We start from the raw sequence: 135886 nt of genomic DNA, 5'->3' as shown, positions 1-135886 counted from the left end.
TTAGGAAACTTCCACAACTGTCTTTTGTGTAAAAACTTGGAAGTGCTACAGAAAACTTGTACTGTGCTATAGATAAACATCTGGTCATAAGAATGATGTAGTGACATTCAGAAATTACATGAAAACATAAACAAAGCTCAAAGAAAATTATGAAAAAGGAAGCAAAAAAACTGGTGAGTGATGTACTTACTAGAAATTACACTTATCATGGAAAATGAAATTAAGAAATGATTAAAAAATCTCAAATGTTAACACCATGGCACTTTTTCTCATAGGAATTTCATTCTTTTAAATTATTTTTTTTATGCTTAGTGTTATGAAATACATGAAATTGAATCAGAAACTGAGTAAAAACAACAAAAATATATAAAACTACAAGAATCAACTTCATTTCTTAAGGAAATGTCATTGTTGATATTGGTGAAAATACAAAAAAAAAGCATAAATATTTACTTCAGGCATGATCAATATAAGCTTAGATGTAGATATTAAAAATAATAACATTTTTTTAAAAAATCTATTAAAAGGAAGTGTCCTATGCCAAAGGGAGGACTGTAGCTAATACTTAAAATTTTAGCCACTGGCCTGTTTTTGAAGTGTTTTAACTAATAGAAGTTTACAGTCAATTAATGAATATTATTTTTGATCACTGAAAAGCTCTCAGCTACTGCTGAGTGCTTATGGAGGGTGTACACAGGCACCTTTCACAAATTCTCAGCTGTGTGACCTTCAGAGAAGATAAGATGTATTTGCTAGACAATTGAGAATGATATATTGTGGGCTTTCTAGCTGAAATTCTTAGATGAATCTTGACTTACAAAGGAACATTCAGGGTTTTAAGGAACTCATCTATGCGGCTTGGTAAAAGAACCATGTTATGCTGGTATAAGAATCTTTACTTTTTTATGAATGCAGCCACAATCACCCTTCTGTTCATATTAAAAGCTCTAACTAAATATTTAGTACAAATCTATGTGGAGGCATTATCTGCACATAGTGAATTCATTTGCTGAGATATACAAATTAGTTCCTGCTTACATAATAGGGTTTCCTTCATATCACCATTAGAAAGAAGCTGAAATCCTCAATGTAATTATTTGGCTAAGTTCAAATTTGCCATTATATTCTAGAATATCTGAAAATCTTACTAGTAGGTACATTCTTCTAAGACAGTGTAAATAACTAGGTATCTTTCTTCCATTTTATATTTCTGCTATTTGGGCAAGTAGAAAGAAACTTTTCCATTTTTAGAATTGTTGTCTAACTGAAAGCCTTTTTTTACTAATAGAAAAATGATATCTTTGATTATGTTATGAAACTCGAAACCTCACGACGGTTTTGTTTGGATTGTAAATCTATAATGTATTGCAAAAATTTTTGCATGAAGTCATATAAATAAGTCTTTCAAGACACTTCAGAAGTCATATAAAAACAGAATACATAGCCCATCAAATATGGTGACATACTTAGGTATTTGTGGCAGAAAAGTAACTGATACACTCTTTTAAATATTTTAATATTTTCCAGTTAGCAGCTACAGTACAGAACTAAAAAACCCATCAACATTTATTGGATTAATTCCATTTTGAAATTAGGCAGAAGCTGGGAGCAAAAGTAGTTTAACTTTATTTCATTTCATATATGCACATTCATTAGAAAATAGCATGAAAAGATTGAGGTCACATATGTCTGTGAACTGGAGACAATAAAAAGTATTTACAGGAAATATTTAATTTTGCTCATGCACTAAACTACTACATTTCAAAAACATTTATTTAATTTTTTTTTTAATATTTTATTTTTAATTTTCACAATAAGAGATCTTCATGAGTGTCCTAGTTTGAGCAGCCAGGAGCAGTTTATCACTGTGTGGGTGTAACCCAAACTGTGTATTCTACATCTTCTATGTCATTTCCCAGGAACTGTTGACAATATACCATTTGCAGCAGCTGCCCAGAGCAGGCTATAATTATGGGTGATGCCCTGACCCCTCAGGCTATAGTTATGGGTGATGTTAACTCCCCTCCAGGGAGTCATTAGCACCTTCACACCCAGCCTGAGGGGTCATGTCTGCTAACAGGCCACCAAGGATTCCAAAAATATCTCACGACTCACAACCACTCACTGCGGAACTCTCTGCCCTTGGGGAGGTACTGGGCATTCCCACTCGAACCTGTGTGTATATAATCTTGGGGTCTTGGGACTTCTGGTACCATTCGTTGGATCCAGAGGAGAACCAGAACCTCGACCGGACTGCAACCACCACTCTCGACTGGACTATGACCACCACCCTTGACCAGACTGTGACCAGCGCTCTCACCAACAGGTTTTCCGCCCCCTTTTACTTTGGACTCAGGGGGACCACGTGGGGCTCAGCACGGGGGCCAACGAACACCATTCTGTTCGTGCCCCAGGGTGCTGGGTTATACATCTGGGTTTGTGGGTTAAAACCAATTGCATGTCCATATAATTGTATTATTGTATTACTTTTTATTAAACTGTAACTCTGACTTGTGATCTCTTTTGAGTTGGGTTCATTCCTCCTGCTGGTTTACCTTTAAACCAGCACAATGAGAGAGATCATAAAGTACTTTCTTAGAAATTATTATGAGGGCATCTATAAACAGGGTTGGTAGCACAGCCCAAGAAGCTGTCTCACATTTCTCATTAGAATTTGCCTGCTTAAAATTCTTCATAATTCTATGGTGTCAAAAGTAAGATATTTTCATATCAGATGTTTTCTTCAAATTGGAAAACTGCAGGTAAAGACAAGTTAAGTAAGAACTGAGACTCCCTACATCTGCAAAAGTATTTCGGTAATTTTCAAACAAATGCTCAGTCACAACACCCTCAGGATGTTTTTGTTTTTACCAGGAAAACTGTCTCACTGACGGTGTTGATGTGCAAAGTGTAAACTCTGTGTTAATATTTGTCTAGTTCATGCATAAAATCTTCCAGTCTTGTGATCAGTCCTATATGCTGTAATGCGAGCAGTGAGCACAGATACTCATCTGGGCTTTGTGCTTAATACCATGGCAATGCCTCTCTCACTACATTATGTTTTCATGCAACTCCAACTTTTCAAAATAATTCCATAGCAAAATAATTGCCTTGGTTTTGATTCTTTTCTTTTTCCTCTCATCAGGGAGAGGGGACTGTTCAATCCACATTTCTGTCTTTCGAGAGGTGTCATTTACCCATATAATTTAAAGCTCCTGCAGTGTTTAAATACTTCTGGCATTCATGTGACACAGCGTAACGATGGAATTTCACTAGGCCAGATACAAACAGGGATAGGCCAGATACAAAGGCAGAAGCACAACAAATATCTTCTTCTTACTGTTTCTTACTTAGTGCCTTTGAAAGTAAATAGAAATGCGTACAGTGCACTAATTAAGTTTTGTGTTAAGATAGGCAGACTATTTATTGGGATACTTAATTTCTCTCCTAAATATCATAAGGCACTACTACTGATGGATGTAACAGGTCTGTAGAAATGAAACATATGCATGATTACTGAGATATAGATACAATCCTGAGATGAGCTCAGTTGGTTAGAGTATTGTGCTAATAATGCCAAGGTCATGTGTTCAATCTTTGTGTGGGTTATTCATTTAAGAGTTGGACTCAATGATCCTTGTGGGTCTCTTCCAATATATTCTGTGAAATCACCTTTTTATGGACCCAGACCTTCCTCCTTATGTGACTGAATTTCATTTCTTGGAATGGAGATTGTGAGTACCTTAACATTATACTATTAAAATAAAATTTTCAATTTTCTGAAATGCCTTTTCAATTAAGAGAGAAATATCACTCCTATTTGAATTATTTCATATCCTGTAACACTACTGAATAACAACATAATGTTTGAGATGCTAAGAATTACTTCTTAGTCTTTTCAAAAGAAAAGTGAAAAAAAAATTCCAAAAACTGAGAAGTTAAAAATCCAAAATAAGAATATGAGACTGAACATAGGAATGAACATGAAAATGAACATAATCTGACAAAAATCTGTGAACCATGAACCATGTAAGACCAGAATGAGTCCTGGTGACAACTTAAGTATTTTTGTTAAAGTGAAGTGAATCAGACTGGATCATTCCACCTTTCTAGCTCCCTATACCACACCATATTTCAAGTCATTATTCTCTGTTAGTAGAGATGTTCAGAGTTTCAGTATTAAGAGAGCCCAGATCTCTTATGGAACCACATTTATTTTGACAAGTTTCAAAGAAAAAAATCATTAGAACAAGACTGTTCTTATTTTATTAATAAGGATTTTTTTTGCAAAATTAATTTTATTCTTAATTGGTTTTGTTATTTTTTATTTGGGCCTTTATATTCTATTTGTTGTGTTATGCTATAAATTGTTTCTGTTATATACAGTATTTTTAATGTTTTTCAATTTTCTAGCTGTTCTTTTTCCCACAGAATTTCTAATTTCATATTCCCTGAATAATTTCTTGACTGAGATAAAAGTACTTATGAAATGTGAGAATTTTCCATAAAATTGAACATCAGCCATTCTAGTCAGGGGTTTTTAAGGTTTATTACATTTTAAGGCTTATTAGACAAACACATTTAGGCAGATTGTCTGCCTGGAAAACAAATAAGGATAATACTATTAGACTGAATTCCCATGAGTGAAACCATTTATTCAATTCCCCCCTAATTTTTATTGCCTCACAATTATTGCCTTTTCTTTTGCTTCGAATAATGAGTCCCCCACAAGGTACTCAAATGTGTGTTGTAGAAACATTTATTAGATATACCAGGACATGATAAAAAGATCATCCTCCTAATTTTGGAGGGAAAATTTGTGTTGTTTTGTGAATCATGGCCTAAGTCTAAAGAACTATGTAATCCATTACTAGGCAGCAGAGACAGCAAAATCTATAAGGCAATTTACAGCAGAAGCATTGCAGCAGAAGTCTACAACAAAGTTTAATTAAAGTGTTCTGGTGATCTGAACATATTCATAATCCAGCACTGTAATTAAAAAAGTCCTCATCAACAGAACTTTTTCTCAGGCTCATGGTGCCAGTTAGCATTGTTATGCATATATATATATATATATATATATTTCTCACATGTATAAATCTACTGTTAATGACCATTGTTCAGCCATCTCCAAGTAAGCAAAGCAATGCCAAGATATGAGGCACTGGTCCTAGATGGTTGATTCATATCACTCAAGTGAAGTATTCTTTTATACAGTTTTTATACAGTTCATTGAGAGAATATAGTGTGTGATCTAAATGGGAAACTTTTCTGCTGAGCCACTTAGAGCTTGTGAGTAAGAATGTTAAGTATTGCGTAGGACTTATGCACAAACCTTGTGCTTTGGGTGTCTGTTCATTTGGCTCCAGTGCACCTGTGGACTGTGGAACCCATTGCCATACAATGTTGTATAATTTTAAATAGGTTCAAAAATTATCAATGAGATTTACGTTAATTAGACACCAAATTACCATCACTGAAGGTGAGATAGCAAAATGTGGGAAACTTACTATATACATATATATGTGTGTGTGTATGTGTGTGTGTGTATGTATGTATGTATATGTATGTTCTGATCTAATCTGGTGACTGTCAAGGAAGGGATTCTAGAATATGTGGATGCAATGTCTGTAAAGTTAATTAAATCTATTCCATACATTTTTTCAGAACATTTTTCTCCAGAGAAAACAGATTATTTTTCAAGAATGTTTGATTGGTTTTTTAAATCTAATTTAGGTATATTCCTGTCCTTCTTCATATATCAGTATTCATTCAATAATCAAAATATATTTGCGTGTGTGTATCTAAATATACATAACTTGCATACCTTTCTATACCAAGGAAATAGACCAGTTCTGCATGTCACTAATTTCTATTTGAAAGATAAATTAGCCCATTATGAAATACCCAAACTGGTACAACTTGTACAATAGCAATACTATTTACAGAGTGAGTTTATGTTTTCTTTCCTGGCTTAGGTGACATTAGCTCAGAGAGTTCAGTGACAAAAAATACTTGTGTATATGCATCTTATAGTGCATTTTGATGAATTTGTCTGATTCTATGCCTTAAAAATTATTTTCATTTAAATGACAAAAAAGAAATTTTGATATGTGATATTTTTAGCACTTATACAGTAAGATTTTTTGTTCTTTCTCCTCTGGATTTCATGAGATTATGGTCAGGCATACAGATCCAGTTTCTGTGTGATTATAAATTAATTTCAGACAAACTGCAGGTATCTAGTGGCTCTTATGAGACTCTGCTAAGATCAGGATTCCACACACTAAAGGCAATTTAACCATAGAGTTTATAATATAGTTTAAAACAACAGTAACATTATTTTGTATCGGGTGAAGATAAAAAATAGCATTGGTTTGAACAGACTTTTTTGAATGTGTTATTTTCACAAATTATAGAGGTATAAAATATTAAAATACTCTTAAAATATTGTCTGCCTCTGTAAATCCTGTTGAATTACTTGAATTCTCTAAAATAATGAGTATTCTTCATAAAGAAGAATAGCACAATGCCTCTTACTATCATTGGATAGTCTATTTCCAAATTTATTTGTTTTATTTTGGACTTTTTGTTTTTACAAGTAAATCTCGTTGTTTATTTAATTCATGCCTATCTTCTGTAGTGTAGAAATATATTCTTCTGAAATTGGTTGTGTAGGGTCTTCCCAGGTATGTTTACACAAGTAAACTCTATATATGTCGAATCAGAGGTCTAGTAAATACAAAGTACACTACTAGGCTGGAGCCTTCAGGTTTTCTTTAGGCAATTTTTCTGAGGTCATTTTTTCACAGCATTAAGTGTGTGGATGGAGCATTTGTTTGCTCAAAGTTTTCAGTGTACCTTCTATGCATGAAAAGTGAGGGTGGATCTTGGCACCACTGTAGGTTCTTTTTCCATATCTGTTTTGACCTTTTTTTTTTTAGTTTCTGGGCTCGAGTTCAAAGTTACTAACCACATCTGGCATCTGGAGCAGATAAAGTTCAAGGCAGGATGTCTCAACAGCCAGCAGAGATGTCCAAAAATTTAGAGAGTAACTATGTGCAAATTCAAAACCGTACACTAGGAATCTAGGGATCAAGACAAATCAAATATTGCATGACTAAATGTAATCCAATGAAGCTAAGACACATGAATTATTTTGTGCTGATTCACTTAGGTATATGACTAATCAGGTAGATTTAATACAGTTGCAAACTCAAAAGGGAAAGACAGCTGGAGAAATCAGCAAATTTTGTGAAAATATCTGAAACCAGGAGAACACTTTGCTTAACACTTAAGTTATTGCACAAATTCATTGCATGGCTTCCTTCTGTTGCACTGAGAACAAATAATTAGCCTAAACAATCAGAGATGTGTCTACACTAGCCTTTTGCCCTTCATCTTTCAACCACCAGCATTAGTGAGGAAGCAGTCCTCGTGGTAGCTAATACAGTACTACTAGCAACAACAACTCTTGGCATGCCTGACTGCAGATAGCTTGGGCCTCAAAGATAGTAGTAACTTTCCCATAGCAGACCTCTACAGTTTCTTGGAGTACTAGAGCTATTTTAGTCTAAATCAAAGCTTAGAGAGTTTCAGGCCAAGATCCAAAAAAATATGATAGTGCCAAAAGTGGATCTGTAGATGGTTCAAGCATCTAAATCCAAGACTGTGATTCTCAAAAGCCCTGTTGAACCACGTTAGGTCTGTAGTTTTGGCAGTACATCTACTCTAACGCAGAAGATTCCACAATTTTCAGTGACTGACTTGTTAGGATTAAAAGTGGTAGCTGTATGAAACTTAAATCCAATCAGTAGTCTGAAAAAATGATGTTTCTCTGCCCGACTATTTACCTGTTCTGCTCCACATTAACTTCAATCAAAATACGGTTGTTTTGACCACTTTCTTTAAATTTACAGAAAGGGTGGGAAACATGATCTCTCCTCTGTTTTGTGGAATACCTGAGCAGTTAAAGCATTTGCATGGAATATGGGGCTAAGGTTGTCAAGACTTTCAACAAAACAAATGCACTGAAATCTGCATCTCCCTGGAAAGTATCTTAACCGTAAGGCCATGAGGCTGTACAATGATACTGTATACTGGTGGGGGGAAATGCCCTTCTTTTGAAACTAGGGCACTTGAAGTAGTCTTTCAGTAGTTCCTGAAGTATGCCTGTGTGTTTTAAACTAAATGATCATTTTATGTAGCTCCAGAAACTTCCAGGCTTCTGTGAGGTTTTTTTATTGTTTATTTGTTTTTAAGTGTACCAACATGATTAAGTTCTAGACAAAATAATTTCCTGCAAAGACTGCTGTGTCACCCTGTAGGGAATTAAAAAAATCTTGAAATTTTTAACTCCAATTAGAAAATCCGTCTTATCATAACTATGGATTAACTATTGCATCTAGATATTGCTAAAATAGTCTTCAAGAAGAACACAGAATGAAATAATAGATATAGAAGTAAAGCAAAAATCTGTGAGTCTATCAAATTCTTACATGGGATTGTTGCTGTTCATTTAACCTAGAAGTTGTACCAGCAGAAAATGTAATTTATCATAACATTAACTAGTTGTGACTAGTATTTAAAAAGCAATATATTTTTCAAAAAAATTAGGTAAACAACTGAGTATTAACCTACTTTGAGACTGCTATTCTCAGTTTGTTTTTCTGGCATCACGCAGTATTCTTTTGTCATAGAAGTGAACTGAGTTTTCAATGCTGTTATTATAAAAGACATATGTAGTCAGAGTTAAAGTAAAAAAAGGAAACCAGAACTAAAGAGATAGAAGTGGAAAATGGGAAAATAAATAAACACGCAGTATACGGTAACTACAATTTAGTAAAGTATAAAGACAAAATACAGATGAAGTATCCTGTGATAGGGAACTTGCAACTAAACATTTGTTTCTTCAAAATTTCTAAAGAAAAATATATTCATGCATTATGCCTAAATGTTTAAGAAATTAGACTATACACATATGAGAAAATGTCAACTTTGTATTCAAATTGTAAGAACTTAGTTTGTATGTTTATAGACTTTATTTAGTACAATCACTGTCAAATAAGCATTAGTCAGCAAAAAATGAAGATTTACACCATATGGGAAACATCCTGACTTTTGAACAGTGGCTATTCTGGCTATCTTCTGTTCCCTAAGAATTTTTTACATAAATCTTGAAAATAGTTATTGTTGAAAGTTAAAGTACTGAACTAAACCTTTGACCCACACTGTATTTTATAATAAACCTTTTACTTCAGTTTAGAGACAATAATAGGAAGGATTCTGCTGCTTAAACACTGACATCCACATATTTTTAGATGTTTTAAGGAATCTTGGATATCTATTGGCAGGTTTGACATGAGACATTCAAGAAACCCAGATTTTCTGGAACCACAGTGAAAATGTAATCATGAACATAATCCTGAAACCCAAGTCTGCCCCATGCAACAAGTGGAGAATTCCTGAAAGTAAATGAGTTTTTCTGCAGCATAAAGACTATCATATCCATATAGTCTTAACAATCCTGAGATCCAAGAATTATGCTGAGGGGACCGAGCATATAGATGCATGTATATGTATGTCATACATATACATAGGTGAAGACAATGAGTTAATAAGTTCATGGTATCATGAAATGTTTGAGATCACATAAATGATTAGTTCTCAATCCATTGTGAAGTAATTTTAGGTTAAGCCTACTGCTTTCTCACCTTAGAGCAACTCATGCTAAAGGCATCCTGGCCATGGAACAATATAAGGTAATAAATAAAAAAAAATTTAAATATTTTTCTGTCATACCAGGATGTTTACAGCAACCGAGCATGAAATGAATTATTACCTCAGGATGACTCCAGGAAGATATTATAATTGTATTTGGAAGATGGAAGATCTAAAAAAGGTGTTGCCTCTGGTGCATGCGAGCCTGTTGCTCACTTCAGTTTACTTAATAGATTCATTACTAGTGTTTAATTTAGCTGTGGTGACTATATGCTAATGATTGCCACATAGATTCTTTACTGCACAAGTACAATCAAGTGCATATTCACTCATGGGTCTTTAGCAGGATTTTAGCTCCTCAGTTTGTTCCTAAATGCTAACATCAGTGTATCATCCCTGAATAGAGAATAGATTTTTCAAGCAGTCGGAGAATACTCTAAATATCAGATCTCTGAGGTTTTATGAGTCTATTCTGCACTTTGCAAACAGTTTTCACTGAAGTTGGTCCAAATTTTTCACAAATGGCGTTTTTGCCACAGAAAATACTGGTAAACCATAGCCACATAATTTGTATTGGCTTCAGAAAAATTTCCAGTAGCATGCTCAAGCTAATTGAAAATTATGTTGCCTATTTAGTATCAATGTGGTTTTACTGTTTCATTCTGACTTGACTTCAGGAAGTTTTACTTCTGTTACATGTTACTGCATGTGTCTGTTGACTTTGTCAGTTCGTAGTGGTGATACATGTGGTTCACTATAGCAAAATGTTTAGCCTGGAGGAGACTGAGGAGGGATCTTATCAATGCGTGTAAGTATCTAAAGGGAGAGTGTCAGGAACCAGGCTGGTTCTTGACTCAGTGATGCTGGGCAATGGGACGAGAGAAAATAAGCAGAAACAAGAACACAGGAAGTTCCACCCAAATATGAAGAAGAACTTTGTTGTGTGGGTGACCCTGAGCACTGGAACAGACTGCTCAGCGATGTTGTGGAGTCTCTTTCCCTGGAGATATTCAAAAGCTGTCAGGACATAATCCTGAGGGTCTAGGGGTCTAAGGGATCCTGCTTGAGCAGGGAGGTTGGACTAGATGACCTCCAGTGGTCCCTTCCAACCTTAACCATACTGTGAAACTGAGGTAACACTTGAAGTCTGCCCTTTATTGTAGTTGTAAGTTTGTTCATTTGAAACTGTGTCTGTTTACAGTGGTGAAGGGAAGGGACTGCCCAGAGGAACAAAAGTAGAAGGAGCAGTCACTTCAGAGGATTCTTTAGAAAAGTGGAGTGATTGCATACGTAAGTATACTTTTGAGTGATGGAAAAGAGGATTGGGAGTTATTAATTTTCCTAGTCTCAAGAAAGAAGGAGAACTATCTCTGATAATGCAATACTGCTGCTTGATCTGGCAACTTCACCATTCTCAAAGCAACAAACTGTGTTTATGGTTCTAGGAACAGCAGTACAGACTGTTCACAGGCAGCATTCCTCTGACCGGTACTTCAGAAGGAGAAACAGAAAGAAGTCCTCTGCTTCTGGAAGATTACTTAGTGGAACAGCTAGTCTAGAAGTTTTGCAACATGAATCCCAAGAATCAGTGAATATGAATTACCTATGCCAAACTCTGACCTTGAGGCACAGCTCTTCATTTTGAGCATGTTAATGATGTGGAAGAAGAAGATCTCTAATTGGCCTGGAATCAACTGACGTAACTTCTCAAAAGTCACAAAAATTGTCAGCCATTTCCCAGAGATTGTCAATTAATTCTATAATTGTGATCTACACTCAATTATGGAAAGAATGTTTTTGGGTTTTTTTCATGATATCTAGCTATAGGAATTTCCTACCAGGAGATCAAGTACCATATTACTTGGTAGAGACTATCTTCATTTGTAATTTTTTGAACCCAAAACTATCAAATGGCACAATGGCCTTTAGCTGGCTGTGCAGATGTTTTGACTCTGATCTGAAAAGGATGGGGACACCAGACATGATAAAACAAATTAAAAACATGAATCAGTATGCCCCAGAAAGTTACTTCAGGTAAAAGGAAGTCAAGCACTGTGTCTGCTAGCAATCTGAATATAACATTTAACTGTTGCTTCTCATGATTTCATCAGTTCATTCCAGCAGCATGGCTCAACAGACTTTAGCAAGTCTTTTCAGAGGCAGCAAAAATATCATTGCAAACACCCTGGAGCCATGAACTTCATCATGTGATGTTCATGGATGCTGACCACAGTTATGCTTTCTTCTAGGGAATAACAGAGATATTAGGTACTTTGCTGCTGCTCCTGCCTTTACTGACAGGTTTCCCATAGTCTTAAAAAGAGCATTCATCAGGCTGTAGTACCATGAGAAGAACACAACAGAAATGATGTTGTGTGTGCTGTAAAATCAAAGTAAATTCATACACAACTCCTTAATTGTGAAAAAGAAAATACAACCGCATCATGGTTGGTATTCAACTATCATTGAAAACCAACTACAAAATCACTTCTGAATGGTAATCAAAAACGATTCTTCATGCTTATATTATCCTTACAAAAATCAAGTGAATGACTTGGTATGAAAAAATTAATCTTGTGAAACACTCTTTACAGAATTTGTACTTTCTTTTAATGCAAATTTAGTCACTACTTTGACTGAAAGTAGTTCAGATTTAATATGCAATGGATGAGAATTCAAAAATCATATATACCCCCTGTTCTTAAAAAAGGCTGAACTGACTTCAGCTTTACATCTCTAGCCAAATCTGCTTGCTTACCAAAGCATATTCTCTAAGTTAGAACAAATGACAGATAACCTTCAAGACCTTGCAGAACTGTACAGAAAATAACAGGAACTAAACTGTCTAAAGCTGAAAACAAAGTTCTTGCTGCTTGAGAAAATGTTCATAATGAACATTTCAAAAAAACAAGTCATAGCCCTCTTTGAGAAAATTAGGAGTGTTTTTCTTTGGATGATGTCTGTACTACAAGATATGTTTTGGGATGAAGGTATCCCAGAAGACAAGCAAACAGTCTGATTGTATGTCAAAGAAGCTAGATGCTTTGATGTGACAGTTCTGAATAAAAAGGCTTTGCACAAAAAACCATGGTGAACACAGAATGTATGGTAATGTAAATGCAGAATGTTTCTTCAGTGATGTGAAGAAAATGAAGAAAAGATCCAGGATTTGATCTGGGAGACTAAAGTGTAAGCTTCTAGTATAAATTGTCAAAAGCAGTCACCCATATGTGGTATGTATTTTGCCCTTAAATTTGCACGAATGCAAAGGAAACACAGTCTTCTTGAGCATTTTGATATAAGAAACAAGACCTAGCAGACTGGTTTTTTCTCTGTTACACACATAATGATCTAAAAAGTAAGGGTGAATTTAGTTCAGTTCCCCTTTAAACAGTTGCGCGTTCCCATGCCTCAATCAGTGCTTCCAAGTGAGAGAGTCATTCCTTGGCCATTGGGCAGACCTGGAAGTATCTGTCAAAGTGTCAAAATATGCAGCTGCAAGACATTGCAGTGACTAAGATATGAAAAAGGAAGCAAAAAATAAGTTGTCTTTTGGCTGCTGAAATGAAATATGTTTTGTTGTTTGCTGTACTGAAAAAAGCTTGATCCTTACTTTCCTTACCCACTTCTTATAAAACGTTTTGTTCAAAACGAATGCTTTCCAGGTTTTGTCAGAAAAGCAAAAGGAAGGAGTGTATTCACAAATCTAGTAAAAACTCAGCTTTTATTTTTCCAGAACCTAGCATATTCAAACATGGCATATGGAATCTAGCATTCTGTATGAGAGATTTTTGAGATTTGAAATCATGTCCTTTATCTCCTGAAAGAGCATTCTGACTTCCTAGGTTTAGAATAGCTATCTTAACTACTCCTGTAACAGTCCTTTCTCATGGAAACTGCAGAAAGAAAAGAGTGAGACACTAAAAACAGGAAGGAGAAGAGTGACTCTAATCTTTGGGATATTCACTATAGAAATGAGGCACCTGGACTCCCATTTCACTGCGGAGTTTTAATTATTATTGCTTGCAAGGATATGTTGAGCAAATCTTCCACTGTTGATGTTACTTTAAGAGGTGGGAGATGCAAATAGTCAGCAAGTTATGAAATAATTTTTTAAAACTCTAATCTCAAACAACTTTTTTTACGAAAGCTGGTGTTTGCTATTTATATGTTCAAATTTTGTGAAGTAAAAATTGTATTTCTTTTCATCCTTTCCTTATTTCTGATGTATGAAAGCATGCAGAATTTCTGTATTCAGTATTTTGCTATTTAACAAAGACCCTACCAAACTTAAAAAGATTATACCAGGAAAAAAAAATCTAACCGCTGTGGATTGATTTGTTTATATTTCTCTGCACTTGAATACTGCCAAGGTTGGCTTTTCTCTCTCTTTCTCTCTCTCTTTCTTTAAATGCTTATTATTGTATGAGTAAGCATTAAGCTTAATCCTGTTGTGGTTAAAAGAGAAGGTTTAGCAATTTCATCCCATGTCTTCATCTTTAACTGTTCTTATCCATGAATGCATGTCTCTTGCTACTGTTTGATCTGTTCAGAAGAAATTTCATTCAGAATGTCATCTATGTGGAGTTTCATCAGAGTTATGAACATATGATTTGGAGGCTGTTAGCAAAAATATTTGTTGTAAGTTCACATCTTCGTAGTTGAAAGTAGTTAAGGGAGAGAAATAGAAGGCATTTTTGATGGTCATGGCATGGGTATAAATTGCTTACTGGATGAAGCCATACCAGAAGGCAAAGGAGACTGAAATACTCCCCACGAGGAGAATTCCAAGGCAGCCAATGAGCAGGTTGATGGTGCTAGGCCTTGCTACGCAGTCATCTGGAGTAGTCAAAACTCCAGTTACAGACATGCAAAAAAATGAACTGAAACCAGTTTATTTTCAAGAGGAGACTACTAGGGTGAGGAAAGGAGAGCCTGATTAATGAGAGGTGATGGAAGACTGTGATTTATTTAACTTTGCAAAAGGAAGGCTGAGAAGGGATAAGATTGTTCTCCTCAGGGATAAACACCACAAGGGAACAGATCTGTTTAAGTTAAAGAACAATGTCGGCACAAGAACAAATAGATATAGGCTGACCCTGAAAAAATCTTGGAGTGGATGTTAAAAGAATATTGCTAAGTATTAATAAAGTGTTCTTCAAGTAGCTATCCTGCAAGTATGACCAATGTACACCTGTAGTTGAAGCTAAGAGATTTATGTCTCTGAGTGACAGTGGATCATTCATAAGCAGAAAGCTTACACATATATATGTACACCTATAGGCGTATTTCTCTAGTAGCAGCAGGTTTTTCACTTTAAGTCAGGTTTACCAAATGAGTCTGATGCATTTATTAGCAAGGGTCCAAGTGTGAAGGCTGTATTCCAAACTCTCTTTCCAGCACATATTCCCAGCACATGTTCCCATTAATCTCTTAAAATTTAACTGGTAGAAGTTCAAGTCTTCTGTACTGTGATATATTCCAACTCAAGAGGAAGTTATTGACTTAATGCAGTGTTTACTTGCTGATCTGCTCTCTGTCTGACATATATATCAGGTCATAACAAATGATCCTAACAGTACCTTCTAGTCTTAAAGCCAATTAAACTATGGGTGACCTGATCATAGGTTCACTGCAATCCATGAGTACATCGATATTTATAGACAATAAGCATATTTTTTTAAACAGCAAATTATTTTTACCAATAGGGATTTTGTGAGGTGTCAGCTATAAAAGCTGCCATCAAGCTTTGTTATGACATTGCAAAGAGAAAGTAAAGGGGCCTTGAAAATTACATAATTTACAATAGATTATTTACTTTTGGCTGTCACTTTCAAAAGATTTAGAGCCCTGCCCAGGTTGTATTGCAGAACAACATTAGGGGTTATGAACTTAAAAGCACCTACTTTTTATGTAGTAGACTAATATGATCTGCTGTCATATACTGTAATGCTTTCCTTGCAGGTAAAACCTCTGTTCTATGGACAGCATTTTACTGAGGAAAAATAAATTCAGCTATTGAAGACTTTACCTAGGTATCTTCATTTTTGTAGGGAACATAGATGTAGGAGCAAACACCTGGCATAAAAAAAGCTAAGATGAGGTCTACTGAGAACAGTATAGTTAGATAAAATAAAATCAAATAATTTTCTGAAACAAAATAAAAGTTAGTCTTTTAGTTACCAACTTTTCCAAATTAAAATATCACCGAGACCTTAGTAATTTTTTATATTTTTTTAAAACAGAGTTGAATAGCACTTCCTAAAAATTTAAATTGTGTCCTTGCTCTAGATGATTTACAATCCAGTGAATCAAACCAGTAAACACTAGGGTGGGCATAAACCAACGGTTAAAAAGCAAAATAAGTTTATATTCTTTAAGGAGCAACATAATATTTAGAATGATAGCTAGTAATAATACTTGATTGGTTCAGCAAGAAATAGCCTATTTTCAAAAAAGCCTGTTTTCACAAAAAAAGTGGCAGTTTCTTGGTCCAGATAACTCAGTGATGACTAGGACTAACCTGTTTTGCTAGAATTGTGTGCCTCACGTATGACTGGTTTTCATTTCTAAAAATGTCAGCAATTTTTCTGCGGCAGGCATATTTATAAGATGTATCTCCCATGCATTTGGGATTTGTTTGTGTTTAATAATGTACAAACTGACTGCATCTTTTCTCACAGTTTGAAGAACTGCATGGTTTGGATTTTCTCCCTGGAATCTATTTTCATGGAAACTACCTCCAACCTTCTACGAGAATTGTTCAAAATCTGCCAAACATCTATTGGGAGAAACCAAACAGTCAGAAAAAAAACACTGACAACACATTCACATTGTCTTATTACAGAATCACAGAAACACAGAATCATTTAGGTTAGAAGACCTAAGACCACAGAGTCCAACATTTTACCAATTATTTCCGTGGAACATCATAGCACAAATTAAAAGAAATGCATCAAAAGTATTGCCTGTTGTCCTGCTGTCTTCTGACAACTAATTAGTCAGAAACAGTTGATCATTGTTTCAATAGCCTTCCATATGTATTTTGAAAAAGTAAAAGTAAATTCAACAGCAAAAGAGAACTTACCTGTAAACTTCTGAAATGGAAAACCTTAGAACTTTTAACATTTTTGATCATGTTTTATCAACTGAATAAATCTTGTTCTCACAGAAACTGGGAGCCAGTGTGGGGGAGCAGAAGAAATAAAGTAAGGAAAGATGGTAGGTGACAATCAGTCTTCAGTGGATGAGCATTTGCTGAGAATTAAATTGAAAAACGGTGTACATCTCCTGCAGGGATTTGGAGTTTCTAGCACACAATGGCACAGATGCGAATTTACTGAGGGGAAGGAAGACCATTTTCCTAAGACAATAGAGTCACCAATTTTCCTGCTGGCAGGATAACACCTCATGTAATTTCTGTGCTATGCTGTGACTTCTGTCCAAATGTTGACCCTCCACAAAGATAAACAGAGTAAAGTTGACAGTGTATAAGTAATGTTTCTCTTTTCTCACTGCAAACTAGATAGCATCATCCAACATAAACTAGGGAACAGTCTAGTCATGTAAGCCTCTCCGCTCTTTACTTCAGGATTGTAGACATCTTTGAAGTCATAGATGCCTTTAAAAAGTTCATTTTATTACTGCGCTTTTAAAAATGCTTCTATTTTTTAAAATGCAGATGTTTTCCCAGAGGTACTTCCAGTTGGTTGCAGTACATTCAGGATTTACCATACGTCAAGAAAGTACAGGAAGTTTTCTCACAGGCCTTAATGGAGATGCTCTTTTAGAAAATGTACTACTTTAATGATGAAATGACAACTGTGCTCTTAAAATAGGACAAGGGGATATTCAGGGTAGAAAGGAAATCAAGTGGAACCTGATGTAAACACAATCTTAAGCAGAAGGATCAACTTGTCTAGAATAATTTCTGTTCCCTTCATTGACAGTAGGTGAGATACGTAGCACACATTTTGGTGCTTGCTTTTCTTTTATTTTTGAAAGTGCCATGGAATCAGTGTGTGAACTGGGTTCCTGGCAATCAGTTTTTGGGTTCCTGACAATCAGGTTTTGGTCTCCAGAAGAAAATTTTCATTATATCCAGGTTGACTTACACACAATGTTTCATCTTTTTTTGTGCCCGTCTGTCTTTAAAAAGAATTAGTAAAACATTAAGAAAGAGTAAGAAGAGTATCGAATACTTGCAATTCTGTTGCAATATGTGGCCAGTCCTCTGGGAAGAGCTCTGAGGGATTTCATGTGACCTGGCACTGTTTGTTGGATGCAAGATCTTAAAAGAAATAAGAGAGACTTGAAGTCCTATTAGCCTGAGTTTCCCTCACATGTGCCATTATGCTTCCTCACATGGTAAGCGAGAAGCTTCTTAGGGGAGCTAAATTATAGAATTTCAGCTGAAAAGCATCAGGACTGAATTCTGACATGCAGATATTTCTCTGGGATATGTTCATTATGTAGGCTGAAAATTATCTTTGTTTAACTCAGTAAAAGGCATATTCCGCTTTAAAATCTCTCCAAAATATACTGTTTTACAAGTACTTTATTGCTAGGAGCCATGCTGAAAGGCGTTTACTTGCAGAGCTGAATACAAAACAAATATAGAACAAGTGTGCTAATAAGGGAAATGTTAGAAAGACAAACTTTTAAGAACTTCCTGTTCTTCCTTGAGATCTGGAAGAACAAACTGTAACTTCAGCACCTGCCCTATGCTCTGTGTATCATCTCTGCAAATATGTCATCTATTAAGCCATGACACAGAGAAAAAGCTTTCTTCAGGCCTGCAACAACATTTAAAGGGCTGCTTAGCAGTTCCCTGTTTCAAACAGATATTTAAAAGGTAGATTGATGAAGAATGTATGGTCCAGATGAGCACAATATATGTCAAACATTTCTTAGTTTCTCAGTATCAGTAATTTTTCAGTTTAGGGTAGATTGGATAGATCAGTGGTAATATTTAGACCAAAAAAACCCAGAAGCCTAATCAGTCATTATCAAGTAGATTACCTCCTGCTAGGACTTCTCTGAAACTGTATGTGGATGTCACAGGAAGAAATGGGACTAACAGTAATATTCACAGAATCACAGGATATGCTGAAATGAAAGGGAACCACAAGGATCATCAAGTCCAACTGTTAGCCCTGCAGAGGACCATCCCCAAGAGTCACACCCTGTGCCTGAGAGTATCATCCCAATGCTTCTTGAACTCTGTCAGGTTTGGTGCTGTGACCACTTCCCTGGGAAGCCTGTCCCTGTGCCCAATCACCCTCTGGGGGAAGAACCTCTTTCTAATACCCAACGTAAACCTCCTCTGACACAACTTCAGGCCATTCCCTTGGATCCTGTCACTGGTCACCACGGAGAAGAGATCAGTGCCCGCCCCTCCTCTTCCCCTCAGGAGGAAGTTGTAACTGTGATGAGGTCTTCCCTCAGTCTCTTCTCCAGGCTGGACAGAACAAGTGACCTCATCCGCTTTTCATACAGCTTCCCCTCAAGGCCCTTCACTATCTTCATTGCCCTCCTTTGGACACTCTATAATAGCTTAATATCTTTCTTATATTGTGGTGCCCAAAACTGCACACAATATTCAAGGTGAGGTTGTACCCCTGCAGAGTAGAGTGGGACAATCCTCTCCCTTGACCAGCCAGAGATGCTTTGCCTGATGCCCCCTAGAACACAGTTGGCCCTCCTGGCTGCCAGGGCACTGCTGACTCATATTCAACTTGCCATCGACCAGGATCCCCAGGTCTCTTTCCTTGGCGCTGCTCTGCAGACTCTCATTCCCCAGTCTGTACGAACATCCAGGGCTGCCCCATCCCATATGCAGAATTCAGCACTTTCCCTTCTTGAACTTCATATGGTTGGTGATTACCCTGTCCTGTAATTTGTCGAGGTGTCTCTGCAGGGCCTCCTTGCCTTTGAGGGAGTCAACAGCTCCTCCCAGTTTTGTGTCATCTACAAACTTGCTTAGTATCCCTTTCAGTCATGTGTCCAAGTAATTTATAAAGATGCTGGAGAACACAGGGCCCAAGACGGAGCTCTGTGGAACACCACTTGTGACAGCTTGCCAGTTTGATGTCACCCCATTCGCTATCACCCTCTGTGCTCGACCCATGAGCCAATTGCTCACCCACCATGTGGTGTGTTGATCCAACTGTGGGCTGGACATTTTGTCCAGAAGGATCCTGTGAGAGACAGTATCAAAAGCTTTACTGAAATCCAAAAAGATTGCATCAACTGGCTTCCCTTGATCAGCTAGGTAGGTTACCTTGTCATAAAAGGAAATCAGGTTTGATAAGAAGGACTTTCCTCTCATGAAGCAGTGCTGGCTGTGACTGATGACAGCGTTGTCTTCCAGGTGTTTTTCAATACCTCCCAGAATAGTCTTCTCCGTAACTTACCACTGAAATGAGACTGACAGGCCTGTAGTTTCTGGGGTTCTTCTTTTTGCCCTTCTTGAAAACTGGGACAATGTTCACCAGCTTCCAGTCAACTGGAACTTCTCTGGCTTCCCAAGACTGTTCAAAAATCATCAAGAGAGCTTTGACAATGATATCAGCCGGCATTTGAGGATTCTGGGATGAATCCCATCAGGCCCCATGATAGGAGACAGTTTTTGTGATTGTCCTGTTGCTTCCATATGCTTACGGAGACTATCCATCCCCATCCAATGCTGCTTTTCCAGAGAGGGACTGTGTTTGTATGTTGTCTGGCCAGGGGAGAACTTCAACCCTTATCATCCCCTGTGGCACTGAGGCTAAGCGAGAATGGCTTTCAGCTCAGCATGATTCCCCTCTTTGGGAGTACCTCACCTGTGTGTCCAGTAAGTTTCAATGTCTGTGGATCCCACAGGCCACCACACATGGCCCTGTTCCACCAGGTGATGTGGGGAGAGGTGGCTTCAGGTGGCCCATGGCAGGGCCTCAGGAGCCACTTTGGGCTAGTTACGGGACTGGTCTGAGAAATTGCCACAGCCATTGTGTACATCTGTGGGTCTGGGACTTGGGCTGACCCACAGGCTGCCTCCCAGCCACCAAGCCCTTCCCAATGCTTGGCTGGGGTGGTGAGACAGTTCCTGTTCTGATGGATGCTGGGGGAGTTCCTATGGCTGTTGGCTGACATGCAGAAATTGATTCTGCGGGGGGTAGGGATAACTGTTCTTTGTGTGCACAAGCATAGATGTTATTTTCAGGAGTAAATATTTGTGTTTAGTAATCCATGTCTTTTTAAAGTTCTGATCTTTGAAAACAAGTGCTCAGATAACCCACATGTTCAGGTAACATCTGTAAGGGCAAAAGAGGGGCTAGGTACTGACAGTAATGTGTCTGTGGTCGCAGGGAGAGTGAGCTTTGGAAATCAGGAAGTAAGGAGGTTGAAGTGGATGAAAATGGGGGCCAGTGGATGCCAGGAAGGAAAAGCAGCAGGCTGTCACAGATCAGAAGCGAGAGCAAAAATACTCTGCTGTAATCCTTTGTATATGATATAGAGACTTATGTTTAATCCACATAGCTGCTGAACTGCACTGGATTTTAGTAGATAACCTGGAAGATGGCCAAGTATGGTTACTGTGTGTGTTCTACCTGTGATCTACCAGTAGCCTTTTTGTCAGGAACCTGGAAAAAGGTTTGTTGTTGCGAAAATCACATCCCTCCTTCAGATGCTTTAAGGACTTTCAAACTTAGTATAAGGGGTTTCCTATAACTTTAAGATTTCCTATGATTCCTTATTGGACTATTTGTTGTCTTTGCTACTATGTTCTGTTACCAAAAGTTCATAGAGAACCCTACTCAGCTGGCATATCCAGCTAATTTGCTGGGAACACAATCATTTACTGATAAAATAACCCATATTTGCCCCATCCCCATCTCCCCCCCAACAACAAATACTGTCAAGGTAAGGAATATTTCTTTCTTTTGTAGCCACACCCAGCTTACTGTAACCCTGACTCAGTCTTGTGTTCATCCTATGTGGCAATACTATCAGCTTAATTTTTCAAGGGGTAGAATAAATAACCATACTTCTTTTTCCACATTACAGCATAACAGCCATAAATATTTCCTTCCAAAGGAAAACTACATAAAAATAATTTTCAGAATATCCTACTCTTCTTAAAAATGTCTGATTGTGACTGAAATGTGAAACTAAACTCTACTCTTATTTGCAGAGTAATCTGGAACATATCCATTGACTTCAATAAAGAGATTCCAGATTTACATTTCTTTAGGCAGAATTTGGCTTAAATCCTTGTGGTTAAAATTTTTTCACAGGGTTGTAATATTTAAAACTCATGTGATGCAATAAATTTGAATCAAAACTTTTACCCTTATGGTAAACTCTTCTAAAATGCCCATTACATGTGCCAAAAGTACTATGACAATATCAGGGGAATATAGGGCTTCATGCTTCTTTTATCTCCAAATCTCAAATAAATTTGAAATCAGACTAATTTGTAAATTGGAAAACTGTGACAGGTCACAGTCTTTTTTGCTTCTGGGGTAAAACCAAGGGCTCTTCTTAATATATCGTTCTTCTTAAATACAGTTGGTACACAAAGCTGTTCCTTTTCTAAAGAAATCTTCTAAAGATAAGATCTTGCATATTTTTTGATGTCTTCTTAAGCTTAAGCAGGTAAGCAGTTTATTCAATTCAATGGAACCTACTCTTCTATAAAGTTTACTTGTAAATTCAAGACCTTTGAGAACATATCTATATAATGCCATTGTTTGCAGTCACAGTATCTGAACACTATTTTCATAAGTGTATGCTGATCTGTAACTAATTTAGCCTTATACATAGTAGTCGTGACAATGAAAAAAAATACAGGAGCATGATCTAAACATCTAGAGAATATGCAATGAGACGTAAACCAGTATGAAGTTAAAACATGGAGATGAACTCGCAGGGAAATGTTTCAATATGTGATACAAGGACAGAAAAGATGTGAAAGGGAGATTAAAAATTTATGAACAGTAATAAAATTACCTAGGTTAATTTATAGAAAGTAATTTTTCTTAGAATATGCAGTTATTTATTGTTAGATAAGATTGATTTTTCTGTACTCTTCATACATCAGAAGTAATTTACTCAATATAGGAATGGTCATGGTCTTCCCAAGAAAGGTGATGCAAACACCACTGAGGAAGAGACATGTTGATCCCTGTCTACAATTTATTGTTAACACAGATTATAAAATTGACACCAAATAAATACAAAACCAATCAGCACACTTCACTATTTTTCCTGAATATATTTTTTGGATCTCACTAAAGCCGATATGGAGTTCAACATGTTTACTTTGAAGTCTAAATGTTCACTTCACTGCAGTGGTTAAAAATGTATTTATCTCTCATGTTGTGATTTATTAAATTTGTCACCAAAGGAGAAATATAGACGTATAAATAATGTGAATAATATGCCCTTGTTTCTTGTGACTAATACATGGAAATGGAAATTAAATAAAACAATATCTAGGACAATAAAATACTGGAGACATTTATTACTTTAAATAGTTAACATCTTAGCAATGGAAACATGTTTAAATAAATATACAACCAAACTATTCTTCTAACTTTTTTTTTATTTAGATAATGGGTATATTTGTCTTTCAGTATGTTTATTTAATATTTGTGTCTCCCATTAGATTCTTCAAAGCAAATATTCTAAAATCTCTGTTAATTCTTTAAAATAACTATACACTCCCTTACTTTAAAATAGAACAGTTTTGTTTAGTCTAAGACAACTGTGACAGCATGAAAAAATGATAACACAACATAAATATTAGCACTCCACTTTGTTTCTTAGCTTACTGGGAGAAAATTATATGAGTTTTGTATGTTAGGAAAAGAAGACTATCACAGTTCATTTAAGATAAGTGTTATTTCTGTATAGAGTATGTTTTAATGAAAATTCCAGCTAATGTTACAATTTTATCTGAGATGGAAAAATTAAACCTATTTCAGAGAGGTGGACTCGGGTAAAATAAACTATTACATTAGACACATAAATCACAAGCATTCTTTCAGTGCTAGAAAAAAAAGTGTCCTTTTGGAATGGAAAATTTCCAGATCTCAGTAAGACCAAGGAAGTAGCTTATTCCCTGAGATGTGAAACAGTGCTTATACTTTTTCTCTTCTTCCCTTTTCTTAAAAAAACCCAAAAAAACCCCCAAAAACTAAACCAAAGAAAAACCCCCAAACACAAACAAACAAACAAACAAAACACCATAAAGGGAATAAAAGAAATCTTCTTTCTCTGTATTACAAGATCAATTACAAAACACCTGAATTTTTTGTTATATCAAATAAAAATTTGTTTTCACAAAGTAAACCCCAATCATTGCAAACTAGAATATAGGTATATGAAACCAGTACCAAACACAGCAAAGAGACCAATACAACCATAATGCTTATCTTATTTATACCGCTGTGATTTCATTGCCAGAAGTAATTGTGAAGGTAAGTCACAACAAATTTGTCGTTTTTCTGATGCTAAGTGGCAGTCATACATAGGAACAGCTCTTCATTGTAATGCCACTTTATATCTTAGCTTTGGTTAAGTATTGCTGGGAATTGCTTTTGATTTATACCTGCTCCAATTCCAGCTGTCATGACTTGTTCCTTACTCTGTCCTCTGGACTTAGTAATTAATCTTCATGGCCATTAGGATGTGATCCATTGGTTTCCATACTTTCTGATTTCTCTTCCTGACTGTTTTGCCACCAGACATGCAGTGAGACCAAGAATGCAGCATTCTAGACACAACTCTGCTAATGAGATTTTGTTTGAAAATGTCTCGTGCAGATATGTCAGTCTCACAGACTCTGAGCCTCACATGAGACCTCTTGCAAATGGAAGTTTCCTGATAATTACATATTACTAATTTTAAAGGATAGTATCAAAATACACTACCTCTGCCATTTCCCATTAAAAATATCTCAGACAAATAATGTCTTCATCATTAGGCCTGAGGTATACTTCTGACAATCTGCTAGTTATACCTGTATGGGTTAGAGATTGCTAACAACTCATCTGAGCTCAGTCTCTATCATCAGCTCAGTCTGGTTGTGAATACCTACCTAAGACTGTCATGCAGGTCTTTGTATTTTGTGGAGTAAACCATTTAGCTGCATGTTTGGCATAGTACCCTCTTTGTGCCTTTGAATATTCTACTTTCATGTAAATTTACTGAGATCTTGTGAATCACATCAGTGTGTGTCACATAGAAAAAGTCATTCTTCATGTCCTACTTGTGAAAAAAATTTCAGGAGAGTAATAAATACTTGCCAGTCATGCAGTCCTCTCCTTCAAAAATGTTTATGTTGTGTATCTCAAGAAGATACACAACTTCTTGTGTTATCTCAAGAAGCAGTGTTTTTTCTCATCTGATCGGTTTTTGTGGAATTATTTTTATTCAAATCTGGACTGAGTATATTTCATTCTCTCTGACTTCTAAAATATAACCATTAAAAACTGAGTTACAGGTATTTTGTAATTCATAGGAATCTCTTGTCTTTTAAAAATGCAGTTCAACAATGATGGAATATATTCACTTGTTCAATAGAAAATGAATTTAAGAAAATGTGGAACAGCTTTCCAAGCTTCTCTGCAAAAGCTAGGCACAAGAGTTGCTTTTATGTTGGAAAAGCATACTGCTTTATGTAATTTTTAATTAGACATTTCATCATAACAGAACACACTTTTGATTAATTGTCCTCTACTTCTGATATAGCAATAAATTAATTTGCTTGTTGAGTTATACCTACCTAATCAATATATCGTCTGCCTGGTGCAAGATCTTGTGTTTTGGAAATGTAGGAATGGTGACGCATATAGTCATCTGTGACCTATAATCTGTGTTGTAATAAAATACCATTTTACACAGGCCCAGACAATTTGTGCTACTGTAGTAGTTGGCTCCATAATCTGGCCTCAGTGTTCTGTAAATTGCACTGCAGGATTCTTGTGTGTGTGTCCTGTCCACATTCACCTAATTTGTACTCAGTGTGAGAGTTGAAGTTTGTTACAGATCAATGTTTTTAGTATCATATACAGTATTCCATTAGATACCATTCATGACAGTGTAACAATAAAACACCTCTCTATTACTTCTGTTCCATTTTCTGTTCTTGAAGCTTGGTGTGTTGTAGTTCCTACCGGCAAACATGGTAGCCAGGTTTTCCTTATTAGTTTCTATTAAACTTTGTTCTGTTTCAGTCAGAGTTCACTTTACTTGTAGTATAGAAGTTCCTAAACTATCTTTGCATATTCAAATGACAAAAGATTAATTTAGAAAAGTATTCAGTGCCTAAAAAGCAATGTGATGTTTGGAAAGTCAGACAATAAGAGATTTCAAGCTATGAATTTCTGTCTTTGTTGGACAGCAAGCACTGCAGTCTTACATAACACAACACTGTATCCAGTTGCTGCAAAGTTCCATCGTATTTCTCTGACCACTGACAAGTTATCCTGTTGTCTCAGCAAAGATGTCTTCCCTTGGGTACCCTCTGTGGTTACTCTAATTATCTGCAGAATCTTTTATACATCTTCCCGTACTATAAAATTTTCATTTTCTCTTCTGCTGAAACATCTTTGCTGTCATCTGTCTAGATTCCTTTTGCATTTACCATCTTTCCATCTTCACTTGAATTAAATTAATATTTTCTATTTGGATCTTTGCCTTCCCTTTCATCTGTTTCTGATCATGTTCTGCCTTGATTGACATTGTAATTACCATGTCCCCAATTATTATGTGGATGTCTATAATAACTCCATATGTTTCACTGTTGCTTTGTTGAAACAGCTTCCTCATTGCCCTTATTCCCAAAGCTAGATGTTATCTATCTTGTAGCTGCCTCAGGAGTTCCTTAGTCTAGATGATTCCTCATTTTAACAGACTTGCCAATATTGGTCTTTTTTTTTTCATTGAATAGAGTAAATATGTTTTCATCGAGTAGTCAATGCTGAACATCTGTTTGTGAACAAATGGAATAATCCTTAGCAAAGACCTGTTAAAATGTCTGGGATTAAGATAAATTGCAACTTTTTTAGCTGTGGGAACCTCAGTGTGTATTAAATTAATTGAGGGTAGAAACCTGGATCAATACAATCTTTTGGGAAGATTTACTAAGGGAAAGTCCTACACTACAAAACTGTTGAAGACCTTCAAAGGGCTCAGCAGACATGTATCTAAAGACTGTAGATTACCTGTATTTGTCCAAAGGCTTTCAAGGGGACTAAATAGTCTTGGAATAAGAAGGAAGGTCCCACTGACAAAACGCTGGTTAAAAGATAAAATAAAGATAAAATAAAATATATATGTTTTCATTAGAGGAGAGAAAGGTTAATACTGTAGTTCCACTGCAGCTCTGCCCATCACCGTATTCTTAAATTGTTTAGAAAATTATATTATTATTGGGCGAGACCATTTTCAGATGATATCATTTACCAGAGCACTTGAAGACAGCTAAAGGACCTTAGAAGTCTATGTAACTATGTAATGAAAAGTCAGTTGACATTCATTTTAAATATACACATGAGAAAAAACAATCCTAACTTTACATTTGACCTGGTAGGCTTCAACTTTGCTCCTCATAAGTGAACTGGTGCTGTGATAAATAGATCAGTCAAAACACTGACTTAACATTCAGCAGTAGACAAAAAAGGAATGTTAAGAATTACTACAAAAGGAAGAAAGAGCTAATGCTAAATAAATGTTTATGCCACTTTGTAAACATATGCTTCATCTTCTCCTAGAATACTGTGATTTTTTCTCATCTCGCTACAGCAGAAAATAGGCCTACAGCAGAAATCATGAAGGTTCAAAGACCAACAAGGATGATCAAAGATATAGAACAGCTTCAGAATGAATAATGATTAAACTGAATGATATTCAACTAAAAGAGAGATGACTGGATAGGCATATGGTAAAACTCTTCAGAATCATAACTATATGGAGATAGTTGCGGAGAAGCTAGAGAGAACTTTTCGCTGTCTCTTACAGGACAGGAACTGGGGGCTAATGAATAAAACTGGTATTAATTTAATTTAAAACAGAAGGATCATGGTTTTATATCTTTTGAACTTTTTGCTAAACAATGTTTAATATTTAAAAAATAAACGTGCTCAAGCAGACAACTGGAAAGGCACTTAGAAATGTGATACAAGTATTTGGGAGAGGTTACAAAATAGGTAAACTAAATTAAAAAAAATTCCATAAACTGAAGATAACAGAGGCCAAGGAATTATTAGAGAAAATACAATCTGTGTTTGCTGTGTACTAGCTTTTCTCTAGTTACTGCCTTTGTCTTTTAGAATCAGGATCCTGGGAAATAAATATTACTCATAACCCATCATCTCATAGTTTTCTGTGTTTCAGTTCTGGTTTCATTATTTATTTATATTGTCTACTTATCAATTATTTATATTTATTCCTCTAAATTAAATCAGTCTCTGCTTTAGTTCATTTCAGTAGTCACTTTATTGAAACTGATTCATTTACACTGGTATTCTTAACAAAGTTGTCCAAATTTGGTTTATACTAAAGCACGCATACAAACATGCTGTCAGCCTCTCTAATAAACACATTTCAAAGAAAAAAAATTGTCAGAGAGATCTATTCATGCAATTAATGAGGATAATGAATAAAAGCATGTGCTTATTTGCTGGAAATTGCTAGATGAACTTTGCCATTAAACTAAGTTAATTAAAGTTATATGCAAAAACTCAATTATTGTTGCATGTAAGTTTTTATGTGTAGCTGTTTCTTCTAGGTTTATAGTGACTTTGCTTGCTCTATTCAGGAGCCATGGCAAAGGTGTAGTATTACAGGATAAAATACAGAGTTGCTTTAACTTTTACTCAGAATGTACCTAGAAACATGATCTAAGAAAAATTTTATCTGAAAGCAAGACAGGAGTTAGCTTGGTTCCATGCAGATTCTCTTGCAGGAGAATAGAGAACCTTGTAATATTTACTAAACAGTAATAATTTTAGACTATACCAAGCAAACAACAGGCTTCATACTCTTACCAACTCCATGCAACCACCACTCCAACCCCCACAATTTTAAAAACATTAGTCTGGTTTTCATTATTAAGTAAGCTTTTATCTCAGGGTAATTACTACAAGCAAAATGCATGCAGTGGCAAGGAACTTCAGTGTTTCTACCAGGTAAATAAATATAAACTCAAAAAAAAGAGAGACCTGCTAACCTAATCTGTTTTACTTAAAAGCAAAACTGAAGGATCTTGCCTCTACTAAGTTTTTAATTCAGCATATGTCTGTAACTCTGGATGTAAAAATTAAGCAAAGCAGAACAACAGTAAAAAACAACTCCTCTCAAATTACCATTTTCTAAAGTAATAAAGCAGGAAATTTTCTCCACTAATCTAAACCAAAGCATAAACCCCAGGATTTTAGGAATATTATATTTGTATGTTTCATTTGGAAAAGCAGTCAAATCACCAGAACCCTGGCTTAGATTTTTAAGGAATGTAAACCTGGAGATTGCTTGCCAAGAAAAAAAAAATTGAAAACCTCCTATATGACTCAATCTAATTAGCAGATTGTACCAAGAAGGCCTTTGAAAAAGGACCAATATCTAGCCCAACACGTAGTCAATTCCCACCTGTCCTGTGGTCCTTTTGAGTTATTTGCATCCTAACAGTTCAAGGAACTTCCTTCTTTTGTAACACTAAGATGATAAAGATCACTAGACTATTCTCAATGTAATCATTAGCAGACTTTGTTTACAGATGAGTCGCAATTTAGATCTCAGGTAAACAGATGAATTATCTCATACATCTTGTTTTCTCCAAAAAATCAAGGTGTTCATTACTCAGTTTAGCTACCACATGATAACTAAGATTACAAATATGAGGTCAAGTGCTCATGATGATAAATAAGTTCAGAATTTCAACATGAATTTAGAGATCAAGCTGGAACTTTGCTGCAGCACCATCTGCTGCGGTAAATTGCTGATGTGTGAAAGCCGCACATTGCCTGACTTCATTGGGAATTTATTAGCCATTTTTACCCTAGGTGAGTACACACCTTGTTTTCTAGTGAAGACACATCCTCCATGGAAATGGCTTCCATGCTTGGAAAAGATTTTGCTAACTGCAGACAGGCAGATTAAGACACACAGACTTAACAGTCATTTGGACTACTTTCCTGCTTCAGATGAAGCAGTTAAATGTTTTGTGGCTCACACTCTAAATGTTGGAATTTTAGGCCCTTCTCCCTTCCCCCATTAATTAGAGAGAGCCTGCTGTCAAGACCTTTGAAGGTGGTGTTATGCAGACCTTTAAAATTTTTGCTTAGAGAGCTCTATAGAGTGGGGTTTCATTAAATGTTTCTCTTAATAGCAAGGAGTTGCTTATTTTTGTTTGTTTTAATATTTTCTTATTTTGCTTTTTTTGTGTTTGTTTGCTAAAGACTATGTTCATGTTGTGGTAGAAAGTTTGTGGAACCTAAAGAACAAATGCTAATGATGCTACTAGGTAGATAAATAACACAGCTATGATTGTTAAGAAAACTAATAATAATAAGTATCTAAACAGTACTAGTGGACTTTTACTTGTTTTCAAGGAAGTTATCAAATCTAGTAAATGGCAAGACTCCAAATGCTGTAGCTAGAACATGCCATAATTAATCTCATAATTTTTTTCTGATGTATGTCAGATAATGATTCATTTTGCAATAACTGTTTAATATAATGCATGACTTCTCTCTTTCTTTTGTGTTATGGAGTACTGAAAACTGTGTAGCAAAACATTGTCTCGCTATGCCAGTCATGACTACAAAAAGGCAGAGGATATAGAAATGGATTAACAACGTTTAAAGATACTTCTTTTGCAGTTAGGGCAGATAGTCTTGACAGAAATTCTTGATTCAATTGAACCTCTTGTAGCTCAGTCATATAGTGGTAATTTGCCCATAGCCCCACATGTTTCCAGTCTCCTAGTAATACAGAATGAAATTCTTGACTTCTTGCTAAATACTTGCTGTCTTCTGCAGGCTTGTAGGAATAACAAAGATTTCAAGCAGGTGATATACAAGGTACTGTTTACATATGTTATACAAGCACACATATATAAACATTTGTGCATAGATATATGTAAACAATACAATTCAAAATAATTAGGTGATATTTAGCCATAAATCACGTTCTTACTTGTTTTCTTATCTAAGTCATCTACCTACTGGGCCTAGTGAAAAACAAATGAGAAACTCGTAAATGAAAACTCTGACAGTAATTGCCAAAGAGATACAGTTTTGCTGTGATAACTGTATATCTAGTGACACTGGTCTTTTGCAGGAAAGTAATGAGGATTAGTTATTTAAATTGATCTGATGCTATATCCTGCTCAAAGATTTTTATTGTGCTACACACCTTCCTTTAAGCAAGACACAGTTTCTTATGCATATAAGTAATTAATTAATTTCATGTTTCATGTACATTTTAATTAGAACAAACTGTGATTTGAAACACATTGTCACTATCATTATGTGACAATTCAGGAAGGCTTCTCTCCTCCATTTTATTCAAGAAAAACAAAATTATCAACAGGCTTTTTAATATCCTGTTTTCCGAGGCAATCGCTTGACATGTTTCTAAGTCAACTGGAAACGCTCTTGGCAGGTTTACCAAGTATAAATTTAACATGTAACAATGAACTTCTTGTTTTCTTACTGTCCACAAGAATATGTACACAACTAAGGACAAAGAGAGTTCTAAATTTAGGAGATAGCTTTAGGCTTAAAAGATGTTTATTTTAACTGAGCAGAAGACCACAAGAAACAAGTCTATTTTGCAGAATCTTTTCTACACCATTTTCCTCCTCCACTCCACCACATGAATTCTTTTTCCTAGACTGTGTGAAATGAGCTTTTCATCACAGAAAGACTCTTCAGGGACAGCTTAACCTGCCTCTTATGTGTTTTTGAGGTAACAGGATCAAGTGAGAGACAGTAGTTCATCAGCCTTCTCATAAAAAGCTGACATTCAAATAAGAGGATGAAGCTCATGAAGTAATGATAAAACAGAAGAAAGAGGTTCAGGATAAATGATCTCTCTCTGCTTTGTATGAGAGTTGTGTTTTATTTCTCTCAAACACACCACCACCATTCCCCACCCCTCTCTGAAGACATAAAGTCAAATTCTTATAGAATAACTTCCTAGATTATATTTTCTCTTAAAAAATGCTCTTCAAGACAACTTGTTCAGTCTTTTTCAGGTAAAAGTTAAAAGCAAACAAAACAAAAAACCGGAAAAAACAAATAAGTGAAATCTTTCTGCATTTTCAAGGGAAAATTCTGAATTACCCAAATAGCTCATTTCAAATTTCAAAAACTTCCACTTCCACAGGGCATTTAGCCATAAGTTTGGTGACCAATTTTTCTTCTGTCTCACAGCAATCCCTTTTCCAACACTGTATATTCTGAAGAGCAATTGCCATGACTGTGAGAAAGCAAGGTTTAAAGCTCTCTGGCATAAAAAAAGTCTTTCTAAAATTGCACAACTACTTTCATTCAGTCCTTTTGCATAAAGTGAATTTTATGATTCTGTTTCCATCATTAAACACACTAAAACTTCACCTCTCATGCAGATATGAAAAGGGATGGTATTTATGAGACAAATTCACACTTCAGTGTTGCAGTTTGAGGAAGCTGCAGAAAGTGGAGGGTGAAGCTAAAGATTCCAGAAGAGAAAGAAGAGCTTTAATTACAGTGATAGGCTTTAATAGGTTAAAGCCTATCACTGTTATTAAACTGAAGTTTAATTATCAATTAAGCCTTGATAAGTTAAAGGCTTTTATTACAGTGAGAGGGAAGCTGATGTCTATAACTTGGTGGACTTTGTGTTTTTGGACTTTGCATAGTGTGAAATGAAGCTTTCTGAAGACACACGAAGACATGAAAGGTTACCTCTGATCCTGTGTGAAAGAGGAACCAAAAGAAACTATTCTGACTCTAGCATAATAATTTTTACACAGAAATTTGTTTCCAGATTTTTCTATAAAATTTTTAAGCTTTTAAAACCCATAGATTTGTCATTTAGAGTAGATCCAATGAAGGAAGGGAAAGAGAATATTCATCATTACAGTTGGATGATGGAAGAACTTCAGTCCAGATGTTCTAAACTATAAAAGCAGATGTATATCTGTGATTTTGATTATTTTTCAGCCAGTGTTTCTCAAGACCAAGTCTTGAGAAACCAAGTGTTTTGACTCCATCCCCTCTGACTCATAACAAAGCATAACAATATTTCCTCAGTACAACTCTGGCACTTGTGCTTTTCATGTAATTCCCTTCACAATGGGAAACCTTTCAACAAAAATAAGTATGGAATTGAAAGCTAGAGAGTTAAGGGAAAATGGAAAGGTATGGTACTTATAAAAATTTGATTGCAATCTGCTTACTGAGGCAAAAAATCATGGCTTAATCTGTAATCCATGGGTCTGATGATAACTAGCCATATTATCATTCCAGAAAAAGAGAGCATTTCATTCTTTGGAAAGGAACTCTCACAAGGACGAGCAACATAATGTTACTAAAAAGGAAAACTGTAGAAGGAAATTAGTGAAATTTCTTTTGCATAAAGTTAAGCAGAGCCATATATGTATCATATATTGTAGGATTTGTTCTATCAGTTAGATAGGAAAAAATGCAAATAAATCAGCACAACCTTACCATGTTGCATTGAAAAACAGTGTTATTCAAATGCATGGTAAGCAGCTGTTGAGTTATTAGGAAGAGAAGGGAAGGTTGTTCCAACTGCCTATGTGTTCCTGGGTTTTTCTGTTGGGACTGGTTGAGAACATGCTGCACTGCTCTTGCTAATACCACTGAGCATAAAAAAGATGGATGAAGGCAGTAAAGTAAAATATTAAATGTATCCCATGTTCCTTTTGTTATCATTGCATCACTTAAGTATGGAGCCTCATGCTGCTACTAGCTTAGTGTAAGATCATTTCAGTCAGAATGAACAAGACAACGTCCAGTTGTTCAAACTAACCCAGCTCAGTTTGAAGAAAGCTGCTTAGGGACTTCAGAAACTGAGTCTTACAGATTGCTAGCCTGAGGAAGGCCTTGAGTGGGGTCTTTGTCAGCTGATTCAAGAAATACTATAATTTCTTTTGCCCCTTTAGAAATATCCAAGAAACTCCTCAGTACTATGGAACAAATATTGTTGCTTCTTCTAGTGATTTGGGTCGCTATTCTGAATAATATTCTAATCATCAAAGCAACAGGTATTTTTGGCTATAAATGTTAATAACGAGTTTTGAAACATGAAATGGGTAACTTGGTTCTTCTTTATTTACATATATACAATACACTCACAAATGCATACACATTTTTATCTATCCAGAAGAAAATTAGATCTAAAGATTAATACTAAATAAAAATGTGTACATTTTTGGTATAATCCTGGACAAATTATGTCTCCTTGCTCTTCTTCCATGTTTTGGCAGAATGATTGCCTAAAAGATATTAGTGAAAATGTTGTTATTAACACTTAAGAAATAGTGTCTTTCACCCCTTTTGAAGATTGTGAATGTAGTTTCAGATGAATGAACCAATTGAAGAACATTTTATACTGAAAATATAGCCTTGTCTCCCATGGTCCTGACTTTGGGCAGCTAGAATTGACTGTTCCTTCCCTATTTTTATTGGTAAAATAGAGAGTTTAGTGAGCTGAATTAAATTTCTTAAGGGCAGCCTCAGAGCTGGTATGAGGGAGGGAGCTGTGCATCTGGGTATCAGGGAGGAGGCTGCATTCACCTCTTTCGCTGTCAGTGGGTTGCTGGTCGGAATTTTTATTGAACTCTCTTGAAGACTATGTTGTACTCAGTACAGTAGGTGAACACTGATTTCAGTAATTCCATCAACACTGTGATTGAACTAACAATAGTAAAAATAGGCCCCACTTGGCTTTCTTCTCACTAATTGTAAGTCCATGATAGAGCAGAAATTAAACATATCCTTTAAAGCTGGTGCCCTAATGAGTCACTCCTAAATTATACACTGTTTTTCAGAGTATACTAAGGTACGCTAGATCCTAATGAGTTCCTGGAAAAATATATTTGTTCTTGCTTTGTCATATTTATCTAAAATAAAAATATTGTATAACAATTGAATGTCAATAAAAACAGTGACTCAGGGCTATACACCCAAAGTACATATTTTGCTTTGCAGTGGCAAGAGGTTATGACATTTAATTCCTAGCTGACCTTTCACATATCTCTATTTACTGTTCACATATATAAAGTCAGTTTGAATACTCCACACTGTCATGGGTAAAATGCATTGTACAATAACATGTAGTTTCTATGTACTGGAAATATTATCTTCATATATATATATGTGCATGTATGTACACACATGTTTGCACAGTAATGAAAACAATGGACTAGAAGGAAATTAGTCATTGAAAGAAATCCCATTCTGCTGTAGGCAATCAAATTATGTTCCTTCAAAGTTCTCTATTTGAAAGCCTTTACCTCTACTGTTTTCACTAGAAGTCTGTTTCCTAGAGTTCCTTTTGCCTTTTTCTCGCCTGCAACACATGACAGTTTACTGACATTCTGTAGTCATCTTTAAGTCCTTTTTCTGGGCATTTCAAGCTGACCATCTTCCAGTTTACAGCATAATTCAAAGACTTTCTGTGTTATAATATTGAATGAGAATTTGTTCCTCCTTCTCTTCTAGAACACAACATCATTGAGAAGTTTATGGAAACTGCTTTACATACTTCCAAACAGCCGTGTTTGGAAGCTGTAAAAATGAATTTTAAGTCACACAGTATTAAAGAGTTACAGAATCTACTGTGATAGATCTTGTGTACTGGTAATGCTGATCTGGGATTGTGCCTAGTGCTTCTAAATCGTCAAAGGATTGACGGAGCAGTAGCTGTTAAATGTAACTTAATCAACTGCATCTACTTTTTGGAAAGGGTTGTTGTGACCAGGAATGTGTATGCCTATGATTTGATAATGGCTCTGGTGTGACAGGAGTCCAAAACCACTCAGGGGATTTCCATGTTCCATGTAATGTGTTTTATTGAGGCTTCATCCTTATGTGGAAAATTTAACCATTTTCTCTTTTCACTCTCTCCTTCTATTTATGGTTAAAAAAAATAAATCAAAGAGAATCACTGTAAAGTTATAATTAATTTCCAGATAGTCATTTTTTTCTGTCCTCAGAGGAGTTTTCTCAGAACAACACTCTCACAGTTGTTTAGCTAAAGAATTTTTGTCAGATATTCTTGTAGGCACAACCAGCCCTTCTTTTCTCTTACCTTATATTTTTGTAGTAATTTACACCATTGCAAGCATGGAAAAGAGCAAAGTCAGGATTACAGGACCTCTTGGATGAGCTATGAGTGAAAACAATAATGCCAGGATTATAGGGAAAACAAATAAAACAAACAAACAGACCAATAAAAAGGCGTGGGAATTCTTATTACCATGCTACAAAATTAATTCTGACTGTATTCCTGTTTCAACAGAACCCATCCCTTTCTGCATCACAGATAGCATTACTGAAATAGCATTTTGTCACTTATTTTAATATATTTAGTAAATCATGACAGCTTTTAAGTATGAACCACAATCAAGATAAGAACCTTATCAGAAAAATATATTAGGGTGAAGAAAAGAAATTGCTTTCCTTGAAATGAAATTCTCAATATATTACACATTGCTTCTTTCTTTGCTTCCCATGGGGCACACAACCTTGTGTTTCCTCTCACTTAGAAATCAGAGATGCAACTGATATGAAAGAGGGAAGCAAAATGACAATTCACCTTCACCAATCAATAGTAAATCTCTTTTCTTTAGAAAGTGCTCAAAAGGAGAAATTTTCCCCGGTGAATCTGAGCCAGCTGATATCTAATCACCCTCCAGTTTACACCAAAGAGTTTGCTTTTGATAGATGAAATACTTCACTACCCTCCCACTCAATTTTAAAATTAGTATCTTCTTGCGTACATGTTTTACTATATAAGACAAAACCCAGTAAGAATCAGGTCTATTATCTTCTTTGTTTCTTTAATGATTTAAGAGAAATCCTTAGCATTGGGCTATTAATGTTTTTCCAGATGTTTGAAATTACATCAAAGGAAGGATTTGGATTTCCTGACTTTTCTGGATTTTGGAAGGGTATCTAGTTTTTTTCCCCCCTGTGCTTTCTGAAATAACTGGCAGTCCCAGTTAATAATTCTTGACATGCTGAAAAGTTTGGCAGGTTCAGAGAAAATTTTCCTTTAAAAATAAGTATTGAATCTGAACACATTGTCCTTAGCAACAGGGGGAAAAGAGGTATGACTGTCCTCTTGGAAATATTGGAAACCCAACTGTAAGTATATTAAATTGTTTTGCCACATTTTATTACAATTTAGATTACGGCAACTACATAAAAACTCAAAAAATTCACCTACATATTCTCTAAGAACAGTGAAAGACAACTTTAACCACAATTTTCCATAGCAGTACTACCGATTTCTGAATTCACTTTCTGCAAAGGCTTCTCACCAGATCCAACTGCCTCTGTAAATGATACCATCTTTTGTGGATAGCATCAGTATAGCTTTTGGGACTGTGGTTGAAGAATGAGAGATATTTTTTTTTTCCCCTTACTAGCTAATGGCTGAAACTCACTTAGAGAAAATGTAAAGGTTCCACAATGGGGAAACCCAAAATGTCTTTGGAATAAACTAATGCTATGCATATGAGAATACGACATTTTAAAAACAAGGCTTGGCTTACTCCCCACCCTCCCTGGATAAAGCTTCAGCAGAAGAGAAACCACTCTGATCAACAAAAGGGTGGATAGAGAGATGCTAGGCAACATAGACTGCAAGACTGGTTTACGTTCTGACCATCAATACCCTCAGCAGAGCGCAAGGTATCCCAAAAATCCACAAAAGCATTATTGTCAGTTTGCAGTAAGTCATGCCATTTGAGTTAATTAGGTTAATTTACAGTGAGTTATCCTGGAGGGTGTGTCTAAATACTTACATGAAGGTGAGCTAGAACATCTCAGTTGCTTTTTGGAAATGGGACTTTTCTGTTTTTTCCCCTATGAGATGTGATGGTACCAAAGTTACATTTATCCAATGAAAACCTAAAATTTCATTTATTTATACGAACCTCTGTCATCATTACTTTTTATGTAATACCTTTATGTAATTATTTGTATAGATTGTCACTTAAACCTTTTATGGTGGCAGTAAATTCTCTCTTCTTGTTAGGTGCTTGTAAGGTGGCTCTTAACCTGCCGAATGAATGCTAACCACCTAGCCTCTGTAAAAGAGCAAGTTTCACTGAATTTGCTAACTGTGGCCTCAGAAATGCATAAAATAAACTTAAGAAGCTCCATATTCTTAGGAGAAATACCTTATTTAATGACAGCTTAGCTTTTACCAGGGAACTGCCTCCAACAGAATTTATCCTGAGTTTTGAATAGGTGAAAAATCTTAAATTGAGACATGTCAGTGTAAATCAATTTGATACTAAAAGGTTTCAAAATATTTATGCAAATAGAGGTAAATCTAATGTATAAACAACTTGTCTATTACTTGATGTTTGGAGGGCATTCTTTAGGAGCTGTTTTCAGTTTCTTAGTTGTAACACTAATAATCAGACATGAAAAGCTGTATGTTTGGCTGTTGAGTCAGAGAAAAGTCAAAGGACATGTTCAAGGAAGGGTGAATATACTTTGAGTAACAACAGAGTGTTACTCTCAGTTTCTGTAATTTCAGTTGCAACAGTATTGTTTCCATGGAAGCTATTAACTTGGTTTTACCTTGACCTTGAGCTGTCATTCCTGGGACATTACATAATTGGTTTGGCAGTAACAGTTCATAGCTTTTTGATCATTAAGAAATAATAGTAATCTTTGCATCTCGTATTGTCATTTTTTCACAACTGAGAAGTGATTTTCATTACATGAGTTCAGACTGGAATAAACACAAGTGTTTGTTTTGATTCTGCTGCTTTCAGAACTATGTAGATACCTCTGTGGAATCTGGCTATTTGGATCAGGTTTCAAGTTAACTGGTCAAGAATAATTACCTTCTATGGATTTATTTCTATGGACAAAAGGACTGAAAATCCATCTATACACTGTTCTACACTTTTCCCCTCCTGAATCAACTGATCTCCAAGAGAAGCACACTAAGCATCTGCCTTATTTCCACATCCATCTACAGAGTGATAAATCTGCCAAATTCCTCCCTTTTTTTCAGCCTAGATAATCTTAGGGATAGTGTACTAATGCAGTTAAATGACTAGAATTCTCATACCTTTGAAGAAGGAACAGGATATAAAAGAGCTGATTGAAATGGAGGTCTCCAAGGCTTTGCATTTTTTTTTCTCCCCAAAAAAGTGCAACAATATCCAAGAGTGATTCTTCAGCAGGTAAAACATGGGTAAAATCTGTTTAATCACCTATGCAAGCTTTTCCCCCTCTCTCTGATGATCAAAGATAAGTTCCTGTCAGCACAGAAACTACAGGGAGGCAGTTTATGTTTGGACTTTGAGTAGTGCCAAAGATATCTCTGTTAGTTGGTATATCTATTTGGAAGGGATTTGATAAAGATTTTAATAAAGATAACTGTCCAGGGAAAGGCAAGAGCTGTTGTCCTCTGCTGGATTTAAAATGTTGACAGAAGAAATTTCAATTTGGGCTTTTAAACAGAAAAGGAACAAATGCATTGTAAAGGAACCATTGAGAATAGTTATGAAGCTTCTCTAAAACATGATAAATAAAAAGACAAAAAGCCATCATTTTCTAGACCTCAACTCAAATGTATTGTCTAAGCCTAAGTGATTTCAGTGTTACTTTCCTAGTCTGACTTCTATGTAACTATAATTGTCTGGATATAACCAGCACAAACAAAAACATTTAGTCTGTTTTCACACTCTTTCATTTCTAAAATTAAAAAAAACCCAAAACAACAAACTAAAAAACCAAAACCAAACAAACAAAACAACCAACAAAAAGAGACTGGAGGATAAAAGAAGAGTCAAAGAGTTATATAATGAAAAGGATTTTTTTTTGACAGTGTTTCTGGATGTTTCATGATTACTATCTTACCATTTCTGATAATATTTTACATGTTTATTTTACTATTTAAAATATTATAGTATAATTGAAACTAACTACTCTTGATGTCTGTAGTAATATGAGAGGCTGCAAAGCAGTGCCACAGAAAGGGACCTGGGGATCCTGGCTGATGGCAAGTTGAATATGAGTCAGCAGTGCCCTGGCAGCCAGGAGGGTCAACCGTGTCCTGGGGGGCATCAGGCAAAGTGTCACTGACTGGTCAAGGGAGGGGTGTGTCCCACTCTGCTCTGTACTGGTGTGGCCTCACCTTGAACACTGTGTGCAATTTTGGGCACCACAACACAGGGAAGATATTAAGCCATTAGAAAGTGTCCAAAGGAGGGCAACAAAGATGGTGAAGGGCCTTGAGGGGAAGCTGTGTGAAGAGCGACTGAGGTCATTGTTCTGTTCAGCCTGGAGAAGAGGAGACTGAGGGGAGACCTTATTGCAGTTACAACTTCCTCATGGGGGGAAGAGGAAGGGCAGGCACTGATCTCTTCTCCGTGGTGACCAGTGACAGGACCCAAGGGAATGGCCTGAAGTTGTGTCAGAGGAGGTTTAGGCTGAATATTAGAAAAAGGTTCTTCACCCTGAGTGCTGGAACAGGCTTCCGAGGGAAGTGGTCACAGCACCAAGCCTGACAAAATTCAAGGATCATTTGGATGATACTCTCAGGCCCATGGTGTGACTCTTGGGGATGATCCTGTGCAGGGCCAGGAGTTGGACTTGATGATCCTTTTTGGTCCCCTCCAACTCTGCATATTCTGTGATTTTTTGATTCTGTAATACTGAAAACTGAGCTTGAACTTTTTCCAGGATTAGGTAGTAAAGAAAGGAAAGAGGTGAGGAAGGGATCTAAGTACCTGAATTTTCTTGTAACTCTCATCCTAAGAGATTGCTTGGGGATTTTCATGTTATTGTGGGTCCACACCTTCCCTTACAGGAGGAGCTGGAACACAAGCATGGGTACTATAGGTAAGAATGAAGTATTAGAGATTTAATAATCTGAAGGACAGTGTAGCTGTTCTACAAGTGGAACAGCTGTGTCAAATGGGAGAAATATTAGAAGGTGAGCAGGAATAACAAAACAGTTCAATACACTTCCTCTGTGTCCTACAGTGGTGTTGGAATGTACCACTTTTCAAATTAAAGCAGTATCCTGGAGATGTCATTAAGAAACAAAATAATTAATGAGTGGGTGAAATCACCTCAGGTCAGCATGTAAGGAGCTCTCAGAAAGGGGCCTTCTTGCACCATCAGAACTTTACCTGAACTACTGACACAACCAGTAGTACTTTTCCCCTGTTCCCTCACCTAGAAGCTGCTTTGATACTGCTTCAAAATTCTTCAGAAAGTTACTTGGCCTCATATATTTGCAATAAAAAATTCAAGGTGTTTTTTGGTACTTAGAAATCTTAATTAAATCTGAGGCTGCTGAAAAAGGGGTAGGACACTTTTGAAAGTGCTTTTAAATTTATTTTCTCAAAATTGTGTGTGGGAATAAAATTGTTTCTGTGTTACCTCTGACCACAACTGTATACAATTGAAAGTTTTTCTGTTGGAGTGAGATATGCTCTTCTTGTCTTATTTTTACTGACCTTCTTTTAGTGGTAGTGCAGTTAAATATTGAACAGTTGGTTGTTATGCCAAAGTAATTCTGTCACGTTATCACTGAGGAGACCCTGCAAAGCCAGTGGGGAAAAGAATATAATGACCACGATATTAATCGATTTTTAGGTTGTAAATACTTCAGTGAACCTTAAACATATAATTCTTTAACTTTTAGGAGACAATTTAGTAACTAGTACAAATTCAAAATTAATAGTGTTCATCATCGTCCCATTTAACTAGCATCTAAATCATGTTCTTGAGAAATTAAGGATAAACAGTAAATGGATGCTAGCATCTGTTCTAGTCTGCAACTATTCTGTAGTATCTATCTATAATAATATCCTTGGTATAATTTCAGATCAAAGTTCAGGGTGTTCTCAATGCTGTTTCCATATTTGTTCAGTGAATGTGAAAAAGGTGAAGTCTGCTAGGAAAGCAACATGATGGTGATACAACAGACAAACTGACTTACAGATTTACATTGTTTACATTGCTGAAGTGTATGGGCTCACGTCCTCTTAGATATAATATGAAGTTACCCATTCCTCAGAAAAACATATATATCATAGAATTGTAGAATGGCTTGAGTTAGAATCTTAAATATCATCTAATTCCCACTCCCTTGCCATGGGCAGGGGTTACACTGGACCAGGTTGCTCAGAACTCCATTCAACCCAGCCTTGAACACTTCCAGGGGTGGGGCATCCTCAGCTTCTCTTGGAGACCTGTTCCAGTACCTCATCACCCTCAAAGGAAAGAATTTCTTTGTAATATCTGATTTAAACCTACTCTCTTTCAGTTTGAAGCCATTATCACTTGTCCTATTTCTACATTCCCTGTAAAAAAGTCTCCCTCCATCTTTCTTGAAGGTTCCCTTCAAGTACTGAAAGGCCACAATTAGGTCACCCTGAAGCCTTCTAATACTTCCTTCTTTGCCTTTATTATAGCATGGCAGCACACCTATTGTTAATAACTTTCAAAATGAAGTATGATTTGTAGCATGAATAGTAGTTATGCTTTATAAATTTCCCTCTTAATAATGACAGTCAGTGCCTGGATCGTCTTCCAGAAGAATGCATTTTGCTGAAGTTTATCTCCTGGAACAAAACCGAAATACCCATGACATCCCTCAATCCATGTGCGAGGGAGCCATCTCGTGGTCTAATTTATACTGTCCGGAGAAATGACGATGCTTTTGCTACTATAAAACAAGAAATGGATGGGGAGGGAAACCTCATTCGCATATAATGCAATCAAGTATAATTGAAACTTGTAAAAATGTCCGATATCCTCCTAAATAAGTTCATCTTAATACTCATAACGAGTGATCTAGCACACCTACATGAGGTTTACTCCAACTTCATACAGAATCACAGAATGGGTCAGGTTGGAAGAGAGTACAGTGGGTCAACTGGTCCAACCTCCCTGCTCAAGCAGGGTTATCCTAGAGCACATTGCACATCTGGATTGCATCCAGATGGTTCTTGAGTATGTCCAGTGAGGGAGACTCCACAACATCTCTGGGCAATCTGTTCCAGTGCTCGGTCACCTGCACAGTAAAGTGCTTCCTCATATTCAGGTGGAAAAACAAGTTGCAGTATAATGTGCTTTTAGAAACAACTGTTTAATGTCTTCTGTACCTACTGAACATACCTACTGAGAATAAGTAAACACACCCAAAGTAACACCCTGATGTTTTCAAGTAAGTCAGAGTGTTATTTGGCTTGTTAAGAGAGGAATTAAAACATGGCATAAGTGGATTTGAGGCTGAACTCGTTACCTCAGTAGAGGTTTTAAATACAGATCACTTAAATAAGGACTAACATTACAAGAAAAGTTTTTTCAGTCTTGTGAAAGTGCAAAGCCCTGCATCTGGGGAGCAACAACCTATGCACCAGTGTATGCTGGGGGATGAACAGCTGGAAAGTAGGTGTTCAGAACAGGACCTGGGGGTCCTGTGGGCCCCAAGCTGAACATGAGCCAGAAATGTGCCCTTGCAACAAAGATGACTAATGGTGTGCTTGGCTGCATTAACAGTGTTGCCAGCAGGCTGAGGGAGGTGATTCAGGACTGGTAGGACCACATCTGGACTATTGTGTCCAGTTTAGGTGGATTTCATCAGTTTATGTAAAATTTGTGTGGAGTTTGTAAAGAAGATGGAGTCAGAGGCAATGAGCACAGGATGTTCCCTCTGAATATTGCGAAACACTTTTTGCTCTGAGGGTGACAGAGCACTCCACAGAGGCTGTGGACTCTTCATCCTTGAAGATATTCAAAAGCCGTCTGAACACGATGCTGGGCAACCGGCTGTAAGTGGCCCTCCTTGAGCAGGCGGTTTGCAGAAGATGACATCCAGAGGTCCCTTCCAACATCAGCCATTCTCTGACTTTGTAAGTCTGTGAAGTAATTGTTGAAATATCTCTTTTTTTTTTAATGAGGAAACATTATATATATATTTTGCTTATTAAATGTTTAGAAGTATATTATTTAAATTTTGAAAAAGTTTGATTTATTTCCAAAATGACAATTTTGCTGTAATTCTAGTTTGCGACTTCTGATGATTGTTGTCCTGGGTTTTAAATTCACATATTCAGAAAAAAAATTGTTCTCAGATCCTGATAGTGTATAGTGAGTAGGATAGTACAAAATAAAATCTAATGTATGGACTATGTGAAATTAAATATTTTTTAAAATTTAAAAAATAATTAGATATTTTAAAAATAATTAGGTAACTATATATACAATCATGAAAAAGAATATTTGATATCTGATTTTCCAGAATTCTGTGTTGAAAATGCCACATAGTTTATGCCATACAATCATATATTGATCTCTTTAAGATCTATTACTTCTCTTTTCTATGACATTATTTGACTGTTAATTTCTTGTTTAATTGTTTGTTGCTCACCTGGTACAGTACATTTGCAGTTTTCTTGCTCTGGGAACTATGTGAAAACATTTGCTACTGCAGTAGTTTCATGGCGTTGTTGCTTGGGAACATACTGGAACAAGGTCAGAGGTACCAGTTATGCTTTGCTTTTGGGCAGACAAGGTGTTACAGATCTGCTGGAGCAACAGCTGTCACAAATAGTAAAGATCTGATCACACAGTTCTGTGGGCTCTATGAAGGCTTGCTCAAGATTTCTGTTAAGGTTTCCCTGGTGGTCTTGTTACATTTGACTGTTCTCTTGAGAAATTTCTATTTTATAAAGCTCCAAGTCATAAGTGTACTGAACTGAATTATTAGAGACAGGTAATGGAAATACTTCATTAGCAATTATGTCAAACTTTTTGTTTTGTATTCCATCAATGTGAAAAGCAAGTTGAAATGTATGAACTGATGTTGCCTTTTGTCATATGTGGGCAGGGACTGCAAAACATTTGTGATGTCTGTTAAAAATTTCTAGTCTAAATGGCATCACACTGACATGTGGCTATTACTTAGATGAGCGTTCTCTGTGCTCTTTATAAGTGCATTAACAATGCTGCAATCAGATTATCAGAACTCAGACTGTTTGCAAAGGATTTATTTGCTAACTTCAGGCATTTTTTTATCAAGGAATACTTAGGAGGGCTCACAGTTCTATAAAATTTTCAAAAGTCTATTTTGCTGCAACTGACATTCTTTGCCTTTTTGATAAGATCAACAGGACTATTTGAGCATGGTTGTACTTATTTCAATAGATATTTGTCAAGATAACTTTCCTTGAGTTTTCAGAATGAGCTTTTTTCAGAACTGGAGCCCATATAACAACTGAAGGCACTCTATCCTTCTCTCAAGTTTTCACTCCTGAAATACTTAATGGTAGTGCTCCTTAACTACTGCTGAGGATTTAATCCTTTTTTTTTTCCAATGGTGTTGATACTCCCTTCTTTGACTCTAAATTCGTTGCCTAAAATATCATAAAAAAATTGCATGTTTTCTAAAAAAAGTTGTTTATTTTTTTTTGAACAAAATATCTACAATGATACGGGTGTTACCATAAATTTCACATTTTTAACACTTCTGTCTGCAGAGAATGTCAGCTTAAGTGCAATATGATACTGTAATACAGCAAAAAGGAATCTAATTAAATCCATGCACAACACATTTATAGATTTTTACCAAAAAGGAAGTACTTTGAGATGAAATTGCCATCAGACAGAACTCACGGAGAATATTTTGAAAACTCACAGACAAGTTATTAATACACTATCATGTAAATTTTTCTTTTTTCTTGCTGTAGCCTTTAAAAAGCCAGGATCACTAACACACAAAATACTGTATATTATGTTAAACCTTTATGTCAAAAGCTTATGGTGCAATTTCTTTTTATACAACTCACAATTCCACATTCATGGAACATCAGTAGCTACTTTAGTCCATTTCATCTGTTAGTATCACTCTGTCATCCATTAAAATACAAACATAAGAAACATTTATTGCATATTTCACAAAGATGAAAGTGAAGAAGTGCAGTAATATTTGAGAATGTCAAGAATACAGGATGAGCCAACATTTTTTCTGGCATTAGCCCACTGTTTCTAGCAATCTAACCTGCTTCCACAAGCCTTCCAAATTGATAGTACTTCAGTAATTACTGTAGGTGATGTGTGTTGCCTGAAGACACCTTTTCCATAACCACTCCAAAACAGAATACTCATTTCATTATTAACAAGTAGTCTGGTTTGTGAATTATATTTTTCTTCTTAGTTGTCTCAAAAAGGAAAAGAACTGTGAAGGTCTGATATAATTGTCATCTAAATAGCCAGTAAGATGTGGATAAAGTTATTTTATTATCTCACAGGCGTACTGTAAGCACTACGAGCTCATTTAGCAGTTTCACAGTTTAAGGCCAAATTCTTCTCTGTTGGATTAGATTAATTCCTATAGTAGCTCAAATGAGAGCAGAAGTTACACAAAAGTACATCTTTTCCAGCCAACCACGTTAGCTTGGGCTGGAAATGGTATAAATAAATTTATTTCCATCTAATATAAAATTATTGCTACAAATAATACTTTTTTCCCCCCCTAAGGTTAAGGAAGACTTTCTATTTTTTCCTACTATTAAAAATATAAGGTTTTGTACAGTTTATTATATTCTATTTTTATCTACATTATCAGCCTACAGTTCTGTAAGGGATTAATATAAAAAGTGGAAGCAATACCTTACTCCTTAAATGTAAAGTGCACATCTAAATCACCTAAATATGTCTGTCTAGTAAGCAAACAGAATCACCCCTCACACACTACAAATGATTCTTTAGAAATATCTGAATTCTAAACAGTAAAACACCTTCAAGCCTCCTATATTTTGTCAGCATTATAGAGGAAAAAACCATTCCTCTAACCGTGAGAGCGCATTGTGTTGGTATTTGAATATAATTTTAAAAATAAAATACCTTTTGCTGTTTCAAATTTAAGCAGGAGTTTGGTATTGTGGTAGTTCAGTAATTCTACTGCACCTCAAAGGGACCTTTCTTATCCTCTCTCAAAGTCCTGGAATTTTTGGCATTATGAGGGGTGACACGGAATGGGCCTCATCTCTTTTTAGTAGAGGAAGAAAAGACAGTCATATGAGAGGTTCCAGGCTCTGCTTTGGGCTTCTCTCTTCCTGTGGTCCCTGTTATGCTATGCACAGCCCACACTTTTCATCCTGTACCTTCCTGTTTTGCTCCTCTTTACATTAGGAAAGCGGATGGTGAGGAAGTCAATCTGCACAGGTAGAAACTGCTCTCAGAAAACAATATATACTTCGTAGCAGTTGATATAAACTGTTTCTCCCTGCAGCTACTGCTCCTGCCTGAACAGTTGTACCTATGGCAAGGATACTGTGAGACTGGGAAAAATAATAAGGGTGTCTCATCCTTCCTTTTTTTCCCTTTGTAGTGACTGTGCCAGCTCTTTAGTAGCTGTGTTATTGGGGTATTCCTCCAGATCCTATGGTTCCCCCTCTCTTTTCATTGTGTTCCAATGTCCTTCTAGTACCAGTATTTTATTTTGAAAGTACAGGGCTGACCTACAGAGACCACAAAAACATGACCTGAGAACTACAGGGTCTGCACCTATGGTGAATAATGACTTTGGACAAAGCTGCATTAGCCTGTCATACGGGGGTTGTGCTTAAAAGAAGCCTTGTTGTTTGCTAAGGACTTGTACTCAGGCCTGGTCCAGTAATAGTGAAATGAGGTGGCTATCTACTTCAGCCTAATTAATGGATTCTTATTTATATGTGGATGGCCCCCTGCTAGATACCATCTGCCTCAAGCATTATTTCCTTGATAATTATTTTTCTGCTTCTCCACTGTCTCTTTCATGGGACTGTAGCACAAATACTGCAGCCTGACAAACACTGCAGAGTACCTTTCAATTCTTCCATCTTCTTAATAGTATTCTCTGCTGCTTCACTATAAAGTTACAAAAGAATCAACTCCCACACTAATCTTAGCTGATGTCTGTATCTATTGATTCTAGCTTTGTAAAGAGGGCTGGCATGCCAGCTGGCAGTTTTGGACTTTTCCCCTAGTCAGTGGTGAACAGCAGGCATTTGTGCCTTGAAGTTTCTTATCATCTCAAATGACATTTCTCTCTTTCTTTACCAGGTGCCTGTACACTAAGTCATTTAGGAATAATCTAAGTGAAAATTGAATTTTAAGTTATTATTTCTTTTTAAAAACACATTATTAGTGGACTGCAGAGGCCTCTGTTACCTTGGCAAAAGTAACAGAAAAAAACCAACCCATAAAACCAGTTCAGGAGAGATCTTGGTTCCATTATATCAAAATAGAACATCTTTACTCACCTGAGGGCAGCAGAATGATATGCCAAAAGTTATGTGCATTTGAAAACAGCCCTTAAACAAAATACTGTTGACTTTGCTACTAACAGAAGCAAATTAACATCCCTTTTCATACAATACAGTTAATGACATCTTTGAGAGAGGTGAATATAACTCAACTGAAATATCAACCATTAGTTCATGATACTTCCTCACACAGAGGAGCACCTTCATAAGTGAACATCATATTTTGGAACATGCACATAAATAGATCAACAAAAAGCAGACACCATCTCAGCAAGAAAAAAAAAATATTTTAAGTAAATTGAATTAATTTTAGATCATAAATGAAGTAAAACTATAAAAGAATAATAGTTTTAAAATAAAGGCGGATTATACACCTTCTTTCTGACACAGTTTAACAAAATCTGAGAGCTACTATTTTAGAATCTCTCTAAGTAATCCTTGGAGGAAAACAATAACAAACCAAAGCCAAGGTTACTATATTACTCGGTGCAGAGTTACATTGCTACTGCTTCTTCCTATGCACCATGCCTTTGGCAGTGCACCAGATGTTTGTTTCCAGCTGATTTTGCTTTTGTATACACATTCTGATCAACAACAAACCAAAAATTTTAAACCTGTTCAAAATAAAAATATTTTGCAATGAGAATCAGCCTCAGCTACTGGACTTAGAGTATCTAATAATTCTAAATGATGCATTTTCATATCTTAGCATAGTTTTGTTTTCCAATAGACAAGATTGATCTATGGTGTTACAATTCAAAGAAGCAACTAAAATGACTTATTTAAACCTAAACAGGGAAGATTTTTCTAAGAGTTTTAATGGTTGGTCTCCTATTTATTAATGTGAAATACAGTAAATGTAAAAGACCATCCAGATCCTTTTTTATGTTTTAGATGAGCTTCATGTTTCTCCAAAGTTGTGAAGTGCTTCTTAAGCAATATCTAAGTTATATCAATAAACTTCAAAGCATGAGTCAGAAAACTTGATATATTCATAAATTAAGCTTCCTATATTTATGTAACATGTAGGAGATGAATGTGCATAAACATAACTGTGTTCATCCTCCAAAGGCTTCAGTGGAGTTCACTATTTGCTTTCAGTTTTGGTCCAAGATCTCTTTGCATTGAATCAAAGTGAAGTATTGCAAAATTTTGATGTAGTTTGTCTATTTCACTAGCTGTATGAGTTTCATGAATTGAAGAAAAAAACCCTTAAAATATAAAAAATATTTAAAAATATGTTTCAATTATCAAAGTGTAAGTAATTAAAAGGAAAAAAAATCCTTTACAGGAGTCAATACCTTACAAATTTTAATATATTTCTCATGTGATAGGCAGACTACTAGGCTGTATACTTTGTGCTGTCAGAGACTATTTCAACAAACAGGGGAACAGTAATATAAATACATTTAGTAAATTATATGACTTAAATATGTCAAATATATTCATTGCAAAACCACCAGTACTGTTCTTAAGACTAGATCAAGTCCTTTAAATTGTTTTCTCCAATCAGTAATTTGTAATTATATTGTAAAATTGAAATCAATGTTACAAACACTAATCTATTCTGTAATACTGTGAGATTTATCTAGGGTACTCAGGAACCATTTTTAAAATTAAAAATACATCAGAATTAAAAAAAAAAATTAAGGACCATCAGAGAGTACTGTATAGTTATACCACTGTGTAACAGTATGTATCAATACTTGGCAGTAAAGGTTCAGTAGAGAGTGATTTACAATGAAAAATTTGTTAATATTTAGCTTTACAAGGAAAGTTTACAATAGCAGGTGTATCTTTTCTGGGTGTCATTCTTCCATCCTGGTCATTGCAGTCCACGTAGGATCTTTTTTCACCACCTCAGTGTTTTTAACTCTTCCAGTCACTCCTCTGATGTGCATTTCTAAAAAAAAGCTTCTGGTCGAGTGTGACAGCCAGATCTTTATGTACTGCAAGCCTTAGTCTTGTTATTGGTGAATGTCCTCATGCCTGATGATTTTGTAAATTACCCAATAAAAAATGTTGAAAATCAGAAAGGCTAACGGGAAACAAGCTCTGGATATTGTGTCTATTTTCTTGGCCCGGTCAATGAATACCTTTCTCATCTCATCAGGGCTTTTTGGTACAGCTTGAACAGGATTATTTGGCCCCTTTTGTGTCATTCCATCTTTTGCTTGCACGCATGGGCCCACTCCGTATGCTGTAAAGCTAAACTGACTTTCACGTGCATCATCATCCTGTTGGACAAAAAAAAGAAAAAAAAAAGAATATAAAGAAAACGAGCAAGAAGGTTTTTTTTAATTACTATTATTTACACAAATCTTACCTGCTGCTAAACAACAGTTGCACCATTACCTCAATGACTTCTTGAATCCACAGTTTATTTTAACGGGTTGAAATTTCATCCCTATCAGTGTCTGTCAAAAATATTGTAGGAGTTTTAACAAGCACAGAATTTTTCTATTTGTTTATAGATTCTGTAATCTACTCAGAGAAATGAGAAAGCTTAGTAAACTAACAGTAATTTAGCACACAATTTCTGATTTGGTTTAAGTTTCCCCATTTACAGTAAATATCCACAGTCTTCAAATGGAAAAACTTTACAATGGTCTTTTAGACAACACCCATTAAACCTGTACACTGCTTAACAAACCAGGATCCTGGCCTCTAGATATCTAGAGATACTTATCATAAAATCACTAATATTTTGCACATTAATTACATTAGTGAGAATTCTGCATATTTGGCCACTGTATATTGTATCTGTATGCCTTATTTCTGCTGATCTATGTGAATGCATCAGATAAAGAGAATAGTATGTAAAGTGTCTTAGTTTAAAATACAAATGAATGAAAACTAAAGGCCAGATTTTTCTTCCAACTCATTCTTCTGTCAATTCAGGGGAAAATTGGCAAAGATATCCAGAATTCAGGGAACTTTAAGAGAAAGTGATTTTTAATTACATGGCACAGAAACAAAAGTGCATGGTCTGAAGATAGACATATTTTCATATTTCATATTTACATTATTCATTTCTACAATATTAATTTACATTTACAATATTCATACATTAAAAAATGTAGCTTGTGTCTGGAGACATATTTTTTACTTCTCTTTACCTAGTTATAGGTATCCTCAAGCAGTAAAAGAGGCACAGATGCAGGCAATTAAATGATATATAGTCTGTGAAGTCAGAGCCAAATTTGGTTCTGAAATATATTCCAGTATACTCCTTCACTATGTAGGTGCCTCAAGGATAGTCACATGATTTTGATGGCATTCACCATTTTTTCAATAATTTTAAATTAAAGAATGTCTATTTTTCATGCCTAATTTATCCTAGTTGCTGTAGGATTTTAGACTTTTGTGAAGTATATAAATTATTATGTATATGTTAGTTCTTACATAATTATTTTGAAAAATAATTCACATAACTATTATAAAAGGAGGTGAGCAGCAATTTTCCTTTTGTAAGCAAATTTTTGATATTTTAAAGCACTTCCTAGCTAAAAAAGTATTTATTTATTTATGTACCAAAGTCAAATAATTAGAGTTTTAATTCAATAGTTCTGAAGCAATTTTTTTTTACTTTAACCTCTTAGTTTATACAAATAGAATTTCTCAAAGAGCTCAGCTAAAATCCAAGCTTCCAAACTTTTCATTCTGAAACTGCCTGTGACATTTGGTAAATCTGAAAATATTTTTCAATGGAGAATTAATTCTAAAAATATTTAAAACTTCCATCAATAATACTTACTTGAAGAACCATTTTTAATTACTATTTTTAAAAAAAATCCAGTGAGGATTCTTAATAGTTGAATAAGTTAGCTACAAAAGAATGCAGATAAATCACTAAGTTTGAAGTGAATTATTTGATCGTCAGCATGACCATCCAGCAGATGTAGTTATCCCCCAACTGCAATACTTTTTCATATATGTAAACTAAATAAATGAAGAGAGTAATATAGTTCACTGAAACTACCGTACTTCAAATTTGTATTAGATTTTGCCTTTAAAAATACAAAAATAAAGAAAAATTAACATGAAAGAAAAGGAGGAGGAAAAATCACTGACTTATTTTACTATGGAAATGAATAACAGAAATACAAAATGATAGGATCATTATTTGATGACGTGATAAAACAGAGATTTAATTACTACAATAGTGTTCCTCTCCTGTCAGAAAAGAATGGGAAATAACATCTTTAAAGCAGTTGTATTCCAGCGGAGTTGTAGTGTTGTATTTCAGCTAACAGAAGTATTAAGTTACAAATGCATGGACTTTGAGAATTTACCATAAACTTGCCATTTAAACACTATCATATGTGCGTTTCAGAGTTTTGTCTTTTCATGCTTCTCCAGAAAATAATGTTTATAATTGCACAGGCTGAGAAAGACAGTAAAATAATTCCTGAGTAGCAGCTTTCAGTTATACAGGTTTTCAGGATGAGGCACTATATACTAAGACTTTACTGTCTCTGTTTTAGGCTTACCTGAATGGAATGATCCCCTAGAATGTTTTCAAGGACAGATCTCTCCTTTTTTTTTTTTTTTTTTTTTTTTATGCTTGCAGACATCCTGTATTCAGTCTGCCAGCAGGCTGCTTGGAAATGCCCTCTGTTGAGGAAGTGATGTGAAGGTCCTTCTAGGAGTCCAGCATTTTTGCCCAGTGTCTGTTGGATGGTGTCTCCATGAGGTCAGGTAGGATGTTTGGAGCCTGCCAAGTCAGATCAAAGTGCTAGGGCTAATGGATAGGCAGGAATTGCCACCATAGTTCTTTTCTAGGGTAGCAACTGGATTATTCAAAATGTGGTTCTGCAAGTTTTCCAGCAGGTTCGTAATGCAGCAAAATCACTAACTTGGCCTCAGATTCATATGAGGGTGCTTGTGCACAGCAGGAAAGATGCATTTACTGTTATTATTGATGTTAACTTTTAAATACTTTTTCAAAGGCATTTATATAAAATGTCAGTGACATGCCTTTTTTATTGTTGATTGGCTTGGCTAAAGTCTGTCTTTTTGACTAGAAATATTTCTCAGAATGCATGCCTCTGAGTCTGCCACTGTAGAAATCATCTAAAAGACATACCCTGTATACTCCAGTTGATAATCTGGACAGTGAATTCTCCTGAAAAAGTCCTCCATATTGGTTAGATTATTTGAATTTTATAAATAATAAGGAAGCTTTTATTTCCCTTTGTGTATTTTAGTGGATCATCACCAAAGAAAGTGATTTCTCATAGATTTTTGATAAAACTTAAAAAATCCTATCATGAATGAATTTTAGTAAGAGTTTGATTTGAATGCACTTGTCACACGTTCAGCTCTAAAATTCACAGCTGGAAAGTTATTCCGCATACAGCTAGATATAAATATTTTATCATCTCTATTAAAATTACTGTAATTTAAGAGTGCAAGTAAATTTAGATAACAATTTTCATTTAGAAAGTTAGAATTCTTTGAAGATCTGAAGGAAGTAATTTCAATTAGGTTACTTCTGTATCAGTGCTGTTCTACAAAATACTTAAGTATAAATTAAGAGAAAGCTGTCACTGTCTGTGGTCTTGTGACCACGCTGTTTTCCATCCATATATTTAATAATACATTTATCTTGAGAAATAATATATATAAGGGCTGAAAATAACTCCACAGCCTATTGATTATAGGTTGTGGTAGCAACTTGAAAGCTTATTTGAAGCCTTGACTCTGGTAATTTGAACACTACATTTTTTACTGTTCAGTTTTGAGAAGGAAAGTGTTAATGAATTGTCTTGCACTACAAATAGTGCAAAATTTTAATACTATGTTTTAATCCAGATTTAAACAGATCAAAATTGATTATGAAATTACCAAGACAGTACCTTTATCAACATTTCACGTCATCACATACAGGTAGCAATGAAGGTATATGAAGTTCACATGGGAAGACATTATTTCAGACAAAAGGACAGGGCCTCTATTAATGATTGGATATCACATTATGACAAATGGGAAATCTTCTTCATAGTTTACCCTTAAATTTGTACTGTAGATTTGAGGCAAAGTCCCGTCTATAGGTCCTGTACATCTCAAGCCATTGCTATGCTGTAATGATTCACTGATTTCATTTCCATCAAGAATTCCCTCAAAATACTTTCATCAAAACGGATGGGTTGACCAAAAAGAAAACAAAAGAAAAGAGGTGTGATTACCATTACAGACAATCTAGTTTGCATGTCTATTTTCCTCTCTAAAGATATGGTGATCTTTAGATTTTTGAAAATAGGATTAAAAGATTGAATAGTCCTGAAAACTAAATACATATTAACAGCTGATCTAAAATGAAAGTGTTATTATTCAGTATATATACAGAGTTAATATTTTTCCCCATAGAATGTAAATGCAACTAAGAAAAAGCACTGATCATAGGTGTGTTTCAGTATCCCTGTATGACTTCTAATTCTGCCATTTTTTTCCTTTTGTCTTTCAAGACGGAAAGGAGTGTAACTGTAAATGAATAATTAATATTCATTCATTCTGAAGGAATGGTAATATAATGTTTCTGAAATAGTTCTGTTCGCTAGACAGGTTTTTTCTCTGTCAGAGACAAAGCACTATGGCTCATATACTGAATAACAAATGAGGTCTCAAATTGAGAACCAAAATTCCCCTGTTCTCAGGATTCATTATGCCATTTTTGTAATCATAAAGGTATTAGACCCTTTAAAAAAATCTCCTATGCCTATTGTGATGCTCATTGGCAAATGCAATGAGTAGGTTGTATATTATGTTGCAATAATAGTTTCTATCTATAAATGTATTTATAACACAATCCCAGACACTTCAAAATTTTTGTTAATTCTGTGCAAATTGGATTGGGCCTCTGGAAAGAAATTTGCCATTTAGTTATCTGGAATCATTGAATGAGGTCCATACTTACAATCATAAAAAGGGTGGCCAGAGGGTGCTGTTATACCTAAGAACTGCCTTTGATGTTGCTGTAACTGTTGTCTGGGAAGGGAGACTGCAAATGAACTAGATGGTGTAAAAAAGAGGAAGTGACTATAGTTGGAAAAAACATTAGAAAAATGGCAAGGATAGATGAGCTTTGTATCCCAAAATATCTTATTACAGCTCTGTACACAATTGCAATTTGTATAACCGTATAATTCACTGCAAGGGTCTTATCCAAGTTCCATCATATGCTTTTTAAGAGAGAGATTCCAGTTCCTTTGTGTTTTCAACCAGCAATGAGAAGGAATAACCCATACTTTTAATTAAATTTACGAAATATTTCATCCTATGAAAACCTTCAAATTTGTTTGAGGATATGTTTAGAGTTAGAATTGAATTCAATGATTTGAACAAAGCATCTGAAAAATAGAGAAGGAGAGTCAGTAGATGCAAATACATTTAGCCAGAAATGATCAACTTTGCAAGCATAAGATGGAAACCCAATGGCTCTGCAGTAGTTCTGGAAAAAGACCCAGAAGATATGGAAGGTCACAGTTCTGATATGGGTCAATAACACGATGTTGTTTAGAAGGCAAATGATAAAATGATTTGGATAAACAAGTGTATAATTTGAATCATTTGGTCCTTTGGCTGTTTTTAACTGTTACTGGGTAGATTTCATGTTGTTCATGTTGCAAACACAGTTTTGAGGAAGTATATGGACTTATTAGGAGAATTTCCAGGGAAGACAAATAAGAAAAAACAAACTTAAAAAAACCAAAACAAACCAAAACCCCAAACCAGACCCCAAAACTGTACCAACTGGGAATACTTAAAGAAAAGACTGAATGGAAATGTGCAAATGGTGACATAAAGGAAAGAAGTAATCTGTTTTCTGTACCGCTGCTAGACAAGCCATGAGAGGCCAAAAAAAGCAGTAGTAAAAAACTTTTTAAACAATTGGAATAGATTTCAGGGGAGCTTGTGGAATTTTTATGACTGAGGTGAATTAGGTATAAATGATCTTGACTTAAGTCAGGAAAATGGATCCATTGAGCTCCCAAAGGCACTGAAATTCAATCATTGCACTATTGTTTCGGTTACTTGGTTAAAGTAAATATTTCTTGCAACAAACATATTTTTCTAATTACAAAGAAAATAGACTTTGAAAATTCTTCAGCTGCCTTACTGCAATTAGATATTATTCATAAATATTCTCTTCTGTCAACACATATCTAGAACAAAATATTTCCAAACTCATCTATTTTTTTACTTTTGCAACACAGTCGAATTGCTATAAGTTTTGCTGTGTTGTTGCAGATAAAATGCCAATGCAAAAAAAAAAAAAATCTGTACTTAACAGTTAGAATTCACCTGGTAGAAAAACCTGACATTAGTAAAGTGTCCCAAGAATGGAAGTATGCAGAATGTAAAAGTCTAATAATTTATCCTAATGGATAAATTTCTCTAATAGTTTTGGACACAAATACTGAATAGAATAGTGTTTTTCACTTTGCAAAGGAAGAGGATTTAATGTTCAAGGGAGCCTCTGAAGTTTATTTTAAATGCAGCCTTTTAAAATAACTTCTTTTCACTTTTTTTGACTTTGTGGCCAAATAAACATTTCTTTATACAGTTTTAAAAGTTAATGCAATCTAATTCTTGACAGCTAGTGTCTGTTTGACCTAGTCCAATAGGATAACAAACATACAAAACTTTATAATCATGAGCTGTAGCAGCCAACTTTGAAAAAGACAAAAGAGAAATAAAAAACAGGTTACTTGACTTATGATCCTGGGGACTACATTTCATGTTAGAAATTGTGGTGAATAAATAATAATATGTGTGGCAAGGAAGGCTAGTTATTTACTGAATTTTTTAATCTGTAAAACATAATTTATTATTTGTATACCAGAGGGTTTAGGATGTGATCCAAATTTTTTGGAGGAAATAAAATCTCCATGCTCTAATGTTTCCAATCCTGTATACTTGTTGGCAAGGAATGGTTTAATAAAACATTGAGAAAGAGAGAATCAGTTAGCTGAGCTGTCTCTAAAGCTTGAGAAGGTGTATTCTCAGAGGTTAACTTTGACCAGGAGCTCTAGCTCTACATGGGTTGGAAGTGAGTCAGGAAACATTTAGTTAAATTAATATTTTCTGAAAAATTACTGTTTCTCTAAAATCATAACCTTGCATAGGAAGAAAGTATTTTTTTGAAAAATTTATACTGAGAAGCCTGTCTCATGGTGAAGCTTACAGATACAGGAGGAAGGGAAAGCCATATACCCTCAAAAATATTTAATACCCTCACCTGGGTTTGTTATGAAGAAAAGCATTGAAGTGCATGTCTCCATCCTTCAGAATCTAAGGGGAGTACTTTACTACATACCCTGAAGTCTCTAGGTTTAATCCTGTGATTTTATGACAACCTAGGAGGCAACCTACCTGAAGCTAAAGACTGTCTAATGAAGTGTAAAATTAGAATAAGGACTTCTAAGCTTGAATTCAAAAATACCGTGATGTCAAGCACTAATCCAGCAAAACACTTAAATCAGTGAGGTTATTTATGTGCATATTTTTTTTTTTAAGAGGTCTTCTTTTAGCATTGTTTTGTATATCGTGGGTCCTCCCTTACATACCTCTAAGCTGAAATGTCATTGACTGTGATTGCTGAATAAGTGTCTTTAGTGAGTTTGAAATCTTGCTAAGAGAGCGCTGGAAAGAGATTTGGTTTGATTCCAAGGAAGGAAGATATCACCTACCAGTTTCTAACCCTATGCTCGTAGTAATTGACCTGTATTTAAGAAAGATGTCATTAAAGTTAAATGTGGTGAATTTGCTTGAGATCCAGAAGAAACTTTCTCAACATGGTAAGAGAGATGAATGGACTAAAGGTACAGTGACATATCACTCACCACAGCTGTTTGTATTTGATACACCATGCAGTTGTTGGGGCTCACCTACATCTGTCCAGTAATCTGTGTCTGCCCCATCCCATTCTTCCCATTCCAAACCTTTAAGCAGCTTTCAGAGAGCTGCCATATTTCAGAAACAAATACTCTGTCACAAAACTTCTATTTTTTCTGCTACTGTCAGGGAGAAGAACGAAGCCCATTTTTCACCGGGATGAATGTTGAAAGCAGGTACATGCAGTCTGACTCATCATCTAGGCTACAGCAGATGAGTTTCTCTGTGCAGCTTAAGAAATCTGGGACTCAACACACAAGGGCAGGCAAATGTGTGAAAATGTCATTTTCATTTGACTGTCCTACCTGCCTCTTAACACTCAGTCTTACTAGCAGAGACTGCTTAGGTAGGTTTTACAGCAGTGCAGATTTGCAATATCTTTTAAGTAAGAGCGAAACAACCTATAAAATGTCATCTCTTTGCATGTAAGCAGTTAACATGAGGTAAGTCTTCAGGAATGAAAGACAACAGAACTGAATCATGTTGCTATGATCAGACTTCCATTCGCTAGTAATATTCTAGATAGTAACTGAAAACCTGTGGAAAGGTGGGTACTCATTTAATGGATAGGCTGGAGAACTATTTACTCTTCATGAAATCAGAAGTAGGAATTATATACTGCCGTAAGAAATTTTGATTATTGCTTGATTTAACCACAGGCTTCAGAGTTCAAACTTGTAGCCTTAGCTGCTTGACTTTGCACACTGGTAGTGAGTTATTTTGCGGTAGTCTATATATCTCCAGCTATAAAATAAATATTAATAGCCATTACTATATTAAAGTTTTTACTATTTGTATGAACAATTTACACTAAATTAGCAGGACAGAAGAAAAAAAACACACATTTATCAGCCTTTTAAAGTAAAATGTTTATTCTTCACCAATAATGTTATTTGAAAAAGTATTTCTTGTATTAAAAAATATTTGCATGAAACACAGCTGTTAAGGCTTTGAATTGAGTACTAGAATTAAATTAGGAAATATTATTTGTTGAATCTCAATATAGTACAAACTGCTGCAAATACCAGCAAAATTCATTCACTGAATAATAATCTAACTCCTCTAACAGAGTGAAATTCATGTTTGTGCAGATGGCTCCTATATGCTCCATGCCTCATTTAAATCCTTCTTAATCCCTCCTTCAGGAATTCAAGTTGGATTTATACAATTTACAGTCCTTGTAGCTACCCTCTGTCTATAGTGAATTTTATGCTGTGATGTCATTTTATTTGTATTGCCACTTTAAACTGTAGCATGTTTACCAAATTAACCCTATATCCTGGCATAATTCAGTCAGGTTCTCTTTCAAAGCTGTGAATACCATTACTTTTACCTTGCTCTTCTTCCTTTTGCGGCGGAAGCGCAGAAGTTCTTTATGCTGCCTTGACACAAAGTTTACAGCTGCATACTCCAAAAGTGCAGAAAATACAAAGAGCAGACACACTGCCATCCAGATGTCAATGGCTTTGACATATGACACCTATGGAGATAAGAAAGGAGAAGACTGAATACGTTAAAGCCACAGATGTGAAATTAAGTATTTCATGTCAGCAGGAAGTGCATTAATACCTCCACACCCCCACACTACTGTTATGAAACAAAACTTAACATGAAATTACATAATAAGAAGAATAAAAATTCAATCTATAAATTGCTATTTTTTTAAAATTTATTCTTTCACAAAGTGTGTTTAAATCATTAACAGTTCCTTATAGTATACTGCATCACAAACATCTCAAACCAAATAATCCACAAGAAACGCATGCTCTTCCTCCGTTTCTCTCACTGAGATCTGTGAATGACACTAAAGAATCAAAGAATAGCTTATGGTAGGACCAGTGGGAATTCCTGTATTAAAATGGATGCAACTGAAAATTCCTGCAATAAAATTAGGTAGAAGAAGGACATAGGTGGAGAACTCTGATGTGTTCATTCATTGCTAATATAGTCATAGTAAATCAGATATATAGTTTTAAATTAGTTCTGTAATTTTGACACAGTGAAAGTCCTGAGAATCAGATACAGAATAGAGCTCATTGCAATCCCATATGGCCAAGCTCAGATGCAGGACATAATCTGAACCAAGAAAGTAAGGCCTGCTCCCTCTTTGTGCGCAGATTTACAAGAGCTTTTTAATATAAGCAAATATAGCTAGCTTCAGGCCTCAAAATCTGACAAAACCCATATATAACTCTCTGTTAATCTCTTACATTTTTTTTCTGAGTTGTTGATGCTACATTTGGATGCATTCAGATCCATATATCTAAGACACAGAGCATGCTCAGTTGTTTTAGGGCTATCGATTTTACTTAGAAAGAAATGCAATTAGACAACCTAAAAATATTACGGTAAAACTAACACAGAATGGGACTTTGTGTATTTTTATTGTATATATTTTATTTTTATTAATTGCTATGACACATGAAGAAGGTCAAGGAATAAGCCTTAAAATGAAACAGAAAATATTCAAAGTAATTATAATTCAGAAAACTGAATAATTAATAATAGAATAATTAATAATAGAAATAAACTTTAAGCGGTTTACATTGTGTTGTAAATGTTTTTTACACAATTGTTTGGAGCTGTTTAGGTTCACATTTTTCTACATTTTAATGTAACTGTGTTTGTAAGTAGTGAGTTAATTCATAATTTGGCAGTTTTTGAGAAAGGAATATAATTGAGAACAGGTTAGGATCTGTGGCCTTTAGAATTTCAGTTGTAACTACTAGTATGTCATCAGACACTGGGATGTGAAAAAGGATGAGCCAGTCAATTACTAAGCAGTATTTATGTAGTATTGAATAACATTGTTTTCATTTCTTGTTAAGGTTCATGGAATTTAGTAGATACATGGTTGGGTAAATAGTTGAGATGGGAGAAATAGAATGTATTTGTCTGGAGAATCAACCCCCCCCCCCCCCCCCCAATAGTTCAAAATTATTTATCTCCTTTAGAAAATGGTTGAATGCTAGTAATCAAAACACATAAGGTCGATTGAAAGTGTTTGTCACATAACATTATGACTAATGTAGTACAAACAAAGGAAATTTCGCCTACCTTTGGAAGAGAAGCTCGTGAACCTGAGCTTTGTGTTGTCATGGTCAGCACAGTTGTTATGCCTAAAGCCACTCTGGCTGGAGCTGCATCCATATTGATCCAAAATGACACCCAGGAGAGAATCACAATCAATAGACTTGGTATGTACATCTGGATGAGATAGTAACCCATCTGTCTCTCAAGGTGAAATCGGACTTCAATACATGTAAACTTTCCTTTTTATAACAAAGAAGAAACATTCAATAGAAATAGAATGTTTTTTACTGTCAACATCTAGTCCACACTCAAAAGAATGTATGCTCTGTCAAATATATTTGTTCACAAATGAAAGATTAATGTTTGGATTTCTCTTTTTAATATGCACGGTCTCCATTATAATAGGGTATCTACTGGAAAGAAAAGGGACAGAAAACCTGAAAAATTAACAATTCAAGAACCTCTGAAACTTGTTTCCATATAAAAACTGAATCACAATGCATTAGGACAACAAGAAGTTTCCTGTGGGTGATCACAGTTTTTTGCCATTTATGATTTGGAGACACATCTGTGTGTAAAGAAAGTGCTTACTCCTCCATTGCATAACATCTCTCTTATATTTTCATTCAATTTTAAACTTAATTTTATTTTTTTTAGTCTAAAAAAATTGCTAAAGATATAGTGAGATCAGTATGGGCATTAGGTTATCAATAGGAGAGTCTGCTAAGTCTCTCCCTTTATTCCCATTCAAACTCTTCCAGCTCATAAGTACAATGACCAAGATTCAAACAGAAATTGAAGACTTAGGATTAGGTAACTTTAGGAAGGTACTTAAATTACCTAGTTTTACCCAGGTACTGAACATCAAGGAACTTTTACTGATTTAACCAAAGCAGAAAAAAACCAACTAGTGCTGGCTCAGAAAAATGCCATAAACCCACTTTTTAATATTATCCAGATTGCTTTTTTTTGTGTGTTTGTTTTTGGCTTGGTTTTCTTTTTTTTTTTTTTTTCACCCTGTAAACTGTAGATTATATCACAGATCTTGACCTGGTCACATTAGATTTTCTAATTCTGCTCAATGTTCATATTAGTCACATATGAATGGTGCTGAGGCAATGCTCTAACTGTAAGTGGTGTATACATTAAACCATTTCGTAGAGTAAGAAATATACATAAGTCAGTTTTCTTCCTTATTTTGAAGGAATTCTAAGTTTAACATGGAAAGCTCTACAGTTATTTATTTATTAAGTGGTATGAAGTTTTTTGGTTATGTTTTCCAGTAGTTTTTGATAGCTATTTTACCAATCAATTTTTATTTGCAAAATGACATTTTATACCAAATTGTTTCTCATTAATAGTTATTTGATATTTATCATATTAAAATTATATTTGTAATGGACTTATTTATGAGCTTATCCTATACTAATATATTGTGTATTATGCTGTGGTAATAGTATTAGGTATACAGAAATGAGCTTCAGATAAAGTCAAACTGAAATATTTTTATTCAAGACATATTAAGTGATTGTAAATACTTTCTGAACTTGATTATTTTCATAACAATTCTCTTAAGAGGCCATTAGTTCTCTCTATGATGACATAATCAAGGTAATTTTATGACATTTTTATTCTGCTGAGGCACTAAAAAAAATTTAAAAAGACGTTTTTATGATGTTCAATTTTAAAATTACATTCTGTATCTCAGGAGTTTTATATCTGCAAGCTCAATTATTAGTTCCATTCCTAATTACCAGCATTTTCTGAATCCTGTCTACACTCCTGAAATCTGTGTCCCAAATCCTGGCTCAACCATCTGCTGCCCCAGCTTTGAGACTGATTTCTGCTTCAATCACGAGACGAAATCTTGGTTTAACAAAGTGAACGGGAAGTTTGGTGTTTACTGCAGAAAAGGCCAGGATTTCCCCCTACGTTTCTCTTCCAAGGTCTTCAAAAGCATACCTAAACAATATATTCTTTCTCTTAGCTGGTCAATACACCCCATGTAACTAGAAGTTCTGCACAGGCTGGCCTTTGTTGAAATCATATTCTTACTTCAAACTGGTTCTTACCCTGAAGTTTTCTTTTTTTGTGACATTCATTCTGCTAATTCAGCAGCTTTGGACAGCAACAGTTTCCTCATACACCACAGTAAATCATGGTGGTAAGGAGTAGCAAAATGCATCAACCAAATCTAGGCCTCTTGCAAAGTCATTTTATTTGACATCACATCAGCAAGAATCATTCAGCATGCAACATTTTCTTCTTACAGGGTCCTATATTCTCCTTTCAAAACAAATTAGGAAAAAAAACTAAGGGGCATCAGAGTGCGTAATATATGTGTATGCATACATGGAGTGTCAATAAACATTTGCTATTACTTGTATGGGTTTTTTTGTCCAGATAAATGTGGGATAAGAGATCTGAGACTCTTCCCTGAGTACTGCAGTGGACTTGAATTATTACAGACCACGCAGCACAAAAATTCCATGGTCCTAAACAGGGACCAGTAAATAATATAGTAGCTCCAGTATGGATTATTTTATGTGGTTGAAAATTTGACAGGTATATCTGAACTAAGGAGAAAGAGAGGAATAGCTGGGTACAACAGGATCCTAACAAAATGAAAGATATTCTAAATGAAAGAAGTGCAAATGGAATATATTGTAACCATGGAGGAAAAAGTGGGGATTATGAAGTGGCCAGAACTAGGACTGAATGATGTGTCAACAATTTTTTGCTTGGTTTTGTATTTTTGGAAACATCATTGGCCAAGGTAAAAAACCCTTCAAAATCTACAGCACCAAAAACAAACAAAAAGAAAAAAAAAGGAAAAAAGAAAGTGAAGGGAGTGTCAAAGTGGAAAATTAACTCCACACCATGTGTGACAAGAGTCCTGCCTTTGTCTTAGACCCACTGAGTTTATGGACATACCAGGTACATATATCAGTGCTTCCTAGTCAAGACCACTGTGTTCCTTTGTTCCATTACAGCACTGAACAATTAATATATGGCAACTCCCCAGGGAGACTGGTGGCTACCCAGGTTAGATGCTTTTCTCTGTTACTCAACTACTGAATATTAGAGAAAGGCAGCAGTTGGAAGTCAGCCTCAGCACTGCAGTTGCGGCAGTTGCTGGTCTAAGTGTGGAAGAGGTGATAGTTTTTTCCCTTCCTGACTGACATCAGAACCACCTGCATAAACTTAGCTAATGAAGCAGGGTGGAAAAAGAAAACTCTTGCTCTAACTATGTGAGCTTCAGATAGGAGGCAGGCAGCAGAGGCTGAGCTGTTGTTTCCCAACTAAAGCCAGCATCCAGCTGTGGACCTCTTTTCTCTTCCTGTATTCCATTTAAAATTCAAAGCCAGCTTAGCTGAGGTTTAATCTATTTGACTGGTTGCTTGATCAGAACAGACATACCCATGAAGTCATCTCCGCCGGCAAAGGAGACAAGTATCTAAGAGCATTGCTCTAGCAATTAATTTGCAGTACATAAAAGATAAGATCTAGTTCATTTTGATATGCACTGTAGGTGTCACAGAGACTGCCTAGGAGAAGGATAGGATACTTTCTGGTATTGTGGGTTTGCTGAGGCTGAGCAACAAATTATGACCTGATGGTAGTTTCAAATTAGAGCAAAATCTAAATGTGCTCACAATCCATAAAATGGACAGATTTTTGCCATGCAAAAGAAAGAAAAGCTATTGAGGGCTTCCTAAAGGATAAGCATTCTTTCCTGAAACAAGGTAACATTCTTTGTGTTTGTGAGTCTAGCCTAACCAGGGATTTAAGTGTGCTAAAGGCACCAAAAGTGCTGGCTTAACGAATGTTGTATGTATGCATGTGAAGTGAATGTAGTGGTGTATATGTATGTGATGGTGCATTTTTCTCTCTTACCCATATTCTTTGGTAACAACAATGTTAGAGCTGCTGGGGTGGCATGATTCCCCTGCAATGTCCATGCTGAAACTAATAGGTAGTGGAAAAATATATACTGCAGTCAGTTTATATGATTTTTTTTCCACTCAGTTAGTGCCTACATCACATACTGTTTTTTCAGTTGTTGCTGCTGTGGCCAACTGTGAGTAACCTAAGAAGAGAAATTTTCTACTTTAGCACATCTTTACATTGCACATTGGCATTGACTGTGGCAGGTGGTGTTTAAACAATGGGCTATGCAGGCAGCAGTATGCTCGTGTGATTAAAAGGTAGTGTGTGATTTCAGTAGTGTGGGATGTGAGAGAGAAATCAAGCAGAAGTAGTAAATTCAGGCCCTAAAGAGTCCTCCTTTGCAGTTTCACCTGTCTCAAACTGTTCCAAAGAAAATAGTTGGAAGGGCTTAAAAATTCTTTGTTCTTTTTCAGTAGCCCTTAGGATGCCTTTTGGGGAAAACTTTTCTTACTGTAGCCCTACAATGTCATAATCATGTTCACAATTCCCAGGAAGGCTGAGTAGCTGTTTTGGAAGCTACATAGAAAGTTTTCATAAGGGAGAATCACTTTAGAAAACTGAGTCAAGGAAATAGTGTACCTCAAAAATAATTAATAAAGGACTAATACTATTTATTAAATAACTATGAAATTAAAATAAATAACGTAGTAAAATACAAAGTGAATAAATATAAACAAACAAGAAAAGAACTAAGCATGCATTCAACTGGTAATTCATGCAGAATAGAGAGATATCTGCTGAAGGTTCTTGATACTGCTTTAGATACTAGTAAATGGTAGTCTGACCCTCCTTACAAGTTATTGATAATGCTAACTGATATACTGTGAAATATTTTATGGATTTAGAGAGGACTATGGCTTAAAGACTATATAGCTTGATGAAATTACATGAATCTATTTACTTAAAATTAGAATCTTATACTGGCTGAACAGAGATGATTCAAAACCTAAAAATTGAACTAAGTTAAGCATATCTGAATAAATCTTCATGGAGTGCTGCAGAGTATGTGCCTTGGATCTTGGAAGCAGATATATCATATTCTGATTCCAACACATCTGTTAATATGGGTTTAGACTATACAATTCTACTTTTAACAGTGACAGATGGCCAAAAAATAGCCAGCCTAGCAGCCAAAATATTGCTAGCTATGAAGATTTCCTAAGAGAGTCCTGGAGCAATTGGACTGTGAAGATTGTCCTTTCCTATAACACTTCATTTTCCCCCTTGATAAACAGTTAGAGACACAGATTTAACATGAAATTAGGTACCGAGAGACAGCAGGAAAGGAGAAAGGGAGACTGAGACTACTTCAGTGGCTAGGATATGCTCAAACTAAATGGCTATCTTAGATTTAGACCTCTTAATACAATAGCTCCTCCCATTTGTCTGTCTTCTGGAAATCCCTTTATTAAGCAGCTCAGTTCCTCTACTCTACTAAACATTCAAGTTCAAAATGAGCTTGAAAATTGTATTAAACAGAGTATTTACTTCTAGATGCTATTCTAAACCTCAGCAGTGCTTATAAGTTTTAGACTTGTAAAAACCACAGTTCCTCATTTTATGTAGATAAGATAACATATTGTAAAAGCCAGCTGACCACTTTTCTCTATAGAAATAAAAGTAAAGACAGTTCTTTCCTCTAAAAGCAAAAATAAAAGAGTCTTCTTCTAAAATAAAACAAGAGGTAGACTCAAGAAACAGATTTTGTATGGAATGATGTAACATGGCTACTACCCTTTTTGACTTTGACTGTTTTCTAGTGCTTAATGCCTTGGATTCACAGGTTCTTATTGAATAGTTGCTATTGCAATGCTTTGAGTATTCTTGTCTACTCTCTGCACCTCTGTATGAAGGAAAAAAGGACAAATATTTACTCAAAAAATGTCTATTGCAAGACAACCTACACTAAGAATAATTTGTGAGATATATACAGCAAATATGATCTATCTGCAGGCCATCATAGACTTCCCCTTTGCTATATTTTTCCAGTCCTTCCTAATGCTGGTTCTGACATTCATCTCATCCTGGGTTGAGAGACTTCAGTGTGATAGGTAGTAGAAAGCTAGTCTTTTATGCGTGTGTCAGAGCCCCAGACAGATGAAGTTTTGATCAGAATGGTCCTGAAACAAAATCATTCATCATGCAATTAAGTCTCCTGCATACATAAACCCTAATATTTTATCTAGTACACAGGATGGAGTCACCCTGGCAAATGTTGTTACTGTCTTTAGTGAGAGTGTGGGTATTGGCTCCAAGTGTCTTCAGAAGAACTGGGGGAAAAAAAGCCCCCAAACATCAAAGAAAAAACTTTTTATTTTTAAAGTTACTAATGTTGAAAAGAAATTTTCCAAGGACAGTTTTTTGTTCTAACTGAAGTTACTTTAGCCAAAAATACACAGTCTCAGAAGGAAACAAAACTGTATTGCCCTAAGAGGGACGATATAGACCACCAACACTTTCCTTTTGCCTTTTGTTGTGTGCTTTCTTTTTTCTCTGCATCTGCTAAAATAAGTTTGCAATTAACCTTTCTTGGCAACAGCATGTTATGTATCACCCTGCAATCATAATGGTAGATGATTTTCACAGAGAGCTTGAAGGAGAATGAAATATGTAAACTGTCTTTTCCATGAGACAATACCGTTCCTTTCTCTCCACACAGCAGAATCACCACACAGCAAGCAATCTACTTGATTTTACCTTGTCTGACACTTCCTTTTTATTCCTCCCAGAATGTGACACCATCATTTGACAGGAGCTCTGCTTTACTTATTACTGAAATACAGTTAAATGCTTTCACTCCTTTTGTCTTTTAATGATAAAATTTCTTAAACAAAAAATACAATTCATAAATTATGCACATGTAGAGCTCATTATTTCAAGAGATTGTACCTCTAAAATTGACTACATATAAGTAAATTTAGCTGAAATTATTTTCATACCCTTCTAGGAAGAAGTCAGGGTAATTAAAAACACTTGATTAGTTCAGTCTCCAAAAACTTTGCAGTTTGCATTTAATATAAATTGCAATTTGAATGTATTTTGCTGATAAAAACTGCTTATAAAAGTACTTACCTTTTCCTCGTCATAAAACAGATAAAACAGGTTGTATGTATCATCATACAGCCTGAATAGAAATTATGCTTTTCCAGTGTTTGGCATATAGAACTAGACAAGTTGTCTATATATCTAAATATATATATCTAAAGCCAAAATTCACACAACAACTCTAGGAATGTACTATCATTCAGTTTTTCTATCAAGTTTGTGGATATTAGTAGCATATTAGGAGAAATCAGTACTGATGTTGTGACCTGCCATTGACTACATAAATTCCTGGACAGGAAGGAAGTGTCTTTATGCAGCTTTTCAGGAAACAAATACTTGGGCAGGTGGTAAATTTAACATTGGTGTAAGACTGATAATGACTGCAATAAAAGAAAGTTGAAAATAAATATGGAAAAGAGAAACTAATTTTTTTTTCAGCTTGATAAATTAAGGAAACATGCCATTCATCAAGACTGCAATTATCAGAAATGGTCACATGGAATCCATCAGTTCTGGTGGTGAGTGTAGGAACCATAGTTCCACTGTTTTCAGGACCACTATATCCAAACCTTTGAGCCAAAAAGCATTAATAGACCTAAGACAGTTCTGAGCAGCATCATTCAAGTGCAAGTGTTGTGCATTATCCATGGAGCAGGAATAAAACCAAGACTCAGAGTATTTCTGTTTGTGACTGTTAACCAACGTTATTATGCACAAATTCAAGTATTGTATATTGGGCTTTCTGCAACCATGACGAAAATTATCTGTGATTGAAGTAAAAATTAGGTGAAATAAAAATTCATTGCCCAGGGGAGCAATGAATGTCACATAGGAATGCAGTAAAGCAAGACCATCCTTGTAACATAAATGGTTCATATGTGATTTTGCTGGTTGTTATGATTCTACTTCACTTCCCAAATGTGTCACTGCAGATATGCCTGTGGATGCAAAACATGAAAATTATCGGAAATGCTGTTGTGTCACTTCAGAACACAAGACTTGATAAGCCATTTTGCTGTATTTTTGCTGAAACTGTTATGTCTCTATATTTAGACATAGTTTGTTTTTTGAGCTGTGGTTACAGTTATTCATTTTCAATTGGGCATGAAACACTGACAAGACATGCACTGATGAGTTTCCACAAGTTGTCCTGAAACTTCATATTAAATTTTTTCACAGGGAGAATTTGGGGATTTTTTTTCTGTTTTACAGGATGTCTCAGAAGAATTTTCCATTCTGTGTTGTAACTCTTTAATTTGAAAACTCTTCTTGGTCACTTACTGCGTACCAGCTGTTTATCATTATTTTAAGAATTCAGTTTATCTAATCTGTCATAGGCCAGAGAAATAGACTTTACTTCAAGTTTTGAAAATTGATTTTTTTAAATTTTGTTTCTTGTGTGGTGTTCTAAAGGTGTATCTGCCTGCAAAAGCTCATTACAGGAGTCTTAAGAAAGCACATTACTGGTCACATATCCAAGTGACATAGTGAAAATAAACTCTTAGCTGTTGTTGTCTTTTAATATAATGTTTATGGTTTTTTTGCCTACAAATGGTAGTTAATAGTACTGGTTGTAACAAAGAAATAAAATGCATTCTTACACTCCTAGAAACCAAACCTCTCGAATCTTATTAAATTCACTTTATACTGAAGACTTGAATTAAAAAAAAAATACTCTGGATAAAATACTGTTGTCTTGAAGAGGAGAGTATCACAATAAATGTAGTCCTGCATGAGCAAGACCATCTTTTTTTATCTGATTTGTCCTGCCAAAGTTCTTCTAGATCTGTACCTCTAATTTTGTTGCTGTAACTCAGAGCAGGCCACTCTGCTGCTTACTCTGGTGAGGACATACCCTTTTGTCTGCAGATGGTGCTGCTCAGCATCACATTTTTCCCCCTTGCCCATCACAGGCAGGTTCCACAGTTGTGCAATTGTCTTCTCTTTTGCTGACGTTTTTTAAAGTCTCCATCGTCTAGTTGCATACAGGGTTCCAAGTTTTCTATGTTAGCAAATACTTCGACTTTTTATGGACAAATTGTCCAATTATTCTTTCAGGAGAGGCATGAACTTCATCCATCTTTTCAGGATTGTGGGTTGCACTGATGCTTTACAGCACGCTTGGCCACAGAAATGCAGTTTGGCCAAAGCAATACAGAGTACAACAGACCGCTGATTGGCCACACAGTCCTCTAGACTTATCATGGTAAACCCCTTCTCCCATCTAAATGTGACAGAATTGCACAGAGATAAGCACACTTGTCTTGTAACCACATTTTGTGAAGCATGAGGCCTCACATGCCTCATGTTAATAACATCTGTTGCTCCTGCTTCTCAACTCAGTTTACGGCCACAGGGAAAAAGCAATAGAATTAAGTTGACCCCATACAACCTAGTGTAGTATGCCTAGGTGAGGTATGTTCTCCTATTTTTCCTTAGAAGAAAATTCATACCAAATTAAATAGGCTTGAAACATAGGTTGTGAAGAAAAATGTAATGCCTCAAAAATATTGAAACAATGAAGTTTTAATCAAAAAGATAAGGTTTAAACCATGATGATTATAATGTGAGTTCTCGGACAAACGAGTAAGGGTACAACTCAGCTTTTGATGAGGTGTTTGGAAATCACTGGAAATTATGAAATTTTAATACAGATTTCTATTCAGCACCAGATTACACACCATGTAAATGTCTTAATTCCTCAGTTAGAGATTTTTTATACATCATGGTACGCAAATGAACTTCAGAAAATATTCTATATCATGAATTCGCACTTGTTAATATCACTAGACAGGGTATAGAAGTGCAATTACAGGCAGATGTTAAAATAGCACAAAAGTAGGAGGGGGATAACCTGCCTGTATATCTCAAAAGGAGACAGTGGAAAATAATGAAAATAAAATTTTCTTATTTGTCATAAGGATTATGGTAGAAAGAAAAAAAGGAATAATAGGAAATTCTATATTATCATTAACAAAGAGATGTTTGAGTGAAAAAATTACCCTGCTATAGGATATATATCTCCATTTTTAGAATTTTTTTAAGGATTATCCAGATATTAGTATTTGTACAGTAAAAATGTATGTTAAGTATTTCAAATTTATTTTAAGGAACACTTCAAAATGTCTTTATCAATATCTTTCTCCTCTAAATGGAAATCATTAGAGAACCTTTTTTTCTCTTAGGTCACCACAACAGTTGTGATAAAACTCAGGGTTGAAAAGCACTCATCCTTAATTTTGATCACAAGACATTCCTTATGGATACCGCCTAGTTAATTTTTCCCCCCTGACATTCCAGCAGAATTCAAATGAATCATTCTAATCTTAAATTTTAAAATACGTTTAATCTAGACTCATGTTTGGAGAGCAGAATTTAAAAGATACATGGATTAGAATAAAAGATTTCTAGATTTTTTTTTTCTTGAGACAAGATATAAGCTATGCATTCTTAGCCATTGCTACATGTTTTTTGAGGATTATTATGCTTGAGATTGTGCAGTTATTGAAATAGTTTTTTACAATTAAAAATGAGATAACTATATAATTAATGTTAATCCCCTCCTTTTTCAAATAATCCCAGAAATAATGAGCTAAATATCTCAGTTCTACAAAGGCTTCAATTCAGTATCATAAATCATAGAATCGTAATCATAGGATGGCTTGGGTTGGAAGAGACTTTAAAAATCACCTAGATCCAACACCCTTGCCATGGGCAGGGCACCTTCCACCAGACCAGGTTACTCAGATCTCCAGCCACCCTGGCCTTGAACACTTCCAGGGTTGGGGCATCCACAACTTCTGTGGGCAAACTGTTCCAGTGACTCATCACTGGAACAGTTAAAGGATTTATTCCTAATATCTGATTGAAACCTGCTCTCAGTTTGAAACCATTCCCACTAATCTGCCGCTGCATACTTATGTCTAGGTTTTACACTTGGGCACTGCACACTAAGCATGATTTCAGCTTGTTCACATTGGCCCTTTATGAACAAGGGCAGTAATATCTGGCTTGGAAACCCTGTGTCCCTTTTTCCTGACTGAGCCAGGCTATGATTAGTGTGCAGCATATGGACCTTTGTATTTCAGTAGTGTTTCAGATCCACAGCGTAAATGTGGTCATGGCACTTGCTGAAAAAATAAAACTCCTGACTGAACTGCTTCTGAATTCTTTCAACTATATGTTTTCTTAAGGTAACTAAAATACAAGTTTGGTCAGTCTTAAGTAGCTTCATTTTGTTTGCCAGTTATTTAAGTTATCCTGCACAATGCACCTGTACATTTTAATGTTCTTTGGAGTTCAGTGAGAACATTTAAAAAATATCCCAGCTGTGACATTTATTATAACAAAAAATATTAAATGTCTTTCCTGTTGTAATCACTAATATGCTTTCCTACCTGTATTATAATGCTTGGTGCAGTAACATAAATCCTTTTCTTCTTTCAACAGAAACTGTGGCAGAGTGAGACCTTCTGCTACTTGAACTGCTCCCTTTTCTTGCCACTCAAAAATGAGGTCATTCATTGTGTATCCAACTAAAAAAAAGGATAAAAAAAACAAATAAACTGTAAGTCAGTGGCAACTTTGAAAAGCAGGAATGTACCAAACTATAGTGTTTTAAGTAAATTTCATAAAAAGGAGGTAATACAGCTTGTACCTGCTAATCCTGAATTATTATCTACCATTCTATACAATATTGAACAAGAGAAAAAAAGAAAAAGGCTTTCTTATGAATCTCTTTTTAAATCTTAATAATTGGCTGGTCTATTAATGGATTAAACCAAAGCATCTAAATTAGCTAAACCTCCAGGTCTCTTGGGTGTTTGGGAACATCTTATCCTCCCCAAACTATGAAGGATAAAATAGGCCCTTCACACTCAGATCTCTTCCTCCTTTTACTACAGGTGAAATGGTGAATTGTCAAAGCTGTTTTTATGGATTTATGTCAATTTGAATTGTTAGGTGAAAATTCTTCAAAAATGCGAATTTTTGCAGCAGTAGTAGTCAAACTGAAAAATTGCTTTTCTCTGAAACTGGAACAACACACGGGAAAGCAATTCATTGTAATCTTCTCATACTGTCTGTGACATATAATGATATTAAAAAGCATTCAGTTTTAATATTCCTGCACTTATCCATACCTCCTGCATGTGTGTATAAGATTAAATATAACAGCAAAAGCCATAGTAATCGAGGGCCAGACTTTGCAAAGGACAAGTACTTTTTCCTTCTATTTTCATCTCTCAGATGAATATTTGCATGGGATATCATTGGGTAAAATATCCCTGCTTCCTCTGAATATATTAACTCTCCAGGATATCCCTGATATTTTATTCTAATTTTTTTTCTGAAAAAATTTTATCTGGTTATTACAACTGGAAGAAAAAAAGGTTTCCTTTTCTCATTCAGGTTTCATTAAGACTTTCTTAGAATCTAATAGATATGGACAACATGATATTTTAAGACTGAAATCTAAAACTATACAGCTTCTGTTGTTGTAACAGGTTGAAATACAAGGGTACACATATACCAGAAGGAACCAAAAGGAAAAGGGAGCAATTTTTTCCATCTAATTTATATAGCTTTCATCTTCTTTACAATATTTCCTTTCTGCTTCAGTGTGACGTTAAAGAGCTGCTGAAGACAACCTACTTATAACTGGAAAATCTTTTAACCTTTCAATGACAAACTACTTTTTAAAGTGTATTTTTCAGAACTTACTAAGAGTAACTGCCCACAATTACTGACATTTTGAGTTCCAGTGAAGAACATAACATTGTTATGTGAGCATAAATCTTACCCCTGTTATATTCAATTACTTCATTACTCTTTGAATACACCTATAAATGCCATTCAGTCATACCCAATGACCTGATCTGCTGACCTGAAATCTTCAATACACTTCATCTTTTTTGATCTGTCTATGAATGAATGAACCTAGAAGGTAAGAATTAGTGTTTGCAAATTTTAAAATGCTTTCAGCACTTCTGCCTTCTAGATTCTTGATTTTCCTTTTGAGAAGAACCTTTACACAAGGTTTTCACAGAGACTCAGGCTGACTTTTGGTTTACTTTGATATTTTGTTGGGGATAGATGAATATGCTAAAATGAGACCATATCCTTTTAAATAAGTATTTAATAAAGATCAAATATTACTCAAGTAATAAAATCATACATCAACTGTGCAAGGAGACATTTTTCTATCTTATTGATTGCATGATATTCCATAAACACAGTCTAAAAATTCACTATTAAATGCCATAAAAGATGAAAAGTCAGAAGTATATATCTTATCAAACTTTGCATGAATTCAAACAAAAAGCAGTCGTGTGTAAAGCAGATTATCATTTGAAGCATGTAGATTATGGCCAGAGGTCATATCCCCCTGAATAAAACTCATTGAACTGGCAAGAAACAACTGCTGCATCAAAATGTATTTCACTAAATCAGATTCATTCATCTCTAATGTATGCTTTTAATTTTGATTATCCAGCCTGCCCACTAATTCATCAAGTAAAAATAATGAAAATTAAAAAAATATTGGTGTATTCAAAATGCTGATGTAGTAATTAATTTTTGTCATGTTTACATTTTAAATACCAAAATATAGCTTTAGCATTCAATACTGTAACTTCAGTTTTGTGAGTCAAGGTTGTAGTTATAACGTAAATGTGTCTTATAACATAAAGGACTTAATGGAGATGCGAGAGATGTGAGTTTACATTATACCAAATAAATTTAAAATAGTATAACGTTTCCACTAGGTATGTTAAATTAACTTGAATTAGATAGCAATTAAATTTAAATGGGAAATACATGGCCCTATCAAATGTGTTCACTGAATTATGGAAATCTGAAGTCTTGTAATAGTCCCCTGGGGAAGTTAGAAAATATAAATTATGCAAACTTACTGTACTATTTGATGACACAAATTTGTCTCTAAAACTTCTTTAGTAATCAGTGTTAACAAGGAGAGGTATTCTTGATTTTACAACTGAAAATATTTCATTATTTGGTATAGTTCCAAATGAATTGATGATCTCTATTTTTTTCCAACCACTACATCATTCTTTCTTCTGTTATTATCAGTGGCTGGGAAATACAATGTTATTTATGAAAGTCCTAGTGGTTACATTTTATTGTTGAAAAAAGGACAGTCAGTCACTAGCCTAGGTAGTATATGAGGGTGCTGATCACTTTTAGTTGCTGATGCGAAAAGTGAACCTTTTATTCTACATAAATAGCTGAAAGCAATGTTCATCTAGCATGGTCTGCAGGACCAGGCCAACCTAAACTAAATCAGGTGGGTTAGTAAAGACTTCTGCCACTGAAATGCAGTGTGCTAGGGTTTGGGTTGCAGGGCATGGATGCATGAAGGTTGAGAAAGGAAGTAGAGCTGCCAAACTGTGTTTTGTGGGACACAAACCAGCTACTGTGGCTGAAGAGCGCAGTTTTCAATGTATTTTGTTTTCGTCTGGCTACTGTGCAGGTACTTGCTCTTACTTAATTCTGAAAAGATATCACTAATCACACAAAATCTAAGTGGTGTAATCATAGGACTAGAAAGAAAGGACAGAAAAAACAACATTGTTATGTTGAACAGTGGTGTTCAGAAGGTACAGGACTGGTTAAATTACATTAATACTCTTCTGACCAAAGGTCTGAGGTCTTGCACATCTGAAGTGCAAAAAACAGGTGGTAAATAGTTGGTAATTACGTGACTAAAATATCATCCAGAGAGGAGAAGGTTGCCAGAGGGAGTATTTCTCAGGAACACTCAAGAACTGCGTGAATGCATGGCACTGTAGCCTCTGTGCAAACAGCTCTCTTAAACGGACAAGTAATTTTTAAGTGGCTGAAGTCATTCCAGGTAATTAGCTGGATAAGCATATACTGGCAGACTGAGAGCTCCGGCTGAGATGACTATGAAGAAGTGGCAAATTAAGTAGAAATTAGAATTATCTGGAAGGGAAGAGGGCCTGAAACAACCGGGTATCTTGGATTTGGCCTACAAAAATTTTACTTTAGAAAATGATCTGCCAGAGTTGGTGGTAATCATGGTAAAATAAAAGTAAAACTCTGAGTGGTCACACTAATGGAGAGAGAAGGTAGAAAAATTAAGACCTTGATAAAACGTGGTTTTCAGGACTTGTGCCCGGGATGGTTGTTGCAGGATTTTTAATATCCGGACAGCAAATAAAATAAACAAATAGGGTTCTATTTGAACCGCATCTATCCACATGACTCTACAGAATGTATTGGAACTAGGCTATATTAGTTGCATACATGCATGCTAAGAGTAGGAAGATTTTATCTTAGCTAATTCAATATCAGCGGTAGGCATTAAAAGCCCATTATCTCATAGGTAAGACAGAGACCATACAAGAAGTTTGTCTTGATGATTATTGAAGTGCCTAACATCTCTTCTCCTGCTTGTCCAAGGACTACATCGTTACAGAAAAACAAAGTTTGTTATTCAAGGCAAACAATTCACCTGCACCTTCAGAGACTCCACACCTTTGAAGTGTCATTGTCTTCCCAATTCCAAGATAATTCCTTTTTTACATGTGCTGACACAGTCTTATTTGCTAACTTCATTCATTTTAATCACCTTTAGCATGACATTCCAAGTCACAAGGAATAAAATTTTTGAGCAAACTTGGGCTAAAGCTGAATACCAATATATCTCATAAATTTTCTGCTCTTTCTGTTTTATTACAGGAAGGCTGTGCTTCCCTTGTGTCATTTTACAATCCCTACAGGTATATTAAGACCCAACTCTTTTCCTCATGTTCAAGAAACAAACACATAAATGGCATTAAACAACTGAGCAAAATAGTGTTTTTGTAAAAGAGAGTTTGGTTCAGCTACAGAATTTATTTTTTAATTTTTAATCCCAGTGATTTATCTAAATTCCATTCTCATTTATTTAATTTTTAAAAGTAAGGTACAGGCCCAAAAGTAAGACTGGATTTAGTCAGCAAACCAAGCCATTCTTTAGGTATCCAGCTGATGCAATGAATGACTACAGTCATGTTGACTAAAGTTATTTCACTCCTCTTCTGTTAGGCATCACAGCAGTTTGCCTCCAGAACAGGCTGCTTGGACATTGCTGTTCCTAAGAACATGACAGATATTTGAATTGCGCCTTAAATTCCAGGCAACATAGCGGGGGGAAGATATGACAGAGCTAACAAATCCGGTTTTGGCTTGGGGTTAGAACAAATTCTTCTACCATATGCACTAAAAATATTAGCTTCAAAAATCAGCTGTGACTCATTTCAAGGCTAAATTTATGCTGGAGCTCCAGGAAAGCAGGATTCTATGCAATGTACTTCTGAACTGCTTTGAAAAGGGTCTGCCTCTTGCACTGCCCTCTAAGTCATTCTGATGGAGTTCCTTGGGAATTATAGGTTTATCCCTCTTGGCCTGAGTTTCAGAGAAGAATAACATTTCAGGCTCAGTACACTAGCACGTCTCTCAAAGCTAATATTCCTTGCTGGAGTGTACAGATTTTCAGCTGTCAGTTTTATATTAGTTTCTGTATGTTCAGCAGCAGTTGTACAATTACTGCTGCCCTTTCATCCTGTGTTGGTCAGGAGCTGAAGACTACAAGCATCTTGATCTTTGTAGCTGCGTGTCAGGTCTCGTTTCAGATAGGCACAATAGGCTGAGTTACCCATCTGCAGAGTGGAAAACACAGGATGAGTTGTTGACAATTTTTATGCTACTGAAATGGAAAGGAGAGAAGTGGTATGGTTTCTATATTTGCTGGCATAGGCAGACACTGACCTGGTCTGTCCATAATCTCTGTCATTCAGGTAGAGACCTGAGGTTTCCTGGCAGATAAGAAATATGCTCCAGTTCTTTTATCTTATGGTGTCTTTGTGCTGTTGTGGGAAATGAACAATGTGCACATCATTTTCTGTAACACATTAGTTTGTACCACTGCAGCTTGCCTACACATCTTTCCACTTGTACAATCAACAATTTAGAGGTTGGTGGGAAAGAAATAGTGCAACTCAGCATCATGTAGTATGGAATTAATATTTTTTAACAATCCAAAAGACAAGAATATTATTGCTTAGAAAGACTAAAAAGCCTTCATAAATCAAAAGGGAAAATAAAAAGACCATTGTTTAATTTAATAATAAGCATCAAATTAAAATTATGCAGTAAGCAGGTGCTTTTCATAGTATGTTTCTTCTCTTGTAGCTGAGTTATTATTTTCATTATTTTTTGAGAATTCAGGAATATTAAATGTCACATAAAGTTATAATTGTAATATATGAATAAAGAAATGCTGTGAGATAAAAATGAAACTTAAAAAAGAGAGACAACAAGCTCTAGCACATGAAAGGAAAACATTTCTTTCCTGGGAGACAGGCCACAGAAATAAATATGTATCTAGCTGACATTTCTTTATATCTTATTCAAGCAGAATGAAATTAAAATTATCTCACATGCCTATAGACTGCCCTAGTGTAAGACAAAGAAATGTAGAAGGGATTATTTCATATATGCATTTTCATTTACTTTCTTTCTAAGATACAAAAGCAACTTATTCTAGTTGCTGAAGAACCATTTGTTAAAATAAATCCTTTAAAAATAGAAGACATTTCCACTTAAATATTTTTCAGTCCCTTCATGATATAAGTGAATTACTTTTACTAGGGGCAAATACAGCTACTTAGGCTGACCTTAGAAAAAACAGAGTCAGGTAAAAATAAAAATATCATTTGTGAAGAAAAGCTATAAATGAATTTTCCTCTTAGACCCTTCTATGCTGGAGCAACAGTATCAATACTGAAGGAAAGTATCTAGTACTAAAAGAAATGATTATTTAAAGCAGAGGCAAAATGCATCATCTCTCTAGGTAACTGTCAGTCCTCGCAACCTGGAAGTAAGATGAGTAAGAAAAAGATGAATGATTTAGTCTAATTTTCTTAATGACACATACAGGAGCAAGGCTTTCAAGATCAGATACATTTTAAAGAAATTATGAGATAAGTGGGCCTTGTAAATTCATAATTGTACAATGTTCGACCAAACTTGGCACTTAGTGGAAAAAAACAGCAATGATCACCACTTTAAAAAGAAACATCTGGAAGCATGGTTACAGCTGTTTTGCTCCTGCAAACACTTTGATTTTTAAACAACAGACTGATGGTCAGATCATTTACTCAGGACATGAGAGGACTGTGCTCTCAGTTTTGAAACAAATGTCTTCCACTTCCCCAGACAGGGCAATAACCACTAGGGTTATGGCTTTGATTCCTCTGTTTACATTGTCTCATTGTGCACCATAAAATGCAAGCTAGACAGCCACAAGAGAGTATGACACTGTGGCCTAGAAATTAGAGGTGCTTGGATGGATTCAGGCTCTCAGGGTTATGTCAGTTCATACCTCAGGAGATTTTATGGGAAAATGCCGAATGCACCCAACTCCTTTTTTCTTCTGTAATTTTAAATAGAACTGAATGCCTTTTCTTAGCCAGAGACTCTGGAATTTGAATGTTTCTGCTCAGCCTTTTCAAAGTATTGCAAATTGGGTAGAGTTCACACTTATATAAGCTTTCTTTTTTTTTCTTTTTAACCTAGTTACTCTCCTGCATAGCACATAGATATTTTTTGTAAACTTCCAATTTGTCTATTTTCTTTCCTGTCCTTCCTGTACAGAGAAACTGGCTATGGACAGGTGAATTCCTGCTCTTGAAGGTCTAGGATCTTGGAACTTAGGTCACTGTACCTATCTGCTTTGGATTTGTCCCAAAATAATTTTGGGGAACTCCTGCCTTGCTCTTTTAAACCTACCTGGTTATTCTCTATCAGACATGTAAACATAGCCAGAGCTCCCACATGCTGCAAAATTTTCTGCCTTAGGCCACCTTCTTTTTTCATAGTTGGTTTTTTGCTGCCTGAAGTTACAGGTAGAACAGAATTAGACAAGGTAATATGGGGAAAGCTTTATTACTTGTAACTTCCTTATGAAATCAAATTTGATCTTTCTCTGTAAGTAGAAGACTTTGAAGCACTCATTTGTATTTTGTTCAGCTCTTCTTTTGTGAGCATTACCTCTCTCAACTATGTCAATGTGCAGCTGGGAATTTACTCCCACTGAATCGAATGATTAAAAACAAGACTACAGTGAAAAATGTTCTGCTGAAAAAGACAGTAGAACATCTACAGAGCTATTCAGCTAATAAGTGTTGGTTCCCTATGGTGCAGTCTGGGGGAATTGTGGGCTCCTGCAAGGTTTCTATAAAGCAAACCAGATGCCTGTTTTTTCAAGAATGCTCAGTTGTTGCCTGACCTATCCTCACAATGGCTGAAAGAGAGGTAAAAAGCAGCTCAGTTTTATGAAGTTGTTACAGCAAAAATTTCATAACTTTTTAAAACACTTTTTAAAGTATACCTTCTGCTCGTTCAAACATTATGATACTTCCTCTTTGAAGCATAATTATATACAATGAATATCCCTGCCACCTGCATGTATTCTGATACAACTCCCTCGTATTAACCTTTTATTTAGTCACTTTAATTATGCAAGAGACATAGGTTATTGCTAGAATCATCTGCCTGGGTTGACCACGGAGTTTTGCTTAAATATTTTCCTAAATTCCTTGACATTTGCTGCAAATCTCTCAATTTTTGTCAAGAAAAATTTCTGCTGTCAGATTCAACCATTGCCCTCATATTGAAAGCCTGCTTCATAATGTTACCATCTGTCCATTACAGTAAAAGACAGATCTGGCTTTTATACTCAACCTGCAATTTTTTATAAAAGCATATCACTATTCATACATTGAACAGTTCTGATATACTGGCTGATAGATAATTACCTCTCCCTCCCCTAAGATGTGACTTTGCTCCAGTAAAGAAGAAAAAATCCAAGAAATACTTTAATCATATTATGTGTGTTGTGTTTCTCATCTATAATATGCTTCAAATAATCCAGTATGTTCATTCTATATGCAGATTTTTTAAAAAATATTTTGAAATATTTACAGTTACTCAAACTGTAAATCTAGATCATTTAGATGGATACTTCCTAATATGTTTTGCCCCGTCACTAATTTTCACAAATTTCAGATTACTGGAATCCTTTAAGGAATGCTTTACTTTATTTTATTTTTGTTCTTTGCATCACTGGGAGGATTTTTCCACTAGAACTCTCTTTCAAAGTCCTCTCATTTTAAGGGAAATGGCAATTTCCAAATACTCATATCACAAGGAAGATGAAAATTTAATGCATATCTATGTGTTTCTCCTCATAGATCCTCTGTTATTTCAGATCATAACATCAGAGAGAAGAGCTGATTTGTCCTTTTGTGAGTGTGTGTATGTGCCTTGAAATGGCATAGCTGCTTTACAGTTTCCATTCTCATGTTTCTTTTATGCTCTCCCATATTATTCTCCTCCTGCACGTGTGAACATGGGCAAGACTTATGGTGAAACCCTATATGCAGAAATTTTGCTTGAAGGTAAACTGTCACTGGGTATTTAAGTTTAGTGATAACTTCAGATTTACAGAAAACTATTGATTATCAGTGCAAATAAGGATGAAAATATCTCTTCCTCTGAAAATCATGTATATTTCAGAGATTCTTTTGGTAAAATAGAAGATTCATTTTGGAAATTTATTTTTGTACCACTACAAGGGATTCTTCTACCTCCTGCATAGTTGTAATCCCTGCAAAAGTATTTATTGGATAATACATTACACAAACTTACAGCTTTCCAGCTGCATTATACATGTTTGCACATCCATTGGAAAATTTTTGAGATCCATCGGACAGGACAGTATTAAAGTCAACCTGAAAGAACACAAAACCCCATTAAAAATATACCACCAAAATGCCATGGAACTGCGCAGGAAGAATGCATGAATACATTAGAAGTAAATAGAAATAGAACACGTTTTCATTAGAAAGTTCTCAAAAAGGACACATACTAGCTGAACCCCTTTAACTCACTTAGCTTAGTATGATAATATGGAAAAAAATTATTGCAGACTTTCAGAAAAACAAGTTTTTCAGTAGGGTTGCCTAACTTTATGAGAAGTCTAAAAGAATGTAGCAACAGCGTGCCTTTTTGTACTACAGCAGAGTTATTGTACTGTTTCAGTATTTCAAATCTTTGACATAAAATTTACCCAAATCTGCAAGAATTTCATAACATATGTCAGCTGTAAATCATGGTGGCAAAGTAATTCATGTGCTGTTGTCCTAAAATAAGGTACTTAAAATGTCAACACAAAGGTTTAAGATAGCATTTTATGATTTGGATGGTAAACTGAAATATGCCTGTAATTTAGAACTGCAGCTGTGTTTTATGTTAGTCCTGATACTTCCCGTGAAATACTTCACAACTTGTGGGCAAAAGAGGTATTTTTACATTTTATATAAATACAATAATTTATCTTCAGAGTAATACTTCTCAATGGAATGAGAAAGAAGAACATAAGAGATAAAGGCGCCTGTTTTCCCTCGCTGGCCATTTTTAGGTATCCATTCATCATTTGTGGACATTACTGTACCGTCATTAATCAGTTCAGTTGATAGAATGCCCTACAAAAACCTGAGGAACTTGAATTGAAGACCTGACATATAAGGCTTTTCTAGCATGGGAATGCTCTAATCCTCCTCTCTTAAACCCATTCCCTTGTTTTTGTCATTAGGGCTAAAGGGAAGTGGGCAGTAGGTGGCAAGTACGGTTGTATATTATTTTATGTATTTTTTTTTTTTTGTTGACCAAATCTTCTCGATTCATTCTTTCTATAATTTCTGTTTAGCCTGCAAGTGACAGAGCTGCAGGGTAAGAGACTGAGGAGGAAGTCAGACCCAGGCTCTATTCCTATGCTATTAAAAACAGTTCCTAATGCAAAATCAGACTAGTAGGCTGATAACACAGTAAGTCATCTCAGAGAAGAGGCACCTGTATTTTATGCTTCAGTAAATATTTTAGTATTTTGTATTAAGTATTCATTGAAATAGGCACTATAATCTTCCATTATTTTCTTGTCTGAATTGTTCAAATGCAATTAGGGGAGGAGACATTAAGGAATGAAAGAAAAAAGCAAATTTAGAAAACTTTTTTTTTCTTTTAATATCAACACATTAGCAATTAGCATGTCTCCTCTTATCAAAAGCTCAACTGACTGAAATGCACATAACAATTAAACTACATGCCAATAGTATGATTTTTAATTTGTTTCAGAAATTGCAATAGTCCTTAATTAAATCATGGCAACATAAACTTTCTGGCTTCATAAGAAACACAGGAACCATCTGGTATCTGCTTTCATCACATTCAATGTTTTCTTTTGTAATTTAATATTATAATATTTCTCATGTTTGGGTTTTTTTCCCCCATTTCACCTGGGCACAAACTTGGTCTGAATTCTACTGAAGTTGCAATCCAAACTTGCCTCAGTTGAGCGGTGGGGTCTATACCCTGTGTTGTGTGTGTCTGAAAGGAGTAGGGCAAGGGGGAGGAGCTACTTGATTACAGTGGAACAGCTGCCAGTGCCTCTTGGAGTGACTTAGGCAGTCTGGAGATAATTGATTTAGATCTACTTTCTACTTGAATCCAGAGACGGAAACCTTTTAACTTTCTTTCCATCTGTTTCTAGTGACAGAATACAGGTTGTGACACTGAAGACTCACTATGTTCCTAGAGTGGCAGATGAACCTCCTTTTGAATATGAAATGCCCATAAGAATTTTCACCCAATCCTTTCTCCCTGTGTAAACTTGAAAAGATGCTGCCCACTTGCCTTGGAGGGAGGGAGGAAAGAGGCTGTCTTGCCACTGATACATACATACAAATCACAAATGTTTGCTTTTTTTTCTGGTATACAAACTATTCCTGATATATCTTCAAAGAGTCTGATTATCCATTAATTAAATGTCATAAAAATGTGCAAAGTAAAACACTAAGTGGACAATAGTATATTTCTTTTGAAAAGTGTAACATTTTGCACTGCTTCAATACCAAATCTATACCATGTCTAGTGGGCCATTAGTATACTTATATCCAATATATTTCTCATTAGATTGAGTTTTTGAAGACAGTGGTAAAATGCCTACTGATGTCTGTATCTGTATCAATAAAAGTGGTAAGAATAGAAGAGAAATGAGCTATGATAACTAGATTTTGTCAATACTTATGATTGCTGCTTATAGCTTCTTAAACCTTTTCAAAAGTTTGCTTTCCACTTTTCTCTCCAACTCCAGCAGTAAGTGACTAATCTTTAAATGTCATACTTCCTCAAACAGGTCATGTTTCCATGTTGAAGTGCAACTGCAATAGGCAAAAAGGCGAAAGAGAAATAACGTTTGATTGTCGTGACATTGAAGGCTACAGACTGTGAAACTCATACATAGGCCAACACAGATTATAATACTAGAGGACTGCTTGCTCTGTGCAGTATCTTAGTTCCTCTAGGCTCAGTACTTGTACTTTAAAATGGGAAAGATACTTTTCTTATTACTTTTACTATGTGCATGCCTAATGAAGGGTCATTTTTTAATTTAGTAATAACAGTAATGTTGACAAGTTCTATGCTCAAAACTCATGGATGATACTTCCGCATGACTAGCAACTGAATATATCTTTTAGCAATTCTTAGGTATACTTTTGAGCTTCTATCTGAAAAAGTAATTTGATTAGAGACTTACCTGATGGAATAAAGTACATTTCCATTTTTGAAAATCCGCAACAATTTATTATCTGTTGTAACTTCATGAAAGTTGGCACCTTTTTCATTAGCAAAGAACAAATCAGGTTTCCAAATTGAATCCAGCATGGATGGATCTAAATCTAAAGAGTCATCTGGATATTCACTGTATGCAAGGCGTGGATCATTCCAATTCTGACGGAGAAAGATGTTCACTCGGTAATCCTGAATGAAAGAGAAAACAAGCAGAGCTTTATCAAGCGTAGAGATTTAGCTTTTATTTCATTTCTTAGCCATGTAATCCCCTGTCCATCTGTGGATGACAACAGAATTACTTAGTTGAGTGCCAGAATGATACCTATTTATATTAGTGGGGACACAATGGATAAGAATAACGACGCATTTCAGGACAATTGAAAAAATCCCAAGATAAGGAAATCCAACCTCCATGTACAGTTCATAAAATTCCATATAACTCTAACCCCTATCACAACTTTGTCTTGAAATCAAAATGAGAAGCATAAGAGTTTTATGGAGTTATGTTTTTCTGCCCAACTCCTGGCAAGGGCATTCCCACTTCCCTGTCTTTGTCAGTGAGAACCTGTCCCACTGTAAGGGAAGCTAAATTAATTTCTTTTTTCTCTCTCTAATCCTCACATATTTTAGAAGCCACTAGGCTTTCTCTGCCTCAGTTTGCTATTGAAAACTATATGAGCAGTAACTTGCCATACAACAGTCTGAGGAGGACACATGTTCCTCCTCTGTTCAAATATGGTGGAGATCATATAAGTCCTTATGAAAAATTAGCTTAGTTACATGTGGAGGTACAGACAATCCTGTCTTAATCAAGGGTGCTTTTATAGAGAAGACAAGTGGAGTGCTTCAAACTTCTGGAATTCCTTTTGGAGCTGTATATACTTTCTGTCAGAGATGTCGTATTTATGGCTGCACACTTAAAACTTTACCACTCTGAAAAATGAAAATATTTGTTTTTAAATAAAAGTGAATATTAGCATCTCATTATGTTGTAGTTAAAACTAAGACTGAGCATAAGGACATAGGAACTATATTTTTATTGGTCATAATATAATTTTCCTCATTATTTGAACTGCATTAATGAAAAAAGAAAAAAATAAAAAAGAAACAAAGACCTATTAGTGGCAGAAGGGAAAGGGTACTGATTGTCAGACCCTACATGACATTTCTGAATGTAACAGAAGTAAAAACATCTCTGCTTTATGGTTAAAAATGGAAATGAAAATTAATTTTAATAAGAATACTTTTTGAGTCAGAAGGGGAAATGAAGTGTGCAGGGCTGAGCAATACAATTTGGCCAATAACTAAGGGTACTAGTTATTACAGGTTAGAATAGCTAGTTAAAACCTCACTGGTGTAGAAAGCCAGTGTTGTATCAATATTGATCTTAGGAAACTTGGAACATGCAACCATACAGTTGTGAGAATCAAGCCAACAACAGGAACCTCAATATGCAACATTTACTCATGAGAAATAGTTTTCCATATATGCAACATCCTGCTAGTTTTGTCAATTTAATCATTCATCTTGAATAAGGGTAGTTGAATATGCAAAAACATGCTTATGAAGCATTTGTTGCTTATAATGAAAAAATACTGCACATTTTATAGAGAAAGTCCCAGTAGAGGATTTTATATTCACATAAGCTTATAAATTTTCAAGACAAAGAAATTGGGTGGAAAACTACACCTGGAGAATGAAATTAATTCAAATTACTGCTTTCAACAGACAGGAAAAAGGGTCTCTAGCCAAATGGAAGCATGCAACATGAAATGCCATGTGGAAGAAATGTAGGATTTGCTAATCAGCTGTTTTAAAAATATAAAAATAGTTAACTAATTTGTTAAACACATACACCCCAACCTCCTTCAGGAAAGAATTGAAAGACATTTCCTTTCTTTTTCATCATGGGTAATGACAGCCTCAAGAGCCATACAAAGTTCTTATGAGAAGCTGTTAGTATTTTTCATAATTAGCAGCATGGTATGATGAAAACAGGGCCAGGCATTTGTACTTTAGAGATGTAGAAACAAGCTTCTGTTTTTTGTTTGTTTCTAAAGTAAGCCAAAAGGCTTAGACAAGCTTGTGCATCAGGGTTCATAGAACTGAATTTTTGGTCTTTTCTAAAGAGGGCATGATAACCACTGAAATACCCTTATTTCTTTGCATGATATCCCAAATACCATGTAGTATAAGTTCCCTTTCCAGATTCATGTATAAAATCAAAAGGACAGAAAGAAGCAGGATGTGGGAGCAGTGATGGCTCTCCTGCCTTTCTCAGCATGGGAAATCCTTGTACTAAGGAAACACTTGCTCTAAACCTGGAGTACTGGGTGGGAGCACCACAGCTCTCAGGACTTTGTCTGCACTTCAGCCCAGCCCAAGCTCTATGTTTTAATTTGTACAACCTAAGGTATGTCTATTTACTTTATTTTTCTCAGTAAAATATGAACAGTTTATGAATGGGATTAGTTGTAGAGTAATCATATGTGTAAAAGAAAACAGGTGATAAATGCATAGCAGAAAGTTGAAATGAAAAAGGAAAATGGACGAAGAAAATGATGGAATCTTTTCAAGGTTGTATTAAGTTGTTCTATATGTCAGTGTGAATAAAGTTTATTGGTTTAAATTGTTTCCAGCTCTTAAGAGGAAAAAAGTCCTGGTTAAATTTCTCATTGAAGCAATTGAAGCTATTTTTCATCGTTCCTTTAAAAGTCTGACTTAAATTGGCTCTCATTATTCACTAAAAAAAATTCTAATCTATCAAAAGGAAAGAGATATATTTGACTGCTATTTTATGAAGGACAAGCATTCATCATCTCAGTTTATAATTGCACATTATGAACACAAGGCTTAATTGCTTTAAACAAGTAGGGTTGTTTGACGCAAACACAGACACCAGAAACAAACTGCCTGAATTGACTTTTTATCCTACAAGAGGCTTGCTATTCTGATGTGCTATTTGCCTGAAAGGGTGACTCGTAATTCAAATAACTGTGACAGGGATGTTCCCTGAGGGGAGAGAGAAATCATTTAAGTTGTGGTGACTTCCAAAGCCTTGCTTGTAACCTTAAGGCTGCCATTGTCTGAACAGCTGCTGTACCCTGATTCTATAGAACAAGGCTGCTTATGGGTCTGCACTTGCTTCACCATACCTCAAAACCCTTTAGCCACAGGGTGAACTTTCATAAAGGCTCAGGATACTGATCATCTGCTTCATACAGCTCAGTAAAATAAAAATTGGAGATGAGGTAACTGCTCTTTGCTGCCAATGCTGAGGCTGAGGCCCTTAGGGACTCCAGTACTAACATTTTGACTAGCAATTTCCGGCACACAGTGAAATCTGACACACTTAGAGAATATTTTGATTTCTACTCCATGATACTTGTACAGATACAGCCATATTACCATAACATACTGATACCTTAGAATTTTTGGGATTTTTAGCTTTTTGTAGATTTTAATGTTGCTGGGGTTTTCCTTCACTTTAGACCCTTACTTTCTCACAGTTTGTGTGCCACATTCCTGAAGCTTCAGCCTAACCATTTTTTGACTCTCTTTTCAAGGCAATAGATTTTAGCAAGGACATTCCATTGGGATGTGCACCTGGACCGGAATAGCAAGAGATAAGGTAGACAAAACAAGATAGAAGGTTGAAGGCCCTTGGAGGTGCTCCAGTGGGGCAGTTCTAAGGGTGGTACCTGGGCAAAAGGATCTTAGGATTGAATGTCTTCATTAGATATGATAATTACTAAAAGACATAAAAGTGTAAGAATTCTGTATGTAGGCATGTGCCTTTGTACTCCATGTACTCTTCATTAAAAGAGCTACTCTCTATCATATCTAATATTGCCTGGAGAGTCCTTTTCTCCTGATTTTTTTTTAGGCAACATACAGAATATAACTTTATGGAAACATTTGCACAAATCCTCAAGATATGAATTACCTAACTCTGTTTCTTTAACACATTTTAATATACAATGTCTCCTTCTAGATATGAGACAAATATTCCAAAATATGCCTCTCATTTGAACATTGAATATCACCTGCTCTCATAATTTTTGTATGCTGTTATTTGAACAGTCATCAAAATTTCATGCATAAATCAGAGAACCCTATCTGTTGCCATTCCAAATACTATTTTGACTAATTTTGACTAATATATCCTTCTAAGTGAAGTTTACACTTTTCTTTTGCGTAATATAGTCAAATGATTCTTCCTTCATTTGTTATAACTCACTGTAAAATTTTAACAAGGAAATCTTACAGACTTTTGAAGAACACTGTTAAAAGTAAATGTAAGTCACTATAAGCAATATTGTTCTTGTAGGGAACTTTTTTTTTAATCTGTTAACTATAGCTCTTTCTTGTAATGAAAGCTCGTTCTCACTGCTGTACAAGAAAAGCTACTGTGTTACGGAACAGTAATTGTTTTAATTTTTACTGGTGAGATTTTCTAAAGTTACTGTCTCAGTCTTTGAAAAACATGCAACTTGACATGCTTTTTATTGCTGTCTTGGTTGGTATAATTAGACAGGATGCCCTGTGGCATGGTAGTACTTTGTGGTAATAACATCTTTCCATTTTAAATTTATGCACTGGTCGTAAACACTATGGCTGCTCTTTAGGTAACTAATTACTTTGGGTAAATTGATGCAGTTTTCTTAACTTTCCTTTACATAGCTGAAAATTTCAGACTGGACCAAAAATTATTCAGCTAATTATTTCAATATGCCTTTGATGAGAGGTCTCTAGTATAGAATCTCAAATATTTGAATTTAAGTAAGCCACTCAAATTAACAATCATTTTCCATGCAGGTTGCCAATGCCATTGCAAAATCAAAGTAGGAAAATCTTGAAATTCACACTGACATTTGAAAAATAAAACTATATATGTAATCTGAAGGATTCACTTTTATTTCCTCATGCTTAATAGTTGGAATTCAATTGTTACTGATATTATTTATGGTGAAGCCTCATCTCTAGTCGTGCCTGTTCCAAAGAATATGCAGAAGAAGGTGCAGAAAAGGATGATAGAGGAGTGGACAGGATAACCAGTTCTGTCAGAGTAGACAGGAAAAGTTGGATTTCTTTAAACTGATAATGTAAAGAACTTGAATTATGACTTAATTGATTACTTGATTGCCACTTGTAAATATATCAAAAGGTAAATACTAGAGGGTGAAAACATTTTAAATCTAAAGACAAGAATATCCTTCCCTAACTATCAATAAATTTAGGCTGAACTGAGATGGTTCCTCTTTTTGGTTATCATGCTAATAAACTGGTGATATTTTCATTGGTATGATTTATTATAGCAAATAAGGGGACTCTTTATTTTTTATTACATTTTACACTATTACTGGGTTACTGTGTACAGCATAAGAAGGACATGGAATTGTTGGAGCAAGTGCAGAAGAGGGCCATGAAGTTGATAAGAGAACTGGAGCACCTCTGCTACAGAGACAGGCTGAGAAAACTGGGGCTGTTCCGCCTGGAGAAGGGAAGGTTGTATGGAGACCTTACAGCAACCTTCCAGTGTCTGAGGGAGGCCTACAGGGAAGCCAGAGAGGGACTCTTGAACAGGAACTGTAGTGACAGGGCAAGGAGTAATGGGTACAAATTGAGAGAGGGAAAATTTAGGTTAGATACTAGGAAGAAATTTTTTACTGTGAGGGTGGTGAGACACTGGAACAGGTGGCCCAGAGAGGTTGTGGATACTCCAAACCCTGGCAGTGTTCAAAGCCAGTTTGGATAAGGCCTGGTCTAATGGGAGGAGTTCCTGCCCATGGCATGGGGTTTGGGATTTTCAAGGTCCATTCCAACCCCTTAACATTCTATGATTCCATGATTACAGGCCTGAACTGCATCTAGAATAGCGCATATGTGCTGTATGGCAGTTCAATTAGTGAGTGAAAACCAATTACAACAAGTTCCATGCTCCATCATTAACTGTAACTCATTAATCTGTCAAAGATTTACCATAGTAGCTAAAGAGAAATTAACTGTGATTTAAATCAATTGCTGAGTACTTAACTTTAATTGGCACATCAAATCTCTGTCAGAGTACAAAGGTTTGACTAATGCCAAACATGTCTGACAACATGCTTTTCTGTATGAAGAGCTGCAGGGCATTCACTACAAGAAGCAATGTAGATAGACTGTTGATTATGGTAAAGAATTTGTCTGACACAGAGAATCCTTCCTGGTGATCTGTCGTTGGATATTTCCATAGGTAGAATCTCTCTTTCCAGAACTAAGTATGACCTTATTGCTCTGACTCTGGAATTAGGAACTCATAGAGAGGCTGAGAGCAATTGCAGTACTGCACCACTCCCTCAGTAAGAGTAACTTTGTGAATTTTCCAGAACCACAATTCCTCCCTCAGAAAGCAATGTCTTCATCGATGGGCCTCGGGAGAAAGCCTTCCTCTTGCAATTTTTGTTTCCTGCGACTCCTGCAATTTTGCTGTATTAGGGAAAGTATTAAGTTCCATACACAAAGACATGGAAAACTTTCCTGTCTAGCCCTGCCTCAAATTAGTTGGCTAAGCACTTTGTTGGTGATTAGGATCTCCAGATTTCATCCCTTGAAGGCTGAGGATGAGCAGTAAGGCCTGTTCAGTTCCTGGATAAAAGCTCTAATCCTAGACTTTGAAAATTATAGGTGCTCCTACTCCCTCCGTTAAGTAGGACAGGACAGATGGTTTGGAGATTTGGGTGAGGACTAACTTGCATCTGATCTCAGGAAGCCCTAGAAAATTATTTGAGCTATTCAGAAAAGACTGTTGATGGATTTGGATTAACAGGTCCTCTAAAGAGCAAATTTTAAGGTGTGCATTAATATTTTTAATATTTTTTTCCCAATTTTTGGGGAGTTTTAGTTTGGTTTGGTTTTTCATACATTTCTGAACTACTAGATATCCTAGTGGGTGTCCTGTGAATGGTTTGGTTAAAGTTTTATTTCAATATTGCCTAATTCAGAGTTTGAGTCCAATAACTGTCCAGCAATACTCATATTGAAGTCAACAGAACTAGAACTTACTTAGAAAGAACTGGCTAAAACTAGTACTTCTGAATTGCTACCTGTAATATGAGATCTTTCAGACTCCCTTACGAAATCAAAATTCAAAGTTCAGCAAATAAATTTATACACTACTGTACCAAGTGCTCTTCCTAGGTGTGTCACCTGCTTTTCATAACCTTGGATTCTGAAGTGAAATGGCTTCTGCTAACATTCTGCCTGGGACAGATGAATGTTGCTCATTTTCTTTTCTTCTGGGATGAGTAATAGCTTATTTGCTATCACTTTGAATGGTTTGGAGGATGACAACTGTTCTGCAACTACTCCAGTTCAGTCTTTGCCTTACTAAAAGTTGTTATTCAACCCATAGATAAAAGAAGAAGAATATAGTTAGTAGTTTCTGAGAGAACTCCTTGATTTTTACTTCTTTTACTCACTTGTCTTTATTACAAAACATCCCAAATCAGTTGAATTTGACAATATAATATAATATCTAGTTATTTTCTGTAGGTCTTAGGATGAAAACATTGCAAATGAACATATTTAGTTAATTTTAGTGTTGAATTATTTTGCTAAGTTTATTTTCAGTAGCAATACCAGATTTTAGTTTCTCTGCTCACAAATAATCATCAAAAGTCAAAAGTAGTTAATATCTAGGATATTTATTCTGAAAAATATTAATTAAACATAGTACTGATATACTGTATAATAATGTTTGTCATAGTTCCTACTGCATGTCTTAGAATAATTATTAATTAAAGACTCAATATACTACTTCCATATTTAATGGCAGCTATGTGTTCCCAACTCCTAACGCATTACACTAAAATCACATTTTGCAACTTGTTCAGAATAATTGCTTTTAAAGCTTTAGCTCAGGAGCTTTACAAATGTTTACACTTTCAAGCAGTAATATAAAGGATTAGATGAAAATGGACATGACAATTACATGAACAAACAACATGCACTAAACCTCTGTCTTCATTGGTCCTTGCCAATGTCCTCAGTTGACAAAAGAGTCTGGTTTATTTTCTTGAAAAAAAATGATATGTTCCTGAAGAAGTTTTTGCTCTAACAGCAGAAGGTACTTCTTTCTAAGTGAAAATTTAAGTTCTTCTGAGATCATTAATTTGTTCCTATAATTTTTTTCTGCCGTATATTCCATGTTGTTATTAATGCCTTTTATATGTTAGCACTTAGAATATGAATGGTTTCAGTTAGTGACTGAATTGGCTAATAGTAGAAAACTTTACTGAAACATGTATTTGAAATCATTCTCTGTTTCATCTGCTCAGGGAAATACAACCAAATTAGATCCAATACAAATTTGGGAATTCCATATTAATTTTGCCTGCTGCTTTCCTTGTGTTGGTAGGCAAATATGACATTGCCTAGAATAGTGTAAATAAGGTAAAATAAAAGGTAAAATTAAACTAGCTCAAGTCCAGAAGCAGGGCTTGTTAACTGCCTCAGTTTAAACTGCTAAAATGGGCTATGAGAAGGAATACATCTGTACTTTAAACAAACTTTAAATTTATTGATATGCGCGAAATGCACCAAGAGGTCTATCAGGAAAATAATGTTGTTTTAGAGGTTTTACGATGATGCCATGGCAACACATAAAATTTAATGTGGATTTGAACTGTAGCAGTACCAAGGAGAAAGGGAACAATTTGTTTTTCTAGACAAAGACATCATCTAGTGGGACTTGAAAAGCCCTGAGATATTTTGCCTTTTGGCTGCTGGTTCAAAAAGATGCACGTCTCCTGCAATTCTGTGATATGTCTACCATCCTAGATAACCCAGGGACTCTTAAGGGATTATTATGGCCACATTACACTTGGACAACTAAATAAAACTTTAACAAATACAAATTCCATTCAGTATCCATTTGCTAACCTGTTCTTTTCATAAGGAAAATAACTTTGCGAATAGTGCACATGGGTCCAGATGAGTAACAAGGGATAAAGAAGAAATGTCAAGCTCATGGACTTCCACTAGGTCCATAATGAAGAGGGTGGAAGTAGAGGTTACTCATTGAAAAGCAAATCTAACCTTATTTTGATAGATCTCAAGTCCTGTGGTTCATAATATTACAGTAATACCAGAACAGTAGTCACAGACACAAATCTGAAATATTTTCTCCATGTTTTCCCAAGCTAGGAAACAGTCTTGTTACCCTGTAAGGTCTAGTATAAATATTTAAAAATAAAAATAAAACTATCCAAAATTAATGAGATAATTAACCAAAGTACAAATGTATACTTTGAAAACTGTTGTTACACATGTTTGTAGTATATATTATATCATTTTATCAAGACATGAAAATCATGCATTTTATATATTCAGTTTTCTGGAACTGTAGAGTAACCAGTTTCATAATATTCACAAAAATAAGGAAAAATATATTGCAATCAAGGGAACTAATAATGACTAATAATGAAAGATTAGAATCATCAAATTTTCAGTGTTCTATCTTTTCAATCCTACCAGAAGTCAAGTAGCTAAACCCTTATTCAATTTAAATCTTCTAAAAGAAGATAGAGGAACTAAAAGAAGATTGTGAGAGATCCCGCATGTTGTAGCTCACAATGTTTGCAGATGGAAAGCAGACTAGAAATCTTCTTTAGCTAATCCCGTTATGCCAGTAAATTAACTTTCATATGTTCCTATACATTTACATTATGGAAATCCGTTAACTGAAAAGGAAATCTAGTGACTGAATGAGCAGGCAATGTAAAGGCTTTTATAAAGACTTCATATTTTTTAAAACAAGGGAATAAAATCAGATTTTCCAGAAGTGCTTTTCAAAATTATTGTTTTATCATTAGAAACAGGTAAAGAAGAAATAGTGAATATCTACTTTTCCTCAGTTCTGTGTGTTCAATATATTTCCTTTCAATTCACCTGCAATATCTTCATGATTTTGATAAAGTTTTAGCTCAGTATCTGTTCACAATGCTTTGGTTTCTGACAAGAAATGCCTTGAGGAGGCAGTTGCCTTTTTTTTTTTTGGTGTTACTGTTTTGTTTTGCTTGGTTTTTTTGTTTGTTTGTTTTATTTTTGTTTTTGGGTTTTGTTTTTGTTTGGTTTTGGGATTATTTGGTTGGTTGGTTTTTTTAGTTTGTTTTTTTTTCTGGGAAAGAAAATATGGGATTAAATTTGTTCCTAGGCAGAATTAAATTTTAAGCCTTGATGCTTGCAAGTTGGGATCTTTCTGAACTGTGGAGAAGGCTACAGCTTGTTTGGGCTGAGTTAGAGTTAGTTTACCTCACAGTGGCTAGTACGAGGCTATGTTTGGACCTGTGATGAACACAGGGTTGATAATATAGAGGTTTTGTTATTTCTGAGCAGTGCTTCCACAGAGTCAAAGACTTTTCTGCTTTCCGTACTGCCATGCTGGCAAAGAGACTATGCAAAGGGGTGCATAGGAGGTTGGGAAGAGACAGAGCAAGGATAGCCAACACCCACTGACCAAAGGGATATTCTATACCATCTGGTGTCACGCTCAGTATATATGGGGGAGAGAGGGGAAGGAGTAAGGGAGACATTTGGAGTGATGATGTCTTCCCAGGTAACCGTTACACATGATGGACCTGTCTTTCCTGATGATGGCTGAACACCTGCCTGCCCATGCGAAGTAGTGAATTAATTCCTTGTTTTGATTTGCTTGCATGTGCGGCTTTTGCTTTCCCTATTAAACTGTCTTTATCTCAACTCACAATTTTTCTAGCTTTAACCCTTCCAATTCTCTCCCTGATTCCACTGATGGAGTAGTGAGAGAGTGGCTGTGTGGTACTTGTTTGCTGGCTGGGGTTAAATCATGATGAGGGATTTTTGTTGGCTTTGCAGTGCCAAAAGCACTTGGATGAAGTTGAGAAACTCAAAGCCTCTGCAAGCTGGAGCACTAGACGCGTAGGAGCAGAGAAGCTGTGAGTTGGGATTACCTGAAATTTGGAGAGTGAGAAGAAGGTGACAATCTGCACATCCCTGTTTAGAGACACCTGTCTGGTGAATTTAAATGGCAGGATTGCACTTCCTGAATAAGGTGGATAACTAGCTGAAGGGACAAAGGGAGGTACTTGGGAGTGAGAGAAGACACAGAATCCAATTTCTCTGCTGTAGGAGATGGCTGCTGCTGCTGAGATCCATGTAATAAGTGAGATTCTGAAGTCATAAGGATTATTTTGTGCAGTTGAAGAAACGAAACCGCCTGAGAGATACTGAGTTTTGTTTTTGTGTAAATTGGTATTAGAATCTAGAAGGATTTAGGAAAAGAAAAAAGAAAGAGATCTGGCACCATCGTTATATTGGCAGTCATGACATTGGACGGGGCACTAAAAATGCATATCAGACCACACTTTCTGTGATCATATTAGCTTTTAAACAAAATTAAAGCCTGATTCACAAGTCTCATAACACTTCTTGTTCTACCAGCTGCTGATGACCAGAATTGATAACATGCTGTGTATTCTCTATGGAAAAGGAAAAAGACTATGTAAAAAATGGATCCTTACAAGCTCCTTTGATAAAATATATGATTTTACTGTTTAAAGTATTATAAAATGTTTTCAACTTTTTTTTTTAATATGTGATTTAGGATATATCTCTGTACTTTGGGAATATGTATTGGTTTGTGTGGCACATTTAGGTAGTGGGATACAGGGTGGCTTCTCTGAGAAGCTGCTAGAAGCTTCCTCTATGTCCTACAGAGCCAATGCCGACTGGCTCCAGGACAGACCCTCCACTGTCCAAGGCTGAGCCAATCAGGAATGAGAGTAACACCTCTGTGATAACATATTTAAGAAGGAAAAAGAAAAACTTAGGGGTCAGATGAAATTGCAGCCAGAGAAGAGCGGAGCATGTGAACAACTCTGCAGAAGGTCAGTGCAGAAGGAGGGGCAGGAGTTGCTCCAGATGCTGGAGCTGAGGTTCCCCTGAAGCCTGTGGTGCAGACCATGGTGAGGCAGCTGTGCACCTGCAGCCCATGGAGGACCATGAGGGAGCAGAGATCCACCTGCAGCCCATGGAGGAGACCCACACTGGAGCAGGTGGATGCCCAAATGAGGCTGTGACCTTCTGGGAGGCCATTGTTGGAGCAGCATCCTGACAGGGACCTGCTGACCCATGGAGAGAGGAGCTCATGCTGGAGCAGATTTTCCTGGTAGGACTTGTGGCCCTGTGGGGGACCCACACTGGAGCAGCCTGTGCCTGAAGGACTGCATCTCTTGGAAAAATGACCCACGTTCGGTAATTTGTGTCCAACTCTCTCCTGTGGGAGGGACCCCACAGGGAGCAGGGGAAGGACTTCTCTCTCTGAGCAGTGGCAGAAACAACCTGTGATGAACTGACCTGCGCATCTCCCATCTCCCTGCGCTGATGAGGGGGAGGAGGTAGAACTTGGGAAGGAGGGAGGGGTGGGGGGGAGGTGTTTTTAAAATTTATTTTACTTCTCTTTATCCTGCTCTGATTCTGTTAATTAATTTCATTAATATCCCCACTTCAAATCTGTTTTGCCCGTGATGGTGATCAGTAAGTGATCTCTGCCTGTCCTTATCTCAGCTCATGAACCCTTCATTGTATCTTCTCTCCTCTGTCCAGTTGCAGAGGGGGGAGATAAAACAGCTTTGATAGGTACCTGGCATCCAACAAGAGTTAACTCACTACAGTCTTTTGAGATAAGGCAGTTTACTAAAGCAAAAATAGAAGTTTGCACACAGATAAGCAAAGAGGAAAATAACAAGGTGTATTCTCTACTTCCCATTAGCAAGTAGTGTTTGGCTGTTTCCCGTGAAGCAGGGCTTCAGCACATGTAGGGGCTGCTCCAGAAGGCAAACATTGTATATAACAAATGCTCTCCACTTCCTCCTCCTTTCCTTAGCTTCTATATGGTCTTTTTTTATAAGCTGATGTCATATGGTATGGAATATCCCTTTGGTTAGTATGGGTCAGCTGGCCTACTTGTGTCCCTTCCCAGGATCTTACCTACCCTCCCTGTCTCGCCCCTCAATGCGAAGGAAGAGTGGGGGAGAAGACTGTTGAGAGACAGCGCTGATGCTGTGCCAGCGCTGCTCAGCAGTAACCAAAAAAATGTTGTGTTATCAACACTTCTATGGCTACCAATGCAAAGCACAGCACTGTGAGGGCTATGGGAAAATAAACTCCATCTCAGCCAGACCCAATGAAAAGTATGAAAATTCTAAGTGTACAGCCCTTTTTCCTGCTGAGTAATTGCTTTGGCTACTGTAATTAAAAATGCACACCCGGAGTATGCATGCCCAGAGTGCATGAAGTACTGAGTACTCAAAATAAAATGAAGACGTGAGAGCAGAACAGAATTTTTAATGATAACTCAAACTTATTCAAGGAAAGAATTTCAAGGTTAATGCTTCATGTAAAATCTTTTTCCTGGGAGCTTTTCCAGCACGTATTTACTAGACTAAAGAACAGAAATTAGGAACAAAGGTGACAATCTGAAAATCCTTTGTTTTCTTAATTCAAGTTCCTTCAATGGTTTTTCTAAAGTCGACTACAGCTTCTGTTTCTGTAAAGAGTGTTCAGGTTCATGCAAAACTGAGGACAGGCTGTAGTCTTATAGTGATAGATGGGGATTTATGGACTTAACTCCTATTAGCTTTAATGGGAGTTAAGGACAAAATCCACCTATATCATGATGAGATTAACTTCCATCTCTTAAATACACATCATGAGGCAGCTACACTAAAGATATTTTTAAAAGTACTACTTTTGGCCTAGTCCTTTTATTTTATTTTTTTTTAATAATGTCTTTACACTGGTATCTGTGTTCTTATAATTTTAGGAAACATCGTGAGTTACATAATTATAACCTCAAGAGAGTTAATATTCCTGTATGATTGCAACAAAATATGAAACTTTATAAACAGCATACCTCATATGATGTGAACAGAGCTATGCAGTGATGCCACAATCTTATTTTCACATATCCTCAGATTTTCTACAGTAGTGATTGAGTAGCATGCAGCTTGCAAATTAGTTATCTCCACAGCTTTTTCTGGATAATGCTGTAATTGCTATATCAGGATATAGATTTTTAGGAGCAGCCTACCTGATAGCTGCTCTTCAAACAGGTTGAAAAGACTAATATAAAAATGTGAAAGTAAGTAAAAAAATACTGGAAGGGATAGAAATAGTGCCATGGGCTTTCATAGTGCGGTGCTATAAAAGTCATGGTTTTCCCTTTAAGTGAAAAAGAGCAGTCAGAGAAAGAAGAATCAATATAAGCAAGCATAGGGAAGTGGAAATAAGAGGTGTGAACTGTTCTCCAGCTTTGCTAGAAGATCAGCTGGCTGTAGGTAAACAAAGGATGTAAAAAGGGAGACCTCATCATAGTCTACAACTTCCTTGCGAGGAGAAGAGGAGGGGCAAACAATGATCTGTTCTCTGTGGTGACCAGTCACAGGACCTGAGGGAATGGCCTGAAGTTGTGTCAGGGGAGGTTTAGGTTGGATGTTAGAAAAAAATTCTTCACTCAGAGGGTGGTTGGGCACTGAAACAGGCTCCCCAGGGAAGTGGTCACAGCACCAAACCTGATAGAGTTCCAGATATATTTGGACGATGCTCTCAGGCACATGGGGATGGTCCTGTGCAGGACTACAAGTTGGACTCAATGATCCTCGTGGGTGCCTTCCAACTCAGCATATTCTGTGATTCTGTGATTCTGTGTAAATTTGACTAAAGGCTAAGTCTCCCTTGGAATGAGAAGATAAAGATTCTGGAAGAATCTTTTGTAAGGTTGTAAAGAAATCATTCAGGTTTTAGGCAGCACTAGAACAGGTGATGCTGCTCTTGCAGCAGCAAGAGCTTGCACTGATGATGTAGGAGGTCACTTCAGGTCTTCTGTTGCTAATAGTTGCAGTAAGTGTCTGTGGGGAAATGAAAATCTTTGTCTATAAATTGAGCTGTTCAGCTTTCTGTATTGTACAAAGTGCATTGTAAAATCTTTAAGAATGCTTGTTAAAATGGACCAGAGAGAACAACAAAATTGTTAGTCCTAGCGTGTCTGGAGGAGCCCATATTCACCTGTTCTGGTAAATATTTATCTATTTTAGATGAAACAGAACTATTACTTGTAGGCTTAGAGTACTAAGGCGACTGTAGGCCTGGATTCAGTTTTTTCTTCAAATGAGGTTAAAAAAAATTCTGATTTATCTTCTTCCAAAAAAAACTTTGAAATAAATGATAGGTCACAACCACACACATGAACCCATATTACAAATCAAAACAATTGGAATAGGAATTTTAGTACTTCATTCTGCATTAAAGGCATCTGCTTTCACAAAAGGACCACACCTTTATACTGTTTGTTATACGATCGCACTCAGTGAAAACTGTCATTTTGAAATTCTGCTTTACTGTAGATACTTGTTATTATATTTTCAGATCTATGAATTGTTCATGCACAGAATATAGTCCTTTTCAGTTCTTGATTCACTTTTAAATGTTCATTAATACTGCAAATGCACACTAACAGCTGAGATCCTCTGCAACAGTTCATTCATCTAAAGGTATTGAAAATGTACAAAAATTTTTCTAGCAGTTTTTCATCATTACAGTATCATTTATTCTTGATTGGAACTTGACAGTTAGTCTAGAGATTTGACTGCATGATATAATTTCTTTTCATAAAAGAAATTTCAATTCTTCATAAATTGTTGAAATGTTATCTAGAAATGTCTGGAAAACAAAACCCTGCTGTTTTTCTTTTTTTTTTCCTCAGGCAAATGCACTCTGGTATTAGGTAAGTTTGACTATATCTCTAGAGCTTTCAGCAGAATTTGGCCTCAGGATGCTATAAAAATAAACCTTAGTCTTAAATTGGTTTATTGGAGTTTTACTGCTATAAACAGGAAAGATTAACCTAATGTTTAACAGGGCAAGTTTATTTGTTCATTTTTTACTGATGTGTCAATTCATAGTTTATGTTTCTGGTTTTTTTTGATATATCCATGTTTAATAAACTGGTTTTCAAGCAAAGGAAATATGTGCAAACCATCCCTGTAACTGAGTCTTTTTTTGAAGCAACATGAACACACTCTATTAACCAAGAAATGAACACTAATGGTCCCTAATAACTCACTGGAGAGTTACTTCTGAAAACAGTTTAAAAACCACTGTCTTGAGAGGCCAGAAAGAGAATTCTGCTACCAGTTTCTGCAACAGCCATCAACTTCAGTGAAGGCAAAGCATCTGATGATTTTTAAAAATCTGCTTAATCAGCCATTTTTGCTAGTCCATGCCTAAATCAAACATAAGAGTCCAAACTCTTTGTTTCAGTGCAGAGCTCATTTGCTGCCCAAATTCCAGTAATTTAATTCTGGAATTATTCAGTCCAAACATTGTCTATTTTTTTTTCTGAATCATTTATAAACCATCAAAAGAATCCAAAAGAAAAATTGATATTTCTCTTACTTTTTCAGAGTCATCAAAAGAGCCTAAAAGGCTGGAGTTATTTCCTGAGAAAAAACTCAGAGATACCAGGAAAGAATACAGGGATATCCTCATTTTATAACATAGAAAGAGATTAGGAAAGGTATAGAATAGTACGATCATTTTCATAAGATTCACAGAGACCAGTGGATAAACACAGTGATATTCTTTGTCCTCACTTCTGACTTACATAAGGACAATTTTCAGTGTTAGTAGGAAAACAGATTTCCCTAGATTTGGAAATTCAGCTATTGGTACTTGATAATTATGATATGTTTTATCATCTGTATTAGCCTCTTCTATGTGTAGCATCACTCAACCTACCCATTAGCTGCACTATCACAGCTTATCAGCAAATCAGATACCTGACTGTAATGTTTTTATGCAAAACTTCAAATTGATCTCATTTTAAATAGGTACCTGACTCAACTTGTGTTAGTAATATGCAATGTGCACCCTTGGTCAGCTATTCCAAGCAGTTGGTACCATGTCACACCCTGTAACTTGGTGAGATGGATGGGAGATGGTTGTGCTACCTTTGCCTAGCATTTTCTTGTTTCTCTCTGCTTCATTATGCTGTTGTGCTGTTATACAACCAGCATTTCACTTGGTATCTTCCACCACACAGTATCTGAATTCCAAGATTCCCTTCTAAAAAGTTATCCTAGACTAAAAGTGTCAGAGCAGAAGTGCACAAAAAATGTTTTCCATTGCTGCTTGTAAAACCAATCAGTATAGGAATTATTATTTTTTTAAATTAAAATAAAAATTATGCTATTTGATAATTCGTATGTTGTATATATCATAATGTGCTTTTCCAAGCATACTTTGATTGCACCCTAGAGAATTTCCTTATAATATGAAATAAATGCTGTATCTCAGGAGGGTGATATGATATCTCTGCTTAGAATGCAGATTCAGCAGAGGGATTTGCATGGATTAGTCTGGACATGTAACAGACTGAACAGCTGCAGACCCACTAGAATTTGTAAAACCTCTGTCTAGTCCTGACTCTGACCCAGGATCAGGGTGGCAGAGGCAAGTTTATGAAAAATAAAGAATGTTAAACAAGCTGTCTTCCACACTTGTACAAGAAAAATCAAGTTTTCTGTGTTGTGATAGAAGGGAGTTAATTGACAAATAGGGGGAAAAAAAGATTTTTTTTTCAATTTTGAAACTGTAAAGTGGCCTTTATAGCAAGGCCTCACTTTCACTCATCTGAGATAAAAACCATAGATATTTCTTCCTGCCACATCAATATTGACACATTGCTATACAGATTTTTTCAGTGTATTTTCACCAAAGAAAGGCATATATTTTAATGTATTTGAGACAATCAACTAAGTGATTAATCTGAAGAAAAATATTTGGTGAAACTCTTCAGCATTAAGGTGTGTAATATATGCAAGTGAACACCTCTTCCAAGCACTCTATTGAGATAGAACCTAGAGTAGGTACAATAGAACATAAACAGAAATGCTCACTTGAAAGAAAGATGAAGCTAAAGAAATTAGAGACCGTAATTACTCCTGAGAGTAATTACGACTGCATAAAAATGGATTAATGTGGTTTAAAAGCACATTTTATTTGTAAATGCAAGACAATATCATTAGCAGTGGGAATAGAGAAAGATCTATCACATGCTTCCTATCAACATTCAGTTCTTTTCAGACTGAACCAAGAAATACCTATGAGCAAAAACACGGCAAGACCAAATAAGAGACATATGGTTTTCAATGTGTTAATTGTCTGAGCCCTTGTCATTTGCCATTAGGTCTCTCAGTGAGCTTCCCTTTCAACACACTTTTAGCATATGCATTATGCTAATATTAACACACACTTAGTAAAAATTGCTGTAAACCTACATTAAGATCAGCATTATACCTGACCTTTAAAACTCAGAAAACCTTGAGCAAATCTGTCAGTCATATCTACTAAAATAAAAGCAGACTTTTTGGTATGGCCTACTATCACCCAATAGCCAAACTGTCCTGTAGCCTTTGTTTCTTGTATTCAGTATTTCGACTCTTTTCAGTATTTTTGACTCTATTCGGCATTTGTAGCTGAAAATGTTGGCACTGATATTACTCTTACCCTGTAAGACTGAATAATCTGTTCTCGATTTTGTTGTTGTTGGTAATTGCCAACAATATATACCAGACTGCTCTTAATGATCAGGAAGTCTTTTAGCTTTAGAAGGTACAATGCAAATACAAGCTGAGTACCATTGAGACATGCACAGAACTGATACTACCATTCAGTTCAATAACACAGAAAGATTGGTGAGGTTAGATCATAAATGGTGCCAATAACAGAAGTTTGTTTAAGAGGATTTTCAATTATATGGTTCATTTTTTTTTTCTGCCTCCTCAGAGCATACATGACACAAACTAAATTCCTCATATGATCACTTTAAGTTATGTAGGTTCAAGTAGAATCACAGCTTCCTAGCAAGAGGTGACATGTCTTTTCCCTGCTATGAACCATCTGATCTCTCTTTTGAGACAAAGAAAGAGAACATGAAATAACTGTAACCCATATCTAAAGCAAGTGAAAGAAATGCAAAAAAAAAAAAACAACAAACCCAAGCCCCCAAAAACAAGAAAAGAAAGAACCAGTTTACCGAGTTAACAAGCTGTAAGCCAAATTAAGATACTTTTTGGGATTCTCTGTCTCTCCTGAGCTGTTAGACCAGGTGTGGATGAATTTAAGAGAATCTGCTTGCCTGAGAGACGGACAGTGCAGTTCCTACTGCGCACTGACAGACTCCTTGACCTCAGTGAGAGCTATTAAGCCTGGTAATGTGAAGTTGGCACCGAGCTACTTTGCAACTGCTGCGGGTTTTTTTAACCCCTTGTTTTTCTGTGACTGTTTACTCTGTTATATGCATCCGGGGCAGCAGAGGGAGCTCAAAGATTTTGGTCATCAGCAAGGGCACCGGAGACGCAAGGAGAGAGATTGACAGTGCCAAGGGCAATTACAGTGACAGCGAAGGTCATGCCTCGATGTATTCATATTTCTTTAAAGCTAGGAGATTATACGCATATCCCATTATTAGCTGTTTTAAATGCAAGGTATCACTTAGTGGCCAGGTTTTATTTTGCACCTGCTGCTTACTTAGCCTGTTCTGTTTACAGTTTGGAAAAGAAATATTTATCAAGAATATAAAAGCCCTTTTTGAGTCTAAAAAATTGTTCTAATGAGTCGTATGCATAAAGATTTATAACAGATATTGAGACATAGGTACCTGAATTTTAAGGGCTACAGTAAATAAAACTGATAAAATAGTGCCAATTGTTGAAACACTGAACTTCTGTTAAACCATGAAGAAATTCAGTTTGTAAAATAATGCAAAATGATTTTCATTGTCATTTTAAGATATATTTTAAGATAGGTTTTAATGTTTTTTAAAAGTTCACCTTCAGTGTTGGGGAGAAGTAAAGCTAATAAAACATGCAATTAAAAGTCCTATTTAGACAAAAGCATTTGTTCTTCTGCAAAGCAAGATCTGAGTCTCTGGGAGGTCAACAGCTGCTGACAATAAGCAGAAGTCTGTTTTGAAGTGCATCAGTGAATACATTATAAACAGAATACAAGCATCATGAAGGTCAAGGTTGTGCTTAAGTGCCCAGTTTTTCAATACATATAATCAAGAGAATGAAAAGCCTTGTGGTTCTGACCAGGTTTGGTATTTCCTATAAAGTACTAACTGGAACTATTTGTTACAGGTCGGGTCATTATCTATCTTGACTGTTTTAATTTGCTTTCAAGGCAACACAGTACAGAAGGTAGTTTCATTGTAAAATAGATGTATTGAACTAACTTACTAAGTTGCACTGAAAGGAAATGTTTATAATTCTCTGGTTTTGGAGAGAAAATACACTTCAGATGTGAACTCAGCCATTCTCTTCCCAAATTCAGGACAATTTTTCTGTGGTAACAACTCCAATTTTCTAGATATCCTTTAAATAATGATGTAGTGGCTGGATCTTGGCACTTTATTGACCCCATGGTCTGTCTCCTGTTTTGGATGAAATTCACTCATCCAGGCATCATAAAGTAGCTGTTGAACACTATTCTAATAATGTGGGTATTGCTTAATCCTCTGATTGAACCTGAATAAATCTCTTTAGATGCCACGTCAATCTGTTTAGGATTTGCAATCTGGAAAGGCCCCCAGATACAAATTAAAGTAATTTTTCTAACTGGAAAAAAATCATCTACCTCTCTCACTAACCTCTACTACTATGTTCCAAGGTGGGTAAAGATCAGGCAGTTGTTAATATCACCTTGGAGATAGGGGGCATAAATATTTCACTTTATGGATTTGTCCTATTTTTTTCTTAACTAGAGGTCCTTGGTTACATTAGGGTGGGGTTTTTTTGTTTGCCTGTTTGGAGGGGTTTTTTTGGGTTATTTTGGAGGTTTTTTTTACTATATCAATTACTTTTAGTCTCTGTTCGGTCATTCCAAGTACAACTCGGAAACTACAGGGATTTCAGAGTATTTACTATATTTAGATCTTACAACCTACACAGTTCTGTCATTTCCCTGTATTTTAACTCTCTCTGTCCCCAAATTACTATGTAACTGGTTTCAAAGGGGTATTTTTGCCTTTCTTCAAAAAAATGTGAAGCCATTGTATAGAAAAAGAATGTATGTATGTCCTCTCTAACCAAATTTTAATGATTAATTCTGTGCTCCAAGTTATTAGCATATGTGTTTCTCATGTTAAATGAGATTATCCTAGGGTTTTTTGTCAGTTCACAGTTCAATATCTAGTTTTACTACCTTTACACTTTGACATTTTTTTCTCCTTATTTTCTTAAACTTTCCAATCTTTTTTTACTCTATCATATGCCTTTCTTTACTAGACAAATTATAAGTGTATGTACAAAAGCATGCAATCCATTTATATTTACCCAAATTTTATATACCAGTTCAAAGTTTTACTTATTCTATTATCTCTGTGCAATAGCTCTATGGAAGAAAGATTTTTAAATAAAATATACATCTCCATATTCACTGTATTAAATGAAATTATAAAATACTATGAACAAAGCAACAATGCATTGGCATTTTTGAGATTAGAAAAGTGATACACTATAGAAATTATAGAACTCTAATAATTATTTCATTGCAACTATAAAATAAAACTTATAGAGAAGTTTAAAGAAAAACCCCAACTCTTGGCTTTACTTTTACTTCTGTGTGATGGTATAAAGATGGATTTTTTGTTAGAAAAAAATCAATTGCCAAATTAGATTTTCTCACTTTCTGTTCTCAGAAGTGGATTTCCTTCTTTGTTTCGTTCTGGGTGAAGAGAAGCCCTAGCTAGCTTTAGAGCTTCTGGAACATCTTTAAGTCAAATTTTAAACATTGATTAAGTTAAAATATCTTACCATGGTTGTCTCTGCAATGGACCCAAAGCTGTTTATAAATATGTTGCATGTGACATTAACTGGAGGACCTGCAAAAGAGAAAAAACATCAGTCCTTATTCCAGAATTTTTGCTTATTGAGTGACTGTAAAATATAAACCATTATGAAACAATGGTTGCTGACTTAGGAGGAAATAATGCAACATTCCCAACTTATTTAATACACAATTGAATTGAATGGTTTCTAATAATTTTCCTTTCAATTTTTCTCAAAGGTACACTACTTGACTGGTCAGTTTTAGAAATTAAAAAAAAAGACAGAGAGAAAATTCACTATAAACTTGCACAGATGGTTCTATGCAAAAAAAAAAAAAAAAGCGGCATCCAATTTGAAATATATAGTAAAAATATTTTTATGTGTGTTTCAGTGAGAATGCACATCACTTCTCACAACAATTCAGGGGAAAAGTGACTTTCTTCACTCAAGGCAGCTGGTATCTTTAATGTTACTTGTCATCATTGGGAAAAGAAATGCATTAATGCTGCTCTTATCTCTACTGCTTACAGGAAAATTATTTAGATTCTATTCCCCTTTCTCTTAAAATCACACACACAATGGTTAAAAGTTCATTTAAACTCAATTCTCTGCTACCATGGGTCTTCAGTCAACTGTTGTTCTGTCTTATCTTGCATTTTGAAGTATCAGTAGTGGCAGAGCAGTCATTATGATAACTGAACAATGAATCGCCTCTTCGTGGAAAAGAGTTTAAATTATTTTTTTAAAGTCTCTTTAAAAACATCACTGTGGGAGAACATGCTAATTTCTTCATTATTTCTTATAAATTTCAGTCTGCATACAACAGAAACAAGGTTTTTCCATCACAAGATGTCTTTGTTACCTTCCTGCAACTCAATATTCTTAAATCAATAATCCAGTTTAGCATTGGAAAACCTGAATTCTTTTTGTAGTTGTAAGCAGTCACTAACAATGAAAGATCTGTATCTGGAATTTGAGGACTGGTCTTACAAATTTTGATGCAATATTTCTTTTTTAGGGTGTCTGAAGTAAGAAACTATTCTGCCTCTACTGGTGGTTTGCAACTAGCAAAATCTAACTTGATATTAAATACTTGAAATATCAGAATGTCCATTGAAAATTCTGCCAGCATGACACTCCTTGAAATATCCACCTTTCTTTCCTCAAGGTAATAAACGTTTTGAAGTGCTGTATAGCAATTGCAACAAAACATTTCTACATGTACTTCAGTCTTTGTAAAACACAAGACTACACCTATGGAACAGAATTCTCAGGTAAGGAGGTAGCACTTGCAGTCACTTCCAAAGTTGGTTAATTATTTAGAGTCGTTCAGCATATACAGTACCTCTTAGAACTCAGTAGAAGCTTTACATGCACAACCCCTGGAAAGGATCAAGGAAAAAAGAAAAAGCAGGGAAAATGAACAGTGTCATGAAAAACTGTCAGGGAGAAAATTGTACTTCCTGCTAATATTAGTTAATTTGTTTGCAAGGCAGCTTTCCTTTCAAACACTTCCATGTTGTACTACTTGCCATCATTTCAAATTTGATGTGATACTATTTTGTTTAAAATAGTACTATGCTTTAAATATAAGTTGGCTGTATCAACATAGCTGCTTTTACTAAAAAAAAGTCCTAAATAATTACAGCACTGAAGCTTAATTTCAAAAGCAGCATTGCAATAAAATAGTTAATATCTAGTTAAAAGGAGCACAAAAATAGAAGCTAAAAGTAGCTTGCAAATGGCTTAGAGATAATTTAAAGATAGTATGCTGTGAGTGAAAATGAACTTCGCAAAATATGGTCAAAAAGAAGCCCAAATGGAAGCTGTAAAAGCTGAAAGTCATATTCAAACACAGGAACTCAGACAAGTTGAAATAGATTAAAGAGAGGGAGAAAAGAAATAGAGTGAAACTCACTAGAGACGGAAAAGCTAACAATGATAGCTACCCACAAGGCATTAAAAATAGAATCCTGCCAAGATCTGGAAGGTGAGAGATGATGATTAAGGTATAAAAGTATCCATGAAAGTGCAGAAGGTCAGAGCAGCAAAGTAAACGAAGTCTTTGTAGCAGCATTTGTCTCCGATTGCCAGCTGTGTCAAATACTAGAGGCATTCTGATGGAAAATTTGTACGAGGACTGTAGAAGACATTCCAGACTAAGTGAACAGAAACAAACTGTCAGGGTGAGGTGATATAAATCCAGACATGATAAAAATCTTTTGAAAATTGTGGAAATACAAATCACTGTGAGTCAGCTATCACCTGTATCAATTTTGAAATCAGTGGAAATGTGTACCATGTCCAGCAAGTATATCTTGAATTAAAAAAAACCAAAACTTCAGGTACGATGGTGGATGACATTGACAAAGAACTTTATGCCTGTAAACCTGACCTCTGTACCTGCCAAACAGATAGAAATAAGGAGAACTTTTATGATTAAGATATATAGATTAATATTATCTATAAACAAGAGATATAAATTAATATTATTATATATCTTTATTGTATATTATTGTTATCACACCACCAAGCCTGTCTGAGTCCAAGAAGTGCTTGGATGATGCTCTCAGGCAGATGGTGTGATTCTTGGGACATCCTGTACAGGGCTAGGAGTTGGACTCCATGATCCTGATGAGTCCCTTCCAACTCAGAATGTTCTGTGATTCTGTGATTATTCTATGATTATTTTTTGCTGAAATAGCATATCTCAGATCTGCTGAAGCCCTCTGAAGGAGCTGTTGAGGATGTGGACAAAATCAATCTCATTAAACAAATATTAATTTTAATTCTAATAAATACTTTAAGGAGTTTATTTGGAGCTTTGAAACTTTTCAACGTAATATTTTGTCAGAGGTTTTTAAGAATATTAGTTTTGATGAAATGAGAGGCAGTTCTCTCATAGGCTTTTTTCTTTAAATTTTTTTAATATTAGGAATAAACAGCCATTTTTCAAAGTTCAAGGTGATTGCTGATGAGCTACTGCACTGAACCTCTGTAGTTCAATATTGATGAGTAAGAAGATACAGCAATACAATATTGCTTGTGATATAAGATTGTTTAGCATGGTTGTGTATAAAGCTGACTGCAAGGAGGTGCAGAAAAATCACAAAATACTGAACTATTAAGTTATAAAATGTTTGATGAAATTCATTGTCAGTCAAATACCAGTTGATCCTTACTATTCATTCCTGCTGGTGGGCTCCAAGTTAATGGCTTCCATACAGTAAAGAGAGGCTACATTAGTTATGGATGGTTCTCTCTAAGCATGCTTTATATTCAATAAAGATAGGATAATGCAAAGAATTACATAAAAATGGTCTACCATACAAATAGATCATGAACTTCCATCTTGATTACTTCAAATTTTCTTCTTTGTCTGCCTCATAAGGATATATTAGGAAGAAAGACATCAAAAAGTCAAAAGGATCAAAAATTCTATGACAAGCTGCCGCACAAAGCCAGCTTAAGAAGAACAGGACCCTTCACACTGGAAAAGGTATACAGTAGGGAGTAATATGTAAATATAAAAATCTGTAAAGATGAAAAGGAAGTAATACTTCTCCTCCATTTCTCAGTATGTCACATGGCAATAAAATCAGTAAAATAGTCACCCAATTAAAAGCAAGCAAAAAATGATACTTTCCAATATTCCAAAACACAAAGGTTTTATTGACAGAAAATAACAAAAAGACCAAAAGTATAAACAGCTTCCAGAAGTGATCAGAAGAACATATGCAACTAAATTACTTTTATTTTTCAATTAATTCCTGGCTAATTACTGCTGAATAATGTTTGTCAATACGAGGGCAAGTAACACTTTACATTTTCCTCTGTAAAGCCCCAATATTTCAATAGTACAATTTGGCCTGTATAGATTTAAAAATATTCTATACTCCTGTGTCAATTTAACTCCAAGTATCTTGATGCCATGACATTTTCTACGCACGGGTTACATAATTGTGTTCAAATTTTGAAAGGCAATGAAGTATTTCCCATATTTGCAGGAACGGTTACAGTCTGCAGTGTAGAAACCAAGAGAAGCATCTTTCTATAGGTTTGATGTAAGGGGAAAAAAAAGGTTAGAACTGGAACAAAGATTTTACAAGAGTTCTTAATATTCTGTTTTATTCCATAGCTGAATAAATACTAAGTCATCTCTATTATTTTTGTGGAACAAGCACTTATATGCAGAATTCCTTATGCAAAAGCAGAGCATTCAGACAAAATATATAATTATGTGTTCTTGACTAAGGTTCATTATTACTAAAATTGGTAGCTAAAATCTTGTGTACATAGGAATTTTACTGGAAGTGAAGATTATTTAAAATGATTGTTTGAATTCTCTTATTAGTACTCATCCTCTTTCCTTAAAACTGTTTCTAGATTATAAACTCAAACCCAGCACTTGTTCTAGCAGTAGTACAACTAACCAGAAAGTGGCAAAGTCACTTAAGGAAATACTTATTCTTAGTGGTAGATCTGAATCATTCTGGGCAGATTTATTCAAACCACATAGCTGTCTAGAAGATTTAGAATGTGCACTATTTGAAAAAGTACAATGTCAAATTAGGTTTTGTCTCTTTAAATTGCAATAGTTACAAAACAAGGCTCTAAGTCCTTTGAATTATACTTTCAAGAACTACTTCATTGAATTTGCTAATCTCTAAACCATCTACCTATTCTTCACTGCAGCCTCATCAGAAGATTGTCACTGCATGCTGTCCAGGTCAAACTACACAATCCAATTCCCAAATCAACTAGAGATGTGTTTGAAATTTCAGTGCATGTTTATAATTTTCTGAGAAATGTCAGATCATTAACTTAAAAAAAGCGAGGCATTTCCAGCTGCAGGAAATCCTGGGTAATAAGTTTATATATACAGGACCAAATGTTTATGGTTTATTGGTGAGGAAGTAATTTGGCAGATCGCTTGCATGGTCCTTGTGAATCAGACTGGGTGAATTGTGGCAAAACCACCATATAGCAGTGGCTTTAGAGTCAAAATAACTTAAGTTTCTGGGACTTAGAGATGTCAAAAATTATAACATTTGTTGCTGAATAAGAATGAAGATGGAAAGGCAGTGACAGATGAATTACAGGAGAAAGGACTGTCAGCGTGAAGGAAAATTTTTGTAGTAAACATGACCTGCTTTGTAGTGAAATGTTAGAGCTAAGAGAATCTCTTGGACTCAGGAAGATAGGCATAGGAGGAAGCAGCTAAGGCAGAGTAAGAATAACATAGTTTTTAATTACAATAACTTTATTCTTTCAAAACACTATTTATGTAAATATTCTGGATAATTTAAAGACTGATAGTTTGTTTAAAGTTTCAGTAATAGAGTTAAATATGGTTCCACTATATTATTGGAACTCCTTGTTTTCAAAAAACAACTTTCCAGACTGTGAAAGCTAGAATGGGTGGTGTTTGTCCATAAAAAACTTTGTATATTCATATAAAAATATAGTTTGTGTACTCGCTCATTAAATATTCTACTTTAGCCTGCCTGAGTCTGGATAATATGATTTATGCTAAGACCCTTGGAAGATGTAATGATTTCATTTGCAAACTTTGGACTTTCAGTCTTCTTTGAATCTCCTTTGTCTTCTTCGAATGCCAGGAGAAACTGCAGGTGTTGAGAACTTGCAGTTTCAGTGGAGAACTGAGAACCGGGAAACGAACAAGAGGAAAGATGGTGTCTTTGGCATTTCAAAGCACAAGTGGGGCACAGGAGTAAAGAATCTAATTTGGTGATAGAATTGATAACTAAGATAAGCTCTCTTGAGTTTGACTCTGATGGTCAAGTCCTTAATACACTCTTCCTTTTAGTTAGAACCAGGCAGATATGAAGATTTGGCTTATATTTCACAGAACTTTCTTTCTGGACTGTTTCAGGCTATGGTAGTCCAAGGCGGCAATCTGAACCCATTAGCAAGCATTTCAGGAAAGAAATCAACAAACCATATTAGACAATTCAAATCTAATGATAAGCTAAATTTACAAAGGGCCTGTAATTGGGCAACTGTGAAAGTGACAGGGATAGAGTGTATTATTACTAAAATGAACTGTCATATATACAAAACAAAGGCAAAAGAAGGCACCTTTTAATTTTTTTCAGTGAATGTACTTTTTTGTTTTCGTATTTGTTCCAGAAATTGCATTTGTGTGAGCAATAAAAAAAAACCTGAAAGCTTAGTTTTGAAATTACCTTTGAAATTTGGTCTGATCCTTGCATCGTAGCCTGACATCCTACCCATTAGCTTATCCAGGAAATCCGATGGTGACATTGGCATGCTACGAGATCTTGCACTGTCCGTTTCCTTTGTGGCTACCAAGCTAACAGTAAGAAAAAACAAACAAACAAACAAAACATTTGTTAGAAATTTTGTTAGGGAAACTTTAATTTTGTGTAGTCAATCATAGTTCATTTTATATGAACAGGAAAACAACAAACTTTTATTTTACTAAGCTGAATAGTTATAGCTTGCTGTTAATTCTTCCTCAGAACTTCTGTAGATGAGTAACACTTTCAGTCAACAGCTATCAATCCATTATCACAGAGTTAAATAATGTCATCTACAAAAATAGCTGGGTATGTGGAATGTCATATTTCGGAGTCTATTCTAGGACTGGTCTGTTTAAGCAGGTGTGGTGTAATAGAAACTTAGGTCAGGAAAAAAAAAGTAAGTATTTCGAACAGAATAGTACTAATATCATCAGTTTTTGTTTTATTTTGATATTTAAACATAATAAAACATATCAAACAGTCTCTTGGCAGATGGTATTCTTTACATTGTCTTAGAGTTTTGTTTTCTGTTAAAACAAAAGTGACTGCTACAGTGGGAAAAAAACCCCAATGTCTTACTGAAGGAACTATTTTAGGGCCACATGACAAATGTCATCTCCTATAGCCATGTCTTCATATGCATGCAAAACTCCCACTGACATTGTAAAGTGTACTCTGCAGAAGAGTATTGGCATTGTGATCAGCCATGTGGACCCAAAGAAAAAGTCTTTATTACCATGAAACTCTTACTCGACTGCTGTCCAACAATTGGAAAAACAATAGTCAGTAAATATATACATAAATAAAATATTGAGTAACACTGAGATACACAATGCAACTAAAACGATTTGTGGCTTTTGGAATCTCAAAAAAGATGAGGAAATTTGACTGTTTGTGCTGAATTCTAGTAAAAAAATCTGTTTCAGAAGGATTTGAATCTCTTTTACTTTCACTACATTGTCTCTATGCCAATTCACTCTTTTAGAAGTGCTTAGATATGCCTTTGTTTAGAAGTAAACACAGGGAATACTTAAAACACTTAGGAATTTTCTAACTCATAAAAAAGCTACACTAAACTTGGATTGTTAACAATGGGTGGAGTTTCAAAATGGAAAAATTCAATACGGGTATGTATGTATGTAGATGCCATGTGGAGGGCAGACTGTGAATGTAATTTTTTTTCTTCTCAAGACTGTGACTCACAATGTAAAAAGTTACACTTTTATGGCAAATTCCATTTAGAAGGTCTACTAAAATTTTAATCAAGTGTGGAATTTGGATTTAATATCTTAAATAAAAATTATTTCATATTAGGTCTTAACTGTTACAAATTTGAACACACACCAAATATGAACATAGAAACCTCTAGAATGCTGTGGTTTACTCATATAATAATTAAAACTGGAAATTAAGTCTTAATTGTAATATTAAATGAAATCAGAAAGATAAAATTGATCCTTCTGTTTATTTGCTTATCTATTGTTTATTCTATTCTATGTGTAAGTTTATTTGTATATTTCAAAATTATTAATAAATTTCTAAATTGTTCTGAATACCTTGGTATCTGCTTCAGTAAAAATATTTCTTTACCCTCCTTCAGAAGCTAACCTAGTTTGTTTTCTTCCCATAGCTGGAGAATGTATTTCCTTTTCTGAGGAAGTAATGAGTCAACATATTTTTTATAATTTAATTTGAAATTATACTATTGCCATAATTTTCATTATGAATCACTCTGAGTGAATCTGATTCATCATGATATTGCAACTTGTAGTCATTTATGTTTCTGTAAAATATCATAGACAGTTATAAAGCAAATAAAATATGAAAGTCCAATTACACTTTACTGGAAATTATCTACTTGCAAGGCAGAAGCTACTGTTTGTATCCGTAACACTTAGGTTTCTTTCTAATACTCTTCTATAAGGAAGTTATATTTCTATTTCGAAAGGTATATGGAATTTCTCTACTACAGGATATATCATCCTATATTTTTATTCTTAATATAAATAAATTATGCAGAACAAAAATATAAAAAGGCCCATTGTTAGCTTCAATATCAACCACTTTCTCTGAATAAAGAATTTTTTGTTTGTCCTTTTCACGCTTCACTGAACTTTTTCTAAATCTTTCCTTGTTGTACCTGTAGTTGTTGCTTTGACATGAAATAGAGTACTTTGAAATTAAGATAACTAATGCTGAATAGGAAAAATAATACTTACTGTGATTACGGATTTTCTCAAAACAATGTTTACCTTTTTGTATGATAGAATCATCATTAAGATTTGCCTTGATTAGTCAGCTATAAGTCTCAAAATATCTTGAATAATTTTATTGCCTGCTTCTGAAAACAACACATTCAGTACAATTAATTCATTTTGTATAAGTAAGTTTTATCTCAGAAATCATCTGTAATGTATAACTAAATATTTCTTCAAGGAATGTTTTCCCTTTTACTCATCTTGATGTGTTATGAGTAAAAGCTGTAGAATTCTGCCCTTTCAATGTAACTTTAATAAAAAACACATATTGCAGTACTATTGGATAAATAAAACTTTCATCTGCTTGAATGACTTGTGTAATACTTGTCTAGTTAAGGAGGAGTAAGACTTGGTAATACAGTAAAACCTGAGTAAGGTAGTGGATTTTAGGAAGGGCTTTTCTGTTTAGAGCTTAACATAAAAATTTAATCTTCATGGTAAGGGTTCTTCAGTTTTATTGCACACTGCCTCTGAATACTAGGTCTCTGGCTAAAGGGTTAGAGAAGATTACACTCCTTTCATGAACTAAGAATTTAGCTCCTTTTAGTGTTAATGCACAGAGCTTTGTCCTCAACATACAACTATTGCATAAGTCTAGGAATGGCTTTGTGTGCCTCCAGAGGGAATTTATTTCTGACCTGTAACAGTTTGTACATGTATTTTCTAACAGGCATAATAATAAGAATTTAGTATCAGCAAGAATTTTAATATCAGTAAGTGTATTCAAAAGTAAGGTACAATGGACTTGTGATTAGCATAAAGACATTATGCTACTTTACACTACGGAAAAAGAAAACTGTACATTTTTTTTCACATGTAGAGGCTTCCCATTGCTGAAGTCTTTTATTGGAGAGAGATTATAACCTGACACTCTTCTGGTCTGTTCATAATTTATGAGGAAAGTTACCAACAAGAACGCTCTCCCTGGTAGTGATTCTGTGTGGTGTCTGTAAGCTATTGGTAAATGTTACTAACAGTTATAAGGATTTAAACAATTTAAATTTTTCAATTTCAGACTTTGAACAGTGTTTGATTTCTCTTTCCTGAATGTATCCTGAACATCTTTACAATGTAAATTAAGCCTTCCCAATCTATTAAAAAGAAATTCGTTAGCTGCAGTAGTAGATAAGAATCCGGAAAAAAATTGAAAATGTCAAAAGATGAATTCAAAAATTATTTGTGACCAGATGAATTTACACCATCAAAATTAGGGTAAAAATTTCTGTTTCAAATAAGGTATTACACAAAACCTATTCTATCATGAATAGATAAATAGAATAACAAGGACTATAATTACTCCTGTCTTTGGTCTATTCATTGTTCACCTAAAATCTGAGGGCAGATAAGCTTTGCATCAATACCTGAAAGACTGTCAAGTTGGAATTTCATGGCTGAGATAGGAAGACATGCCAAATCACCAGTCTGTGACACTGCATAACCTATCAAAAGTCATATTTGAGTCAGAAACTCAAATATTATGTTACGTCAAGCTGAAACCTTTAACAGTGGGATATACATGTTGAAGAGTAAGAAACAGCCCAGCCCAGACAAGATGCAGCTTCTAGAGATCAGCACCGACATCCTAAATTCCAAACAAAAAGGTAAGAATGTTGTTCAGTGCTGCCCTCTATGATCTGGAAAGAAAATTCAAAATCATTGATGGTTTAAAACTAAGAAATACAAAAAGAATTGACAGAGGTATAAATACGGATGATGTCAAGAAAATAACCTATTTCTTAAGTTCAGACCATTTTAGTAGAACAATTTAAAACAATCAGAGAAAGTATATTAAGAGATATATGAACTGGAAGTCTGGGCAGAGTTGGAGGAAAGAGTTGTGTCTGAAAAAGGATTCAGAATTCATGTCGAGCAGCTCAGCACCGTGATGGTAAAGTTCTCACTGCACTACTGTGTAATCCAGTGGTGTGGAAAGATTGAAAGAGTGAGTAGAAGCATGAAGGTCACTTATTATTTTATATGATATTAATGAGACCAGTTCTGGGACATTGCATCAAATTCCATATCCAAGTTTAAAAAAGGACATTAAAGCATTAGGAAAGGTACTGAACAAAGCCACTAAGCCATGACCTGAAAGTTAGGGAAATTTGCTTCAAGAGACTTTCAGAGCTTAATCTACTTTTATCAAAAGTTTATCAAAAAAGAAGATTGAAAAAAATAGCATGATTGAAGTGTATAAATGCCTCAAAGAGAAGAAAATACTGGACACTTATCTAAAGAAGAAAGGCAGAAGAAAAATCAATGAGAGACAGACAAATTCAAATGGGAATTTGTATACACATTTTAACAATAAAGATCAACCTTTACCAGCCAAGACAATACAGTTTTCTGGAAGAAACAGCTTAGCAAAATATAAGGTATTGTGTTTTATATAAGGCTAGCTTGGTGAAAAGGAATGAGCTATGATATATAGAAAAGCAGGCTAAATTCAGAGTAAACATTACAAATCTCATGTAGAAATCTTCAGACTGTCAAAAGACACTCGATGGATTTGAGGAGCTTCGGGCAGGGGAGAAATGGGCATAGTTCCAAGTATAAAATGGTGTCTTCTGAGGGTCCTTCTATGGCAGGGACTGGGTTGCAGACTTGCAGTAGCCTGTACTGTAACCTGTAATCAGGGTTGCAAGTTATGTGTTGTAATGTTGGCTCGTTTTGCTCAATTCCTTTCACAATTGGGTATTTGACTTACAAAGCAATTGTATGAGCATCAGCTCCTTGCACAGTATGGAAACTGCACTTGAGCTGCCCATAAACTACACGCAGCTTAAAAACTCAGAGGCTGACAACTAGGAAAAAGTGAGCTAGTGTTCTATCTATGGCATGGACCTGCAAAGAATAAAGAATTTTAAGCTAAATTATAATGTCAGCATGAAAGATGATGGATTTGAAGTGTCCAGGGATATATTTAGATCAAAATTGAAAGGCTTTCAACCACTGAAACACTTCAGGAATAGTTCAGAATTTTGAACTGAGATAGAAAAGCCCTGGGTGTTTCAAGAAGGAGCTAGGTCTTAGGATTCTGTGACATGAGTGACTGTGATTGCAGGTAATGGAACTCAGTTCTTTAATCCTCGGCTGAGAATATGTTTACATCATTATTGATTCTTATGTTTTTAAAATAATTGCTACTACAGAAGTCTGAAAAAAAAAATGTAGTTAACACAGCAGCCATAGCATCAACATCTACAGAATTTCAATGGGAGATCTCATCTAGCAACTGGCAATTTAGCTACCAAGATGGGTCATGGGTCATGAATCTGAGCTCCTGAAATGTCTTTTTAAAGTAGGCACCTTTGTAAGAGAAAACTTCTTTCCTCTCTTCCTCCAAAATGAAATAATTAAGAAAAACTCTTTGCAGGGAATTTTACAGTCTTCACAAATGTTTCCTTTTCTAAAACATCTAAAGCTGTAAAAATCAGATTGCTTTCCCGTGTCTTTTTTTTTTTCTGAAGAATCACTCTGTTCTACTCAGAAGTTGTCTCTTTTCTATCTATCCTAAACTTCTGCACATTTTTACCAAAGCACAAATAAAGGAAAGGAACTTTATATATGAAAGTGCTTTATATAAGATTTATTTTAAAACATATATCAAAGGCAATTTCAATCCTACTGCTCTGAGACTTTCGCATCATTATGTACTGCAAAAAGTTCTGGTTTTCACTGATTTCTCTCTTTTCAACACTTCACCTTCAAGGTGGGTTCTTAAAAATTGCTTTCAATATGTGGTTTCAGCCTTAAAAAATATGTCTATTTGTTTGAAAATACTGAAAAAAAGAAATAATGGACTATTGTCAGCATTTGTATAAGAAGGCTTGTGTCACTTCAGAAGGGCTAAATAAGAATAGTATAGAAAGTGAAGGAAGAAATTACATCTTACACCATTTGCTGAGTCTTCTTGTTGCAGCTACACGTAGGTGACAGAGATAAAGCAAGGATATGGTGTGCTGTAATTTTACCTTCTACTGTAAAGTTCCCAGAAAGAAGTTTACAAGTCCAAGTTGGGACAATGTGCTAATTTATCCCAATTATTCTGAGAGTAGTTTCCAGAGTCTCACTGACTTACTTTTGAATATAATTGACACAAATTATCTTTGAATTATATGGTAAGTTAATTTTCTTCCTTCCATAGATAAACTGCATATTTTATCTTAAATGATCTTACATTAACACCAAGTTACTGTCATATTTTGCTTGCTGATTTTTCTTGTCTGATCATAAATTACTTCTTTTGTCTTAAAAACAATCCAGAGAGGTAGAAGATTTGTATTTCATCTTAAAATGCATGCTACAGTGCATTGTGATGGTCCAGTAGCTCTTTCATTCCATTACTTAACTTATTCTCTCAGACAGCAAGTGTGGCCAAACCCCTGGAGCAATTGGATGTTGTGTTTGTGGTCCATTCTCTCCAGCTGACGTTTGAATGTTTTTAATGCACTTTATATTAAAATGGTTCAAAAAGAAGCTCAAAGAAACTAATTACACCCTCATAAGGAAAGGAAAAACTGCAGCCAATATGCACTTAGTTGCGTCTCTCAAACAGCACTACACAAAAGCATTTCAGTAAATTAGTCTACTGGTACTTATTCATTAATTCACCAATAATAGTTAGGTGAATTAATCTCGTGACTACTCCCCTTGATTCTGTAACTGTAAGTAATGGTGATAGAATTCATCAATTTGAAAAACAAAAATTATTCAGTGTAACCATGTCATTAACAAGGTCTGCTAAAAGGAAATGATCCTCAAATTGGTAGTGATGGATTATCTGACAGTGCCTTGCATTTTGAAAATTGTAGCAATAAGATTTTGTGGTATGATGAAAGTCTTTAAATACTCTTCTGAGCAATATAGATCTTCATGAAATATATTTGGTAAAATTAATGGGGAAAGCAAACAGTAAGTTTGATGAGTTCAAAAGCATAGGAAGTTTATTTTGTAAAGGGAATGTCTCTTATTGTCTGATCACTAATTAAAATAAGTAAAGGGCTAACAAAATCAGAATTTATAGTAAGTAGAATTTGCACACATTATTCAAGAGCTGTACATAAACCTGACAAAAATACTTTTTTGACAGAAGAATGTTCGAGTGCGTGACAGCTGAAAATCAAAACCAAAAAACACTAACAAGAATATTTACTGAAGTCCTCAAGCCCATCCAAAGTAACGTTTACCTTGTTTTTACAAAAATAAATCCTGCTTTTTTTAGAAAGACAAAAACTACCTTCAATTTTACACCAAAAAAATATAATACATCAGTGTAAAGCAATACTAATTTGTTCTATTTCTCTGGATAATAAAACATCTGTGTCATGCTGTTTAACTGAACACATGCACTTTAATGAGAAACTGCAAAAATTTGGAACAACCTTAGCTTTATTCCCAGAGGTTCGACAAGACCAAGTGCTGGGTCCTGTACTTTGGCCACAACAACCCCCTGCAGCGCTACAGGCTGAGGACAGAGTGGTTGGAGAGCAGCCAGGCAGAAAGGGACCTGGAGGTACTGATTGACAGGAAGCTGAACATGAGCCAGCAGTGTGCCCAGGTGGCCAAGAAGGCCAATGGCATCCTGGCTTATATCCACAATAGTATGGCCAGCAGGACCACGGAAGTGATTCTTCCTCTACGGTACTGGTGAGGCCACACCTTGAGTATTGTGTTCAGTTCTGAGCCCCTCAATTTAGGAGGGATGTTGAGGTGCTGGAGTGTGTCCAAAGTAGGGCAACAAGACTGGCGAAGGGTCTGGAATGCAAGTTCTGTGAGGAGCAGCTGAGGGAGCTGGGGTTGTTTAGCCTGGAGAGGAGGAGGCTCAGGGGAGACTTCATTGTTCTCTACAACTACCTGAGAGGAGGTTGTAGCCAAGTGGGGGGCAGTCTCTTCTCCCAGGAAATTAGCAATAGAACAAGAGGACATAGTCTTAAGCTGCACCAGGGGAGGTTTAGGTTAGACATTAAGTTCTTCACAGAAAGAGTGATTGAGCATTGGAATGGGAAACCCAGGGACGTGGTGGAGGTGGTGGTTCACCGTCCCTGGAGGTGTTTAAGGAAAGACTCAATGTGGCACTTAGTGCCATGATCTAGTTGATAAGGTGGTGTTGGGTCATAGTCTGCACTCAGTGATCTCAGGGGTCTTTTCCAACCTAACAGATTCAGTGATTCTTTTGAGGTGTAATGTGTTTAAACTGGCTACCTGAGATAGTTTTGTGAGAAAAGAAATACAATTCTCTTTTATTGCAATAAATTTTAAATTTTGAAAGCCTTGAAGACGAGGCAAATATTGTGGAATGGGAGTTCAGAAGGACGGATAAATATTTTTATAGCAAATATTTTTAAAAATTTCAATATATTTTAAACCAATCTCTTTATTGAAAATAAAAATTCTTCATAGGAAAAAAAAGGTGAATAGACTTGTCTTTTTGGAGGCCATCCATTAGCAACATTTATTCATAAAAATTCAGGGCCATTCTGGAAAACCAGGATCTGTCAGAGGATCCAATCTGCATGGATCAAGTACTGAAAGTGACATAGAATCAGCTGTCACTGCTGTCCCATTCTAGCTCACAGAGAAAGAGTTTCTTTTAAGAAACAAAACAAAACCAAAAAATCCTCTCCTTCTCTGAATTATCCACTGGAAGACTCAAGCTCTTTAGGTTATCTGTGTGTTGTGATCAGTAGTTTCTTTAAGGTTCATATATGGAGATTATTTCCTTCCAACTCTATTGTATTCCAGCATGAAAATAATTCTGCTTGAATTATGCTTTATTGGTGAATAAATTACTTTCATTCTGAGGGACCAAAAAAAAAAATTTCCTATGGGGAAAGAATAGTGGAAGAGGGTGGCATGTAATAAAACCAAAGATAGTAAATGAAGGAGAAAGAATCAAGTTTGTGATGTGTTAAAAAGACTGATACTTAAAATGCTTTTCCTTTTATTTCTGATAAAACTGACAATAATATGTTTCTTGCTAATTAAAGATGAAATCTCTTTTATTTGTTGGAGGTCATGAAGTTGAAAGTTCCTAATGCAATGAAAATGCAGATTTTCATATCCTGCAATGTTTTAGATAATAATAGTTTTATCAGATCATAAAAAACACAGAACTCTTAACTCATGCTTGCTAGAGAAAAGACTGTCATTTCAACTAAGAGGAGCAGAAGCATTGTATGACCAAGATTTTAAAGGAGTATTTTCTAAGCAAAATCCACAAGAGAATTTTAAATATTTTGTGTAATGATTTAGATTTTCTGCTGATTTTTCACAGTTTTAGATTTTTTCTAGTTGTCCTTTTATCCTCTTATTTTGACTAAGTGCAAATGGTCAGATTAATTTGTTGGTATAATGCTACAGAGATAAGTAGAGTTATATCAGGACACATTTTTCAGCCAAAGTAATATTTTTTATATGCAACAAACAACAAATTTCTATTTTAAGTTCACTAATTATCCATTCTTTATTATTTTAGTGGTTATAAATGAAAGATACATGAAATATATACGGGATTGCATTTCAATGCAACGATTAAAAAATGTTTTCTTTCAGGTTTGAATAAAATTAATTTTTCTACTTCAGCCACAAAATTAACATTAAATTTTAGTGATCTTTGTAGCTTAGGTGATGGTTACAAGCATTATTTTAGGATGTTTTTGATATCTTTATAGTGTCAAATTTTTTTCTTTTATTAATACAGCTGAGAATTCCTCCAGCTCTACAGTCTTCCTCCATGTTGATTCATGTTGATCATGGAAGTAAATTAGTTTGTTGAAGTAAATGTGTTTACTTTATGCAAAGACGTGTTTACATAAAGTACATAAACTGTGTGCTATAGTTTCAAAAAGCTTTGCATCGCTTTGTAATGTTTCGGCTTTTCTTAACAGAGAGAAAAATAGAAAATAATTGGGTTTTAAGTCTTCTGATTAAGTCATTTTGAAATGATCACCATTCTACAGGTCAGAGGGCAGATAAGGTTAAGTTCATATACATTTAGTTTTGCTTGTGACTTGGTACATATATATAAGCACAAAACTTTACTACTTCCTTTATTAGGAAAAAAAAATCTCTTAGGGTAAAGGAAGAAAATTAATTTGTCAGCATCCTTCATAATCCTATGGGCAAAGCTTTCTATGATAATTAAGATATGGTTTCAAGAAACTAGAGGTTGTGTCTGTAGTTTTGTTTTCTTGTTTAAGACAAGTTTATTTTTGCCAATTTCAGCCATGCAGCATGTGAATTAATATATTTTATGAATTATGACTCTATTCTGAATATTCATTCATTGTTTTCCCAGAAGCCCTTACTTAATAGTCTTTTTTACCTGTTGTATAGACTATTTTTATAAATGCTCTAAACTCAGGTCTTAGCTTCATGTTATTTCTTAATTTATTCAACCTACTTTTCTGGGGGGGAAGCTGACTCAAACAGGAGCAGAGAATATTTCAAATATTCAAATTCTGATAAGTCACTTGCTTTCCCAAAGAACTACTAAATCGGTTTAGGTTTTGACAACCTTAACTTTCAATTAAAGATAGTGAGATTTTCCCCACATTCAATTAACTTTTTTTTTCCTTTTTTTTTTTTTTTTAGTTAGATAATACTTGGCTAAAATAAGGCAATATTTTTGAATATAGAAACTGTGAACCACTTATTTATAGAAGTCTGAGCATTACTATCTCACTATAAAGAATAATTTGTGTATTAACTGAATAATAGAGAAAAGTTATTGGAGTAATGGATAGATTGCAAAATGACCAAGTAAAATAATTTCTGACTATTATATTTTATTACAGCAGATATCCTTCTATAAAAGCTGTCAGAACAATTACATTTATTTTCATGATTAATGAATGATTCCTCTAGCCAAATGAACTTGTGAAGGTACTGACTGGTATCTTTCACCACCATAGTAAATTGTAATTCAACTGATGACAATGAGGCAACACCAGAATGAAAGGTGAACTGATACAAATGAGACTTTTGACTGGCTAAAAACTGCAAACTATTGTTTCTCCAGGCAAATTTTTCCTAAGTCTAGGAGCAAACTGTGAATTCTGTGAACAGATGTCTATAGGTTATAGCTGCTTCTGTATTTTGAATACATCTCAAAATATTCTTTAAATTGTAAAGCTGCATATTACTGTGTTTTCTAGTTCTAATGGATTTTTTTAATATTGTGGCATTGCCCCATCAGCTTTGCATCTACTAGGTTGCTGTACTCTCACTCAGTATAAACAGGAACAGTGTGTCCACTAAAGTGTACGTCTGTAGAAAAGGGATATTTCTTGTTATCATAATTAGATAATGATAATCATAATTAGATATGATATGACCAATTAGAATAAGTGTCCCATTCCTCTTTTGTCTAGTTTTGCTTTAAAAATCCACTTTTATGAGTTGTAAACCATAACCAAAACTGAAAATGAGTTCCTTCCAATGTTTCTTCTCAATTTTTACTATTCATAAAAATCTTCACAGAAAATTTTACAATAGAATGCAATATTTGAGGTTTAACAAAGGTAGATACAAAATTGATTTTGAATTAAAACCTCAGGTTTGTGAAGACAAGAACAATTCAATTAAACACTGTTCTGTTTGTCTTAGGGAAACTCTGCTTATATCAGTCCTGTATCTTGAGTGAGCATGTCAGATGACTCTTTAGAAGATTAGACTTTTTCTCCAAAATAAGTTTGACAAGATATAAGTTCAGTTAGAGGAAAGTTGAATATAGCCTGAAAAGTCACTCTATAAAGTTTTTTTCCAAAACATTTCTCGTGAAATTGTTTATTTTGATTAGCCAGCTAATTATAGTTTAGATCCATGTTGTTACTATTAATTTAGAAGTTTCACTTCAGATACATTTTTTCTATTTGAAAAAATACTGTTTTCTTGAAACATAGTTCTACAGAAATGTATCTGTTTCAATGTTGTTTTGTGAAATGTTGGCAGGCTTGGGTGGAATATTGTTCAGTGTCCTTCCTATTTTGTCTGCCACAATCTGTTCTCAAATGTCAATGGGAACTGAAGTTGGGGTTTTGGATTCTAATTTTTTAAAACTCTGAACATCCCTACAGAATTATCAGAGATTTTTCCTGCTTTCTGCAACTTAAACTTCTTTTTATGCATTGAAAAAGCAAGAAAATCTTTACAGAGCTTTGGAATTTTTTGTGAGACAGGAATGGTAATGTTCAATCAGCTGTGTTAATTTATGTAAGATATGTGGATTAAATAATTTTTCCTTTTTATTAATTCTATCCAGGATCAACACTATAATAAATAAGTATAAGACTTTCTTTCACAAACAACAGAGTTGAGCTTCAGGGTGATGATGAGAGTGACAGAATTCATGCCACATGATGACAGAACCCAGTGTTCCTAATGCATGCACTGAAGCATATTCCTTACGGAATAAGTCAGAGAAAATGGTGTGAAGGTTAAAAAAACAGTGCTGCTAGCCTTTCCTCCTTCTACCAAAATTATCCTGGTCCACTACACGCATTCTCTTTCATGTACAGAAAGTGATGTTTAAACATCCCCTCAGATACATCCCCTCAGATACATATTTAGTCGTTGCTGTTCTAGTCTTCATTATGCCAGTACCCTCTTAATTATCATCTCAGTCTTCTAAGCTTTGTGTAGAGAACTGAAAATAAGCTGAGTGAAGGAAAGATCATGACCTGCACTGATCTTCTATTGCCCCTGTAAATCCTACACCAGCTGAGCAAGGGACTTCATGGGGTCCAGGTAGAGCATCCCCTCCCCTTTCCTGGATGATCATGAAGGCAATGACAACCCACACCACCCCCCAAACAGTGCTGCAACCTTTATTATGTTCAATACATCTCCTGAAGAAATTATCCCTGTCAAAAAGGATGAAAAAGGGCATTCTGTTAACTATTATTTAGAGAATCTGAACAAATGCTTTTATGCTCACATTTTGATTACAGATGAAAATTTGAGCGATCCAAGATCCAAAAATATGTGTAGAGGCAGAAAAAAAACAGGTAAAGAGATAGAGACATTCTGAGAGTTCATTTGCACAGTGAGATTTTGGGATAAATTTTGGAGATAAAATTGGTAAAATTTTAACATGTATATGGAGAAACTTGCAAAGTGCATTTTTAATTCCAGTTCTTCACTGTACTGTACTTTCTGTAATCATAGATTACTGTCTTAAGTGGGGGCACTTCATTTTCTGTAGTAAAAATTTGCAATACGTTCAAAATGATTGACTATCAATCTTTGGTGTGCAAAACCTGATGGAATCTAGAAGATACTTTGTTTTTACTTTAACTCTTGCAAATTAAGAGTTTAAGCAAATGCTGATAATTTTTTTTTTAAAGAAACAAAACAAAACCAAAACCTAAAACTTTCCATAAAGGATTTTTTCTAACAGTATAAAGTAATTAAAAATCTCACTATGCTTTTATGGGATGTAGTCCAGATATGACACTGAAATCTGCCCACTTTCAATTTGGTTCTAATACTGTTGAATCAGAGGTAATGAATCTGACCTGACAGCAACAGGGAAAACATTGCACAGACGGACATCCCTTCATAGAAATGCTATATAGATGCTTAGGCACACAATTAACACATCATAGAATACTGGAGTTACCCATAATTTAGCTGTGTGAAGTCAGTGCTTTAGTCACGATAGATTTCAAAGCTTTTATTTTTGCCAGCAACTTACAACTTTGTGCTTTTTATTTTATTTATCTAGTAGAACACTCCTAGTTGGCAGATATGTTGCTCACAAAAATGGAAGTGGGTCCTTGCTGATGGATATATCTTAGCCTACACATGCCCAGAGCATGGACTCTACTGTACGTTACTGAATATAATTGAGGACAGTGAAGTTTTGAAAACTTTTTGAAATTAAAAATCTTACCAGGACAAAAACTCAGGATCTTTTTAATAATTGAGTCCCACTGTATCCCAGAACAGTATAAACCAACTTTTCACAAAATAGTCTCTAAGCTCTGCAGTCACCCACCAAGACGTAAAGTCACAACAGTTTAAAGAAAAACAAATAAAAATCAACCTTTTGATAAATCATGCTGGTATATCTGTATTAACTAGGCATTTCTGCTGAGTGAAATTAAAATTAGTTAAAGTTAATTGTTGGTAAAAATCATAGAAAATTGTAAACAGCCAATTTTCTAGGAATTCATCTGTGAAATTACATATTCTGGCACTTGTAGATCCTCAGAGATGCTATTTAGGATTACATTAGATTTATATTTTACCTTTCAAAATTCAGAAAGGGAGAATGTCTTAATAAAGTATTTTAAAAGGAACTGGAGACGGACTCTAGACATAGTGGAGTTTTACACAAACTGTAGACAGTATATGAAGGCTTGGGCAATGGTGTGATGGGCAGCACAATCCAGTACCATTTTTTAGATTAATCGTATTTATATATCTATTTTATATCAAAGAGGGAATGCAATAAGGAGCAAAATATTAAAACAGTAAGTTATGTAGTTGTAACCACAGCTTGAATTTTAATTAGGAAGAGGAAAAAAATAGGTTTGCCTTTTTAAATGCCATAGCTGCTACTGATTTTGTTTATGATACCCTTCCTAAGTTAGTTTTAACTGTAAAAATCACATGCAGTTTAATAGCAATTAACCTCAAAGTTTGAGGCAATTTAGTACTCCTGTGTTCTACTCTATTGTTTCACTAAAAGAGTCTCAGGGTAATTAGCTGGCTTGCCGTTTCCCGTAACCGTTGATTTGTATTAATCTGTAGCCCCACCACTTGTGCAGCTCCACTATTTCAACAGCCCCAAAAGTGACCACATGACTTTGTCAGGCCAGAGCCTTCTTGAAATTTTCTACCTTTTCTGTGGTATCAAACTGTTTCTCTCAGAAACCACATTTTGCTAATGTTTCATGTCACTGAAAAGAAACTTCAGTAATAACATTATTGAAGGGGACTGATTTTCCTTAGGGAAGTTCCTACCTGGAAATACCCTCGACCCTCCGTGCTGTCCCCACACATTTTGTATATCAGTCGTAAGTTCAGAGACATAACAGAGTGGTATGTGGTATAGAAAAATTAAATAAAAAATTGTGGAATGTGAAGTCACTGTTCCCGGATGTATTTAAGACTGGATGTGAAACTTAGTGCCATGGTCTAGTTGACACAGTGGAGTTCAGTCATAGGTCGGATTTGACGATCTCAGAGGTCTTTTCCAATCTAATTGAATATGTGATTCTGTTCATTATGTAGAAAGTTCAATTCAGTGTAGATCAATATCATTACCCTGTTTGCTGTTGTATTCAACAACATGTGTGTTGGAGCAATTAATTAGACATCTGACTCGAAAAGTAATAATGAAATGCATCCTTTTATACTTTTATAAGCACATACTGTCTATTTTTTTTCCTTTTTCCTCTTTCTTTCTTTTTATCCTCACTGTTCTAGCATTTCCATTGACACAGGTTTGAAGAAATCAATCAGAAGGGATCATATTGCTTTGGAAGCCATAAAAAATAGTGGATTGTGCTAGGAAAAAAGTCTTACAGATTCTCACTTTCTTTTCTCTTGACTTTACTGTGCAGGCTGTTCTGCTCTCTGATGCTCTTCTCATTCTTCTGTTTTGGTCCCACATTCCTGTTAAACATAGTTTTTAGCTGTGTCTTTCCTGCTCTCTGAGATAATTCCTTTCTGCTGGTGGTTGAAATCCCTAAAAAGGTGCCTTCATCTATTCATGATGCTTACATAGTAGTGAAAGTGATACCTTCTATTTCCTATCTCCCTTTACTGATTCTTTCAATAAACATCATGAAGATCAGCAGGAAAAACAATAAAGAGGACAAGAAGCAACACACACAAGGGCTCTTCATCATTCAGTACTTGAGAAAAGCTGATTTGCAGGAATAATTCCCTATAGGTATTATTACATAATACTCAGTAAGGTCATTTGAAGCTTGTATTCTGAATCTGTTAAAATGAGAAGCTCTAATCTTGTAAAAATTTTCATTCTCTTTGATTGTCATGACTCCTAGGATGCCTGGACAAGACTAATCTGATAGAGGAGCTATTACATTTATCATCATACAGAAGCACAGCACTTATCTCACAATATTACTTGCTTTCAGTTGTTGTTAGCATCAATTGGCTAGGAATGAATTAGGAGAGGTTGAAAAGTAAGAAAACATCATTAGCACTGTAAGAATTGAAAGACTCATGGTTTTAACTGAAATTTCTTTATTATTTAATTTTCTTCCAGTTTATAGTATTAAAACCCCAAAAATATACATATTATTCTTTCTCAAAATTATAAACATGGTAGTCACTTAGAAAACTAACTTAATTTTTATAGAAATAAGGAACGGATAGTGAAAGTTCTCATCAAATTTGTACTCATGACAAAACTCCTAATTGATACAAAGGGATTTCAGTGTTTTCACTGGAACAGTTGAAATACAAGAGAATTAGAATTACATATTCTTGGTCACAGGACCCCCACTTCATTTTTGTCTCAGTCTTGGAAAGTACAATGCCTCTATATGAGTATATGCAAGGGAACCCTGATGGTCTCCTCGTAACATTTTATAAGTATCCTCCAGCACAGGGGTTTGACTACCCCGGCTCAGTGCGAACTCTAGGAGTGCAGCAGTGCAGCTTTGAAACAGAACTGTGTGTATTGTTTGAATTGTAGAATCCTCAGCAGGGTTCACCTCTCTTCTCTCAGGATCTGTTCCTTTTTTCCATGTTTGGTTTTCACTTTTTTTTTTTTTCACCGTCCAGAGTGCTGGGGAGATGCTCTTGGTCTCTGCATGAGCTAGTGTCCAAGTATACTTTCACCCAGACTTGTACCTTCATAATTTTGATCCTGAGCCTGGTCTGCTGACCTAACTCTTTGGCTTTGACCTTGGACCTACCTCTTAACTACCAACTTTGCTGATCAATCTGAACTGCTGTTTGAACTGTTCTTCTCCTGCACAGGTGCTGTGCAACTGCAAACTTTTTTGGTAGGATCCTGCTCCTTCCTGACTTGCTGTGAGTCTCCACTCCTAGCTCACCTACCCCTCCCTTGCTACTATCTGAGATATGTTAAATCTTTTTCATTAGGACCTGGAGTCTGTCAACTGATTTATTTCACAGAAACCATATTTAAAATTGAGTCTGAACTGACAATGAAAAGTACTGTACCTCAGTGCTCTCATCTTGAATTAATAGATTTTCTTTCACACACTTTTATTCCTGTCCTGATTTTAACAGACACTTTTATTTCTTGAGTAGTATTGTAGGTATAATTTTTAACATATTAATAATCAACTGAAGTCTCATTAGAACACCTGAAAATCTTTATTTTCAAAGATGTTTGTGATGCTATGTCAGATTTAATAGCTTTTAGCTGATTTTTTTTCTCTTTTGTTATTTGAAGGCACTAATGCTGACTGAAAGGATAAGAACTTCTGCTTCTTAAAGCTATTCACCTGAAATCAATTTACAATGAAATGCAGGAACAATTTCAAAATCAGTTAACTGTAAATTCAGATATGCCCCAGAGTTAGGTTGCGTGGAGGTTTTTTCCACAAGAATCTGGTTTCAAAGAGCAATTAGCTGTGTCTGTGATACTGTTTCTCCAACATAAGGCCAGTGGAGTATTAAAAAGAGCAAAGTAAAAGAAAATAGCCTAAATGTAGTGTGATTCTTGATCTATACTAGTATGGATAACTAAAGAAAGATGACATAGGGAGAATCTATTTTGCATTTCCACAGTGCCACCTACCTTTTCACCCTGTGCTTTCCCTATACACAGGTCTACATATAAAATAGATGTACTACATCCTTTAAAGAGAAAACAAGTCCCTGGCAAGTCCCTGACAGGGTAGATCTAAGAGACCCAGTGCTGGTGCCCATGCAAGTTCGTGACCTGTTATAAAACTGTTTGACTCACAAATATGATATTTGTGTTGACTCTACAAATATGATCTTGCTTTCATTATGACCTCTTGGAATCCAGGTAAATCCAGAGGATTTTTTTGTTAACACTATTACTTTAATGAAAACTCAGAAGAATACTCAGTCTTAGATATTATTATAATTTCAAACTATATCTCAGAAGTGGTTTTCCTTCTTTGGTAGTGAATTAAAGCTATTTTTAGGCTACATTAAATTATTTTCCTTAGGTTTTACCCTCTTTTTTACATCTCCACTCTCTTAGTATCACACTGGGGTTTGGACTGGCAGTCCTTAATAAGCAACATTTTTTTTTATTTTGGGTCTGACCATAGCTTTTCTCCCTGTCTTAAAATACATTGCATAAACCAGACTGCTGTGTGCTTTCACCACTGTTTTTCACGTCTAAAATCTATTAATCTATTATCAATAACTGTGTTATTGACCTATGACATAGTAGTACAAACGTACAATATTAAAAAGACTATTAATAATCACTGAATCATTAAAGTTGGAAAAGACCTCAAGGTCACTGAATCTAACCTTTGACTGAACACTACCATGTCAACTAGACCATAGCACTAAGTGCCATTTTTAATTGTTTCTTGAACACTTGAACACAGGGATGGTGACTCTACCACCTCTCCGAGCAGCCTATTCCAATGCTTCCAACACTTTCGGTTAAGAAATCCTTCCCGATGTTCAACCTGACCCTTCCCTGGTACAGCTTGAGGCCATTTCCTCTTGTCCTGTCACTAGTTGCCTGGGAGAAGAGGCTGACCCCCACCTTGCTACAGCCTCCTTTCAGGTAGCTGTGGAGGACAATAAAGTCTTCCCTGAGCTTCCTTTTCTTCAGGCTACACAACCCCAGCTCCATCAGCCCTCCTCATATGACTTACTCTCTGGACCTTTCACCAGCTTTGTTGTTCTTCTAATGTTTTATTCTTTCTACAATGTCTTTCAGAAATCAAATTAATAATTAGATCCTACAATGAGCAATATACATCTTGTTTCATTCATTGCAATTTGAAGAGTCTTTTGATGTGGATGAAAAATTATTTATTTTTTAAAAAAATAAATTACGTGCAGTTTCCTCTTGTGAAGCATGGCAATCTTAAGACTTTGCTCATTAAAGTAGCAAGCCTGTAACATTATACCAAAAAAAATCCTTTTTTAATTTTATTTGAACTGCACTAAAAATAAAACTAAACATCTATCTTCATAGGCATATAATTTAAACAGTAATTTTAAATTGCCTCAGGGCTGTTGGACAAGTATTTAAAGCTTTTCCCCTTAGGTTCATCCAGTCTTCTCACACAGCCTTTTGCTTCTCAATGAAGAGCAGAAAAGTTTCGATGTTGCATGATTTAAGAGAAGATAACATTATTTTTTCCAAAATGTCTGAGCAAGTAAAAACTTAAGTTTTGACTGTTTCTAGAAATTCACAGCACATCCATCTTCTCATCAAGTATTATACAGGTGCTAAGGCTGGACTCTGGGTGACTCACAGAGAGTGGAAACAGTATTCTACCAGCAGGTAGTTTCCTGGCTCCAGGAAACGTGAGAATTTTACAGCTTTTAATATTTTAACTTTTTCCCCTCACTTTTTTTCCATATTAAAGCATGGGGAAGACTAGTCTGTATCTTGAACTGACTCAGGTTTCTCCTGTATTATTGCTGGACCTAAAGGCACCAGCAGTCTCTATATAGAGATTGATGTGAAACATACATAGATTCAGAGCAGCTTTCTTAACTCTTTCTCAGTCTACATAGTCCTTGTGCACAGCAAGCATGTTCATTGTGACCTAGTTTCTTGAAATCTCTTCCTTTTGGCACAATTACAATAAAATCACATTATAAACTATTTATGTTGCATATGTTGATACAAAGCGGGTCATTAACTTAACATCAAAAAGGAAAGATTTGTTATAAGCCTCTGATCACTTGTGAAGTGTGCCATCATTGTTAACTTTGCCATACACTGTTAACTTTGTGGTTATAAATCCCTTACATGTATCCCCAAACTCTCTCTTAGAATTTAAGTTTATTTAATCTTTATTAAGTAACAGCGGGATTCTTAAAATAGTCTGGCATGTTATATGCCATAGTTTGTTTATTGTGATACAGAGCTAGAATATTTGTTGATAACAAGAATGGGTAACTGCATTAGCAGTGAATACATGATGACATTGAAGTCTGTTTCTTTACATGTGTGATTTTTCTTTACAAGTTTTCCCTCACTGAGACTCAAATTTATTTTAGCCTGCTATCACTAGACTCCTAGATCCGTGCATTTAAAGAATGCTTGAATTAATATAATAACATTACCTAGAAAGAGTGTACTGGGTGGAAAGTAGAAAAAACTGTATGAACCTCAGTCTTCTCCTGAGGTCATAATTTATGGATATGTTGCCATCTTTCATAATACAAATCTTAGACTGCTAGGAGCACAGCAAAAGCTTTCCCTCTCAATAGAAGTTTTGTAGACCATACCCTCTCTTCACTGAGCTAATGTTTTTCTATTTCTATGTAAGACTTCCCCAACCTGACTTGACCACCGATCAATCTGTGATTTTCCTTTTACTGAAAAAAACTGAGAGTAATAAGGAAGTTCTATATATTCTCAACTCAGATTATCTTCTGTAACTTTTACATATAGACACTTTGCACATGGAGAATTTTCAATACCATTGATGTTATAATTACTGTTAAAAACACTGATAAAATTCACAGATCATATCGGCAAACTATAACTGCGAGCAGGTGAAGGAAATACATAGCCTCCTGCTTGCAAAATCCAAAAGTCGAGGCAGCTCAACGTTGCAAAGCCATTTGCGAAGCATGGCCCCCATGCATTTAGTTTCCGTGCCCATAGCCTGGCTGCCGAAGGGAGCCGGGCGTTCGTGGTGAGGAAAGGCGGTGACCGCGGCGTCTTTCCGCGCCAGTCCCAGGCATTTCAGCTGCCCGAAAATCGGGAAGGGTGGACACCTTTACTTCCCCAAATAAAACAACTCACCTGAGAAGTAGCGCAGCTTCCCACAGATAAAAGCCCGAGACAGCCGCGCGGAGGTACCTAATCCGGGCCATGCTGCTCGCAGGCGCGGCGGACCCCGGGAGCGGTGCTGTCCGAGGCATCGGAGGGGCTCGGCGGCGCTGCTCGATGGGCGAGGGCGGCCGCGCTGCTCCCGCGGGAAGGCGGGCGGGCAGCGCCCCAGCACCCTGGAGAGCTCCGGCGGCTCCGCGCCCGCCGCCCGCCTAGTGCCCGGCGGCCCCCCGCGCCCTCCCGCTGGGCCCCGCCGCTCCCGCCCCGCCGCTCCGCATCGCAGCCGAGCGGGAGCCTAATCCCAGCCGCGGCGGCGGCGCCGAGCCGCGGCGGCGGCGGGAGCCCCCGTGCCCGCCCGCCTGCCCCCGGCTCCTGCCAGCAGCCGGCACTCCGCCGCCGGACGCATCCCGGGCACGGGGCGCGCCGCGGCCCGGCGGCGGCGGGGCGGGCGGGAGGCAGGGCGGGGGATGCTGCGGCCGCCCCCCCGAGAGCGCGGCCGCCGCGGAGGCAGCGGGGAGGGACCGGGCACGGCGCTGCGGAGAGGGGGCGCCCTGGAGGAGTGCCCCGGGCGGAGGCACCCCGGAAAGCTAAGCTGCTCTGTGCTCAGAAGGGTCCCTGCCCGAGCGCCTTCCCTCCCGCGGGAAGAAGGGCGGCCGGGTCGATGCCTACACAGGGCAGCGACTGTCAAAGGGCCGGGATGAACTCACTGGACCTCAGGTGTCGGAAAAGATTGGTGAAAGAGGGGTGCTTCTGCTTTGCCTGTAGGGCTGATGGTGTGCTTTTTCTTAGGAAATGGATGAGCGAGGGAAACCCATCTCTGTATTTCAGTACTTTGAAAGTACAGCGCTGATTGACACAGGAAAAGTATATCCTGTTCTATTTTACTTTTTCAGAGAAGAAAGATGATCTAGTGCCATAAGGTGGACTAGGAGGGAAATGCAAAGAGTTTGAAAGCTTAACTTGGGAGGAGAGTGGATGGGATTGTGGGAAGGAACAAGGGAAGGAACCTTGTAAGAGGGAAAACAGAAAGTTACTTATGAGAAGAGGGAAGAATGGAGAATAACGTTACAAGTATGGGTACCAGTAGGAAAGTGAGTCCAGAATGACCCATAGGGAGCATCAAGTCCAACTCTTAAGTGAATGGTCCATATGGGGATCAAACCATGACCTTGGTGTTATCAGCTCTAACCAAATAATATTTCATGCAAATCAGAAGCTGTTTTCCTTAGAAAAGGATTTGATTTGAGAAATATTGTTTGAGAAATTCTTGTGGGAATCCGTATGGTTTGTGCATGAAAGAAAATGAAAAAATTGTGAGGAAGGGCTACACCTGGAGAGGGATAGAAGAGGAAAATATGTATGAGATTGTAAAGTAAGGATGCTTTGTGTGAATCTGTAAAAAGTGGCCTTCAAGCACCCATATCATGTCAAGAAGAGCCAATGGAAGGAGAAATCTGCCTGAGCATATTCTCCTCTCCTTAACTGCCTCAGTGTAATCTGCTGGCTTGTTTTTTCCAGTAGCCACTAATTTGTGTTAGATAGCAGCCCCACTACTTGTGCAGCCCACATGATTTTCTCATGCT

General features: G+C 35.6%; 1 protein-coding gene across 3 annotated transcripts; it reads right to left on the bottom strand.

Moving 5' to 3' along the window:
- Positions 1-47315: 47315 nt before the first annotated feature.
- Positions 47316-134730, bottom strand: GLRA3 (glycine receptor alpha 3). 3 transcript variants are annotated; one of them, XM_027741598.2, is made up of 10 exons: positions 134277-134730; positions 113001-113128; positions 106777-106844; positions 84849-85072; positions 81902-81984; positions 72565-72702; positions 61196-61278; positions 59472-59618; positions 54251-54370; positions 47316-50475 (listed from the first exon to the last, which is right to left on the bottom strand). In XM_027741598.2, the coding sequence occupies exons 1-10, from the start codon at positions 134393-134395 to the stop codon at positions 50206-50208; spliced, it is 1380 nt and encodes a 459-aa protein (XP_027597399.1). In that variant the 5' UTR covers positions 134396-134730; the 3' UTR covers positions 47316-50205. The 3 variants fall into 3 exon arrangements, with proteins under 3 accessions (XP_027597399.1, XP_027597397.1, XP_027597398.1); XM_027741596.2 differs by having other exon boundaries at positions 61196-61410; positions 134277-134726; XM_027741597.2 differs by lacking the exon at positions 54251-54370 and having other exon boundaries at positions 61196-61410; positions 134277-134721.
- Positions 134731-135886: the final 1156 nt, after the last annotated feature.

The sequence above is a fragment of the Pipra filicauda genome, unplaced genomic scaffold (genome assembly GCF_003945595.2).
Source record: "Pipra filicauda isolate LSUMZ 115617 unplaced genomic scaffold, ASM394559v2 scaffold67_size6003252_pilon, whole genome shotgun sequence".
NCBI lineage: Eukaryota > Metazoa > Chordata > Aves > Passeriformes > Pipridae > Pipra > Pipra filicauda.
The sequence above is the reverse complement of the archived record's forward strand: the minus strand, read 5'-3'. Positions and strand labels throughout refer to the sequence as shown.

Coding starts and splice junctions, on each gene's coding strand:
- GLRA3 (XM_027741596.2), bottom strand. CDS start 134,395: ATGCCTCGGACAGCACCGCTCCCGGGGTCCGCCGCGCCTGCGAGCAGC. Junction 113,129..134,276: donor GAAGCTGCGCTACTTCTCAG/GTGAGTTGTTTT, acceptor TCTTACTGTTAG/CTTGGTAGCCACAAAGGAAA. Junction 61,411..72,564: donor CACCAAGCATTATAATACAG/GTAGGAAAGCAT, acceptor TGTTATAAAAAG/GAAAGTTTACATGTATTGAA.